The sequence below is a fragment of the Sphaeramia orbicularis genome, chromosome 24, assembly GCF_902148855.1.
Source record: "Sphaeramia orbicularis chromosome 24, fSphaOr1.1, whole genome shotgun sequence".
NCBI classification, from domain to species: Eukaryota; Metazoa; Chordata; class Actinopteri; order Kurtiformes; family Apogonidae; genus Sphaeramia; species Sphaeramia orbicularis.
The window spans coordinates 1,595,056-1,727,043 of record NC_043979.1 but is presented as its reverse complement, the minus strand read 5'-3'; the positions used below and the strand labels follow the sequence as shown (position 1 = coordinate 1,727,043).

At 40.6% G+C, this 131,988-nt stretch overlaps 4 protein-coding genes and 2 long non-coding RNA genes across 7 annotated transcripts; 5 read left to right on the top strand and 1 right to left on the bottom strand.

Moving 5' to 3' along the window:
* Positions 1-6,635: 6,635 nt before the first annotated feature.
* cep85l (centrosomal protein 85L) lies at positions 6,636-25,702 on the bottom strand. Its single transcript, XM_030128936.1, has 12 exons — positions 25,269-25,702; positions 23,139-23,300; positions 21,425-22,233; positions 19,978-20,063; positions 14,605-14,722; positions 14,333-14,500; positions 14,072-14,224; positions 13,760-13,914; positions 11,108-11,225; positions 10,977-11,027; positions 9,720-9,900; positions 6,636-7,249 (listed from the first exon to the last, which is right to left on the bottom strand). Exons 1-12 carry the CDS (start codon positions 25,312-25,314, stop codon positions 7,107-7,109), a joined length of 2,190 nt encoding a protein of 729 aa, XP_029984796.1. The 5' UTR covers positions 25,315-25,702; the 3' UTR covers positions 6,636-7,106.
* A 3,787-nt stretch (positions 25,703-29,489) lies between these two features.
* mcm9 (minichromosome maintenance 9 homologous recombination repair factor) lies at positions 29,490-63,778 on the top strand. 2 transcript variants are annotated; one of them, XM_030128933.1, is made up of 15 exons: positions 29,490-29,519; positions 34,474-34,667; positions 35,234-35,399; positions 38,184-38,290; positions 40,857-41,063; positions 41,951-42,032; positions 43,681-43,881; positions 45,245-45,370; positions 46,897-47,016; positions 51,826-52,000; positions 55,382-55,584; positions 57,815-58,018; positions 59,545-59,627; positions 59,928-60,073; positions 62,102-63,778. In XM_030128933.1, exons 2-15 carry the CDS (start codon positions 34,485-34,487, stop codon positions 63,690-63,692), a joined length of 3,594 nt encoding a protein of 1,197 aa, XP_029984793.1. In that variant the 5' UTR covers positions 29,490-29,519; positions 34,474-34,484; the 3' UTR covers positions 63,693-63,778. The 2 variants fall into 2 exon arrangements, with proteins under 2 accessions (XP_029984793.1, XP_029984794.1); XM_030128934.1 differs by lacking the exon at positions 29,490-29,519 and adding an exon at positions 29,536-29,586.
* A 9,394-nt stretch (positions 63,779-73,172) lies between these two features.
* On the top strand, positions 73,173-101,252 carry LOC115415539 (NACHT, LRR and PYD domains-containing protein 4E-like). The gene is made up of 11 exons (XM_030129131.1): positions 73,173-73,209; positions 87,099-87,167; positions 87,876-88,046; positions 88,580-88,649; positions 88,802-88,998; positions 89,094-90,881; positions 92,951-93,124; positions 95,820-95,990; positions 96,243-96,289; positions 99,941-99,987; positions 100,080-101,252. Exons 3-11 carry the CDS (start codon positions 87,880-87,882, stop codon positions 100,629-100,631), a joined length of 3,213 nt encoding a protein of 1,070 aa, XP_029984991.1. The 5' UTR covers positions 73,173-73,209; positions 87,099-87,167; positions 87,876-87,879; the 3' UTR covers positions 100,632-101,252.
* A 4,119-nt stretch (positions 101,253-105,371) lies between these two features.
* On the top strand, positions 105,372-105,835 carry LOC115415409 (uncharacterized). The gene is made up of 3 exons (XR_003934798.1): positions 105,372-105,473; positions 105,571-105,692; positions 105,791-105,835. It is a non-coding gene; the product is annotated as an uncharacterized LOC115415409 (long non-coding RNA).
* A 9,485-nt stretch (positions 105,836-115,320) lies between these two features.
* Positions 115,321-116,494, top strand: LOC115415411 (uncharacterized). Its single transcript, XR_003934799.1, has 3 exons — positions 115,321-115,349; positions 115,815-115,919; positions 116,453-116,494. It is a non-coding gene; the product is annotated as an uncharacterized LOC115415411 (long non-coding RNA).
* Positions 116,495-116,683: 189 nt separating this feature from the next.
* LOC115415408 (protein NLRC3-like) lies at positions 116,684-127,365 on the top strand (the record flags this gene model as incomplete). The annotated part of the gene is made up of 6 exons (XM_030128978.1): positions 116,684-116,879; positions 116,963-118,754; positions 120,588-120,761; positions 121,372-121,545; positions 122,802-122,848; positions 126,234-127,365. Coding segments are annotated over 6 exons (2,937 nt in total), but the record flags the coding sequence as incomplete, so codon positions are not given.
* Between the last annotated feature and the right edge of the window lie 4,623 nt (positions 127,366-131,988).

Sequence of the window (131,988 nt, the reverse complement as noted above, 5' to 3'; positions counted from 1 at the left end):
ACTCTATTTGTAAAATGTTATGAAATCCCTTCTGTTCTAATCTGGTGTTCTATAAATAAAAGTGGATTTGATTTAAGTATGAGCTCCAAAAAATGACATTTTGGTTAAAATTTTTATTTCACTTAAAAACTGTTCTAAATCATCCCCGAGACATCATTAAGTGACTTGTGAGGTATTTAAGTGTGTTTTAATCCGTTTTTGGGGTCCCCACTTCGTCACATTTTCCCATTTTCAGATGGCCCCTGTTTTTCCTGTGGTGACCTTTGACCCAGAGTATCTCTGGAACAGAAGGGCGCAGATGCTCAGAACCTGGTGTCAGACACAGTTCAGGGTCGCTGAACACGTCAGTCTTAGTCCTGTGTCTCTACGACCTTCTGTTCCCGAGATATAAGCAAAATTAAATTATTTCCTGTCATATCTCCAGAACTGGAAGTCACACGTAAACGAGGGTGGCACCAGCAGAAACCCCGCCCCTGAAGTAGGGGGGTGGGCCCAGGGGGGGTGGGCCCAGGTTTCACTTCTCTGACCTTCCTTCATACCTCTAAACCGAAGCCCTTCCCTTCTTTTCCTACTTTCTTAGGTATTGTGATCACTTTACTTTGTGCGTTTGTTTGTTAGCTACCTGTCCAGTCCCGGGTTAGGGTCGGGGTTCTTGGTCTTGGACTCAGACCTGTCCAGTCCCGGGTTAGGGTCGGGGTTCTTGGTCTTGGACTCGGACCTGTCCAGTCCCGGGTTAGGGTCGGGGTTCTTGGTCTTGGACTCGGACCTGTCCAGTCCCGGGTTAGGGTCGGGGTTCTTGGTCCTGTCCAGTCCCGGGTTAGGGTCGGGGTTCTTGGTCTTGGACTCGGACCTGTCCAGTCCCGGGTTAGGGTCGGGGTTCTTGGACTTGGACTCGGACCTGTCCAGTCCTGGGTTAGGGTCGGGGTTCTTGGACTTGGACTCGGACCTGTCCAGTCCCGGGTTAGGGTCGGGGTTCTTGGACTTGGACTCGGACCTGTCCAGTCCTGGGTTAGGGTCGGGGTTCTTGGACTTGGACCTGTCCAGTCCTGGGTTAGGGTCGGGGTTCTGCAGATCAGCTGTTCAGCTCTTCGGTTCTCGCTCTGAATGCAGCTGTAAACACTTGGAAATCCTTCAGATGGTCCAACACTTCCACAGGTGCTGCTCCTTTATGCCGCCTTTCCACAACGTGGAACCGGCTCAGCTTGACTCCACTCTGGTACCAGGTCCTGTTCCAGACCGTCTCCATTACTGGATACTACCCACTTTACAGTACCTGGTCGTCATAGCGATGCGGCGCATCACTTCCGTGTTGTCTGCTCAGAGTTGCTGATAAACTCACTCGTTGCCTGTTGTCTCATCAAACGTATGCTGAATGTTTATGTTGTCCACCACAGACCGGACCTCCTGGACCCACCATGGTGTACTTTTACAGACCGGACCCCCTGGACCCACCGTGGTGTACTTTTACAGACCGGACCCCCTGGACTTGTACAGACCGGACCCCCTGGACCCACCGTGGTGTACTTTTACAGACCGGACCTCCTGGACCCACCGTGGTGTACTTTTACAGACCGGACCCCCTGGACCCACCGTGGTGTACTTTTACAGACCGGACCTCCTGGACCCACCATGGTGTACTTGTACAGACCGGACCCCCTGGACCCACCGTGGTGTACTTGTACAGACCGGACCCCCTGGACCCACCGTGGTGTACTTGTACAGACCGGACCCCCTGGACCCACCGTGGTGTACTTGTACAGTTTTCTGTCCTCATGTGGATTCACCTACAGACAGATTTACTGTCAACTTCTGCATCTGTGTTTGGAAAAGGGCGGGGTCACACAGACAACTCTGACCAATCAGTGGTCTGCAGTGTTTACACAGTGTCACCTTTTAGTATCTGGTCCCCAGTCCTGGAACCTCAGCGGAGGTGAGGCCCAAAAACTAGTACCAGGTACCAGATTCCAGGTCCTTTTATGTAATGGAAACACAAAAAGGCTGAGTCGAGTCGAGTCGATACCACGCAGTGGAAACACAGCATGAGTCTGACACCAGAGTTCTACCAGAGCAGGGCTGTCAAACTCATGTTAGTTCAGTTCCACATACTGACTAATATGATCTAAAGAGGGCCAGACCAGTAAAATAATATAAATAATAGGATAAGAACTTATAAACAATATCAACTCCAAAGTTTTTTCTGATATTTTTGAGTGAAAAAGTCAAATTCCGTAATGAAAATGTTTACATTACGAACTGTACTCGAACACAACACAAACAAATATGAACAACCTGAAAATTCTTAAGAAAAATAAGTGCAATTTTAAGAATATTACGCCTTAGTTTATCATTTCCACATGTACATCACAGCTTACAGATCACAGTGGGTCTACAAATACACAAAACATTTAGTAAAAGGCAAAATGTTGGTAAAATTTCACATACTTCTCTTCAGACATTTCAGGTTGTTCACATTTTTATTATAAAAGGTTAGTCTGTAAATATGTAAATATTTGCGTAATTTGACCTTTTTTACACTAAAACAAAGAGAGAAATTTGTGGTTTTCTTTATTTATAGGTTATTCTGATAGTATTGTACTGGTCTGACCCACTTTAGGTTGAACTGACCTAAAATGATTTGAACACCATTGACTGTTAATAACTTCAGTGTAAATTTTGCATTTCACAAATTCATCCCATGGGCCACATTGGACCCTTTGGCGGGCCGGTTTTGGCCCCCGGGCCGCATGTTTGACACCTGTTTACTAAATTTTGTCGTTTGTATTGGGTCTTTCACTGTGCTTTTCAGTCTTTCTGTCATTCCAGGTGTGTGTCAGTCTGTCCTGTGTTTCCGTCTCTCTATCGTGTACATACAGTCTACTAGTGCTGCTTGATTATAGAAAAAAACAATAATAACGATTATTTTAGCAATAATTGAAATCCTCATTATTAAAAACGATTATTTGTTGACCTTAAAGTTGTTTATTTTTTTTCTTGCAAAACAATGTAAAATATACTCTTTAAACATAAATAAAGCTTTTAACCACTAAAACAAAGTATGTTCACTTTTGTACGAAACAAAAAAAAAATCTTTGAATGCAAATAAGTATAATGGAAATTCAAGTCTGTTTCCTTTTGTAAACGAATAGTGCACTGGAATTAAACTGCTATAGACTTGCCATAGAACAGGAGCAATTAAAAAAAATTAAAAAAAAACTCAGGTAAAGTGCAAATTATAAATTCAAGTATGTTCAATGTAGTATGAAACATAGTAAATTATATATATATATATATATATATATATATATATATATATATTCAGCGGCGTGCTGTGAGGTTTCAGTTCAGGCCTTCTGTATACATCAGCCATCTATAGAATATGCATGTTAGGGTTAGGGTTATAGATTAGTTTCATGGTGCTGTAGGCCGTGTGCTGCTCACACCCTGGAGGCACAAAACACTCTGAGTTCGTACCAAACACTGTCAGTGTGAAGAATGCCGTCGTCTTGCTGTGCAGAGGGTTGTCAGAACAGAAAGAACTCACAGAAGGATGTAAACTTCTACAGAATTCCTGCTGGTAAACATCCCTTCCAGAAAAATCGGCAGAAGTTATGGTTGGTATTAAGACGTGAGAACTGGTGTGAGGAGGACCTTCAGAATGCAGGTGTGTGCAGTAACACTTCAGATCTGGAAGGACCTGGAGATCTACCACACAGAGGAGCAGTTAACAGGAAATATTCCGTCATTGACAGATTCTTTTTTTTTCTTAAATGATGGAAAATTCTGAAGGCCGTCCGTCATTTTGAGGGTAATCGTTGTTTCGCTAACTTTAGCCTAAATTGGATGCTACTTTGTTAGCACAGACTGTGCAGACAGCCCAGTGTCCTCAGTTCTGTTACAGCCCAGTAAATGTGAGGGAACTGATGAACAGAGAAAAAAGAAGGACTGATGGTGAAGGATGAAGGACAAGAAAGGAATACTGCAGTTCTGATGGTGTTTGGTGTGTTCTAGGTACGCATGTTCTACCTTTACTGTGTTATGGCGCGTCAGTTTGTGTCCAGATCTGTGGCTGACAGAACCTGAACTCTAACCTTCAGTTCATGGGACGTGAACAAACACATGACAGTTTAGAATGTGTGCAGAGAACACACCAGTTCAAACTGGAGGACAGTTATGTGAGCAGTGACATCAGGTTAGTTTATCACCAGCAGCAACTCCAGCTGCTGCACCACGGACATGTTTCTGAACATTAAATACTAAATATGTCTCATTATCATTAAAAAATAAAAATTTGAAATGATGGATAATATGTTATGACAGAATTTTTACGACCCTGTCGGTCAAAATGAAGGACAATAAAACTGTCTAGTCCAACCTCTGCTGCCCCCCCGTCTGTGACAGTCTGCTGTTCTACTATGGGACGGTCTTCCTGATGCAGTTAAGTCCAATTATTCGGCTGCAAAAGAGACGATGGGAGGGGCTTCTGGACAGAGGCCGTTCATGGACAGTTTTAGAGCTAACAGATTCGCTCGTTCACGAGTTCCGGGGCAGAGCCTGGAGGTGTATGTGAGCCGGCTGGAGCTGGAACTGGTGTTTTTGCCTCCGAGGTGCGCGCGCATCACTGTTGTTAGTGAACACTGAAACTCATCTACACAGGTTAGGCTTTGGTTAATACGGGAGCTGCAGCGTAAAGAGATTCAGAGATTGAAGATTGGATTGCAGATGAAGTTGTTTTTTTGTGTTTTGGTTTTTCATCAGATTATCCTAAAGGTGGCGGTGGTTCAACTTTAGATGGTTCAAAGGTTTGTTGTGTTAGCGGTCGGTGCGGACACAACTACCAAACACTTTTTGCATGTGATGAGTTTTCACTCTTTGTCTTCTTCATCAAACCCAAAGTGATTCCATACAGCTGAATCTGACCTGCCTTTTTTGTTTACCAAGCACTTCTGCTGGGATTCTCCTGCTGTTTTTCCAGACCACTAGGTACAACTGTCCTGGTGGGGTGGACCTGCTGGAGCTTAGAGGGGGGCGGGGCCGAGCAGCTCGTGGTAGTTTGTGTGCGTGTGAATTAAAACAGCTCAAAATTAATAATCGTTTTTTCCCTATTACATAATTTTTGTAATCGTTGAGTGTAATAATTGAAATCATAATTGAATTTCGATTAATTGCACAGCCCTGCAGTCTGCTGTTGAACTGTGATCAGGTCCTACAGCTCAGCCTCTACAGCACAGGTGTCAAACATGTGGCCTGGGGCCCAAATCTGGCCCACCAAAGGGTCCAGTTCGGCCCTCCCTACAGCAGGACAGTGGCCATGTTGGCTGAAGCTGTCCTTTTACTGTTATGGATACACTGAACCAGCTGGGACTGACCACGATAGAATAAACGAACTACAGAAGGACTTGGAGAGCACAGACCTCCACCAAGGAAGACCAGTAGAACCATGTGACCTGCAGACCAGTGGAACCATGTAACCTGTAGACCAGTGGAGACCTGTAGACCAGTAGAACCATGTGACCTGTAGACCAGCGGAACCATGTGATCTGTAGACCAGCGGAACCATGTGACCTGTAGACCAGCGGAACCATGTGATCTGTAGACCAGCGGAACCATGTGACCTGTAGACCAGCGGAACCATGTGATCTGTAGACCAGCGGAACCATGTGATCTGTAGACCAGCGGAACCATGTGATCTGTAGACCAGCGGAACCATGTGACCTGTAGACCACTGGGACCATGTCACCTGTAGACCAGTAGAACCATGTGACCTGTAGACCAGTGGAACCATGTGACCTGTGGACCAGTAGAACCATGTGACCTGTAGACCAGTGGAACCATGTGACCTGTAGACCAGTGGAGACCTGTAGACCAGAGGAACCATGTGACCTGTAGACCAGCGGAACCATGTAACCTGTAGACCAGTGGAGACCTGTAGACCAGCAGAACCATGTGACCTGTAGACCAGTGGAGACCTGTAGACCAGAGGAACCATGTGACCTGTAGACCAGCGGAACCATGTGATCTGTAGACCAGCGGAACCATGTGACCTGTAGACCAGTGGAACCATGTGACCTGTAGACCAGTGGAACCATGTGACCTGTAGACCAGTGGAACCATGTGACCTGTAGACCAGTGGAGACCTGTAGACCAGAGGAACCATGTGACCTGTAGACCAGCGGAACCATGTAGCCTGTAGACCAGTGACCTGTAGACCAGTGGAGACCTGTAGACCAGAGGAACCATGTGACCTGTAGACCAGTGGAGACCTGCAGACCAGTGGAACCATGTGACCTGTAGACCAGCAGAACCATTAAGGGTTAAAGGTGGACATCTGGGTCTTTAAGGGTTAAAGGTGGACGTTTGGGTCTGTAAGGGTTAAAGGTGGACGTTTGGGTCTTTAAGGGTTAAAGGTGGACGTTTGGGTCTTTAGGTAAGGTGGACGTTTGGGTCTTTAAGGGTTAAAGGTGGACGTTTGGGTCTGTAAGGGTTAAAGGTGGACATCTGGGTCTTTAAGGGTTAAAGGTGGACGTTTGGGTCTGTAAGGGTTAAAGGTGGACGTTTGGGTCTGTAAGGGTTAAAGGTGGACGTTTGGGTCTTTAAGGGTTAAATATTCAAACTGAAAACAGGAACAAAGTCCATGCACATCTTTTTTTTTTATTGTTTTTCTGTAATTTCATTTGAAAAATGCCCTTCATGGTTCTGTTTTCTTAGTGTCTGTGATTGTGTCTGTTTTGGAGAACTGGAACCTTCTGCTTCTGTTCAACATAAAAACTGGATCATCCAGGGAGGCCAGCGGTTTTTTCTTCCATTCTTTTCACATCACATGAACCAGCATTGGCCTCTGCGAACGTACAGAACACAAAGCGGTTCAGGTTTTAAGACTGAATGTATTTGACGCAGACTCAGAGCAGGATGTGAACCTGTCATCGGTGTCACATGTGCAGATACGTTTATTTGTGCCGTTGACGCTGGAAAAGGCTGATGTCCTGGACCCGTCAGATCCAGGTATGTCTGCAGAGGAAGAGGCTCCGTCCTTCTGTGTGAACAGGAACCCACATCCTTCCTTCATGAAGGTGAAGACATGCAGGGGTTCTCGTCCGTCTGCTGTTAGTTTAGCGCTGGGCAGAACAGTCTTTGATGCTTTTCCTCAGTTCGTCGATGTCTTTCCTCAGTTGTGTGACTTCCATCAGTTTGAACCTCAACTCCTGTTCCACCACCACTCTGCACTCGTTCTCCTCCACAGACACACTGAGCGCTACAGGGACACAAACAGAGGAAGGTCTGTTAGAAATGAAGGAGGAACTTCACAGACGCACAGTTTTATTTCACCTTTATTTAAACAGGTCGGTCCAAGATGGAGGCCATACGGTCCCATCCTGACAGGTTTACATGTACATCAGACCGAGGTTCTAATAGTTTGGGATTTTTTATTATAGTTTAGTTTCATTTAGCTTTGACTTTTTTTTCTCTAATTCAGTTCATTTTAATTAGTTTTTAGAGCAAGTTTGCTAGTTTGAATTAGTTTTCATTTTTTTCTAAATGCTTAGTTTTGGTTTAGTTTTAGTTTTAGTTCCGCTGTAGTTTAGTTGTAGTTCAGTCGTCTCTTTTCTCTTCTTCTCTGTTGTTGTATTCAAATAAATCCCAGACAGGACTCTGCTGCTTTCTCCCAACTTTAGTCTCCATGTTTCCAGGTAGAGTGGGGACCAGAAGACGACTGGAAACCACAAGTGAACACAAGTGACGGACCTTTAAATATCATATGGTGCCACCAGTTGAAATTGCTAGAGGGAAATAAGTCAATTTTGTATCAATCCGACATTGACAAAAGACGAAAACAAAGGGAATTTTATCCATAATTTTTATCCGTTTTAGTTTTGTAAACACACAATACAGTTTCAGTTAGTTATTGTTTTCTTTTAATTATAGTTTTTATTTATTTCAGTTAACGAAAATGTTTTTACAATTCTAGTTTTCATCATTTTGTTAGTTTTCGTTAACGATAATAACCTTGCATCATACATTTTTCATCCTCCAGGATTTTTTGAAATTGTGGGGGAGGGCTTTTCTAAATAAAGTATTTAGTTCAGACAAAGGTAATGTGTCCTTGTCTAATGTTGGTCCGGTTTGTAGACAGGTTTGGGTCCAGCTGAAATATGTCTTTTGGACTAATTTTAAAAAAAGTTTCAAGTTAAAAAAAAAACAAAAAACAGGTAATTCATGTTGGGTGAAGTTTATAATAAAAGGATGCATTATTTATTTATTTATTTTCAGATATTTCTGTTGATTTTTTAATAGTAAAAGACAGTCATAACAAAACTGATTATTATGAAGAGGAAACACTTTAACCCTTTCATGCATGAATTATGAGCCTTAATCAATATTTTTTTCCAGAGTGTTTTATTCCTCTTTAGGCATGAAAACAAAACAAAAAAAACAACAACAATGGAATTGATTTTTTATTGACCTATTTTTCAAGGAATTACAAAAATGTTCACTCAGCTGGACACCATGCATTTAATTTTAGAAGCACAGAAACATGTATTTACTGATACACTATGTGAAAACTATGAAATTAAAACATTTTTAATGCTGCTAATCTGATGTTTTCTCACATTTTAACATACTAATGGATATAATATGCAAATAAACCAAACAACCAACTTTTGTTTAAAAAAACAAACAAAACAAAACTGTTTATTTCAGTCTAGTAACTATTAGCATTTTTTTTTCACACTCAAATATGTTACTGCAGATCAGGTTTATCTAGAACAGCAAAGTTACAGTAATGGTATGAATTGCAGCGTATGTGATGATGCACAAAATAACAAATCCATGAATATACAAGAAAACTCCTTTCATCAGCTGTCCACTGTCGTGACCTCTATGCATGAAAGGGTTAACTGAGGCAATTTCAGGAAGTGCTTTTGTTTTGAAGTCTATCCAAACAGGAAAATTTGTTCAATCTGATGTGGTCGGTCTTCTGTTCTGTTTCCATAAACTTGTTCACTGTGTTGTGTTTAAATGTGTCTGTTCAATGTCCAAACTGCAAAGGAAGTAACGTTAGTCGACTCAGTTCCACCTGTTCCAACTTGATAATTTACAATGAAATTAGGAACCAATTATTGCTAACTTCGCAGCCCCCTGTGAGAAATGACTTGGAACAGGAGTAAATATGTAAATAAATACATTTTCCTAAATTCTAGGAGTCGTGAATTTTTGCCAGTTTGGCCGTGAAATAGGCATTAAATTCTGTTTTAAGTCGTCTTAAAAAGTTTTAAATTTCACTTGTAGAAACCTGTCGGAACCCTGACTGAAGACAAAACCTGATTAAAAACAGACACAGCTGTGGATGACTACAGAACACGGTTCGACTCAGAGTTCAAACCTTTTTTCATCCCCTCTGTCGCATCAGAAAAGCAGTTTGTGATTGTCAAAATAAGGGTGTAAACTCAGCGCTGCCCCCAGAGGCCTGGAGCCCTTCTGTAGTTTAGATACACAGTGTTTTCTTCTTGCATCTGTTTTAGTTTCTGCACCACTCTTTTCTTAGAACATGTTTATGTATTTGCTGTATTTTTTCTGTTTTTGCAACACGTTTATATATTTGCTGCGTTTTCCTCTCGCATTTGTTTCCTGATATGCAGTGTGTTCTGTTAAAACAGAAGTCGTTCATGTATCTGAAGCGCACTGTCGTCCACCGTACCTTTCCTCAGGTGTGTCGTACTTACACTTCATGCCCAGAAGCAGAGACAGGTTGGGCTCCTTCCCCTCGGCCCTCTGGGCCTGGATGCTGCAGAGCGCCTGCAGGTCCAGCAGACATAAGGACATCTCCTTCAGTAACTGACCCAGTTCCTGCATCTCAGCCGTAGACGGAGGATGCACCAACAGTCTTTCTTCCATCTGCCGCTGCTGCTCAGTTTTATGGATCAGAACGGACATCAGTTTGAGAACAGGAGGAAGACAAAACCATAAAATGATGTTTGTAATTCTGTAATATTTTGAAAATTAAATGAATTTTAATAAACACCTACTTTACAATTATTATTATTATTTACAATTCAATTCAGTGGAGAAAACTGATTTGAAAAACAAGCAAACTGAGTTACGAGCTCATCCACAGAACAAATTAAACTGATAAGTGAAGGTACTGCTGTATAATCCAATCAGGCGTCTGACTGGTGCTGTAACCTTTAAAGCAGGGCTCTCAGACTCATTTTCTTTCAGGTTCCACATTCAGCCCGATTTGATCTGAACCACCAGGCCGCACCAGTAAAATAAGAACAGAATAACCTAGAAATAACGACAAATGCAAATTTTTGTCTTTGTTTTAGTGTAAAAAAAATACTTACTTTTATAAACTATCCAAACAAAAAACATGTGAATAACCTGAAAAAAATGAAATTTCTTAAGAAAAATAAGTGCAGTTTTAACAATATTATTCCTCAACTTATCATTTCTGCATGTGCATTATGGATCAGATCTACGGACACTAAATACCAACAGGCAGAAAAGAGTTCAAATTGTGCTGAATTTTCTTTAGACATTTCAGGTTGTTCATATTTGTTCAGGTTATTCACATTTTATTGTTACAGAATAGTTTGTAAATGTCAATATTTTCATAATATCATATTATTTTTTGTACTAAAATAAGGACAAAAATTTGAAGTTGTCATTGTTTATAGGCATAGTGTAATATTAGCTTTTCCATCAAACCCAGTAGTAAATCTGCAGTCATTCTTTTGTGTGGGTTCTTCTGCTGTTATTATTTGACTGTAGATCAGATTGGTCTGGATGTGGAACCACAACTAAAATGAGTTCCACAGCCTGGACTGTGGAATTTTTGCACTTTGCAAATTCATCCCAGGGGCCGAGTGGAACCGTTGGGGGGTGCATTTAATGCCTGGGCCTCATGTTTGACACCCCTGGTTTAAAGGAAAGGATGAGCAGCGTTTGGTGTCATCTGTGTGGATTTATTTCTTCCTTACCGTCAGCTGCAACATCAGCTTCTCAATCTGTTCCTTCTGGTGATGGATCAGCTGCAGAGGAGCACAGAGGACACACAGTGAACGGCCGTGGGCATTCGTTTACGTATGCACGTGGATGTTCAGGGTGCTACCTTGCTGCTGTAGTCCTGCTGCTCCAGAAGTCGAGTGTTTTCCACCTCCAGCTGCTTTAGGTCGAGCACGGGCAACCTGACACCGTCTGCCAAACACAGCTGCACCTTCTGCTGCAGACTACACCCACACAGACCAGGAGAACACCAGCATAAGAACCCACATCTAAGTCTGCAGAGGAGCACCTTCAGCCACAGACTGCACCCACTGACCTGCTCCACCACAAGATATGAGAAGTCGTTTGTCCCTCCTGCAATAAGACTGTATAAGTCTTTAAGTAGGAGGGGAGGTGGGAGGAGGAGTAGCTGGGTGGGGGTGTATAGGAGGGAGAAGCTCGGGAACACTTCTGTGGGCTTCTACGTTTTTATGCTTTTATGTGATAGGTAGAAAACACATCTTGTCTTTTAAGTCTACTTCTTTTTAATCTAATTTATTCACAGCTACTTATACTCTGCATTTATTTATTGATTGATTGTTGATGTGGTATGGCTGTGTTTGTGGAGTGGTGACTGCATTTTGTATTCTGAATTTCCCCTTGGGGATTAATAAAGTAAATCTATCTATCTATCTGTCTGTCTGTCTGTCTGTCTAAAAGGCAGCTATTTAAATTAATGTGCTCATGATTCCAAACCTCAAATATTTAAACTTAAAGGAGTAATATGTATACATTTTTTTAAAATTCAAATTTTTTGTCAGAACAGTCTCGTAAGACATTATACAGGACATCAATGGTCCAAAGTACACTGTTCGGGTTTTTTTTTTTTTTTTTTGGCAAAGAAAAAAGGGTATCAGTAATGCTCACTGAAAGGAAGAAAAAGAAAGAGAAAACAAGAGTAATACGAGAAAAGCACTCCGACAGCACAGACCTCCACCAAGGCAGATCAGTGCCCCCCCCATAACTTTTGAGTTATCTTACACACTGACAGAAAGACAGACAAACCAACAGCAACAAAAACATAACCTCCTTGGTGAAGGTAATTATCTTGCTAACAGACAAACAGACAAACAAACTAGAAAAGCACTCAGAGAGCGCAGACCTCCACCATGGCAGACCAGTCCCCCCTCGCTTAATTCAGGATTTTTTTTTGCTTAATTCAATTTTTTTTCACTTAATTCAAGATTTTTCTATTAGCTTAATTCAAGATTTTTTTGGCATAATTAAAGATTATTTTTTTGTTAAATTCAAGATTTTTTTTGTGTATTTCAAGATTTTTTTTTTTTTTTTTGCTTAATTCAAGCAAAAAATCTGCCAATGGAACGGGTGAAAATTTTCTTGGTAAGGTAGAGTTTTGCAGTGAATGCTCTCTTTTTTTATTTTTTGCCAATTTAAGATAAGTCTTTATTGTCATCATACAATCATACTATTAGTGTTTACACAGTACAGTTAAATGGAATCATCACTCCATGTGGTGTAAGAGAGAAGACACACAACAATAAAAACAGAACAAAATAGGAAAGCGCAGACCTCCGCCAAGGCAGATCAGCCCCCCCCCTCTGAATCACCACCACAATTTAATCATTTGTTCCTTGTGCCAACATCAACATTTCCTGAAAATTTCATCCAAATCTGTCCATAACTTTTTCACTTATCTTCCTAACAGACTAACAAACAGACAAACCCTGATGAAAACAGAACCTCCCTGGTGGAGGTAATACCCAGTGTGTCCACCATTAGCCTGGCTCAGACCAGGACACGGGGGATACATGGACATCACCATGGTGTCCAGTGTGGCCTGGAATGATGCACATTCAGTCGTGCTGCCACTGCTGTAACAGACACCCCAGCACTGAACAGACCAATGACACACTGCCTCATTATTTGACATCTGTGACACGTGCACAAGTGACTGAAGTGCACAGTTTGGTGTGTACTTTCATTACCTAGACTGTAAAGAGTGTGTGTGTGTACTGGTCACACACACTGACCCCCACCCTGTCATGCTCCATGACTGTTATGGGTGGAAAAACTCAACCTTTGAGTGAAACTGGACCACTATATTTGAGCAAAACAAATCTATCAATTCACAAATACATCATAAATCTGAGCATATTTAATGAAAATCCATTTTAACTCACTGTTTTATTTTGGTGCGTTTATAGTTTTGTTCAGTATATAAATATTTATATGAATTTAGAATTTGAATTAACATTATCCTCCTCAGACCCAGGAAATGTCAGCAAAGCATCAGCTTTTTTTGTTTTTTATTCAATCAGTGCCTATATTGGAAACATCATGATGCAACAGTTTTTTCAGATGCAGTTTTAAATTTTTTATGGAATGTCCTTTGTGGTGGACAGTTTTCCTTTCTTTTGTTTTGTATAAAGTTGTGAAACTCTTGTCCACAAATGTGGACAGAAAACCCAGAGCTGGGTCTGAGGAGGTTAAATATTATTTGCATTTGTCACAGTGGTTATGTACATGGTGTGTGTGTGTGTGTGTGTGTGTGAGTTACTGTGAACTGTTCTCCAGTCTGATGGCTGTTGGAGGAATGACCTGTGGAATCTGTCCTTATTTAACTGTGGATGTAACAGTCTGGAGCTGAAGGGGGGGGGGGGGGGGGGGGGGGGCTCTACAGTGTGATGCAGGGGGTGGGAGGGATTAGCCATGCTGATGTCACCAGGGGGTGGGTGGGGTTATGAGCCGGTGGGCGTACCTGTGTACAGATGCGATCAGCTCCTGTTCCCTCTTGGCCTGCAGCTCAATCTTGACGTTTTTTTCTTTCATCAGAGCACACGCGTGTTCGGCGCTTTTCTGTAACCGACTCATGGTGTCTTCCATGTCCTTGGCTTTCAGCTGGACCTCCTCAAGCTGGACACAAACACATGAAGCAGGTTTATTCAGTCTAGTACAGTTCAGTCTGTGGCATTCCACAGCGGTGTACCCATTAGAGTACCCATCAGTCCTGGTGGACCAGGTGGACCAGGTGCAGCCCACCATGGGCTGGTCTTTGTGGGTGTGTACTTACCTTCTGGGCCTGAGCTTGAACTTCGTTTAGTGTGGGAAGATCAGCCAGATATTTTTCTAGCGTTTCTATTCGCTGTTGCTTTTCTTGTTTCTGTTCACTCTCTCTCTGACATTTCTTTTTCAGACTAGTGATGTAGCGATCCCTTGTTCTTATCTGTGGATGAAGGAAAAAAACACACCCAAATTTAAAATAAAATCAAATGAAATAATGTCATTAAAATCTTCCACTTTTTTTTTTAGGTTTTAGTTCTGCAGTTGGTACCTTTTCTTCCAGTTTTCGAATGCCTTCTGTATACTTCTGTGTGACTTGTTTAAAAAACTCGTTCAGATGGTGGACTTCCAGCTCGGCCACTGCCAGCTTCCTGCCCAGTTCTTCATCGTACTGCAGCGAATCCGACAACTGTTTACGCGGCATTCCCACTGCCGAGTCCTGAAGGACAATCACACCTGTTGGACTTTCATTCTTTATTTGCATTTGACATTACTATGACATTTCGAACAGAGGGTCTTTTGAATCAGATGTCCAAGTGCTACCTTGGTATTCAGGACGTAGTGGTTGTCGAACCAGCCTTTCTGACTCTGCATCACCTGCTGTGCTCTGAGTTCATTCTCTCGGATCCGGGCGTGGAGCTGCAGGATCTGCTGTTTTTGTCTGAAACAGAGAATCCCTATTAATATTAATATACTATTACTATTTCCATTAATTTTATTTTATTTAATTTTTTAAAGTTGTTCTATGTCTTTTAAACCATTCTTGTATTCTACTGAGTTATTTTGGTTTGTATTTATTTTTCTGTACAGCACTTTGGTCCACCGTGGTTGTTTCAAAGTGCTTCACAAATAAAGTTGGATTGGTTATGTGTGGCCAGTGGGAAACCACCAACCTAGTGTGTGAAGTGATGTAATGTTATTTTAGGTGAGTTATCACACATCAAACAACACCTAAATGAGGTGCATGTAGTATTTCCTCTAGAAAAACAGAGTTCTGATGTTATGTAAAGATGTTCTTGTATTGCACTGTAGAGATATGCATGCATATACAGCTCCCAGGATGTTGAAAAATAACACCAAACTGGCAAAATTGAATGAATTAGAATGAATAAGATTTGATAAAGAACAAGAAAACAAAAGGTTAAAAAAAAAAATAGAAGCATTGCAGTTGTTACTCCATCCCTGGACACAGCTATAAAAAAGAAATAAATAAAAATGAATAAAAATATGCTTCATGCTAACATAGCAGTGCTTCTTCTGTACGGGTGAGTTTGATGATGAATCTTATGAAAGTTATTATTCGAGCTGTTGATAAAAACTTGATTCATATACTAGATTCTAACAGCTCTGACTTTCTTTGTTGGATTCCAAACAGATCTTTGGTGCAGGTATTGACAACAGAAAACAGACATGATTTGTGGTTTTGCTGTTACTGTTTTCTGTTTGAGTGAAACACGTGAGGATGATTAGACACTGATAATCTGAGTGACTGTCTTTGTTTTTGAGGAAGAAAAATGCCATAAAACAGATGAGTGTGAATGATGACCTTGTCCTTGAGCCCGTTTACATCCACACTCTAACTCCTATAATAATCTGATGTGGAGTGGAGTTCTCTGATTATTATTGATCATGTAAAAAGTCTAATCTGATCAGTTTGATCAGATAACAGCAGTAATCTGATTATAATCAATCAGATTAACACACCTGGATTTGTCCCCATACTTCCATGTCTTCCTGCATGTAAACAGGTTCATCTGATTTATTTAGTTCTGATACATCTGAACTATTAAAATCATAGAAACAGAAGTTACGTAGTCAACATGAGTTAAAGACAATAACAGGAAGTCTGATTCTACCACCACTATGTACGTACAAACTTTAAAAGAAATCCAATAATGGACTGGAGTGTCTAAACCAGGGTTTATGATTATTGCATTTCTGAAGTACATGTAAACATGTGTCAGATCTGATTATTGTAATTATCTGATTATAACAGTTATCAGACTTTTATGGTCATGGAAACAGGTTCAGCGATGCAGTCATTCTGCCTTTACAGAAACACTGTATGTGTAATAGTATGGATAGTGTAATATATGTATATGTATAGTATGTGTATGTATAGTATAGTATAGTGTGTATAGTAAGTATAAGTACAGTATAATACTGTATGTATATGTATAGTATAGTATGTATACGTATAGTATGTATAGTATGTATAGTATGTATAAGTACTGTATAGTATATATAGGTGTGTGTGTGTGTGTGTGCGTATATATATATATATATATATATATATAGGTATTATAGTACAGTATTACATAGTATAGTATATGTATAGTACAGAATAATGTAGTATAGTATATGTATATGTATAGTATGTATATGTTTGTCCATATATGGACTGCATATTTCCCAGAGTTGTGTTGACAGTAGTTGTGTTGACAATAGTTGTGTGTTGCGTTGACAGTAGTTGTGTGTTGCGTTGACAGTAGTTGTGTGTTGCATTGACAGTAGTTGTGTATTTCATTGACAGTAATTGTGTGTTGCGTTGACAGTGGTTGTGTGTTGCGTTGACAGTGGTTGTGTGTTGCATTGACAGTAGTTGTGTGTTGCGGTGACAGTAGTTGTGTGTTGCGGTGACAGCGGTTGTGTGTTGTGTTGACAGTAGTTGTGTGTTGTGTTGACAGTAGCTGTGTGTTGCGGTGACAGCGGTTGTGTGTTGCGTTGACAGTGGTTGTGTGTTGTGTGTTATGTTGACAGTAGCTGTGTGTTGCGGTGACAGCGGTTGTGTGTTGTGTTGACAGTAGTTGTGTGTTGCGGTGACAGCGGTTGTGTGTTGTGTTGACAGTAGTTGTGTGTTGTGTTGACAGTAGTTGTGTGTTGTGTTGACAGTAGTTGTGTGTTGCATTGACAGTGGTTGTGTGTTGCGTTGACAGTGGTTGTGTGTTGTGTTGACAGTAGTTGTGTGTTGTGTTGACAGTAGTTGTGTGTTGTGTTGACAGTAGTTGTGTGTTGTGTTGACAGTAGCTGTGTGTTGCGGTGACAGCGGTTGTGTGTTGTGTTGACAGTAGTTGTGTGTTGTGTTGACAGTGGTTGTGTGTTGCGTTGACAGTGGTTGTGTGTTGTGTTGACAGTAGTTGTGTGTTGCATTGACAGTGGTTGTGTGTTGCGTTGACAGTGGTTGTGTGTTGTGTGTTATGTTGACAGTAGCTGTGTGTTGCGGTGACAGCGGTTGTGTGTTGTGTTGACAGAAGTTGTGTGTTGCGGTGACAGCGGTTGTGTGTTGTGTTGACAGTAGTTGTGTGTTGTGTTGACAGTAGTTGTGTGTTGCGTTGACAGTGGTTGTGTGTTGAGTTGACAGTGGTTGTGTGTTGTGTTGACAGTAGTTGTGTGTTGTGTTGACAGTAGTTGTGTGTTGCGTTGACAGTGGTTGTGTGTTGTGTTGACAGTAGTTGTGTGTTGTGTTGACAGTAGTTGTGTGTTGTGTTGACAGTAGCTGTGTGTTGCGGTGACAGCGGTTGTGTGTTGTGTTGACAGTAGTTGTGTGTTGTGTTGACAGTGGTTGTGTGTTGCGTTGACAGTGGTTGTGTGTTGTGTTGACAGTAGTTGTGTGTTGTGTTGACAGTAGTTGTGTGTTGTGTTGACAGTAGTTGTGTGTTGTGTTGACAGTAGCTGTGTGTTGCGGTGACAGCGGTTGTGTGTTGTGTTGACAGCAGTTGTGTGTTGTGTTGACAGTGGTTGTGTGTTGCGTTGACAGTGGTTGTGTGTTGTGTTGACAGTAGTTGTGTGTTGTGTTGACAGTAGTTGTGTGTTGTGTTGACAGTGGTTGTGTGTTGCGTTGACAGTGGTTGTGTGTTGTGTGTTATGTTGACAGTAGCTGTGTGTTGCGGTGACAGCGGTTGTGTGTTGTGTTGACAGTAGTTGTGTGTTGTGTTGACAGTAGTTGTGTGTTGTGTTGACAGTAGTTGTGTGTTGTGTTGACAGTAGTTGTGTGTTGCGTTGACAGTGGTTGTGTGTTGTGTTGACAGTAGTTGTGTGTTGTGTTGACAGTAGTTGTGTGTTGCGTTGACAGTGGTTGTGTGTTGTGTTGACAGTAGTTGTGTGTTGTGTTGACAGTAGTTGTGTGTTGTGTTGACAGTAGCTGTGTGTTGCGGTGACAGTGGTTGTGTGTTGTGTTGACAGTAGTTGTGTGTTGTGTTGACAGTAGTTGTGTGTTGCGTTGACAGTGGTTGTGTGTTGCGTTGACAGTGGTTGTGTGTTATGTTGACAGTAGCTGTGTGTTGCGGTGACAGCGGTTGTGTGTTGTGTGTTATGTTGACAGTAGCTGTGTGTTGCGGTGACAGCGGTTGTGTGTTGTGTTGACAGAAGTTGTGTGTTGCGGTGACAGCGGTTGTGTGTTGTGTTGACAGTAGTTGTGTGTTGTGTTGACAGTAGTTGTGTGTTGCATTGACAGTGGTTGTGTGTTGCGTTGACAGTGGTTGTGTGTTGTGTTGACAGTAGTTGTGTGTTGTGTTGACAGTAGTTGTGTGTTGCGTTGACAGTGGTTGTGTGTTGTGTTGACAGTAGTTGTGTGTTGTGTTGACAGTAGTTGTGTGTTGTGTTGACAGTAGTTGTGTGTTGTGTTGACAGTAGCTGTGTGTTGCGGTGACAGCGGTTGTGTGTTGTGTTGACAGTAGTTGTGTGTTGTGTTGACAGTGGTTGTGTGTTGCGTTGACAGTGGTTGTGTGTTGTGTTGACAGTAGTTGTGTGTTGTGTTGACAGTAGTTGTGTGTTGTGTTGACAGTAGTTGTGTGTTGTGTTGACAGTAGCTGTGTGTTGCGGTGACAGCGGTTGTGTGTTGTGTTGACAGCAGTTGTGTGTTGTGTTGACAGTGGTTGTGTGTTGCGTTGACAGTAGTTGTGTGTTGTGTTGACAGTAGTTGTGTGTTGTGTTGACAGTGGTTGTGTGTTGCGTTGACAGTGGTTGTGTGTTGTGTGTTATGTTGACAGTAGCTGTGTGTTGCGGTGACAGCGGTTGTGTGTTGTGTTGACAGTAGTTGTGTGTTGTGTTGACAGTAGTTGTGTGTTGTGTTGACAGTAGTTGTGTGTTGTGTTGACAGTAGTTGTGTGTTGCGTTGACAGTGGTTGTGTGTTGTGTTGACAGTAATTGTGTGTTGTGTTGACAGTAGTTGTGTGTTGCGTTGACAGTGGTTGTGTGTTGTGTTGACAGTAGTTGTGTGTTGTGTTGACAGTAGTTGTGTGTTGTGTTGACAGTAGCTGTGTGTTGCGGTGACAGTGGTTGTGTGTTGTGTTGACAGTAGTTGTGTGTTGTGTTGACAGTAGTTGTGTGTTGCGTTGACAGTGGTTGTGTGTTGCGTTGACAGTGGTTGTGTGTTATGTTGACAGTAGCTGTGTGTTGCGGTGACAGCGGTTGTGTGTTGTGTTGACAGTGGTTGTGTGTTGTGTTGACAGTAGTTGTGTGTTGCGTTGACAGTGGTTGTGTGTTGTGTTGACAGTAGTTGTGTGTTGTGTTGACAGTAGTTGTGTGTTGCGTTGACAGTAGTTGTGTGTTGCGTTGACAGTAGTTGTGTGTTGCGTTGACAGTGGTTGTGTGTTGTGTTGACAGTAGTTGTGTGTTGTGTTGACAGTAGTTGTGTGTTGCGTTGACAGTAGTTGTGTGTTGCGTTGACAGTAGTTGTGTGTTGCGTTGACAGTGGTTGTGTGTTGCGTTGACAGTAGTTGTGTGTTGCGTTGACAGTAGTTGTGTGTTGTGTTGACAGTAGTTGTGTGTTGCGTTGACAGTAGTTGTGTGTTGCGTTGACAGTAGTTGTGTGTTGCGTTGACAGTAGTTGTGTGTTGCGTTGACAGTAGTTGTGTGTTGCGTTGACAGTGGTTGTGTGTTGCGTTGACAGTGGTTGTGTGTTGGAGCAGGTGGAACCTGTCTATCTCCAGTTCCCTCTGTCTCAGCAGTCCTTCTTTAACCTTCACCAGAGCGTTTACAGGTAAGGCCGTCTCCATCAGCGTCTGCATATCAAACACACACAACCACACATATGAAGACAGACTTTTACAAACACACAATGGTTTACAAATGTCACAAACACATCATGTATTCACAATAGATCGAAGGCTTAGGGTTAGAGAATTAAAACAGTGTGGTCAGACAGGCCCTGGTGTGGGAGGGGTTTAGCCCTGCAGAGGATTATGGGATAGTTTTATATGATATGAACTACCACAACTGCAGGGTTAACAGTGTCCCAGGCGCTTTACCGACCTGATAAAAGCAAGTGTCATCTGTGACCCACTCAGCCCATCCCACAGCTGGAGCAACATTTATTAGTGCAAACATTAACAACCACCAGCATGTTTGGGTGAAACACTGGTGTTGACTGGAAGACTAGTGGAACAACAAATACAGAGATGAGCGTATGTTAGGTCCAGTTCACTTTTATGTTATTGTGGATTATTAACAGTCTGGTTTAGACCAGATCTAAATGTTACAATGGCGTATTTAGGCTACATAAGAAAATACAAACATTTGTCACTTTTACAAGTCGTAAAATATTGAGACAAAACCCATAATTTTATGAGAATAGAGTCAAATACAAAAAGTGACAATTTACAAGAATGAAGTTGTAATATTATGAGAATAATGTCGTAATTTAAAAACAGGTGGGAAAAATATCATAATTTCCAAGAATAAAGTCATACCCACTTGTCACATAATGTAGAACTGTGAACATTTGGTGAAGTTCTACTTTCATTTGGGGTTTACGCACAAAGGCCAAATACGGAGCCTATTAGCCCCGCCCACCATCAACACATTAGCATTAGCTGAAGGACTCTGACGACAGTTCGTACACATTTGGGTTTGTTTCATCATAAGAACCAAATGGATTTGAAGCAAATTACTTGACTTACTTAATGCTTACAATTTTTAAATTATGACTTTTTATCGAACTATTATGAATGTATTTTCAAAATATTATGACTTTAATCTCATAAAAGTACGACATTATTTTCATTAAATTATGAGTTTTTTGAAAACTACGACTTTATTCTCCTAATATTACGTCTTTATTCTCATAGACAAGTGTTTTTATTACCTCCACCAAGGAGGTGATGTTTTCATCTGGGTTTGTTTGTCTGTTAGCAAGATAACTCAAAAAGTTATGGAAGGGGTTGGATGCAATTTCCAGGAAAAGGAACAAGGAAGGGGGGGACTGATCTGCCTTGGTGGAGGTCTGCGCTCTCTGAGTGCTCTTCTAGTTTTTCCTGTGGCCCTGATACGCAGTCGTTGGATGTAAAGCGTTAGGATTCAACTTTTCCTATGACTTGGTTCTACATAAATAAAACTCGACTGTTATCGTCATGGTAATATTCACCTGGTTCAGGTCCGACTTGTGTTGATTTCCAAGTTGCCAGTGAACCCCATCTTCATCAGTCTCCACGGTTCCACTGGGTCCACCGTGACCCCCATCCCCTCCCTGGTCCACTTTGGGGCTGTACTCCATCTGCTCCGTCAGCCACATCTTGGTGCGGATCTCCGGCTGAATGGGAGAACCTAACTGTGGCTGTTTGGGGAAGCCCAGTCCGTACACCTGTTCACCGACCTCCAACAGTCTAGCCTCTAGTGGGCCGTTGTGGATCATGTCCAGACAGTTGTGTTTTATCGGTGACACCAGGCCTGAGGACACAGATAAATGCGTGTCCAAACCGGTGGACTTCCTGTTGTGGTTGTAGCGGTAGCAGGGCCCGGCGCCTGGCGAACGCTGCAGTAAACTGTTACAGAGGAAGGATGAGGACAGGGGCAGATAGAGGTCTGTGCTGGAGCCCTGGGGGTCCCGTCTGCGCCCCTGGAGTAGACCTCTGTCCAAGGAGCCCTGGGAGTCCGGGTGGTACTGGTAGGTCCACGCCCTGGTGGAGCTTTTATCAGCCCCAGATGACAGCTTGTTGAGCGAGGACCACCTCCGGATGGGCTGATGGTCCTTCATATCCAGACTGTTCTCGGACCCCAGGGACATGGAGGATCCCAGCAGGTGGCCCACGCTGCTGGGGGAGGCCGGCAGCCGTCCACTACTGGAGGTTAAAGAGGAGGGGGCTGGTCTCATGTGGACCAAAGCCTCTTCCCGGACCAGGGGGTACTGCAAGAGGGGCTGGAAGGCTGAGGGCGTATTACTGTAACTGGGATCATCTGTAGGAGGACACAAAGGACAACGAGCAACGTCATCAACTAAACACTGAACAACAGCAGATAAAGGCATCAGTATCAGTCTGGATATTCAGGACCTGAACACAGACGACTGGGCTGAAACTGCCTGGATTATTATTATTATTATATTATATTATCTTTATTTACTATTTTTATTTATTTATTTATTATTATTATTATTATTATTATTATTATTATTATTATTATTATTATTATTATTATTAGCTTATTGTCATTTAATTTTTTTGACCAGATGTTAACCTTCCCTTGACTTCACCCACACTGTAAAAAAAACCCTGTAATTTAACAGAATTTTTACCGTTTATTTTACAGATTTTTCCAGTGTTTTTAAAAAAACATGAAAATATCAGTGAAATTACAAAAATAGACTGATTTTACATGTCAAATGTTAAATAATATGAAAACACTTGAACTGTGAATAAATATGAAATTTCCATGTTTTAAAAGAAAATATTTTTTTCATATAAAACTACAGTTTAAATACATTTGCAAATGTATCATAATTTCACAAATATATATTTTCTATTTATGAGATTAAACTGTTAATTTCAAGTTTAACACTGTAAAAAAAATAATAAAAGAAGATACAATTACTATTCTCTGTGATTTAACAATATTTTTTTGGTGCCCCAGCTGTCGGAATTTTACCCTTTTTTAAATTTTTTTTTTTTTTTTTGACAGTGCAGATGTAAACATTTTTATCATATAATTTGACTTTTTTTGATCTAAAACATAGAAGACAGTTTGGAGTTGACATTATTTCTATATTATTACGTTATTATTTCACTGGCCCCGCCCACTCAAACATCTCCACCAGGTGAAGTCATCCAGTGTTCATCATTAAACTGCTTCCATGTGGGTCCTACCTTCCACGCTGTCGGAGCAGTACGTGCCGATACCAGTGTCTCCACTGTCAGACACTGTGCTGTGTCGGCGTCCACACCTGAAGCTCCCAGGAACAGGGGGGGTGCTCTGCCAAGCCGACTCCTGACCAGGGACCCATCCTGGAGATCCTCCACTACTGGAACCTAAAAAAAAAAAAAAAAAAAAAAAAATCAGACCAATGGTCCTGTATCTTACCGGCCAAATTCAAAGCTTTGGGAAATGTATCCAGATCCATTTATTCTCCCCCAGTTCTGTGTATTTATTCTATTACAGAAATAGTCCATGTTTTGCTCATATTCCAATCAGATCTGTAAAAAATTCAAATTCCAACTTGATATCATTGATACTGATTTATTGGATCAATCCACTTCCTATCTGTTAGAATGGGAACATTTTTCAAAGTGGCACCAAATCCAGAATCAGATCTGGATCCAAATAATTTCAATCCCTTGTGTTGACATCATCATACAGAAGCTGTAGACCAAGTCTGAAGTCAATCAGAACTGGAGTTTGGGAGAAGAAGACGATTGAAATGTTTTCCCCATTAGAGCCCATGTTAAATTTTGCATCAGTTCCAGATCCAGAAGAAGATCCTGATCAGCATGTGGACATTATGTTTTGGTCATCTCCCCATCAGGGCTGGACTGTAGAAATTTACACTGGATATCATTTATATTTACTGAGTTACTGCATCCATCCACTTCCTATCTCTGATAATGGGGACATTTTTCAAAGTGGCACCAAATCCAGAATCAGATCCAGATCCAAATAATTTCACTAACTTTTGTTGACATCATCATACAGAAGCTGTATACCAAGTCTGAAGTCAATCGGAATTGTAGTTTCGGAGAAGATGATGATTGAAAGTTTTGTAACGGACGACAGACGACGACAGACATCGACGACAGACGACACATGACAACAATAGCTTACGGCCTTTCAGCTGGTAAGATAAAAACACATTTACAAACAGGGGTGTTCGAAAATAATGGTTCAGCAATATTCCATTTCAGGAGACTGCATCGATATTAAAAAGCACTGTATTGATATTTTTAGGTATTGATTCAAATGCAGACAGGACGGGGGTTCATTTTTGTTTTTCTTTTTGTGATTATATTTTATTTATTATTATTTAACACTGTTTTGTAGAATACTGGTTATTTTCCAGTGTCCTAAATCAGTTTTTACTGTCTGAAAGAGGCAGATGGATGGAAGAGGATTAGGGCCACTGGAGAAAAAAAAATGTAAAATGAGGTCCAATTTTTTTTTTTTTTTTTTTTTTTTTTTTTTTTTTTTTTTTAATTATTATTCTGAGAAAAAAGTCAGAATTTGGACTTTTTTCTCAGAATTTTGACTTTGATCTCAGAACAATGATTAAAAAAAAAAAAATAGAATGAGTGGGTAAAACTGGTAAAATAATAATGCTTTATAAATAATGACAAGGGCATTTTTTCCCTCTTTGTTTTAGTGTAAAATGGTAAAATTACAAGAAAATGTTTACATTTACAAAGTATCCTTTAACTAAAAATGTGAATAACCTGAAAAAATATGAACAACCTGAAATGTCTTAAGAAAAGTCAGTGTAATTTTATTACTATTCTGTCTGTTGTTAAATGTTTGTTATATTTGTAGATCCACTGTGATCTGTAAGTTGTAATGCACATGTGGAAATACTAAAGTGAGGCAGACTATTGTAAATATTGCACATATTTTTCTGCAGACATGTCAGGTTGTTAGTGTTATTTAGACCTTTAAGGAAACTTTGGAAACATTATCATGATGTCATTTTATTTTATTTTTTTCCACTGTTATCATTGTCCTGGTCCGGCCCATTTCAGATCCTATTGGTCTGAATGTGGAGCTGACCTGCACTGGGTTCTCCACCTGTGCAGGTTTATCTGATGGTTCTGTTGGACCCACATGTCCTCTGATGTGTCCCAGCTGGATGCGGGCGCGTGCACCGGCGCGTGCCCGTCCTGCCTGCTGCTATTAGCTAACACATCCATTAGCCTCTGCTAGCTCCTGTCTGTCTCAGACCAGCTGTGACCCGGACCGGCTAACCCTGCCACCGGAGTCCACCTCTACAGAACCACGGGACGGTCCAGTCTTACCTGTTTTATTAGACTCGTATCCGTCCTCCAAATCTCGGTACCACATTTCGTGTCCGCGCAGGTTTGATGGAACACCACCAGCAGCACTAGGGTCCGACAGTCCAGACAGAACCAGCAGCAGCTAACTGTCATTATTACACACACGGACCGGCTGGTGGGGGACCCACAGCACAGCCCAAACTACTACCCCCAGATTTCAACAACATTTTCACATAAACCCTGCTGCCGTAAACTGCCGAAGGGAAACGTTCTTCCAGGACGTGAGCTCATAAACTCCTCCTCCGTAGCACAGATACTGTTACGAACGACGAAGATTCCAACAACCCAGTTTCACCATTGATGAAAACGTAACGGCTAACTGCGGCTAATTAGCTTAAGCTTCCCCCATAATATTTACGACAGTTAGCGACAATATTGTTCAGCTTTTTGGATTTCTTTCTAATAGGAGAGACTGGTTTGATGGTTTGGTGAATCTGGCTATATTTTACCTTTTTTTTTTTTGATGGGATAAAGAAGAAAAGAATATATAAAATTATGTGTGTTTGGTTCATGATTTTGGTTTTATGACAGTAGAGCTACCGTAAATGAGCCCCACCTGTCGTAACATTGACAGACAGACGGACGGACAGACAGACAGACAGACAGACAGATAGACAGATAGATAGATATTTTATTGATCCCTGGGGGGAAATTCAAGTATTCAGCAGCTTACACACAACACAACAGTGGGTTAGTACCAGGCTGACAGAAAGGTTAGTACAGACACTCTAAGACACTTGCTAAAGAAACTACTCAAAAGGGCTTCCTGTACTGTACTGTAAATAAAGACTTCTGATTGTATTTTCACATTTCAGGGCGTTGATATAAAGTGAAACAGTGATTTAATTGTAATACTTATTTAAGTGTTCTACGGTGGTTTGAAAAGTGGGTGTAGTCCAACTACATGAGGTGCTTGGGTTTCACTTGTCTCACAAAGCAATCATTTTATTAACCCTTTGATGCATGAATTGTGAGAACCTTAGTTAGGATTTTTTTTTTTCCTGAGCGTTTTTATTCCTCTTTAGGCATGAAAAAATACAATTTGATTGATTTTTTTTTTTTTTTAATGAACCTATTTTTTATGGAGTTAAAAAAAAAAAAAGTCCACTCACCTCGACACCATGCATTTAATTTTTGAAGCAAAGAAACATGTGTTTAAAACACAATAACAGAAAATGGTATGAAAACTATGAAATAAAAACATAATTAATGCAGCTAATCTGATGTTTTCTCATATTTTAACATACTCTAATACTAGTTATTACTCACCTCATGGAGATAATATGCAAAAAAAAAAAAAAAAACTTTTTGTTTAAGAAAACTGTTAAGTACAGTCTAAAAACAACTAGCAATTGATTTACACTCAAACATGTTACTGCAGATCAGGTTTATCAAGAACAGCAAAGTTACAGTAATTGTGTGAACTGTAGTGTTTGTGATGGTGCATAAGTGTCCACTGTGTTGGCTGATATGGAAGTAAAACAATCAAACCCATGAATATACAAGAGAACAGCTGTGGTGTAGCTGTCCACTGGAGTGACCACTGTGCATGAAAGGGTTAAAGTCAGATCTTATCTGGTGACATCTATGTATGTACTCCTATTTGAACCTGTGCCTTTGAATTTTCTTAAATACAGATGCCAAGTTATTTGTATATTATCAATTAAAAAAAAAAGATCTTGTCAGGTGGTGTCTTAACTTGCTAGTACATGGATACGATATTTAGGATCATTATCGTGGCCATACGACTGTTAGAAATACCTTCTATCACAAAACAGCTGACAAAGTCATGGGTGTTTGGTTCATGATTTTGGATTCTTGACAGTAGAGCTGCCGTAAATGATCCTCACCTGTCGCAACATTTCAAGATTTCACTTGTATCCCGATACAATCATTTTATTATTATAAGATCTTATCAGGTGGTAATATATCTAAAATGTTTAAGTTCATCTCCACCGTCATACAACTGTTGGAAATATGTGCTGTCATAAAGTAGCTGTTTATTCAGGCAATAGAGCCATTTCTCCCACAGGACTCCACACAGGAAAAAAAAATCTAAATCTGACCAAGTGTATTTTTCTTATTTCCAGCCAAAATATCTCATCACACTTAAAATAAGACAGAATCACCTACAGCAGTGTTTTTCAGCCTTGGGGTCAGGACCCCATGTGGGTTTGCCAGGAATTCAAATGGGGTTGCCTGAAATTTCTAGTAATTGATAAAAATAAAAACTTACTAATAAAAAATATATGGTGCGTTTACAGAGACAGTCACAATCCATAAAAGACATGAAGCTGAAACTGCAGCACTGTGGTTCTGTTTATCTTTCAAATGTTCATTGTGGTCGGTTTCAGATCCTGCAGTGCTTTCATAATTCATAGTTTGAGTTCTTGTTTTTTTCTGCCTCCGTCCATAATAATATGCATTATATAACCTAAATATAATCTAAAATTAACGTTTATTTGCAACATACTATACCAAACCATTACATGATCAAAAACAAATTAATTTTAGCAAAAAAAAAAAGAAAAAAAAAAGTCTCCGTTTTGAATGTCTGAGGTCGCCAAAAATTTGTGACGTTAAAATGGGGTTACGAGCCAAAAAAGGTTGGAAACCGCTGACCTAAAGAGTCACTTTTCAGTGAGATATAAGAACTTATTTTTAGACACAAGCTCTGGAAAATCTTATTTCAAGAAATCTTACCAAGATAATTTACACTTATTCCATTGGCAGATTCTTTGCTTGAATTAAGCAAAAAAAATTAAAAAAAAAAAAAAAAAATCTTGAATTAAGTAAAAAAAAAAAATTGCCAATGGAACAAGTGAATATTATTTTGATAAGATTTCTTATGCAAGATTTATTTTCTATAAATCAGTTCTTCTATCTCACTGAACAGTTCCTCTTTAGATGATTATATCTGATTTTAAGTGTGATGAGATATTTGGACTAAAACTGAAAAAAATACATTTGGTAAGATTTTTATTTTTTCCAGAGCATTGAACTGTTACCTATACTCTAAAACACAGGTGTCAAACATGTGGCCCGGGGTCCAGATCTGGCCCACCAAATGGTCCAATCCAGCTCCTGGGATGAATTTGTGAAATGCAAAAATTACACTGAAGATATTAACAATAAAGGATGTTAAAATCATTTTAGGTCATTTCAATCTAAAAATGATCAGATCAGTACAATGCTATCATAATAACCTATAAATAATGAAAACTGTATGTTTTTCTCTTTGTTTTAGTGTAAAAAAGTTACATTACACAAGAATATTTACACCAGAGGGAGAAAGTGTGAGTGAATGAATAATGGCTCCACTGTGCATGCTTTGAGTATGCGTTCATAGAAAAGCGCTATATAAATCTAATCCATTATTATTATTATTTACAGACTAGCCTTTTACAAAAAATGTAAATATCTAAAATGTCTTAAGAGAAGTATGTGGAATTTTAATAATATTCTGCCCGTTATTTTATGTTTTGTGTATTTGTAGATCCAGTCTGATCTGTAAGTTGTGATTCATGTGTATAAATGATAAACTAAGGTGTAATAATCTTAACATTGCACTTATTTTACTAAAGAATTTTCAGGTTGTTCATATTTGTTCATGTTTTGTTCAAGTACAATTCATAGATGTAAACATTTTTATCACAGAATTTACATTTTTTTCACTCAAAAGTTCTTATTATTTACATTATTTTACTGGTCCGGCCCATTTTATATAATATCAGACTGTATGTGGCCCCTGAACTAAATGAAGTTTGACACCTGTGCTCTAATGGTATCCCATTCAGCTGTGTTGTAAATGACCTGCTGCATGTTCAACTCCACACCAGGTGGTGGCAGTAATGCACCAGTTCAGGTTTGTCATCCGCCAAATGTCACAGAAGATAAGGTAGAGGTAATGAAGACAGTTTAGCCCCGTGTTTGTCTTCACAGGCACACTTTCTGCGGTAACCTAGCTGCCACTGTTGCTCTCTCCATCATGGAATGTCTGTCAGATCAGATATGAAATATTAACTCAAGGATTTTTTGTGATACAGCTTCTTTCAGACGCGAATAAACTGAGTTTCATGCGGTTTTGTAGCGGCCATGTTTTGACCTGTTGCCTGTAGACACTTTTCAGGGTCATATTTAACCCATTGTACCTCAGTTTCCCCGCGGTAACACAAGTGACAGAGTTCAGGAGGAGGACGAGTGGAAAACAGGGTAGGAAACAGTTCTTTGGACTTTTTCAGACATCTACCACCGGGGTTTAAATGTTTGTTTCCTTCATGTAAGTTTGACACAAAAATGGTCAAATTTGGAAGTCAGACACATAAACTGTGTTAGTCATTTGGAACAGACTCGGTTCTTGACATTAGACAGAACCAACACTGTTTAAACTTCAGAGTTTAGAGTCAGTAAAACATTATTAAAGTGCATTAATCTGTTTTAGTTAGCTTATTTTACAACAATAATGGAAAATATTCGTATATATGTATCAGTTACGCTACTTATGCTGTATTTTTAGGTATAATACTTGATAAATACAACTGCACTTATTACTGAAGAAAAAAAACACCTGTGCATTTTCTATTGGTATTTATGTTTTTTTTATTTGACTAATTTTATATTTTTATTTTTAACTGCTTTTGTAATTGGTTTCTGTATTTAGTGTGGGCACTTACAGACCAAAAAGAAAAAAAAAAGTCGGTACAGTGCACAGTTGTATTTTATCAGTGACAATAAAGTCTATTCTATTCAATGTGACATTATTTTAGTTGTTAGTAGTAGTATATCTGAGGATAATATATTATTCATATACTTGAAATTGTCTGTTGACTTCATCAATAAGCAGATTTATTTGTTTCTTTTTGTTTCTTTTTTTTTTTTTTTTAGTTTTTATTTTAATTTCTTAAAACACTTTTATGGTATAATAACAACCAAAACAGAGAACAAAACAACAAGGGAGGATATCTGAGGATAATATACTATTCATATACTTGAAATTGTCTGTTGACCTCATCAATAAGCAGATTGATTTGTGTTTCTATTTTTTTTTTTATTTAAATTTTTTTTTAGTTTTTTAAAAACACTTTTATGGTATAGTAACAACAAAAACAGAGCATTAAACAACAAAGGGGGTGGTGGTGGTGCGGTTCATAAGGAACAGCACCACACCGCACTACACTTGTCTGCTTTTCCACATCAGATCTGGTAACAAGATTTAGTGTCCCTGAATATGGTCCATTTCTTCCATCTTCTGTTAAAAGTTTCCACCTTAATCCTCAGGTGAAATGTGAATTTTTCCTTGGGATATATTTTCTCTATAATGTCCAGCCATTGCTGTGGTTGAAGAGGGTCACTTTTTAACCAGTTCCTCGTGACAACCGTTTTGCAGGCAAGAATTAATATTTTAAATAAATAAACATCTTCTCTTTTAATTCCATCATCAAGTATTAGACCCAGGTAGATAGTCTGGGGGTCCACTGGAACTTTATAATTTAAAATTACCCCCATTGTCTGAACAACGTGTGTTTCTATTTTTACCTCCGCTGGGAGGTATTGTGATAACTTTGCTTTGTGTGTTTGTTTGATTGTTAAAAACTTTACAGGAAAACTCTTCCACCCATCTTTACCAAATCTTCCCCACAGATAGGCCTAGGCCCTGGGACCAACCCAGTCCATTTTGGTCCCAGTAGGCCAAAGTTCAAGGTCACAGCAAGGTCACAACATCTACAATTTTCCATCTGTCATCATTGAGACATTTTTGAAAATTCATAAAAAATTCAAAACGACTGATTAGCCTCCAATTTGATCCACCCGTAGCTTAGAGCAATATCTTGTATCTGGAACTAAATTGTCCACATCCACTGTGGAATGTGGACTCTGTGGACATTTACATTTAACATTGAAAATCCCATTTACCACACATTTAAAATTAGAACTCAACTAATATTGATGTGAATTTAATGTAATTGGACAGACACATGACTGGTACCAAGCTTAAACTTTTTCTGCTGTATGGAACAACCTGGAAACTGTTGAATTTAAACAGAAATAGTCGACCCACACATGCACACCGTTCGGGGTGCTTGGCTGAGGTTTGCGTTCTCTGGCCTAGGGGCCTAGGGGCCTAGGGGCCCGAGCACCTATTGTTGTTCCGTGCGCCTCTTTCACATATTCTTCATCTTCCGGACACTTTTTCGCCGATTAATTCAGCCTAATCCGCTGGGAGTAGCCCTGCAATTAATATATCAAAATGTGTGGTTTCATCGGGAATCGTGGGCTATGACTCAAGGTAGAGATTCATTAATTTTTCACAGAGTTATGGGCAAAAAACATGGATAAAAAGTCCCATAGAAATGAATGGGGAGAGGAAAAAATCAGCCACAAAAAAACACTTTTTTCTGACTGCTACTGCTTCGCCATACTTTGACCGACAGACTTCATTTAAACTTTAAAACGCAGGCATTTTTGTCATCGCCGCAGAAATGTACCTTGTTTGAGGATGAGGTTTACGGTTTTTGATAGATGGGTCTTAGAAAAGGGTCAGATTTGTCAGAAAACACCAAAACAGAGTGCGCATTCCTGGCATACCAATCTCAGAGTTTGAGAACAGCTGAAAATCACCTCAAAATTTTGTGGATAACTCGTCCTCCCGGCCAAACGATACATAGGAGGCAAATGATTCTTTCCAAAAATGTAGTCACACTTCCTGGGCTTCATATGAACCTAAGTTTGAAGACCTAGCTCTTTCTAAAGTGAAATGGCAGGCAGTAGAATGAAGGCTTCCCCATCCTCTTCCCCTATTCAAATCAGTACAAACAGATTGTGGTTTTCCTGATAAGTTGACTGTGTTTCCACTGCTGTAACTCTGACATTTCTCACAGTACAAGGAAGAAAAACACATCTGTGTGTTCTTGAGCTCTTCGTGCCAGTCATGATCATTTTAGTTTTCACCTATCTTTTACGGTTTTTCCGTAATGAGCAGATGTTTGGGACCTATTCCACAGCTCTTTCTGCCTTTCTCTCTGCAGTCTGAGCACACTCCAAGCACACTCCCCCTAACAGCCTGAACGTCACCGTGGCAACGACAGGTCATTAAGGGTCATTGGAGTCACATGACATTGGTGCAGGGGTAGAGGTAGAATTTAAGAAGGGGGGGCAGCTGTAAATACTGACTGAATGAAATGAGACTAAATTAGACTGATACTGCCACCTAGTGGTCCTGCACGGTAACTCTGTCATTTTTGGTCCAATCAGCACCAAACTCGACCTGATGTATGTTAGTACTTCCGTGAATGAAATAATACTGAATCTGGCTGAGCACTGCCACCTAGTGGTCCTGCACAGTAACTCGGTCATTTTTTGTCCGATCTCCACCAAACTTGACCTGGTTGACGCTAGTTCAGCCTTAAATGAAATGATACTAAATTAGAATGATGCTGCCACCTAGTGGTCCCACATGGTAACTCGGTCATTTTAGGTCTGATCTCCACCAGACTTGACCTGGTGTATGTTAGTACTTCCCTGAATGAAATAATACTGAATCTGGCTGAGCACTGCCACCTAGTGGTCCCCTATGGTAACTCGGTCATTTTTTGTCCGATCAGCACCAAACTTGACCTGGTTGATGTTGTTCCTGCCTCGAACAAAATGACACAGCGATACTGAATCCGATTCATAGCGCCATCTAGCGGTCCCGGAAATTTGCCTCGGCTGTGCGCCGCTTGGGCCTGGGCCTGGACGTGGACGCGACCTTGCGATCACGAGCGGGACCTGTTGTCGTGAACGACCTCGGAATGGAACCAATGGCGTGCCCCCCCCCCCCCCCGACCCCCGAGCCCCTCTCACGATTTCCGCGTGTGGAAATTGTCTAGTTAAGAATTGTAATACTGTGGGGAAACAGTTACCAATGCACCATTAATCCATTAGTCATATTACAGAAACGAGCAGTACGGATCAGACATAAGGTTTGGATTTCTAGAACACACTCATAATCTCTTTATTCAGTCAAAACTATTAAAAATCCATGATCTAGTAAAATATTATACAGCAATAACCTTATTTAAAGAATTCAACAAATTACTACCAAGTAATATACAAAAAGACTTCACAATTCGGAAGAGTACTCACAATTTGAGAGGCTTTGGAGATTTGGCATTACCCAAATTTCGAACCACTTGTAAACGTTTTTGTTTGTCTGTATGTGGAGTGAAACTGTGGAACAGTCTGGACATCCAACACAAGCAACGGCAAAATATCCACCGATTTAAAGTGTTCTATAAACAGATGGTCTGGTCCCAGTATAAAGATGGAGGGTCTGAATACTGATGTCACATCAATATTCTGTCTTAAATGTTCATGTGTGCTTGTTGTTCCTCATCTAGTTGGTCTGTGTTGTCCATTACCATCTGCTGTTGTTCTGACCATTGCTGGGATGTGCTGTTCTTTACTGTTAGTGCTATTGTAGTCTTTTGTTTTTTTTTCTTACCATTGTTTGTATGTAATTATTGCTGTTCTTTACCACTTGTGGTATTGTAGTTTTTTGTTTTTACCTTTGTTGGTATGTAATTTTTATAATGTAAGTTGATGGTTAACTCTTACCTGTGGTAGCACCACCAGGAGTGTACTTTGTTTCTATTTTTCACACACATTTTGGTTATACAATGTAAATACTGTCAAATGAGTTTATTCTAATTTAGTATAGGCCTGTTTTGTTCATTGTTCTGGTTTGAAGTCAAAGGACAGGAGTGAGGATTTAAAACGTTATTATGTTCAGTTATTTGATGATGAGAATGGGGGTGGGATTAAATAAATTTTTTTTTTACCACTCCTTTTCGAGTGTAGATGGATGATTTTTGGAATTTTGAATTTGCATGTATTCTGTAAATGCTCGAAATAAACAAACAAATGAATGAATGAAATGAGTAATATTGTTCCAAATATTATACAATTTTTTAAAATCAAGTAATCAAAACATGTAAGCCTTCACAGGTGTCAGGAAAACCTGAATTTTCTCACCTATCAAAACGATTCATCAGTATATTTCTAAATGTAGAGCAGTCAGAGGAGTGTCTGTTGAATCTGATCTCAGGTTTAATTAATCTCATCTTTTACCTGGCCCTTGTTAATGTCTTTGTGTGTGGGTGTGTGTGTGTGTGTGTGTTACTTTCAGCCTCAGATATCATGTCGCATCACGCCACTGGGTTGATAAACTCGGAACAGGAGTCCTTGATTGGCCGTGTGTTTGAAAACTACGTGACAGAGCATCATTATGAAGACATCCTCCACCTGGCTGCAGATGGGGAGGACGACACCCACCACGCCGTCGTTATTAATGCGATGACACTGTTTGAAGACAACATGGAGGTAAAGGCAGCATAAATACAAAACACCTCACACACCTCACGAAATGACATTAACTACATTTTTATTTTATTTAACCCATAAAGACCTGCTACTACTTTTGTGGCACTTCCAAAAATTTTTTTTCTCTATATTTAACCTGTCTTCAATGTGTTATCACCATTTAGAATCATAATTACACTCTGTATTTTGCGGTTTTTCAATGTAAATCAGGTATTTTTCTACATTTAATTTACTGATTAACGTTAAAAAAAAACCTGAATGTAGCTGAATGTGTGAAAACAGCAGTCAATCATCACCAGATTCTGTCTGTGACATAAATAGTCTGAACTGAAAACCCGTGGTCTATTGTCCATTTGAAGCAGACATAGGCTTTAGTGTCTGTAGAAGCCTTTATTGGACTATTAACAGAGTTTAACACTGACTGGAAATCAGAAGAAAAGGAAGAATGGGAACTATTGGTGTTTGGTATACGGTTACGAGAAGCAGGAAGTTATCAGTATCAGTTGTAAAAAACAATCATTGTGCATCCCTAATTTCAAAGCGTTCTTTCCTGTTTGTGACTACAGGTTGGAGACTATTTTAATGTGTATCCCAACGATGTCCTGGCGATATTTGATAAAGTTTTACACCAGATAGCTGTGAAGGTTTCAAAGGAAGCTTTCTCCAAAAAATATGGACAAGTATCAACAAAAGATCCCAGACTGAGATGCACTCTTCATGCTCGAATTACAGGTACGTCCTCCGACTGGGGAGGGAGTTTATTACCTTCACATCTGGATTTCAGTCCAACACTTGTTTCATTACTGGTAACCAGAGGTCTGTTAACTGGGAACTTACCACCAGTATGTTATTTACAGCCTGTGGGCCAAAACCGGCCCACCAAAGGGTCCAATCAGGGCCCTGGGATGAATCTGCAAAATGCAAACATTACACTGAAGATATTAGCTTTTGATTAGTTTAATAGTTTAATAGTTTTATTAGTTTTATAGCTTTATAGCTTTTGATAGTTATTAATTAAAGAATGTTAAAATCATTTTAGTTCAAGTTCCACATTCAGCCCAGTTTGATATCAACTGGGCCGGACCAGTAAAACAGCAGCGTAATAACTCCAAATTTTTGTGCAATTTTGGCAAAATTATGCTTCAGCTTCTCATTTCCACATGTGCATTACAACTCACAGATCACAGCTCAATGTCAGGTTATTTATGCAGTGTTTCCACTATGTGGAACCAGCTTGACTCAGGTACCAGGTCCTATTCCAGACCGTTTACTATCGACTTTACAGTACCTGGACGTCATAGCGATTCTGCGTGTTACTTCCATGTCGTCTGCTCAGAGCTGCTGATAAACTTACTTGTGTGTTGTCTCGTCGAGCTCATGCTGAATTTTTACATCTGAACCTCCTGGACTGACCGTGGTGTAGTTTTACAGACTGTCATCATGTAAATTAACCTACCGACAGATTTACTGTCAACTTCCGCATCTGTTGTTTGTATAACGGCGAGTCACAGAGACGACTCTGACCAATCAGTGGTCTGCAGTGTTTACACGTCACCAAAAAACTAGTACCAGGTTTCAGGTCCTTTTTTGTAATGGAAACGCAAAAAGGCCGAGTCAAGTCAAGTTGAGCCGAGCCAGTACCATGTAGTAGAAACGTGGCATTAGACCCATTTCCAGCCCGTACAGACCTGGTTCATGGTTGTTTAGATCAGTGATTCTCAACTGGTGGGTTGGAACCCAGAAGAGGGTCCTAAACTCATGTCAGTGGGTCGTGGGCCTTTGTCTGGACGAAAAATAATGTAAACAAGTGACACAACAAACCCGGCCCCTCGCACGTATTGTAGCTTATTTTGGCATTGATCTAGCTGATGTCATCATTGTCTATGCATGTGATGATGTCAGTGTCGACATAAACAGCATCGACACATTTCAGCCATTATAAGTAAATGGGGGTGGGGGGGTTAAAAATTCATAACAAATCATAACTTTGACCTACTTTTCCTAAAATATAGTCACATCTATTCTGGGTCACTGGCAGTCTATAAACCCAATCTGGTATGAATTCAACCAAAATATTTGCTGCTAAAGTGTAAATAAACAAACAAACAAACCAAATCAAAAACAATCCCCCTTTCCTCCCCTTTTGGGGGCGGGGTCATAATACAACCTGTGCTGGACACTAGAAATAATGTAGTTTCAAAATATACGAAGTCTTCAAAGGGTGATTTTAAGTGTATTTTTAAATGTAGAGTGGCTCCGGGGCTACATTTGGCTTTTGGGTCCCAGTGGCTCCATGTGGCTTTGACAAAAAAACATATGGAAAAAATGAATAACACTAAGGCTTTTTTAAATGTAATTAATTTATTTATTTTTGTACATATTTTGCTATTATTGTCAGAACCATAAAATCAATCTGATGTTATGCAGGTGTAAAAATGTAGACTATACTCCAAATGAACCTAAAAATAGAAACAGTAGAAGTAGTAATAGTAGAGTATTTTTTATTTTATGACACTGACTGTTTCCATCTGTATTCTCCATTGAAAAGAAAGCGTTCACATAGCAGTACATTTTTGCTGTACAACACAATAATGGCATTTTCTTTAGTGTAGTTTTGTCATTTTTTTTCTATTTCTGTAAAGGCACCAAAAATCAGATTTATTCTCAACATATTCCATGCAAACTAATCCTAAAGACCTTCTTAAACTGTCACCACTTTGAGGTAAAACATATAGGGATGTGTTTTGGCTCAAGACAATGTAGTTTTTCTATTTCTGTTCTAAAATGGCTCTTTAGATACTAAAGGTTGCCAACCCATGGTCTAAACTGTGACAAAAAGAACACTTGATGACACCATAATACCATTTGACAGTGGAAACATAGTGTTAATCCACTGGTTGTCTGGTTGCTGTTGATTTGTACTGGTTCACAACTTTGCTCTGTGGTTGATAGTTTTGAATATCATTACATCATTTAACTCCTTTAATATGTGTTTAAACTAGAAAAGTTCAATCCGATCGAGAGGCATTGGGTGCACATGTACCACACTTTCTTTTTTTTTGTAATGATCTTTTTTAAAAAAAAAAAATTCAGGCAGCTTTATCTTATCAGCATTTTACATCATGTATGTAACTTCTATATATGTAAAGAAAAACAAACAAAAATCAAAAACTTTCTCATACAGGAGAGCAATGACAGAAATAGCAAAAATATACACAGTAACCGAAAATGTTTGGAGTGGACAATCCTGGTCCTGGAGGGTCGGTATCCTGCATGTTTTAGATGTTTCCCTCTTCCAACACACCTGGTTCACATGATAAGCCTATGATCGAGCTCTGCAGAAGCCTGACAATGACCTTCAGGTGTGCTGGAAGAGGGAAACATCTAAAACACGCAGGATACCGGCCCTCCAGGACCAGGATTGCCCACCCCTGTTTCAGATGATGTCTTCCTTCAGTAATCTCTATAATATCCATGAATTTCCTCTTATTTCAGTTTTTTTTCTGTGTGTTCCAGGTCTGCCCGTTTGTCCAGAACTCACTAGAGACACTATTCCCAGGTCCAGAGACGTGGGACACTTCCTGTCAATCACTGGCACCGTCATTCGCACCAGTGTTGCTAAGGTAACAAACACCATGTGATGTGGTCTGCTTCAGAAAGAACACAGTCTGTTCTATCAGGACAATTAGATTTAAAAAAAAAAAAAAAATTTGAACAAACAGCTGAATTGTTATGTTTTTGTGGGCGTTGGTTGGTTTTTGTGTCTGTCTGTCTGTTTGTGTGCAGGATAACTCAAAAAGTTATGGACGGATTTGGATGAAAATTTCAGAAAATGTTGATACTGGCACAAGGAACAAATGATTAAATTTTGGTGGTGATCGGGGGGGGGGCACGGGGGCCCACTGATCGGCCTCTGTGCTGTCTTTTCTAGAAAAGCACTCGTAGAGCGCTACCTCCGCCAAGGCTGATCAGTGGGCCCCCATGGCCCCCCCACCCCCCCAATCACCACCAAAATTTAATTTGTTCCTTGTGCCAGTATCAACATTTACTGAAATTTTCATCCAAATCCGGGGCACTGATCTGCCTTGGTGGAGGTCTGTGCTCTCCGAGTGCTTCTAGTTACGAATATTTAAAATAAATCGTACATTCAGGAGGCTCAGCACAGACAGGTCAGGGGTTAAAGGGTTCACAGTTGTGTTAGATGTTGTCTCGTTCCACAGTCCATCCACTTACAGCTACTGAATCTGTGTATCATTGGTTCTTTTCATATTCAATTGAGAATCCACAATCGGAAAACGAAAAAATGATACTTTATTTCATTATTTGTGTACAAATCAAAAAAACAAGTTGTTTTTCATTCTTTTGATTGTACGCACAAATTAAAAATTGGAAATAAGCAAATGGACCAAATGTGGGGTTTCATGTTGACATTTTTGATATCTCATTTGGTATGACCCTGAAGTTCCTGACTTCTTTGTGTGTTGTTCTGGACAGTCGTGGGTTTGCTAGTATTCTGTCTAATGCATTCTACGATAATGGAGAATTTGGTGTTATTCAGAGGCAGCAAACGCATTACTGTGAAGGAGGACGACATGACAACTGAAAAAGTGGTCCGGATCTTCCAGGTATTGATGTTTTGTCTAATACAGTGGGTCCATGGGAGACAATCTAAGGAGAAGACATTTCACAGAACACACCAAGAAGTCAGTAACTTCCAGATCAAACCAAATCAGATATTAACAATGTCAACATGAACCCACACATTTGGTCCATTTGATTATTTACAATTTTTAATTTGTGCGTACAATGGAAAGAATGAAAAACAACTTGTTTTTTAAATTTTTTTTTGTACATGAATAATGAAATATCTAGGGATGCACCGATCCAATACCAGTATCGGGCATCGGCTCCGATACTCAGTGTGTGTACTTGTACTTGTACTCATAAAAGTAATCCAATACAAATGCACCGATACCACTTACGGCCATGTGACATTCACAGTTCAATGCAGCAGGTATGGGGAGGAGGAATAATGTGTGGAGTGTGAAGAGTGTGGAGATTTAACTAAATAAATGACAGTGTTAAAAGTAACACTGACTGACAGTAACGTTACAGACACAGACAGATACAGACGCAGCGTTCTGTCCGTCCTCTGCGTACATTCCATCTGTTTTCCAGGTGTTGGAGGATGAGTACCCAGACGGAGAATACCAGTGGAACTGTGGAGGTAGAGGATCTGTTCAAAGAGTGACTGTGTGAGTTAGAGAAAAACTACTGACACATTTAGGACAACTACCCAGGACTGGGCCGGTTTACATCCTACTGATAATACTATGGAGGTACGGAGCGGTGCGGACCGCCGCCAGTGGAAGTGAAAACGAAACTTATGGCTCATTTCTCTTTTCTCTACATCCTGAAGCTAACCCAGAGCAAACACTGCAACATTAGTATCACATTAGTGTTACCTCTGTCGTCTCCATGTTTATTACCTCCACCAAGGAGGTTATGATTTTGTTGGCGTTGGTTTGTCTGTCTATCTGTGTGCAAGATAACTCAAAAAGTTATGGACGGATTTGGATGAAAATTTCAGTAAATGTTGATACTGGCACAAGGAACAAATGATTAAATTTTGGTGGTGATCGGGGGGGGGCACAGGGGCCCACTGATCTGCCTTGGCGGAGGTCTGCGCTCTCCGAGTGCTTCTAGTTATAACTGACTTTCTTCTTCCTCTTCATAAAACTTTCCTCTTCTTTGTGGTATTTGTCCAGTATGGTTAATTCAGAGCGGCGCCCCCTGGTGGATTAATTGACAAACGCTCATTCCAACACATTAAATGTCAGTAGCAGCACTTTGTTCCAGTCAGACTAATGACAACGACAATAAAGCACATTTACAAAAGGAACTAACAACTGGAGTGGGATTATTAAGGACTAGTATCGGTACTTGGAATTGGCAGGTACTCAAAAGTAAGTACTTGTACTCGGTCTGGAAAAAAGGTGGTACTGGTGCATTCCTAGAAATAATGAGTCATTTTTTCGTTTTCCTATTGTGGATTCTCAACTGAATATGAAAAGAACGAATGATACACGCATTCTACTGTGACCTTTACACAAAGTTTGATTTTCTGTTCTGTGCTCAGAGGGAGGTGGAAGGAACAGTAGATTTTGAACCCTCCTTTCTTTCTGACAGGTGCTGGAATTCAGCCGTGACTACATGTGTGCCAAATGTCGACACGTTTTCACGGTGCAGGCGGATTTTGACCAGTTCTATACCTTCGTCAGTCCGGTGGTTTGTCCGAACCCTGATGGCTGTAGCTCATGTAAGTTCAGCTGTCTGTCTGGAGACGCTGAGCCGGCCGCCTGCAGAGACTACCAGGAGGTCAAGATACAGGAGCAGGTCAGACATTCAGGTTTATGTCCTTTTCCATCCTTTCTGATGACTCATGGACGATTAACCTCGTAGATCACAGGAGTCAAACACCCAGCCCAAAACCGGCCTGCCAAAGGTTCTAGTCCGGCCCGCGGGATGAATTTGCAAAAATTACACTTAAGGTATTAACAATCAAGGATGCCAAAGTCATTTTTGTTCAGGTTTTATATACAGACCAATGTAATCTCAAATAAAATAATAGCATAATAACCTATAAATAATGACTCCAAATTTTCTTAGTTTAATGTGAAAACATAATATTACATTACATCTATAAATAAGTAATGACAACTCCAAATTTTTCCTTTGTTTTAGCGTAAAAACTTACATTAAATTTTGAAAATATTAACATTTACAAACTATCCTTTAACAATAAAATGCGAAAAACCTGAAATTTTGAAAGTGAAATTTTAACATTATTCCTCCCGTTGTTAAATATTTTGTGCCTTTGTAGATCCAGTCCGTAATATGCAATGTTTAAATGGTAAGTTGAGGTGTAATATTGTTAAAATTGCACTTATTTTTCTCAAGAAATTTCTTTTTTTTTCAGGTTATTCACATCATTTATGTTTGGATAGTTTGGAAAGGTACATATTTTCATGATTTAATTTTGATTGCACTAAAACAAAGAGAAAAATTTGGAGTTGTCATTATTTACAGGTTGTTATGCTATGCTAACGGTAGGATGGATGGATGCGTGTCATTGAATCTGATGTACTCATCTGTTCCATGACTGTGTGCTCATGGTGTATTCAAACATCCTGTCCTGTCATATGTGACCTGTACATGTGCACGTCCCAGTGTTAATGTTGCGTTGACATGTGTGTGTGCATGTGCTTTCTGTTGTTCCTCAGGTGCAGAGGCTGTCTGTAGGCAGTATTCCTCGGTCCATGGTTGTAGTTTTGGAGGATGACTTGGTTGACAGTTGTAAATCTGGTAAGAACTGAACAGAAGGAATAATGATTAGGGATGCACGATAAATGTTTTTTATAACCGATACCGATATCTTCCTGCTTCTCGTAACTAATACCAAACCCCAGTAGTTCCCATTCTTCCAGTTCTTTTCTTCTTCTTTCCAGTCAGTCTTTAACTCTGTTAATAGTTCAATAAATGCTTCTACAGAACCTAAAGCCTCTGTCTGCTTCAAATGGACAATAGACCAAGGGTTTTCAGTTCTATTCATATTCACAGACAGAATTTGGTGATGATCGACCACTGTTTTCACACATTAACCTACGTTCAGCTTTTTTTATGTTCAGGGTTTTTGAATGTCCCTCTTTTTCTGCTGCTGTCGGAACAAAACAGACCAAACAACCGTTGGATCTTCCTCTGGGTCTTAATCTTCCTCTTGGTCTGGATCTTCCTCTTGGTCTGGATCTTCCTCTTGGTCTGGATCTTCCTCTTGGTCTGGATCCTTCTCTTGGTCTGGATCTTCCTCTTGGTCTGGATCTTCTTCTCGGTCTGGATCTTCTTCTCGGTCTGGATCTTCTTCTTGGTCTGGATCTTCCTCTGGGTCTGGATCTTCCTCTGGGTCTGGATCTTCCTCTTGGTCTGGATCTTCTTCTTGGTCTGGATCTTCCTCTGGGTCTGGATCTTCTTCTTGGTCTGCATCTTCCTCTGGGTCTGGATCTTCCTCTTGGTCTGGATCTTCCTCTGGGTCTGGATCTTCCTCTGGGTCTGGATCTTCTTCTTGGTCTGGATCTTCCTTTGGGTCTGGATCTTCCTCTGGGTCTGGATCTTCCTCTGGGTCTGGATCTTCCTCTGGGTCTGGATCTTCTTCTTGGTCTGGATCTTCCTTTGGGTCTGGATCTTCCTCTGGGTCTGGATCTTCTTCTTGGTCTGGATCTTCCTCTGGGTCTGGATCTTCCTCTGGGTCTGGATCTTCCTCTGGGTCTGGATCTTCTTCTTGGTCTGGATCTTCCTTTGGGTCTGGATCTTCCCCTGGGTCTGGATCTTCTTCTTGGTCTTACAGCTGTACCAGACTAAGCGCTATGCACTTTAGTTTTTAGTCTTTTAGTCTTAAATTTTTTTAATCTAATTTTTATACATATACACATGTTTACAGTATTTTAGATTATTTATATATTTCGTGAGGTGTGTTTTTATTTATTTTATAACTGACACTGTGTTGAGCCAAGCACCTGAAATTTCGTTTGATAAGGTACTGATGGTACATTATTAAATGACAATAAAGGAAGTCTGAAGTCTGAACTGAAAATCCTTTGACAAACGATGGACTGATCCAGACCTCTACTTCTTCTTCATCTTCTTCTTCTTCTTCTTTTTGGTTTTTATTGTGGTTGCCAAGGCAACAACATGCACTGTGTACTGGTGAAATGCACCAAATCTATGCAATTTAGATTTATTATTATGGGCTGTATTTATCAATGAAAACTTTAATTATTGGAATTATCTGAATGATGTCATTTTTTCAATATCGGACCGATAATTATCGGTGCTGACTGTTATTGTGCATCCCTAATTTTCTTAGTTAAATCGAGGTGACTTTGTTTTTGCTGGGAAGTTTATAGCCCAGTTTATAACAAAAATTCAGAGTCATTCTGAGTGTATGTGATCTTTGTAGGTGATGATGTGACTGTTTATGGGGTAATGTGTCAGCGCTGGAAGCCTTTTCGTGATGGCACTCAGTGTGAGGTGGACCTGGTACTAAAGGCCAACAACATAGAAGTGAACAACCAGCAGGCGGCAGCTGGTCTGCTCATGGAGGAGGTCCAGAAAGAATTTGAAGATTTCTGGGACAGTTTCAGACATGATCCCCTGTCTGGTGTGTACTTCCAATTCTAAACACTTACACTGGACTTTACTTTACTTATGGGGTCAGGACGCTGTCCAAATATTCATGTGTATAGGACAGATATGTGTGCATATTAGTCTGTAGTTGCACAAAAATAAATATTAGGGCTGTGTATCGGCAAGAATCTGGTGATATGATACAAATCACAATACTAGGCTCACAATACGATATATCACAATATATCATGAAACTGTTAAAAAGGCAATTTTTTGTTTGTTTCTTTTTTTTAAATGATTATTTCCTTGAAGAATTGAATTACAGCAGAAATCTGCACAAACACTAAACACATTTTTATTTGATCCCAACAGGATCTAATATTATATCACAAAATGTTCCTGTGTTCAAACTGAAATTCTGTTTTACAGACCTCACAGTTTCAGATCCTGTTCAAATGTTCAGATTCTATTAGTTCTCAACTAACATCAGAACAGGATTTGAGTTCAATCCCAACAAAGGAACTACCAATATTTAATCAAAGAGTGTTAAATAAAAATGAAATGAAATATCGCAATATATTGCAGAAACGATATTTTCTTACACCCTTAATACATTTGAGGGGGTACGACATTTGTTGCCCACACCGGAACCAGAACTGGGCCCAGATGACGGCCTGGTGTTCACTCTGCTGTTAGATTCACAAGCACCTCTAAGTATCAAATCAAATGAATCACATGTGGACAAATGTTTGAACAGATTGGAGGGATTCCACCTTTAGAAGAAATAGAAGCTTTGACAGTGTTCAACTGGACCTGGTGTGGTCTGTTTGGACCTGGTGTGGTCTGTTTAGACCTGGTGTGGTCTGTTTGGACCTGGTGTGGTCTGTTTGGACCTGGTGTGGTCTGTTTAGACCTGGTGTGGTCTGTTTGGACCTGGTGTGGTCTGTTTAGACCTGGTGTGGTCTGTTTGGACCTGGTGTGGTCTGTTTAGACCTGGTGTGGTCTGTTTGGACCTGGTGTCGTCTTTTTAGACCGTTTCGGCCTCAACGCCATGTTGGCTACGTTCTGACCAAAACAATGCAGCGTATGCATGATGTCATCAGGCATGCGCAACGAAGGTGGAATCGATAAGCAGAATTGTTAAGCAGGCAGGCAAACGATTCCAAGGAATTGAGCTACTGGGATTCGGTTCTCAAAAAGAACCAGTTCTCAATTCCCATTCCTATGTATGACTGAACTCATTCAAGAGTTTACACATATTTATTTTTACACAACTACTAACTAATATGCACACATATCTATTTTATGCATGTGAATATTTGGACAGTAACCTAACCCTATATTTGCTCTGTATCGTTTATGTTTTTAACACTGAATTCTTTCTCTGTTCTCTGTAGGTAGGGATCAGATCTTGGTGAGCTTGTGTCCTCAGATTTTTGGAATGTATGTCATCAAACTGGCAGTGGCGATGGTTATGGCCGGTGGAGTCCAGAGGACTGATTCATCTGGGACCAAAGTCAGGGGTATATTTGTGTGTTCCGTTAAGTTGGTGCTTCATTTGTGATTTGTAACTTGGCAAAGGCATGACAGCAGGAGACAGACACATGAACTGTGAACGGGAACACACAAAACAATAAGGATTTGAATTTGGTTCCAGTAGTTTTAGTTTTGGCTCTTTTTTTCTAAATCAGTCCTGCTGCTTTTTGACACCTGTTTAACTCCATAAAACAGCTCCATGGTCAAAAAAAAAAGAATAAAATAAGCAACAAAATGAATAAAAACAGCCAAAGTGATCAATAAAATAAACAAAAATGAATAATAAACCAACAAAATAATAAGTTACATGAACAAGCAAAGCCACAAACTGAACAAAATTGACCGTCATCAGTACAAGGTCTTAGCCAAAAATCAATCATGGAAGAAAATTAATAATGACTTATGGACTGTAGTCAAAGCCGACCCGTTCCAAAGCGTCCAACGGGTGCACAGGAGTAAAATTCACCCGAACTGAGGAAAATTTTACTCAGATAACATTTGGTCCCTCCCTAAAAAGAGTAAAAGTTACTCTTTGGGTAGAGCTCTCCAAACTCAATACAGAGCAAAATGTACTCCATATAGAGCCAAATGTACTAAATATAGAGCCAAATGTACTCAATATAGAGCCAAATGTACTAAATATAGAGCCAAATGTACTCAATATAGAGCCAAATGTACTAAATAGAGCCAAATGTACTCAATATAGAGCCAAATGTACTCAATACAGAGCCAAATGTACTAAATATAGAGCCAAATGTACTCAATATAGAGCCAAATGTACTAAATATAGAGCCAAATGTACTCAGTATAGAGCCAAATGTACTAAATATAGAGCCAAATGTACTAAATATAGAGCCAAATGTACTCAGTATAGAGCCAAATGTACTCCGTATAGAGCCAAATGTACTCCATATAGAGCCAAATGTACTAAATATAGAGCCAAATGTACTAAATATAGAGCCAAATTTACTCGATATAGAGCCAAATGTACTCAATATAGAGCCAAATGTACTAAATATAGAGCCAAATGTACTAAATATAGAGCCAAATGTACTCAATATAGAGCCAAATTTACTCAATATAGAGCCAAATGTACTAAATACAGAGCCAAATTTACTCAATATAGAGCCAAATTTACTCAATATAGAGCCAAATGTACTAAATATAGAGCCAAATTTACTCAATATAGAGCCAAATGTACTAAATATAGAGCCAAATTTACTCAATATAGAGCCAAATGTACTCAATATAGAGCCAAATGTACTAAATATAGAGCCAAATGTACTAAATATAGAGCCAAATGTACTAAATATAGAGCCAAATGTACTCAATATAGAGCCAAATGTACTCAATATAGAGCCTGATCAACTCAATATAGAGTCAAATGTACTAAATATAGAGCTAAATTTACTCAATATAGAGTCACATTTACTCTTTTTGAGGAAAATACTTTTGACTCTGGAAAAAATGCTCAGTATTTTTTCCTGTGTGGAGTAAATGTTGTTTTCTGTAGGTGAGTGTCATATGCTGCTGGTTGGTGACCCTGGCACTGGGAAGTCTCAGTTCTTAAAGTACGCAGCCAAGATTATGCCTCGTTCTGTCCTGACGGCTGGGATTGGATCAACTAGTGCAGGTGGGTGCTGTTCATGGGCCGCTGCGTTCAGGGGTTCCACAGGCTCTGAAAAACAAGGTTCCTGCTAGGGCTGTAAGAAAATATCAGTTCTGCAGCATATCGCGATATTTCATTTCACAATACTGTATCAATGTTTAAAAGTACTGTATCAATATTTTTTAGGTATTTATTAAAATGCAGATATTGTGGAGGTTCATTTTTGTTTTTTGTTTTTCTTTTTGGTTATATTCTATTTATTATTATTTAACACTCTTTTATTAAATAATGTTAGTTCCTTTGTTGGGATTGAACTAAAATCCTGTTCTGATGTTAGTTGTGAACTAATAGAACATGAACATTTGAACAGGATCTGAAACTGTAATGTCTGTAAAACAGAATTTCAGTTTGAACACAGGGAACACTTTGTGATATTGCATTGTGATCAAATAAAAATGTATTTAGTATTTGTTCAGATTTTAGATGTAATTCAATTCTTCAAGAAAATAATCATTAAAAAAAAGAAACAAACAAAAAATGGCCTTTTTAACAGTATCATGATATATCGTGATATATCGTATGGTGATCCTAGTATTGTCATTTGTATCGTATCACCAGATTCTTGCCGATACACAGCCCTACTGACGACTGCCTAATAAATCCAAATATACAGACTGGTTGGAATGTTTTTACCAAGACATCTGGAAATTAGAGTCTGGAAAAAGTACAGAATTTAGAAATTTCAAATGTAAACCCGGTAAACCCTGGAACCCTGTAAAAAGTCTTAAAAGCCTTGAATTTACAAATCTGCATTTAATGTCTTAAAAAAGTCTTTAAAATGTATTAAATTTGATATGGTCGGTCTTATGTTGTCATAAACTTGTTTGTTGTATTGTGTTTAAATGTGTCTATTAAATGTCCAAGCTGCACACTGCAAAAAATGTCCTGCTAGAAATGAGACTAATATTCCTAAATCTGGTCAAATTGTCTTATATTGAGTAAAAAAATCTGCTAATGGGGTCAGAAAAACAAGAAATTTTAAAACAAACAAAAAAGTCTATCAACTAAAAAAAAAAGAAAACATAATGTTTCTTAAAACGATCATCAATCATCTATCAAGCAGTGCTTAGTACAAGAAATAAAATCACACTCATTTAAGACAGAATTCCTTTAAATGTTGAATTTGAGTCTGTGACTGAGCTGGAGATAAGAATTTAAGTCTGAAAAGAAGAGGAACAAGGAGAAAGAATTCTTTAAAAAGTTCTTTAAAAATTCCTTTTGGCCTTAGGAATTTTTCAGTCATTTTTTAAACGAGTCAACAGTCATGTTAAATAAACTGTGGTATCATTTATGTTTTAAGCCTGTAAATAACAATACATGGGTAAAAAAAAAAGTCAGTTTCTGTCTTTGTTCAGATTCTTAAATGTATTTGTTCCAGCGGTTTCAGTCTAAAATAAGGAAAACAGTCTGATCTTTCAATGGATCATTTGGTAAATATTGCCAAACCTTGTTACTAGTAAAAGTTTGATATGAGCTGGAAAATGTTTTTAAGAAAAAGTTAGATATATTTTTTAAAATAAGAATATTTTTGTTATGTAAAAAATTTCTTGGCAAACTTTTTTTCTATTTAGATGAAAAATAAGACAAATGTTCTAGAAATAATGCTTTTGTCACTTTCTCAGAAATCATTTTTTGCAGTGTAAAGAAAATAATATTAGTTGACTCAGTTCCACCTGTTCCAACCTGACAATTTATATTGAAATTAGGAACCAATTATTATTAACTTTGCATCCCTCGGTGAAGAATGACTCTGAACGGTGGGAGTCAAGGCATTGGAGTCACAAATTTCTGTCAGTATGGCCGCAAAATGGGCGTTAAATTCTGTCTTCGTCGTCTTAAAAAGATCTTAAAAAGTCTTACATTTAATTTGTAGGAACCTGTAGGAACCCTGTCCTTAACATCAGTCAGTTCATGAAGTTACGTTCACACAGTAGGTCTAAATGCTAGGGATGAGAAGATGATCCAATACGTATCGATACGCTGACACACGTGCATGATCCGAGTGCAGCAGTAGAGAAGCTGCGAGTGAATGAAAAGTTTGGAACAATATCGCGACGCATCGGTTATTGAATGTTTGTATCAATAAAATTTGATCCGTTCAATAGAATATATTTTTACTCTCATTTAAAAGTGTTACTATGTATTTGGATAAAGTTTTTCTTTTCTTCAGACCCACGTTAACATGCGCTGTGGATTCGCAGATGTGTACAGTGTACACTAACAGTCTGAGCTCTGCTCATACACTGTGGCACGAGCACCACAGATGAATACTGTAAAGTCTGTGTGTGAATGTGACAGACATAGAAGGAGGAGAACACATGTTGAATGAATGTCTACTTTTTTACTAGATCAGCTGTATTGAATAGTGCCGTACAAACGAGAGATACTTCCTTAAACTGTCACATATATATCTAACAGTGCATCCCATAATACCTTGCGCAGGTGTCTCTTAAAGTGACAGAACCTTTTTCTGTTTTACCTTCATTACAAATACATTACATTACAAATTGACTTGGTGAGGGAGCAAGAAGTTGAGTGTTAGAAACAAACAGAGAAACGACTTTGGAAACAAAGTCCAGACTTTTTCACCTGACTGCATGTGAGGCACATGTTCTGAAACTGAACTAAAGCCACTTTGTGAAAAGTCATGTTTTTTTTTGATAAATAAATAATCAATCTCATTGAATTGCACTGCATATATATATATATTTTTTTACCAGAATGAATGTGTTCAATCAGAATGTGCGTAATTGCTCTATATCAGGATTTAGGTGTGAATTGTACCGTATCGCATCACGAAGTGCCACACACGTATCTATAATATATTGGATCGGAGATGCTGTATCGAGATGCGTATCATATCAGCCTTACAGCTAAGATTCCCAACCCTACTAAATGCACATTTTGGGGTTTTTGGTGAAATCCCATTTTTTTTGTGTGTGTTGGTTCATATTCCACATTAAATGCGACTTCTATCAGTTCTCAGTCTGAACTGAATGTGACCCTGAAGTGACCCACATGCACTAAAGAGGTCTTGATGGAATACCAGACCACGCAGACACACACTATGTTTACAGAAGGAAATATGGTTTCCCTCCACTCCTCTTCCTGGGACGCAGAACTGTGACGTTTGTCGCATTTCAATGACGTAAAGGTTGGATAAATGCAGCTAGGGCTGTGTATTGGCAAAAGTCTGGTGATACGATACAAATCACAATACTAGCTACCATATGATATATCACAATATATCATGATACTGTTAAAAAGGCAATTTTTTTATTGGTTTTGTTTCTTTTTTTAAAAAATATTTCCTGGAAGAATTGAATTACAGCAGAAATCTGCACAAATACTAAACACATTTTTATTTCATCACAACAGGATCTAATGTTCTATCACCAAATGTTCCTGTGTTCAAACTGAAATTCTGTTTTACAGACATTACAGTTTAAGATCCTGATCAAATGTTCATATTCTATTAGTTCAGAACTAACATCATAATATTATTTTTGTACAATTCCAATAAAGGAACTAACATTATTTAATAAAACAGTGTTAAATAATAATTAATAAAATTGAAACAAAAAAGAAAAACAATAAAACAAAAATGAACCTCCACAATATCTGCATTTGAATAAATACCAAAAAATAACCATAGAGTACTTTTTAAAATCGATACAGTATTGTGAAATGAAATATCGCAATATATTACAGAACCGATATTTTCTTACAGCCTTAAATGCAATCTGACCGTTCAGACTGAAGTCGCATTTGCAAAGTATCAGATACGTATCAGATTTAGGACCACATATGAAAGTAGTCTGTTTCAGATTTAGGACCACATATGAAAGTGGTCTGGGTCAGATTTAGGACCACATATGAAAGTGGTCCGGGTCAGATTTAGGACCACATATGAAAGTGGTCTGGGTCAGATTTAGGACCACATATGAAAGTGGTCCAGGTCAGATTTAGGACCACATATGAAAGTGGTCTGGGTCAGATTTAGGACCACATATGAAAGTGGTCTGGGTCAGATTAGTGTTGTTCAGACTGTCTTTGACAGATCAGATCCAGGTCACATATGGACACGTTTACCTGCAGTGTGAACGGAGCCAGTGTTACTCACTTGTTTGGAATCTTCTTCTTATTAGTTTGATGTTTCTACATGTGCATTGAACTTAATTTACAGGGTTTATACGGGTGCTTGAATTCCATGAAAATGCTTGAATTTCAGTGTTGTGTTTTCAAAGTCGGAAAAGTGCTTGAATTTTAGTTTAAGTGCTTGAAAGTGCTTGAAATTCTAATCCTATGATGTGATTTATTTATTTATTTTTAATATTAACTCAAGCCAAAGCTACTTAAACAGAGGTGATACATTTAGAAAAATATAAATTTTAAACATGTCAAAAAATAAAATTAGTGGGTGTTCTCAGATCGACTCCAGGTCCATTTTGATCTGAATCTTTGTCTCGGTGTGAGTGTGTCTGAAGAATGCCAAGTGGCTTCCTTTTTTTTGGATAAAACTGAGTGTTCTCCTTTAAATTCTAAACTTTTTGCTTTTATGGAACATAATTTTAGATGTTTTTAGCGTAATACTGTGTACATAATTGTGATAAAAAGTGGAAAAAAATAATAAGTATATGTTTTCCTGTAGATATGGATTTGACCCCAGCAATAAGGTGAAAATGACCCTTGAAAGTTCTTGAATTTGACCTTGAAAAATGTGTGTGAACCCTGAGTTTAATTCTTCTTCCACACATGTGTAATGTGTTGCAGGACTGACGGTGGCAGCAGTAAAGGATGGGGGTGAGTGGCACCTGGAGGCGGGGGCTTTGGTTCTGTCTGATGGAGGGTTATGCTGCATCGATGAGTTCAACAGCATAAAGGAACATGATCGCATCAGCATTCATGAAGCAATGGAGCAGCAGTCCATCAGCGTGGCCAAAGCTGGGTAGGACCGACATATATGCACTGATCTACTAACAGAGCTCTGGGCGATACAGAAGGAAACGACCATACATCTAAATTTAATCCATTAACCCATAAAGACCCAAACATCCACCACCAAACAAAAGCATCTACTGATCTAAACTGTTTAATATCTGTTGATCCACTAATCCTGTTAATACATGTCAATAATTGGTGTAAAATACAGTTCTTCATCTTTTCATGGTCATCAGATATGACCCATTTGGACGTTCAGAGGCTCCGTAGTTACCGTTGAAACACCGTCATCTTGTACAACATTGATTCACCAGTAAAACCCATGGAAGTGGATCAATGAGCCCGTTCACGTTCACACCAATACTCCCATGATCTGGAGTTATCCGATTATTATTCATTCATTCATTTTCTGAACCCGCTTTATCCTCACTAGGGTCACGGGGGTCGCATGGAGCCTATCCCAGCTACATAGGGGCGAAGGCGGGGTACACCCTGGACAAGTCGCCAGTTCATCACAGGGCTTATCCGATTATTACTGATCATGTAAACAGGATAATCTGATCATCTTTATCCAATAACAGCAGTAACCTGATTATGAGACATCAGATTAATACACCTAGATTTCTTCCCAATCCTCTGACATCTTCACCCATTTATACAGGTTCATCTGATTTATTCTGTTTTTTCACATCTGCGCATGTGTAAAAAAAAAAATTATATAAACAGAAGTTACCCAGCGAAACCGTAAGCTGAAGGAAAAAGGTAAACAAACAATGAAATAAAATGAAGGATAGCAGCAACATGCAACCTATTTTGTCATCTTATTAGCTCCTCCCACATTAGGACAGCGAGCGCTGACACCGTAGGCGTTGCCATGGTAACAAGACAAGACTGGAGGTGTACGTCTTACATCATAACGTACGTATGTACTCCAAAAAAATCAAATAATGGACTGAAACATATAAACCAGGGTTTTACGATTATCGTATTTCTGAAGTGCATGTAAACGCGTCACATCTGATTACGACATTTATCAGATTACTCCCAGTTATCAGATTTTTATGGTCATTGTCACAAGGCCATTTTAATTCATCTACCTGAAAAAACACTAAAACTCACCTGAAACCCCTGAGCCAAAAGCCAGAACACACCCCAAAGCCACCGCAGCCAGTCCCTCTATCTGCCTATCAGAAAACTTCTCTAAGCTCCTCCCTAGTCTTCGGGTGTCTACTGGTGGTGGGTATTTATGCACTGGATCCCGCATGCATAGTGAAGCAACCGGATAAACGGCGACTTCAACTAAAGCATCGGATGTGCTCCCGAGACAACTGCTCTACCCATGGTCAACACCACCTAAGAAAGAGCCCCCTTGCGAATTCCAAAGGGGAAGACACTCTGAGCCTAACAGGGACCAGACAGCGGCGACACACCAATGTGAAATGACACGTACAGAGCTCAGAGTTTAAACTCACCTGAACATTAACAAAACACACATCTGGCTCTCTCTACACACAAACAGACTCACCTCAAGTCTCCAAAATCAGACAGATTGCGCACACATATGCACAATGAAAAAACACACCCGCAGGCCACGTCACGTGGACACTACTATAACCAGAATCATTCACAAAATCATGCAGTCCCCGCCCACACGACTGAGACTATTGATAACGAAAAACTGAATGAACAAACAAACCTCCGCTTGTCACATGGACCAAGGACCAGATGAGCCCCCACTTGTCACAACCCGGCTCTGAGGTGGTGACAAAAATGGAGACAGAGGTGGTGAAAATGTAACAAAGATTTATTAAGTAAACCAATAATAACAAAAAAAACACAAAGTGCTGCAAAAACGCCAGTCAGAAGGAGCAGAGCAGAGCAGACCAAGAGAGTAGACCGGGCCAGACCAGAGAGCGAGTGATCATCCCTGGTGAGCTGCTTAAATAGTCACGCCTGGACCACCACAGGTGTCACCAATCATGCTATCGCCATCTGCAAGAGAAACTGATAGTGCCCCTAGTGCCCAAAAGGTGTGGGGCCGTCACATCATGTAAACGGGCTCAGTGACAGTGGATGGACACACTGGGTTTATGTTCAGTTAATGACAGATCTGACTGAAAAAGTCATTTTTCTTTAGTTTTCTCTGTTTCTGATACAGTAACCCTCAACTTTAATCTGAGCTTTAATCAACATCTGCATGATCAATAAATTAAATATAGGAAAATACATGATTTACACTGAAAAACGTGAAATAAAGAGGATAATATTTTAATGAATAGTGATAAATCACTTGAGAAAGGTTGAAAAGACAGAAAAATTAGTTTGGTAACTGCCATAAAAGCATCAGTGTGTCTTTAAAAGTTAAGACCTGAGGCGTTATCTGACAGTATGTTTTAAAACCTCAGCTCTGGCTCAACACACAGAAAAATAAGAACACATGTCTGTCCGAGACCAGTCTGACCTGTGTTTCTTTTGTGAATAAAGCAGGATTTATTTACTCAAATGGTAACTTAACATTAACATGATGAAGTTCTAATTAATGTTCATCTGTCTTTGTTTACTAACCAACGTGTGCTAAGTTAACGGTAAACAACTGAATCCTTATTGACCAAATGAACACTGTACAGGTAGAACAACTATACATGGTCGATCCTCCGAAAAACAAGATTATGCAATCGCATAATTCAATGTATAATCAAATACATAGTTCACATTATACGGGGGTCCGCATTTTTATCAAAAAGGTCACATTCACTGCAATAATAGCACATTTCTGCACAAAATATGCAAAATATGTGGTTCACGCTGTCGTCTCACAGCAAGAGGGTCCTGGGTTTGATTCCCCGGTGGGACCTTTCTGTGCGGAGTTTGCATGTTCTGGACTCTGGAGCTCCTCCCACCATCCAAAAACATGCACTGATAGGTTAATTAAGTTAGTCTCAAATTGCCCTTAGGTGTGAATGTGATAGTGGTTCGTAGTCTCGGTGTCACCCTGCGATGAATTGGAGACTCGTCCAGCGTGAACTCTACCTTCACCCATAGGTACAGTAGCTGGGATAGGCTCCGCCCCCACGACCCTAGTGAGGATGAAGCAGGTTCAGAAAATGAATGAATGAATGAATGAAAAAAAAAAATTGCATTGTAACTTGACACAGATAGTGATGTAATATGTGACATACAACGTCATCAGCTTGCGTGTCCACAGAAGGTAAACCAACGACGAACCTCAGAAAAAATTCTGCAAGATGATGAAAAATGCAGCTCAAAATATCTGCAAAAGACAGACTGTTTTCTACAGGAAGCTCACAATCAGTCTTGTTACTTTAAAGAAATGTGTAGATGACTAGCAGCTTCATTTGTCAGAGTTTCTTCTCTCCCTTCTCTGTAGTATGGTGTGTAAGCTGAACACTCGAACCACCATCCTGGCTGCCACCAACCCTAAAGGCCAGTATAACTCTGAGGAGCCGCTCTCGGTCAACGTCGCTCTTGCGAGTCCTTTGCTGAGTCGTTTTGACCTGGTTCTGGTTCTGCTGGACACCAGAAACGCAGAGTGGGACCAGATCATCTCCTCTTTCATTCTGGAGGACAGAGGTAGTAGATTTATTTTGGATTTGTAGTGTGATGCTATCTTAGAGCCACTGGTTTGAAATGTAAACTGGGAATGTGATTTTCATTTTTTGTACATTTGGACTAGTATTCCTCAAAAAGATATAAAGGACATTTCTGTAAAAGGCCAAAAATGGGGTACGTCCTGAATATTCTTTGGAATGACACTAATAATTGTATGAAACTTAGTTAAGGGTTGTTGTTGTTGTTGGCTTTAAGTGTTTTTTCCCAGCAGTCATTTGAAGTAAAGTCTTTATAGTTTGACATCATCTGTGTGAAAATACTCTCAGCGGTGCAGTGTTTTTCAATTTTTGAAACAGTACCGCGCTCATTATTGTCACTAAATTTTCATCAGCCAATCACAATGAAGAACTGGTTTGACTTATAATATCAGCATTATTAATGTTAATGTTAACGAAGACACTCATGGAGAACCAGGTTATTTATGATCTAACACTGAAAAAATAACACGCATGGGCTGTTTCTCAATACGCGTTCTTGTTCTTCCATTCTCGTCATCAGTCGGGGCCCAAGTTCTGTTCCCCATTCAGCATGTCCATGTGGGCCCCGGAGGGGTTCCATTTGGACCGCATTTAAGGGTCCCATGTGGGTTTGTCCACAGTTTCCGTGGTGACCCCACATGTGTTTTTTCCCATATCAGAATCAGAATCAAAATCAGAACCAGAATCTCTTTATTGTCATTGTACCAAGTACAACGAAACTGAGGTAAAGCTCTCATATTCAGTGTAAGAATTTACAGACAGACAACAAATATCAGTAAAACAACAAGAAATATCAGCAAAACAACAACAAATATCAGTAAAACAGCAACAAATATCAGTAAAACAACAACAAATATCAATAAAAGGCACAGTTATTTAGATTAAAAAATAAAAAGTATTGCAAACTAAGATAGTTGTAAAACATAGAATTTAAGTAGTGCAAATGACATGAAAGATAAATATCGTGGGATAAAATTGTGTGAAGAATAAATAATATGAGATATTCAGATCTCTGATTCTGATTCTGATCTGGGAAAACACATGTGGGGTTACCATGGAAACTGCGGACAAACCCACATGGGACCCTTATATGCAACCCAAATGGAACCCTTCTGGGGCCCACATGGACATGCTGGATGGGTCCAACTGAAAGTTTGCACAAACCAAGAGCACATGGAATACCCAGATGTTGTTCTCGTCTGTTAACTTAAACCAAAGATGCACTGGTTGGTGAGTCCTGTAGACTTGGCTGGCAAATATCCCAAGATGCACTTGGTGCTACTCTCGAATGCAATGGCAGCTTCTGTGAAAACTTCATTCAGAAATGTTTAATTGACTGGATGACTGCAACGAGATGATGTGATATAATGTTGGAATACGCACCAGGGGCAGAATAGTGGAAAATATGTCTGTATTATCATATGAGATTCTACAAAATTTTTTCCAGTTTTGAAAAATTTACAAAATGTATAAAAAATATAAGTGACATGTAAATAGTACAAATGTATTGAAATCAAATCCAGTGACATATTGTGGTGATTTGAGGGAAATACGTTCTGGAGCCGATGGAGTAAAAACAGCAGAGACGGGGTTAAAGGTCACCAGTACCAGCCGTTCAATTACAGACAGACTGGAGTTAACAGGAAGTTCTCTGGGGCCGTTCTGACAAGACCGGACTCATTGAGTTCACAAGACCGTACTCTGTGAACTTGGTATTGAGAAACGGCAGTTATGTTTTGGGAGAAGTGATACAGAAATAGCAAATTTTTAAACTGAGGTGTACTTTTACAGTTTAACCCAAGGAACTGAACTTTTTTTGTATTTGACAAAAAAAGGAAAAGAAAATAAATGAAATAAAACTGAAATAGCCCAGTTATCCAGAAACCAGCCATAATAGAAGTGTACGGTCGGAGGAGGTGCATCAGAGCCAGAGTACCTGGAGAGAACCCATGCAGACACATGGTGAACATGTAAACTCCACACAGAAAGGTCCCTGGTTGGAATCCAACCCTGGACCTTCTCACTGTGAGGCCACAGTGTGAACCACTGCACCACCGTGTCGCCTACACCATCTTTTCATTCATTAAATTTGAGAAGTTTAACTGTTATCACTTTGGGTCTTGTCTTGTCATTGAGGGGTGATAAAGGGTCCTGAAGACCAGACCAGATGAGACCCACTGCTGTAAACATGTCCTGTACCTGTGTGCTGTCAGGTGTTCCTGTTGAGTCCTCCAGCCTGTGGTCCATGGAGAAGATGAAAGCTTATTTCTGTGTCATCAAACGCTTTCAGCCACAGTTGTCAGAGGACGCCAACAGCATCTTAACCAGTTACTACCAGCTGCAGAGACAGAGTAATGGTCGCAATGCTGCTCGAACCACCATCCGCATGTTGGAGAGTCTGAGCAGACTGGCTGAAGGTCAGTGGAGAAACACTTCTTACTTTGCTCATTTTAGAATTAAATGTGAACACTAAATTATAATGATCGCAGGTTGACTGCAGACATCATGATTAATGGGTTATTGATTAGACTTGCACTGATTAACCGGCCATGCTCAGAAATTAGCCGATTTTCATGTGATCGGACATGACCTGCGACGGCCAGTCAGTCTGAAATTGACCGATTTTGAGCGCAGGTCAAATTCCTGCTGCGCCGCATAGTGTTCTGTGCCATACGTACCTCACACCGAGAACGTGCACACCATACGACCGTACAAAGTGAAAGTGAAACTTAAGACGCTTTATGTCGTGTATTTAACACAAAAAAACGAGGTTTTAACTGTTTAAGCAGACCACTGGAAAAACACAACGGCAGACTTCAGGAAAACTGAACTATTTTCTTTTATTTTTAAGCATAGCCACACAAACATGTTATTCACTGCATAAAGCTCCATAATACCCAGAGAGAAGACAAGGGGGGAGGGCTCTAAGAGCCACACTACCAATCATATACTGTAAAATCAACCCAATCACAGACCTCCACTAGGTCATTACCAAATAGGAATGTATTTTCATACAAACATAAAATCTTACATTTCTGTGTTGAAACACCACACTTTACTAATTCCTCTAAGTCTCCTGCTGTCGTCCACCTCATTTTCCTTTTTCCTACCTTTGGAAACTTTCATTTGAGGGGGCAGGACGTTTGTTTAAGGGAGCATTACCCCCCCCCCCCCCCCCATAATTGGGCCCAGCCAGACCTACGATAATTATTGTATTTGTACAATCATCCCGTAAAATCCCATAATGTACAATAATTGGACCCCTTCATTACATGACTAAATGAATGAATGACTAAACACTAATAGGATGTGGATCCTTCCATAGTGCTGCACTGGTTTTTATTCATCCTCTGTACTGGTTCAGTTGGACCTTGGTTCAGCTCAAAGCCTGTAGTGAACGTTTAACTGGTGTTAATCTGGTCCATTCAGTGGAGGCAGGGGTTCATCCTGGGTCCACATGTGTACAGACACTTGTTTTTTTTCACGGTTCTGTTTGATTATTTAGAAATCAAACTGGGATGCAGCGTGTAATGAGTACGTCCCAGGAAGTGAACAATACACAGGAAAAAAAAAAGAAAAAAGAATGAAAAATACAATATAACCGAATTAATTAAGTAAAAACAATAAAAATGCAAATGACCTTACAAATCATCAAATCAAATGATATACAGCCTTACATTTTTTCATGAATTAGAGTTCCTTTTCAGATGCTTTTTAAAATATGATAAAGAAGATGTTGATTGAAGTTCAGGTCGTAGATTATTCCACAGATTTACTGACAGGCAATAATTCAGATATTAACACACATACTAACACTACATCATTTGAAACCAGAGCGAATATGAGGGATGGTAAATTAATTATGCAATAATAATTAGGCAGTTAACATATAAAACACTAAACATTGGGTGAAAATAAATGAGTTCTCTTTTGAATTTGACAGCACACGCCAAGCTCATGTACAGAGAAATCGTCACCATAGAGGACGCAGTCATGGCGGTGTCTGTTATGGAATGCTCCATGCAGGTACGCAAACACACCAGGAGGAGTAGTAGTAGTAGTAATAGTAGTAGTAGTTATAGTAGTAGTAGTAGTAGTAGTAGCTGTAGTAGTAGTAGTAATAGTAATAGTAGTAGTAGTAGTAGTAGCTGTAGTAGTAATAGTAATAGTAGTAGTAGTAGTAGTTGTAGTAGTAGTAGTGGTAGTAGTAGTAATCATAGTAATAATAATCTCAGTTCTGTTTTATTTCATAAATCTATCTATCACTAACAGGCTCTGAGGTCATGTGATCTGTTGTGTTGTTATGGACTTGTGTGTTTTTTTTAGGGCGGTGCTCTGCTTGGAAATGTCAATGCGTTACTGACCTCGTTCCCTGCTAACCCTGCTCAGCAGTATGAAACTCAGTGTCAGCTGTTGTTGGAAGGACTGAAGCTGCCCCGGCTGCTTCAGAAGGAGATGGACCGACTGCACAAGTGAGTCCCCAACTTCAAACTGCTGTCACCATTTAGTTTAGTTTGGAATCATTTAAGTAACAATGTACGACGGCGTATTAGGGCCACATCGGAAAAATAAAAACACTGGTCACTACGAGAATAAAGCCATAATAGTATGAGAATAAAGTCATAATATTTTGAGAATAAAGTCGTAGTTTTAAAATAATTCATAATTTAACAAAAATAAATTTGCAATAGTCCAATAAAAACTCATAATTTAGAAATTGTGAGCCTTTAGTAAATATAGTAATTTGCTCCAAATCTGTTCGATTCTTACGACAAAACAAACTCAAAAATGTGCGAACTGTCTTCAGTCTCCTTGGACTAATGCTAATGTGTTGATTGTGGGCGGGGCTAATAGGCTCAGTATTTGGTGGGCGGGGCTAATAGACTCAGTATTTGGCCTGTGTGTGTGTAAACCCCAAATGAAAGTAGAACCTCACAAAATGTTCACAGTTCTACATCATGAGACAAGTGGGTATGACTATTCTGTAAATTATGATATTTTTACCTCCACCAAGAAGGTTCTGTTTTTGCTGGCATTGGTCTGTCTGTCTGTCTGTGTGCAAAATAACTCAAAAAGTTAAGGACAGATTTGGATGAAATTTTCAGGAAATGTTGATACTGGCACAAGGAACAAATGATTAAATTTTGGTGGTGATGGGGGGGGGGGGAGCAATGACCTGCCTTGGTGGAGGTCTGCGCTCTCCCAGTGCTCTTCAAGTTCCACCTGTTTTTAAATAATGTTATTCTTGTAATATTATGGTTTTATTTTCAAAATATGACATTATTCTCATAATATTACGACTTCATGCTTGTAAAATTACGGGTTTATCTTGATATTGTACGATTTTATTCTCATAGCGACAAGTGTTTTTATTTAACATTTTAACATTCAAACATTCACATTTTATCATGTCCTCATTTTTGGTCTACTTTTATTTTGTATTTTTATAGACATTTTATTCTTATTTATTATTTCTATATTTTTTTCTGTACTGTTAAAATGTCCTTGTGTGGAAAATTTCACAGTAAAGTTCTATAGTTTTTTATCGTGCCACAAAGTTTTTTAGGTGAGGGAAAATTCAAACTAGTGATGTGACTGTCAAAGCATGGGGATATAGCGCCACCTTATGGAATATGTACAAATCACAATACTAGGATCACGATACAGTATATCACGATATATCATGATACTGTTAAAAAGCCAATTTTTTTGTTTTTGTTTCTTGTTTTAAATAATTATTTCCTTGAAGCGTTGAATTACACCAAATTCTGTTTTACAGACATTACAGTTTCAGATCCTGTTCAGATGTTCAGATTCTATTAGTTCAGAAATAACATCATAACATTATTTTAGTTCAATCCCAAAAAAGGAGCTAACATTATTTCATAAGAGTGTTAAATAAGAATAAATAAAATAGAAACAAAAAAGAAAAACAAAAAAACGTCCACAAATATCTGCATTAGAATAAGTACCTAAAAATATTGATACAGTGCTTTTTATTATCGATGTAGTATTGTGAAATGAAATATCATGATATGTTGCAGAACCGATATTTTCTTACACCCCTAGTAATGTCTGTAAAACATAATTTAAGTTTGAACACAGGAATATTTTGTGATATAACATTAGATCCTGTTCCGATCAAATAAAAATGTGTTTAGTATTTGTGCATACTTCTGGTGTATTTCCTTTCTTCCAGGAAATAATATTTTAAAAAAGAAACAAAACCATAAAAAATTGCCTTTTTTAACAGTATTGTGATATACCGTGATATATCGTATCGTGATCCTAGTATTGTGATTTGTATCGTATCTCCAGATTCTTGCCGATACACAGCCCTAGTTATGTGATAAAACAGATCAGATTATACAGTTTACATGATCTATAATAATCGGATAAGTCCAGAAATCAGATAATGATCGGAGTATTGTAAACAGGCTCAATGTGAAAGTGAAAACCATTTTTTTTAATCTCTTTTTTTTTTTTTTTTTTTTTTTAAGGTTAAAGAGAAAAACATCTAAAGACGACAAACCAACCGATAATCCCAGAGGTGCACATTTTATGGACAGATCCTCCTCCAGTGACCTCAGCGGTAACTGTGACTCGGAGTGGTTGAACTGGATCAGTCCCTCGCCGTCATCGGCTGATACCGTCTGTCCAGTTATTACGTCGACACAACACGTGGATACAAATACAAAACGCCGTTCGACAGAAGTGTCTTCAGCAACCAAACAGCCGCATGATAAACATCAGAAAGAAACTCCAAGCTCAACAAATAATGAAAGTGAAATGCACCACGACCCCCGTGTGAGCTCGACTGGGTCTGCATTTCAACGAGTTCAAGACAGACGACTTAAGCGGGATCATCGGCAGAACGGCAAAGACGGAACAGTAGCAGGTAGAGAAGGGATGGTGTTGGTAGAGCATGCAGGTACAAAGGTACCAGACGCTCTAGGTAAGACCGCCGATCCAATCAGAGGTACCACACCGGCCTCAGGTAAGAACCGCCTTTTAAATGACCCGCCTCCGGAAAGTTTATCATGTGGTAAAGACCAGAGTGGGACCGAAAACAGACGCACTGTGGAAGTAGAAGACAACCTCCAAGAAAAGTTGTCAGATTTTAGGTTTAAACCAAGAAAAATGGCACGTTCCGTCGGTAACCAGGACTCTGACAGCGGTTCAAAGGTCAATGACGACTGTGAACGAAACATTCAGGAAGTGTCCACCACCGACAACATAATGAGAAGAACCGGTCGACAGAACACGGAGAGTTCTGCAAACGGTGTCACTGGAGGTACAGGAAAAGATACCAGAGCAAAGGGACAGAAGTGCCCAGGTCCGGTGGAAAACGGGAGGCAGCGCATGCCCTCCACCCATGAGCCGGGAAGCAGGGGCTTTGAAGACACTTCCTGTTTGACATCCGAGCAGCGGCAGAAGAGTGGATCAGCCCAAGGAAGGACCACACGGAAAATAAACGGGGTTGAAGACGGTGGCCTTGTAAAGGTGGATGGGTTCTCCTGTACAAGTCCTTCAAACGCCGATCCTGTACCGTCCACATCCAAATCCACGGTGGCATCCTCAACTTTGGCTAAACTTGCAAGGTTTTCTTTCACTGTTGCAACTGAGAACAGAACCACAAGTCCAGAGAAAGAGTCCAGAACCTTACTCTGCAGTTCAAGTGGAACAGAAAACAGAGTTGACTGCGTTCACTCTAGTTCTAAAAATGATAAAAGTAGGAATTCCCCCACACGACAAGTCTTTCAGAAGACCCAAACTGCACCTTCAGTGACCACAAACACAAAGGCGCCAAGAACAAGACCTCAACAGGACGCGGTGACGGAATCTCAGCCTAAACCCACGCCACCAGAGCCCATTCCTCCTGTAGGCCAGTGGGCTGGGGACGGTTTCCACAAGCATCAAAGCACTGGTAATGCCAACAAGAGGAAGTGTTTTGAGCTGGCCCCTCCCCCAGCCCCTCCCCCGCGGACAGAGCCGTTTTTGCACGCGTCTCTGTTCGGCGGCGCTGAATTAAGCGATGACGTTCTCGACACCGACTGGGACCAAGAGGTTTCAAAGAAAGCCAAAGTCTGAAGTTCTGGATTAACCCATGAAGACCCAAACATCCAACACCAACCAAAACCATCTACTGATGCCAATGTTTAACCCACAGGTGTCAAACATGTGGCCCGGGGGCCTAATGTGGTCCACCAAAGGGTCCATTCCAGCCCGTGGGATGAATTTGTGAAATACAAGAATTACACTGAAGATATTAACAATAAATGGTGCCAAAATCCTACTATAATGGACGTTCTGTGCGTTTTTGTCCGACGTGTGTTGCAGCATGGGAGGGCATACGGGTGCAATGCTGCTGTTGCACCATGGGAGGGCACTATCGTACAATGGCACCACGGGTACAATAACGCTAGTCATTTTAATTCAGGTTCCACATACAGACACATACAGTCCAATTAGAGTTCAAGTGGGTCAGAACCAGTAAAATATAATCCGAATAACCTATAAATAATGACAACCCCAAATTTTCTCTTGTTTTTTTTGATGAAAAAAAACATTTTTGTATTTTTGTATAATAATAAGTCTATATTAATGACTCTATAATGATACGTCTATATTAATCAGTCTAATTTGTAATAATAAATCTATATTAATGAGTCTATAATAATTAGTCTATAATAATGAGTCTAATCTAAAATAAGTCTATATTAATGAGTCCTAATTATACTCGTGTGTTGTGTCAGTTTCTTCCATTCTTTGGTTCAGCTGGTTATCTCCAATCAAGTAATCCACTTTTTGTAGAATCTGGTTTGCTAAAATTTCTTGACATTGTATATTTAAAAACAATGGAATTTATGTTTCACGTTAAAAGTAAAAACCTTCCTTTTTGTATTCAGAAAATCTTTAAGTTAAGAAAAGGACATTATAATTTAAGAGGGATGTTTGTGTTTGAAAAGTGTAAAGTAAGAACAAACGTTAAATATCACAGTGTTTCAGTTATTGGTGTCAAGCTATGGAACGAATTGAAGGATGAAGTGAAATTGTGTAGCTCACTGTTGAGTTTCAAAAAGAATTTAATTGGTCAAATTATGAAGGGCTATGAGAGTAATATGTTTACAAAATAACTTATTACACTGAATGTAGTATAATTTAAGTTTAAGTATTTTTCTGTTGCAACTTAAGGTGTGGACATGGACTAAGGGTGTAAATAGGAGAAGCAGAAATAAGCCTCCGGCTTCAGCTTCTTCCTTTTTCAGTTACAAAATGTGTTAATTTTATGCTTGTTTGTTTCTTTTTTAATATGTAGGTGTTTTGTTTTGTTGTCTTTTTTATATGTGTGTGTTTTGTATCTTGTATTTAACTGAAATAAACATTCATTCATTCATTCATTCATTCATTCAGGACAGTGTTCAATTTTTGTCTGAGTTTTTTTTTCTGTTTTGTTTTGTTTTTTTCTTCTGTTTATTTCTGGGGGTTTTTTATTCTGTTTTTGTCTGTTTTTTCAGTTTTTTGTCAGTTTTTTTTTTTTTGGGGGGGGGGGGGGTTTGTCTGTTTTTTTCAGGGTTTTTTTTGTCTTTTTTTGTCTGTTTTGTCAGTCCAAATGTGACCCACAGTGTTTGTTGAAACAGTTCAGTGTTGAACTCCAGTTTTTCTAACTCATTTCATTCAGCTCACACTTGGATCTGATCCAACTGGGTCTTAGTTTGAAGGGGACTCTGGACTAAATGTCTTACTTCAGTGTTTTGAATGAATGCAGGATGTCCCATCCTTTGACAGACTGTTGTGTCTGCTCCATGTGTTTCAGATCTGATCCAGTTGAACAGGAGGAACTTTGACTGGATTGTCAGTGCCTCAGTCTCATAAACTTTTTTTTTTCTCAGTCAGATAAACTTTTTTTTTTTTTTTTTTTTTTTTTTACAGTCTCATAAACTTTTTTTTTTTACAGTCTCATAAACTTTTTTTTTTACAGTCTCATAAACTTTTTTTTTTACAGTCTCATAAACTTTTTTTTCAGTCTCATAAACTTTTTTTTCAGTCTCATAAACTTTTTTTTTTCCAGTCTCATAAACTTTTTTTTTCTAGTCTCATAAACTTTTTTTTTCTAGTCTCATAAACTTTTTTTTTTCAGTCTCATAAACTTTTTTTTTTCCAGTCTCATAAACTTTTTTTTTCTAGTCTCATAAACTTTTTTTTTCCAGTCTCATAAACTTTTTTTTTCCAGTCTCATAAACTTTTTTTTTTCAGTCTCATAAACTTTTTTTTTCCAGTCTCATAAACTTTTTTTTCCAGCCTCATAAACTTTTTTTTCCAGTCTCATAAACTTTTTTTTTCCAGTCTCATAAACTTTTTTTTCCAGCCTCATAAACTTTTTTTTCCAGTCTCATAAACTTTTTTTTTTCAGTCATAAACTTTTTTTTTCCAGTCTCATGAACTTTTTTTTTCAGTCTCAAACTTTTTTTTCCAGTTGCATAAACTTTTTTTCCAGTCTCATAAACTTTTTTTTTTCTAGTCTCATAAACTTTTTTTTTCCAGCCTCATAAACTTTTTTTTAATTTTTTTTCCCAGTCTCATAAACTTATTTTTTTTCCCAGTCTCATAAACTTTTTTTTTCAGTCTTATAAACTTTTTTTTTTCCAGTCTCATAAACTTTTTTTTTTCAGTCTCATAAACTTTTTTTTTTCTAGTCTCATAAACTTTTTTTTCAGTCTCATAAACTTTTTTTTCCAGTCTCATAAACTTTTTTTTTTCAGTCTCATAAACTCTTTGTTTTTTTCAGTCTCATAAACTTTTTTTATTTTTTTTTTCCAGTCTCATCCACTCCTCCTGCACTCTCTCTGCTCCTCTTTCTCTTTCACTTCCTCCATCTTGGCTGCAGCTGTTCTTCTCACCTGAAGGTAAACTTCTGCTTCCTCCTTTCATGGTTCTGTTTTGACCCTGTTCACTTCTGGACTTCGGCTCCAGTCTGAACCGTAAGAACCCGCCGCTCAGTGTTGGTTTAACCCGTTAACGGAACTGGAGCGGGATCTGCCACCGAGGCCTGATGAAAGCGGGTCCGACTGAGAGGAGGAGGTTCTGGACCGGAACCCCCGTCCGGTCCGGGCTGGTTTCACATGGTCCAACTGAAGCTGAAGGTTCTGAAGCCCCGAGGATTTGACCAACCGACACCGATTCAACTGCGGCACGGAACCGGAGAAAGACCGGAAGTAAGGGTGGGGCAGGACGGACCTGACCCGGTCCACGGACCGGACCAGGAGGCACCATTTACTTATTTATTTAGTTTAGTGTTTTTCGTGCGGAGCCCGGAAAGGGACATGCAGAAAATAAAAAGTATTGTGTTATAACTCAGTCCTATCTGCTCTGTCCTGGTTGAGGTCCGTTCTTCATACGCCGGGTCCAGTTCAGGTCCAGTTCAGGTCCAGTTCAGGTCTGCCATGCCCCCTGTCCTGTGTATGACCCCAACTCTTTCATTTTTTATCCGATCAGGAAAATTCCAGCGGTTTATAAATTAAATGCCTATTTGCCCAGCTTCATGGATCCAGGAGGATGTGCGCATTGGATTCACATCCTTTATAGTCCTGAGCACATGCTCCACCTGCACTGGTTTTCTTATTTTGACCAGAAAAAGATCAGAAAATATGCCTTGAGTCCTTTTGCCCATTTTTTCAGAACACTTTGTTCAATATAGCAGTCACTTATAATTCACTGTTTGTTTTAATACTGTAATAACAGTTTAAAATGATGAAAAACACAAAAACGGAATTAGGTTTTTTTTTTAGTTTTAGCAGAAAAACACTGAAATTACACATGGATACAAGATTTGAATGTTAAATATGAACCGCACCGCCGCCTGTTGCTGCTTCGAACTCCGTCAGAAGACGTCATCCCAACTTCATGTCACTCCAGCTGTGCCTGCTCCTTCTCCTAAGTCAAGACCTGCATCCTTCAAGACCTGCAAGTTGTAAGGAAACTTGCTCCTGACTTATCTGAGTTGGTGTAATTCCCAATTTAAGTAGAGTCACCTCAACTTAACCTCACTAACGTTATAATATCTTTAACATAGCCATCTGTCAACTTAGTCTACGTTTCTCCTGTCCATAATCTCCTGCTCCCTTTTATCTTATTTGTCTCTTGTCTTTGTTTTATTTGTATGTCTTAGTTACCTCCACCAAGGAGGTTATGTTTTTGCCAGGGTTTGTTTGTCTGTTTGTCTGTCCATTAGTGTGCAACATAACTCTAAAAGTTATGGACAGATTTTGATGAAATTGTCAGGGTTTGTTGGAAATGGGATAAGGAAGAAATGATTAAATTTTGGTGGTGATCAGGGGTGGGGGGGCCCAAGGGGGGGGGGCCACTGATCAGCCTTGGCAGAGGTCTGCGCTCTCTGAGTGCTTCTAGTTTAGTCAATAAATTTTTTATGTGTGTACAAATCTGTTGCTTCACTTATTTTTGTGTACTGCCTCTGTTCACACTTGGGTTCCCTGTAGAGTCAACGTCTCACTAATTTTGAAAGGTTTCCAAATTATTGGTTTGGGTTGATTTAAGTTTAAGATTTAATAGTCAGATGCGGGCATCTTCAGCTATAAATCTGTAATAAAATCAATCAATAAATCAACGCTCCTTTCTACAACAGCCAGACAAACAAATGGGGGTGGGGGGGCACTGATCTGCCTTGGTGGAGGTCTGCGCTGAGTGCTTCTAGTTAGATATTTAGACAACACAGATATAGGGAGTAGGACATCATTCTTCTTTTTTATTCCGCTTATCTGTTGTTCCACACTCCAGTCCAGTAGGTGGAGGTAATGCTACTAAAAGTGAGTTACCAACTGCCAATACCTAAATGCCATGACCTAAAATGATTTTAGCATCATTGATTGTTATTGATTGCACCCGGGCCGCACGTTTGACACCTGTGCTATAGCTGATTTACTAACATTCTATTCCATTTATTTAAACAGCAGCTTGTGCCATTCCACATGCTCATACACACTGCTGGAGCACGGTTTCACTGCCTCCGTAAAACTGAAAATGAACACCAGAGAGGAGGCCAAGAAATGGGCGGAGGACTTCCAACATTCATCCAAAGTGACCCTGACAGTTGGCAAAACCCATCCTATAACTGAGGAGACAGTTCAGCGCAACAGCTACGACAGTACGATTTTGAATAAAGTTTCTTGTTTTTTTTGTTAATAGTTTGAATAGTCCCTTCAATCCTGCATGTCTATCTTCAAAGGTTGACATGAGATGCCATCACAACACAAAGCAGACGGGTCGAACTACAAAGAGCATCAACTGTCCTGCTGGACTCCACCTTGTGCTGAAAAAGCAAAGCCACGGTCAGAACAGGAAGTCCATGTTAGTTATTACACACAACACAACAGTAATATAGACATGAACATGACATACTGTTCAATCTAAGTTACATGCTCATCAGTGGCGGCTGCTCGTCTTTCAGACAGGGGAAGCTCATTGTCGGCTTACATAAAAAAAAATTTAAAAAAAGAATTAAGAAAATGCTCAGTGTCCTTACCGTACCAGTAGGCGTCTTTTCCAGGACTGGACCAGTGTCCTCTGAATGTCCAGCAGAGCTGGTCTGCTCAGACGGCCTTGGCCCAGTGTGTTGTGGGTGTCAGACTTCAGCCTTTTTCAACTACAGATGCTCCTTTCAGTCCGACCTAGCCGACAGTTTGATTGATTTAACTATCTACAAAATGATATTAAACTCGAACAAGAAATGATTAATTATGGAACTGAAACAAGAAAACGTGGAAATTATGTTAAATTGAAACAAGTCCAATGAGTGTGTTTTATTTACAGTGCAAGAAATGAACCAGTAATTTCGTAGTAGTTTCTCTCTCTCTTTCCCAGCAGAATGTGTGACGGTATTAAACTGAACTGTGTCAGTGAAGGAGCAGATCTGAAAACAGCTGTCAATCAAACGGGTTTCAGCCTTTCGACCGATCCTCCAATCAGCACGTGGGATTCTGGCGTCCAGCCCGGCCGAGCTCCGCCCACAGCTCCATTCACCCCCAGAGACGCCTGGCGTCCGGGGGCGGGACAACATTGTGGCATTTATCCAATTACCGTCCAGTTTAGAGGCAATGAAAAAAACTGTTCCACTCAGTCCCACTGAAGCCCAGAGACGGACACAGTCTGCAGACACATGCACTGAGCAGAGATGGAGGAGAAAACAGACACGGGAATGGAGGAGAAGTGAACAACATCGCGTCCGTTGATTTGTGATAAAGCTGATTCTGAACGAACTCATCTGTGAGATGAACGTGTTCTAACACATTTGTAGTCGATAAAATGTCAACACAACCGAACAGATTTAACCATTTAATTTTCGTAATTTTAGGGGAAGCCGGGCTTCCACTGCAGTCTGAGAGAAATCACCACTGATGCTTATGTTTCCTTTCCATACTTTATAGATCTACTGATAGTCATATTCAGGACAGGTTATGGTTGCATGGAACCAGTGGTGTAATCTAGTTTATTCTAGTGGGTATACTCAGATTTTTCCCTTCCCAGCCTCGCACACCCCTGTTCTGGACCAACATCTGCCCCACAGCACCCCTCCCAGAGCAGCAGCTTCTCCAACACAGCCCCACGCAAGAACCACCACACTCATTAACTCATAAAGTATGAATCCACACATAACTGAGATCATGAAAGACTGGTTCTGTTTTATCTAAATGTAAATGTATTGTAAGCAACACAAGATGTGTAACAGTCATTAACAGTTGGACAAAACAAATAAGTTTCCAATCCAGAAGTCTGCTCCTCAGATGTAGACATCCTTTTCTCTGTGAGGATGCCAGTTGGTTTTGTTGCACTGCAGATAGCACAACCTGGAGGTCAACAAAAACATCAGTAATTAACATTATAATACCAGTGGTCCTTTTTGTATCTATATTAGCATTAAAACCTGCTGAACAGGGATAAAACCTGTTAACCCATAAAGGCCCAGAGCTACTTTTATGTCAGTTCTCAAATAACATTTTCTCTATATCTAACCTTTCTTAAGTGATTTATCACCATTTATTTATAATATTATCTTCTGTATTTTGTATTTTATCAGTGTAAATCAGGTATTTTCCAATATTTAATTCACTGATAATGTAGATGTTCATTAAAGCTCAGATTAAAGCTGATGGTTATTATATCAAAAACAGAGAAAACTGCAGAAAAAGTGACTTTTTCTGTAAAATATATCATTAACTGAACATAAAACAAGTGTCTCCATCCAGTGTCATGGTTTTACTGGTGAATCAATGTTGTAGAAGATGACAGTGTTTCCACAGTAACTACGGAGCCTCTGAATGTCCAAATATGGTCATATCTGATGACCATGAAAAGATGAAAACTGTATTTGACACCAATTATTGACATGTATTGATAGGATTAACGTATCAACAGGTAATAAACAGTTTAGATCAGTAGATGGTTTGGTCGGTGATGGATGTTTGGGTCTTTGTAGGTTAAGGAACTTTTTACAATATTCAGCCATGGCTAAGAAAAATAGACAGAGGCAAAAATTCTACTCTTTCAACAGCTGGAATTCTGTGACTATATCTAACCTGTCAGTCATTTAATGGTGTACATGGTGTCTTAATTAATGGCCCTTTAAGATGACAATGAATTAATTTCATTTTGATAAACAATTTTATGAATGAACTATATTAACATTTGAATATAGCATTAACTTTGTACATTTGAATTGTTTCTATCAGCTTTAAATGCTGTCTAGTATTAACCTAACTTTCTGTTTCTCCACTAACTAAGGACGTCTGTTTTAAATTCCCTCGTCTGACTCTGCACAAGGCTGGTCAGGTCCACACACACGCACGCACACACGCACACACACACACACACACACACACACACACACACACACCTCCTTCATTTCACCCAAACCACCAGTTGCTAGTTTTAGATCTAATTCAATGTGCCAATCACCTGCTGTTCTAATAGCAGTTAGTGTAGGACACCAGCGTCAGCAGGCTCCTCCCCTTCCCTGCCATCAGGTAAAGCTGCTGTGGATGGACTTAAATTGGATTCTTTAGTAAAGAGAGCGCAGATACAGGAAACAAATGCGTTGGACCAATTCTAGTGGTCCAATAGTCCAAAAGTGTCTGTAGGCAAATTTATGAACAGGAAAGTGAAAGTATGTCATAAAACTGTGTTGATACCTATCTTTGCACAATTTTCAGTGGTCATACGGAAATTTGGGACCTATTCTACTGGGTATATGGCGTATACCTGCGTATCACGTAGACTACACCACTGGTTTAAAGATACCTAAACCTTATCAATGAGAAATTTAATGTTTTATTGCATTTAATGAGGGTTTGGGTTTTAGACTTTGATGCATGGCATCCACATCGCATGGACAGTTGGTTTTCATCTGTATTTAACATCCCATTTCACTTTTAAAGCACATATTTGTTCAACACTCTTTCCTCTACACGCTCATATTTGTTTGTCTTGGCTCCGCCTTCTGCAGTAGAAGTTTTTGACAGATATTCCTGGAACACTGAGCACATGTCCATCAGCAGCAGATACCTGAACTGGAGCAGATCCCAGATCAGTCCACATTCTACAACTAAGAGGATCCTTTAGTTCATTCTATGTCTGAGGGTCTGGACACACTGAACCCATGTGGTTTGGAACATATGACTTTTAGAACTAGGGCTGTGTATCAGCAAGAATCTACCATGTATGATACAAATCACAATACTAGGATCACCATATGATATATCACGATGTATCATGATACTGTTAAAAAGGCCATTTTTTGTTTGTTTCTTTTTTAAAAATGATTATTTCCTTGAAGAATTGAATTCCAGCAGAAATCTGCAGAAATACTAAACACATGTTTATTGGATCAGAACAGGATCTGATGTTCTATCACAGAATGTTCCTGTGTTCAAACTGAAATTCTGTTTTACAGACTTTCCAGTTTCAGATCCTGTTCAAATGTTCAGATTCTATTAGTTCACAACTAACATCAGAACAGGATTTGAGTTCAAGCCCAACAAAGGAACCAACATTATTGAATAAAAGAGTGTTAAAGAATAATAAAGAAAAATAAAAGAAAAACAAAAATGAACCTCCATAATATCTGCATTTGAATAAATACCTAAAAATAGAGATGCAGTACTTTTTAATATCGATACAGTATTGTGAAATGAAATATCACGATATATTGCCAAACCCGTATTTTCTTACAGCCCTAGTTCTAACCCTGTGTCCACAGATGTGGACATCATGCATGAAAGGGTTAAAGGTGGACGTTTGGGTCTGTAAGGGTTAATCTGACTTTTCAGTGCTTCTTTTTCATCAGTATTTACCGTTGCAGGTTAAAGGACAAAAGCTGATGTCTTCATCCAGGAACTGAGGCTCTTGTGTCATTTCCTGTGAACAAATGCCAGAGCCTTCATTTGTCAATCAGTCCTGGGGTTTGGAAGTGTGGGCGGGTCAGACGTCTGACAAATCTGTGAGTCTGCAACGTCAGCGTTCATCAGAAAACAGAAGTACGCCATCATACTTCCACAGAGCCCAAAACCATCTGTATGAGACTGCCATCATCCCTGAGGTAGGAACGCTACGACAGAAAGCCAATGAACATGATACAAATGGAGACTTGTGTTAACAGTCAAATATGATTAGCATTTTGGAACCCTTCATTAGTCACACTGATCAGGAGTCTAGGATGTTGAATGGTATTGGTCTGTATTGTTCAGAATTGACACTGATTGTAATTTTGTTTGTATTTTTAGTCTTTTTTCCATAGTGTTAACCCTTTAACCCCTGATGTGTCTGTGGTAAGCGTTCTGAGTGTAGGATTTATTTTAAATATTCATATTCCTACATCACCCTTTGTCTGCCTCAGGAGTGTGTTTTTATACTAGACTCAGAATTTAGTCCATTGAATATAGTTTTTCTCAGATGTTTGTAGTTCATTATATTTATCTGGTATTATTTATTTCCTTTTATTTAACCAGGAAAACCTCATTGACAGTAAAAATCTCTTTTCCAACAGTGTCCTGGCCCAGACGGGCAGCAGTTCATTAAATAGTTACAGACACACACTTTCATACATAAAAACAAAAATCAGTACATAAAAAATACCAAATCAACTCAAACCTTCCAAAGTCAGCTGTGCTCAAAGTGCCCATGTGCTGGATCCTTCACCTCCACCATCTTGTGTTTGTAGTTTTGTTTCATGTGTGTTTGTTTCAGGTACAGTTCATGATCACATGACACAGTTTAGTTTCAGTATTTTACTGAAACATTCTAATGTGGGTGCACACAGATTTGTTCTGTTTGAATTATTTACTCACATTGTTCTTCAGACAAAAGACCAGAAAAAGGGGCGTGGCTAGTATTTAACACAGGGGAAGGAACTAATGTCACAACATGGGGGGGGGGGGGCACTGTTTGTTTCTTTGTGTGAATGTAGTCGTTTAAATTCTTGGTTGAAATCCCGTTGGTTTCACACAGTTAGTATTTTGTGTCTAGTTGTGATTATATGTTTTTCTGTTAGTTTGACTCAGTTAATGGTCTGGTTTAATTTCCTAGTGTAATGCCCCCCCCCCCTTGTGTTTGGTTTGGGTTCGTCCCTTTCTATTTCAGCCCTCCTTGGTTCTTTGTCTGGTTTGGGTCAGTTTTTGTTCCGCTGCAGTTTGGTTTAGTTGACCTCACTTCTGCCCATCTGTGTTCATTTTGTTCATTGACATTTTGCAGAGCTTGTGTAAACTTTTTCTAACTTTATTAAATGATCATTTTTCCTAATTTGACCACCTTTGTCCTGGTCCTTCTGTTTGGTCCTCTACAGCCCACCAGATGCAGATAAAGTGCATCAGACCAAACATCTGCACACACATCTCCGTCTCTAAGTCATCCAACATCCTCTTCAAAGTGTCCAGTGAAACCAGATCTATAACCAGAGAAAGTGTCTGCAGTCATCTGGAATCTGGTACTATAAAAGCTACAAATCAGGTTCTAAATCTCGGGCTAATACTGGACTGAGACCTAAACTTGAACAGACTCATTAAATCAGTTCCATCATCAGCCTTTGACCATCTCAAAAACACTGGTAGAATCCCAGGTTTAAACCGGTCTAAACCAGACTTAGACAGACTGATCCATGCATTTATCTGGACCAGCTTAGACTACTGGAACGGCCTTCTGACTGGACTCGAAACCAGCTGAAGACCACTGCAGTACATCCAGAACACTGCTGCTGGGGTCCAGACTAGAACCAGGAAGGACCATCATATTAGTCCTGGTCCAGGTCTGTGCACTGGCTTCCTGTGGCTCAGAGAATAGACTTTAAAACAGCTCTGCTGGTCTACAAGTCTGTCCATGGTCTAGAACCAAAGTCCATCTGGGATATGTTGGTCCCATATGAACCATCTGGAACCCTGAGAACCTTAGGGTCCCAGATGGTCTGGTCTTTTGCTGGTCTGGTCTGGTCTTTTGCTGGCCTGTTCTGGTCTTCTGCTGGTCTGGTCTAGTCTTCTGCTGGTCTGGTCTGGTCCTTTGCTGGTCTGGTCTGGTCTTTTGCTGGTCTGGCCTGGTCTTTTGCTGGTCTGGTCTTTTCCTGGTCCAGTCTGGTCTTTTGCTGGACTGGTCTGATCTTTTACTGGTCCAGTCTGGTCTTTTGCTGGTCTGGTCTTCTGCTGGTCTGGTCTGGTCTTCTACTGGTCTGGTCTGGTCAGGTCTTGTGCTGGTCTGGTCTTTTACTGGTCCTGTCTTTTACTGGTCTGGTCTGGTCTTCTACTGGTCTGGTCTGGTCTTCTACTGGCCTGGTCTGGTCTTTTGCTGGTCTGGTCTGGTCTTTTACTGGTCCAGTCTGGTCTTTTGCTGGTCTGGTCTTCTGCTGGTCTGGTCTTCTACTGGTCTGGTCTGGTCTTCTACTGGTCTGGTCTGGTCTTCTACTGGTCTGGTCTGGTCAGGTCTTGTGCTGGTCTGGTCTTTTACTGGTCCTGTCTTTTACTGGTCTGGTCTGGTCTTCTACTGGTCTGGTCTGGTCTTCTACTGGCCTGGTCTGGTCTTTTACTGGTCCAGTCTGGTCTTTTGCTGGTCTGGTCTTCTGCTGGTCTGGTCTTCTACTGGTCTGGTCTGGTCTTTTGCTGGTCTGGTCTGGTCTTTTACTGGTCTGGTCTTCTGCTGATCTGGTCTTCTGCTGGTCTGGTCTTTTGCTGGTCTGGTCTTCTGCTGGTCTGGTCTTTTGCTGGTCTGGTCTGGTCTTTTGCTGGTCTGGTCTTTTACTGGTCTGGTCTTCTGCTGATCTGGTCTGATCTTCTACTGGTCTGGTCTGGTCTTTTGCTGGTCTGGTCTTCTACTGGTCTGGTCTGGTCTTTTGCTGGTCTGGTCTTCTACTGGTCTGGTCTGGTCTTTTGCTGGTCTGGTCTTCTATTGGTCTGGTCTGGTCTTTTGGGTTTGACCTCAGTGAATATGTCCTTCCAAACTGTAGGGGGCGCTCCATACAGAAAAATGACACAGAAACAGCGCAGAAGAACCAAATCAGTCCCATCTTACGTAGTTCCTCTTTAATTCAAGCAAAAAAGGAAGTAAAGTCCAGACGACATGTGAACGCTGATTCAGTCAAATGTAGCAGGAAACCACATCTGTCTGGTTCAGATAGTTTTAGTGGCTGCAAAAAAAGCTGTTCCAAGGAACTGAGGAAAGACAGAAGCACCAACAAAGGAGCAGTGGATCACAGTTCTAGAAAGAATATATACAATGGAAAAAAGAACTGACAAACTGTGATGACAAGAAGCACAAACAGACCAAAACCAGAATAAATGGACTGAATACAGAACCCAGAGGAGGAAGGACTGAAGAATGGGAATGGAGTGTCTGGAGTTTAGACAAGGAAGGACTGTGGGTTTGGTTTTAGTTGTTTTTAGCGACTATGTGGTTATATAATAAAGATATAAAAAATAAAAATAAAGCTGATTCAGCCTGTTCATAATAAACCCTTTTACCCCTGATGTGTCTGTGGTGAGCGCTCTAAGTGTAGGATTTATTTAAATATCCATATAAATTCAATTTGCTCAATAGGACAAATTTCCAATCATGCTGATAGAATAGACCTAGACTGAGCATGCTCAGTTTACCCCCCCCACCACCACCAGTGGAATGGGGGGTAAAACACAGACAACTCAATATAAAAATACACAGTTTGGGCTTTTTTTTTTTTTTTTTCCACAGTTTTTCTTGTGGGTGTTTTGTTTTTACAGGTTTGGGTTTATGGGTTAAATTTAGATTTTTTTTGTAAATCAAATTTTCCTGAAGTTTTATGAATGACAATTACAACAATAAAAAAAAAAAAAAGACAGTAAAAAATGATAAACATAAGAACAAATGAAACCGGTGTGCCCAGGTCTCCACAGTCAGTCTGTTGAGTTTGTCTAAATAATGTCCATTTTGTCCCTTTCGTCTCCACTTGTGTCTCTTCCAGTCTCAGTCTCAGTTCATTTGTCCATTTGAATTCTTTCTTCCATCATGTTTATCCACTGGTTTCCTTCCCCCAGTTCCTTCTTACTGTTTTTTTTTTCTTACTAAATATTCATCCCTTTTCAGAATGGTAGTGTCCTGAAAATGAGACATATCTACAATATGAGGACTCAGTGGAATTGAATGTCCCAGTCCATGATCCAGTCCGATAGATAGATAGATAGATAGATAGATAGATAGATAGATAGATAGATAGATAGATAGATAGATAGATAGATAGATAGATAGATAGATAGATAGATAGATAGATAGATAGATAGATAGATAGATCAGCTTTATTTCAGACACATGGTCCGCATTAAAAGCAAACAGATAAATACAAACACCATAATAATTAAAGCTGCAAGCAGCATTGGGCAGGACCTCGCACTGAACATTCCGCCTCCTGTGACCATCGACACCTCAGCTCCACTCACACCTCTCCATCCCGATACCAGCTCCCACCCTTTAGTGTCCGTCCTCCTTACATTCCTACAGAACACCAGTGGCCCTCTGCTGAAACCACCATCACCTTTAAACGAGACTTTTATTTTGAGAAACCCTACTGTGTGTGTGTGTGAGAGAGAGAGAGAGAGTTAATCAGTTTGAATAATGAATTGAAATTGTATGAATAATTGAGTGTAAAATCATGATTTACCACATTTAAGGCTTTTATGTTGAAAAACTGGATCGCTGCAGCGTCTGCAGTGATGCAGTCGCTGTACCGGTCTGTCATGGTGAAGAAGGAGCTGAGCCGAGAGGCGAAGCTCTCGATTTAATGGTCAGTCTACGTTCCTACCCTCACCTATGGTCATGAGCTTTGGGTCATGACCGAAAGGACAAGATCCTGGATACAAGCGGTCAAAATGAGTTTCCTCCGTAAGGTGGCTGGGCGCACCCTTAGGGATAGGGGGAGGAGTTCAGTCACCAGGGAGGAGCTCGGAGTAGAGCCGCTGCTCCTCCAGCTGAGGTGGCTCGGGCATCTGTTTCGGATGCCTCCTGGACGCCTCCCTGGGGAGGTCTTCCGGGCATGTCCCGCTGGGAGGAGACCTCGGGGAAGACCCAGGACACGTTGGAGAGACTGTGTCTGTGGGCTGGCCTGGGAACGCCTCGGGGTCCCCCCGGAAGAGCTGGAGGAGGAGTTTGGGGAGAGGGAAGTCTGGGCATCCCTGCTTAGACTGTTACCCCTGCAACCCGGCCCCGGATAAAGAGGAAGATAATGGATGGATGGATGTTGAAAAACCCTATTGTGTGAGCATGTGTGTCTGTGAGAAAAAGTAATTCTTAATGAAGAAAAACTGTACAAAGAGTCGAGCATTTGGTCATAAAAATGAAAAGAACTTATTTAATACTCATTATTTATTATTTATAAAAAGGCTTTTATTTTGGAAAAAAAAAATGTACTGTGTGTACTCTTTCCTCTGTGTGCAAATTGTCACATACCCACAATGAAATGCAGCAAACCTCTGTTTAGGAATAAAAGTCAACTCCACCTGGGAATCAAACCCTAGTTCTGTGTGTGTCAGTCCTATTCACTAACCATTACACTATCCAGTCTGAGTGTTACCAGCTGATTATCAGTCATTTAACAGAGATGTTGTCGGTTTCACAAAAATCAGTGAAACAAGGGATCGTCTCAAAAGAAGATTTTATTCGGCACACAGGGTAAAAACCAAACCTCACAGCCGTCAGTGTCTGGCAATATACAGTGAGAACCTCTTTGTGATCAGCCTTTTTCAGGGAGACCGCAGAGCTCCTACACGTACATGTTTACGCAAATGCTAGATAAGTCATATCTCAGCTGGTGCCACTGCATCCTTGACGAAGCCTTGCCCCAGTAAGATGGCTCTTCACAACTTGCATGCACCTTATACAGAGACAAAGTGTGTACAGAGGTCACATACAAAATAGTATGGATGAATTTAAGAATATAGAAGGAAAGGAATTACTAGTATAAACCCACAATGTGAATCTGTTAATGTTATAATCCAAAGTAAAAGCACTCTTCAAACAAATCGCGATTATTACATAACTGTAGGTCCTATTCAAAAATTCTTTCACTTGTGGGTTCTGCAGACTTGTGTGATTGTATTCATGTGTGAACAAAGTCAGAAATGAATAAGCAGTAATCGCAGGAACATGGAGTCTCTTTCAAAGGCAGATTGCCAACTTCCTGTTGGAGTTAGCTCATGAGTGTCAGTGTATGATTTGTTGGGCTCAATCAGACCAACATTTTGGTGTTTGTTTCATGTTTCTGTGACATTCCTACTGGCCACTAGGGCAGATTTTGTGTGTTTTTGAGTATGTAGGTGGTGCTACAGAGTCCATTTTGGCACCCAATGGGTTAATTTTGATATTGAATCAATCTGTTTACCAGCTATGACATGTCTTCCAAATTTGGTGAGTTTTGGAGCATGTTAAGGGGGTCAAATGGCAGTTTAAAGTGTAAAAAGTATGAAAATATATATATATATATATTTTTTTTTAAATAAATCCATAACCGTACATCCTATCTCAAAAATGTTTGCACATGAGAGTTGTGGTGAGTCTTGTGAACATATAGATATATAACATGTGGCCAAAAGTCCAAAGTGAAAAATGAGTTCCTCATGTTGCAACTTTCCAGGCTTCTAAATAAAAAAAAAAAAAAAAAAAAAAAAAAAAAACTAAAGCAGTAATTACAAAGTTGCAAGATCACTTTTTTGAGAAGGGTTTACTCTGTCTTTTAGTGCTATTTAGAAGCCAACATGACAAATGGTGTCATACGAGTTAGTTTTAGAAATTTTATTTTGAAAGGCAAATTGCGAACTTCCTGTTGGAGTTACACTATTGGTCAAAAGTTTTAGAACACCCCAATTTTTACAGTTTTGTATTGAAATTCCAGCAGTTCAAGTCCAATGAACAGCTGTAAATGGTACAAAGGTAAGAGTGAACTGCCAGAGTTAAAAAAAAAAAAAAAAAAAGGTAAGGTTAAAGAAAACTGAAAAATAATCGACATTTCAGAATTATACAAAAAGACCTTTTTCAGTGAACAAGAAATGGGTTAACAACTTAAAGCAGTTCTGCAGCAGTGGAGGCTGATCAAGCCTCAAAAGTTGGTGGTTCAATTCCTGCAGGTGTCCCAACGTTTGTGAATTCCTTCCACCCCCTGTGTCTGCAGAACAGGAGTGTGGAACACACTGTGGTACCAGAGCCATGGAGCAGGACTGGAACAGGACTGGACTGAAGAAAGGAGTGTGGTACTGTAAAAATGGAAAAGAGGAAAAGGAATGAACCAGAGAAGAGAGACAGAGCATCAGAAGAGGGAAAATGGAGGTGTGTCCTCCAGAGAAATGTCCAAGAAAGTCCAGGTGTCAGGAAGTCCAGTTTCCTTCAGCATCCAAAGGCACTGAAACTGGACTGGAAATGTAGACAGAAGAGGTCTGGAAGAAGCACAGACACAACAGAAGAAGAAGAAGAGTTTAGGACAGAAAACAGCTGGAGTGAGAGGAGACTGACAGGACAACAGCTGAAAGAAGAGAGAAGAGAGAGGAGGAGGAAGAGAGGAGGTCATAGAGGAGGAGGAGAGGAGACTGACAGGACAACAGCTGAAAGAAGAGAGAAGAGAGAGGAGGAGGAAGAGAGGAAGAGTTTACACTGTGAAGAGAAGACTGAACAGTTGCAGGTTTGATGGGTCGAGTTGCAGCTAAAGCCATTGGTGAGACTTCAGAATAAGAAAAAGAGGCTTACCTGGGCCATGAAACCCCACCAGTGGAACTACTGAAGACTGGAAGAAGGTGTTCTGGACTGATGAATCCAAATTTGAAATCTTGGGTTCATCCCAGAGGACTTCTGTACGCCGTTGAGTAGGTGAAAGGATGGTTCCTCAGTGTGTGATATCAACTGTCAAACATGGAGGAGGAAGTGTGATGGTCTGGGGCTGTTCTGCTGGATCCAGGGTCGGTGACCTGTACACAGTGAAAGGCCCCTGAACCCAAACGGCTAACACAGCTTTCTGCAGCTATGCCATGCACTACCCTCTGGGATACAATGCCTAGTTGGTCAGGGGTTCATCCTACAGCAGAGAATGACCCAGAACAGAAGTCCAAGCTCTGGCAGAACCACCTGATGAAAAAAGAACAAGATGGTCCACTTGAAAACATGGTGTGTCCAGCACAGTGTCCAGACTGAAACCCCATGGAGCTGGTTTGGGATGAACTGGACAGAAGAGTGAAAGCAAAGACACTGACTAGTGACACACATTTATGGAACTACTGCAACAGAGTTGGAAGAACTGTCTGAAGAATATTTGAGTTCCATTGTAGAAAGAATGCCACGAGTGTGTTCAACTGTTCTATCTGCCAAAGGTGGACACTGTGATGAGTCCAAAGTTTAGAATACATTTGGGTTTCTAAATTGTATTTTTATTTATTTATTTAGCACAATAAAAAAACAGTGCAGGGAGGGAACGAAGCCCAAAGGGCTTGTACAGAGTTCCACTCCCATCATCTATTATAAAATAAAAAAAAAATTAAAAAAAATAGAATGTACAAACATAAGAAAACAATAATTAAACAACAATTAACAATATAGAAAACACTGAAAAAGTCAGGACAGGAGATGTTTTTTCAGTGAGTTTTTGAAAGATGTAAATGACAATATAGACTTTAAAGACATGTCTAGATTGTTCCACAATTTAGGACCTCTAAATAAAATATTAAATTGATGACCAGATGTTCGACAGAAGGGTAAATGAAGATTGTCGCTATGTCTAGTTGAGTATAAATGTAAATCGGATGAAAAACTAAAAAAATTATGAAAAGTGTCCGGAAGATCTTGCTTATTATTGATAAACTTGTGCACAAATAAACATGAGTGATAAACACTGAGTTCATGAACGGGTAGTATTGAATATTTCCTAAAAATTGGTGCAGATGGTTCGTATCTACTAGACAGTGAGATTGTTCTCAGGAATCTCTTCTGGATTATCGAGAGTTTGCTAAGAGAAGTTGGATAAGTTCCTGACCAGACAATATTGCAGTAATTCATATATGGAAACTGAAAACTATTATACAAAGTCAAGTGAGCAGAGTGATGAATCAGGGGACAGACTTTTCTCAGTATACCAAGCATCTTCATTGATCTTTTGCATACATGATTGATATGGCTATTCCAATTAAGACCTTCATCCAGAACAACACCCAAAAATGTGGTGTGAGGTACTTGACGGATTTCAGTTCCGTTAATTAATATTTTAGCTTTGTCTTCTGTGTAGGATTTATTTTTGTTGCAGAAGATCATGAAGTTACATTTTTTTACATTGAGTGTTAATTTATTAATCTGGAACCAATTAGAAACAGTTTGTAATTCATTATTTACCGATGCAATAAGAGACTTAAAGTCATCATGAGCGGCTGTAAGACAAGTGTCATCAGCAAATAATAAGGGAAGAAGATTATTGCAAGACATAGGCAAGTCATTAATATAAATTAAGAATAATAAAGGTCCCAAAATTGATCCTTGTGGGACCCCAAAAGGGATTCTTGATTTGGTAGATGATACATGATTAAAGACAACAAACTGTTCTCTATTATTCAGGTAATGTATCAGCCATTTGAGGGCAACATTCTGGATTCCATATCTGTTGAGCTTTGAAATAAGTATACTATGGTTGACTGTATCAAATGCTTTGCTTAGATCAAGAAAAACACCAATGGCAATTTTTTTTCTATCCATAGCTGAAGAAATATTATTAACAAATTGCAGCAACGCATGCTCAGTGGAATATTTCTTGGGGAAGCCGTATTGATGTTTATACAAGATGTTGTTTATTGTTAAGTGATTAGAGATTCTTAGATAGACCAATTTTTCCAACATCTTAGAAAAACAGGGAAGTATGGATATTGGCCGATAATTGCCAAACTCCTTTGTGCTACCGGATTTAAATATTGGTATGACTTTAGCGATTTTGAATTCTTGAGGGACAATACCATACTGAAGAGACAGAGAAAAAATATGGGTTAGGGGACGAATGATGTAGTCAATACATTCTTTGATAAGATTACTTCTAATACCATCATGACCTTGAGCAGAGGTTTTTAAATTCTTAACAATTTCATAAACTTCTTCAACACTGGGAGGATCAAACACAAAAAGTGGTGAAAATGAACCCTTGATAAAACTACAAGGATTAACATCTGAGACCTTTATGGAGGACGCCAAGGAAGAGCTGACATTGACAAAAAACTCACTGAAACCCTCAGCTATGTCTCTCGGGTCACAAAGGGGACCATCAGTTCCTAACATATCAGCAGATACAGCAGCTTGAGTTTTTTTCCGATTAAGCAACTGGTTGATGAGATTCCAGGCTGACTTAATGTCATTAGAAGCCTGAGTAAACTTATTGGCATAATATGTTTTGTTGGTCTTTCTTAGAGATTGAGTAAATTTGTTTTTATATTTCTTATAAGTTTCAACATTTTTAGAAGTGGGGTTACTAATAGCTTTCCTATATAGTTTATTTTTCTTACGAGAGCATTTTTTTTAACTCATCCGTCATCCAAGGTTTTCCTTTGGAAGAGTTCTTCTTGGGTTTTGGAGAAACCAAGGGAAAGCTAGACTCTAGAATTGAATTCAGAGTATCTAGAAATAACTGATAAGCTTCATTAACATCTTGCAACCTTAGAACCTCATCCCAGGACACGACACTGATTAAAGACTTAAAAAACTCCATATTCTGTTTGTTAAATTTGCGATATTTAGTTTGTGTGTCATCAAAATGACTGTTTTTATAATTTTCATTGGTATGTATTATCTGAAATATTGGGAGATGGTTCTAAAATATCCGAAATTAATAAACCTGAGGTGATCTCAAAATCCAGAGAATTAAATAAAATGTTGTCAATAAGTGAAGCTGATGATCTGGTGATATGAGAGGGCTTAAGAATTAGAGGGAAAAAATAAGTTGAATATAGTGTGTTCAAGAAATCAGCCGTAGATGGCAATTCACTCTTGAAAAGGTCAATGTTGAAATCACCCAGAAGTACACACAGTTTATGTTCATTGCTTACATTTTCCAAAGTTGAGAAAAGTGCCTCATTAAATATGCTGAGGTCAGTATCAGGTGGTCGGTAGACACAGCCAATTATAACTGTCTTCCCACTGAAAGGACGGCAAGATGGAATTTCAATAAACACAGATTCCACAAGGATGCTTTCAAAGTGGACACTCAGCTCCTTTCTAGGGGTAAAATTAAAATGATTGGACACATACAAAGACACACCTCCTCCCACTCTGTTCTTTCTACAAGAATGGATAGCATTATACTGAGATATGGGATAAAGATCAGTAATATCATCATTTAACCAGGTTTCTGAAAATGCCATGATTGAGAAGGAATGCGTCAAGGTTGATAAATATAATTTAAGGTGATCATAATTTTTTGGCATACTGCGAACGTTTAAGTGCATAGTTGAAAAAGCATAAGACATTGAAAACTCATCATGTGGGAGAGTAAGAGATAAATCGTTAAACTTATCATCAGAAAAATATTCACAAGATAATTTCACATTTTTTGAGTTAAGAAGATTTAAATCTGGATTTAAAAATTCATCATAGATACCGCCCTTGTCAGTATTTAACTCAAATGGGTTAAAGGCGAAAGAATCAAAATCATGGGGGACAGTCACCCCAACAGGAGGTAGGTAAGTGGATGACATGATGTGGTTTTTGTCACATGATTATCACAATAAATTAAAACACAGTCAATAAAAAAATTTAAAAAATCACCCAGATTAAAATTCAGAGTCATTGATACACATCTAGCTCATTCAACTCTCTAATGATTTTCACCTTTGCTTCCTCTGGTGAACCATTCAGTTTAATGAATATCTTGCAGTTGGAGGTCCATGTTGATTGGATTTTCCCCTGTTTACGAAGGAGTCGAGCTTTCTTAGCAATGTCTGCATTTTTTTTTGTCAGATGTTCATTTAAATATACATTAGTTCCTCTTAATAGCTTCCATTGCTTTAGGAGCCCGATCTTTTCTTTCCTGTTTGTGAATTTGAGAATGATGGCTGGTGGGTGGGTGGTGTTTTTTTGTGGGAGAGGGTGACATGCTTCAATAAAATTGCAGTCTACAGCAATCTTCTTAGTTTTCAGAAATGATACAATCTGCTCTTCCACTGTTGCCCGGTCATCTTCAGACATGTTTTCCTCAGTCACTTTTCCCACAGCTTTAGCATATGAGGGCTGTTCAATAAGTTCATGGCCTCACCCAGAAATACTGGTAGTTATAATACAGGATGTTCCATTCTTTCGTGATGGGATAGTGATGCTTGAACATCGATGGACCAAGTGCATTGCTGTAAATGGAGATTATGTTGAAAAATAAAATATAAATTATCAGTCTGTGTTGTTCTGTTCTGGGTGAGGCCATGAACTTATTGAACGGCCCTCGTATGTTTGGGGCTGTATCTTTAGACCTGTGATCACAACATCATTAATCCGAGAATACTGTTCCAGCTCAGCCACCCTACATTCAAGAGCACAGATTTTTTGTCTTTCTCAGCATTATGCAGTTTTAGGGCTTTAATATCACTCATCATCTCCAAGATCTTTGCTTGCTGCTCAGTGATTTTTTCAACATTGCCATGCAGCATGTCCAGAGATTTCTTAATATCCTCAATTTCCTTTTTCACAGCCATATTCCTCAGTTTAGCTGTTTAGAACCCTCTAGAGATTATGGGATCACTTGCCTGGCCAGATATGTAACTAGCAGCTGCTGGAACTTTGGTGTTGGTTGATCCACACCGGTAGTGGAGGCAGTTGTGGCCAGGTGGTGGAGGCTGCTTAGGCCTGGCGGTGGTAACTCCAGGATCCACATGGGGGAGACTGCTGAGGTCTGATGGTGGAGGCTACTTTATCCTGATGGTGGTAGCTCCTGAGGCAAGGTGGAAGAAGCTACTAGGGCATGGCGGTGATAGTGGAAGCGTCTTTGGCCTGGTAGTGAAGAGTGCTATGGTGTGGTGGTGGTAGCTACTTTGGCCTGGTGGTGGAAGCTCCAAATTGATTCCATGATTTCTTTTTTAACTACAATTATTTATTTCTTCTACGCTTTAATTTCAGAGTACAATGAGACATTAAATTGCATAATTTTCAATGAAATTCTGGAAAAATTGGGGTGTTCTAAAACTTGTGACCAGTAGTGTAGGTCATGGGTGTCAGCATATCGTTTGTAGTGCTCCATAAACCCAAAATTTTGGCACTGGTTCCATGTCTCTACGACATTCCTATTGGTCACAAGGGCCAGTACCGTCTTTTTTTTTTTTTTTTCCCACATATGTGGCGCTAGAGAGCACATTTTGGCATCTATGGGATTAATTTTTACATTTTTTTAAATTTTTCACCTGACCTGATGTGTACCAAATTTGTTGAGTTTTTGAGCATTTTTAGGGGGTCAAATTCTAGTTGAAAGTAGTGACGGTATAATATAAAAACAAATGAAATCCAATAGGGCCTTGCTTTCAAGGCAAGGCCTCTCACTCTGAGTGAGAGGCTCGGTCCCTAAAAAATATAATAAAGATGAAAACATATTTACATTTGTATTGGAGCAATAAGTGGAAATTCCAATCATTTGAAATTCAAATGTCCTTTTTCTTCCAACACAGAGGTGTTCTGTTGTTCGGTTGACACTAGTTTAATGTATGACCCTTCTAAATGATGAGGATTATTTTCATATTGAAACTGGATATTTGTGATGAATGGTGTGTGTTGGGTTGGACTAAATAAACTACACTGAGCTGACATTGGAAACACTGTGAAATAGTCGGATACACTGACAGGGAAGAATTATGTCCACCTGTCTGGGTCTGGGTCTGGGGTCTGTCCTCTGGAAAACAGCTCTGTTCCTTTCATCTTGACCCTGTCCTTTTAGCTCCTCCTCATGTGATGGATCAGAGCTCCTCCCACTGCAGGTGTTAACTCCTCGTGTCTTTCCAGGTGAGTATCAGATTGAGGAAACAGCTCAGTGGTGACGAACACAAACCCTCTTCTGTTCGACGTCCACAGGTGAGTTTAATCTGTGATCCAGATGTTTTTATTGAGGTTTTCTCAGTTCAATCCAAGTGCAGAGCTGAATGGTCCAGACAGAAATCTGAAGGAAGCATGGGTGGACATCAGTCACAGCTAGCATCATAGAAAACACAACAAACAGCAGACTGTACATGAAATAATCCCTCCTCAGTCATTGTCAGTGCACTAGACACAGTAAAGGATCATTATCACAAAATAAAACCTGTGCTAGGAGGAATGCCGAAGTGTGCAGCGTAGTTCAACTGCACCTAAAAATCAAACATTTACAGAGTCTGGAAGTGAGTTTGATCTGTGACTGACACCAAATGGAGTCTGTGACCATCAGCTGATCTGTAAACACTGTACACATGTTTCTGATGCTTGAATCAGTTTGGATTCATAAAGTTTTGATTGGACTGTGAAAACTGTTGACCTTTGACCTTTCACATGCACAGTTTAGTTAATTATTGATGAAGTTGAATCTGATCAGGTGATAAAGAGCTGCTGTTTAGGTCAAAGAAAACAACTTCAACATGTTCATGACCTTCCTCAGTCATCGTCTACAGATAACAGACACAACAGGACACTAACACTTCCTGTGAAACCTTTCAAAATAAAAGTAGATTGAGCTGCTGTTTGTCATGTACAGGATGAATGAGTGGATTCAGGTCTGGACTGATGGTTTGTGTTCTGATGTGGATTCAGCAGAATGGATCAGACTGAGGACAGAGAGGAGGAAGCCCCTCCCTGGAAGACCACCCAGAGACTCCCCACAGGACCTGGACCTGGACCCAGACCCAGCTGTGTGTCCATGAAGAGTGATGCCTCCATATTTGAACCCATGAACTTTAAAAGACAATGTGTTCCAGATCCTCAGTAAGTGAACCTCAGATCTGGTCCAGATTCACCAGCAGGGTTTTCAGCTCAGTCAGTTCTAACCCTGGTGTTCTATGTCCGACCTAAAGTTAGTCCTGTTGAACCGTCGGTGTCACATGGTCTTTTTCTTCAGTCTATGGTTCAGACACTGGCAGGAGAATCACACTAAACCTGATCAATGAAAACCTGTTGTTGTAGTGGAACCTGGTCCTGGATGATACTGGATCAGAGTCCAGGGTTGGTTCCTGGTCCACTGAACACCTTTGTATCATATGTTGTGAGTGCAGATGGTGAGGACACACATTATTATGACAGAGCTGTTGGTTTCATCCAAATGTTGGTGAGATCAAATAACCCAGTGAGTGTGAAGCTCCAAACAGACTCAGATGTGGATTCTCTGGGATCAGCAGGACCAGGACCCCTTTCCCACTACAGGGGGTCATGTGACTCATGTTGTGGTCCAGGTGTGTCCACCTGTTGGTGTCAGTGTGGACAGACATAATGTGAACTCATTGTTGATGTTTGGTCCACAGAGTGGAGCAGCAGAGCTCAGAGGTTCCCACTGGTCTACAGGATCAGACTCAGCTGGACTCCATATTTAAGGTGTGTACATGTCCAACATCTGCTGGTCCATCTGTTCTGTCCAATCATGTCCTGCTGCTGGTTTCAGACCAGTGGACGTCACTGTGTCCAACATGGACCTGAGCTTTGGTCCATGTTGGACTTTGTGTCTTTCATTGTGTTTTGTGTCCCAGCTGCTGGAGGAGAACATCTGCACTTTTGTAAAGAATGAACTGAAGAAGTTCCAGCAGGTTCTGAGTCCAGATTACCCAGAATGCTTAGAGAGTCTGAAGGATGAGGATGAAGAGCAGAGGAGGAGCTCCGAGGCTTTTCTGCAGATCACACTGAACTTCCTGAGGAGGCTGAAGCAGGAGGAGCTGGCTGAGCGTCTGTACCGCAGTAAGACCATTCTGTACAGATTGAACAGATGAAAATACTGGATTTACTGTGAGACTGATGGTTTTATCTGGGTCTGCATTCAGGAAGTCAGTCTGGAGTTCAGCAGCGGAAACTGAAACGTAACCTGCAGCAGAAGTTTGAGTGTGTGTTTGAGGGCATCGCTAAAGCAGGAAACCCCAAAACCCTCCTGAACCAGATCTACACAGAGCTCTACATCACAGAGGGAGGGGCTACAGAGGTCAACCAGGACCATGAGGTCAGACAGATTGAAACAGCATCCAGGAACCCACACAGACCACCAACAACCATCACATGTGAAGACATCTTTAAAACACCAGCTGACAGAGATCAGCCAATCAGAACGGTGCTGACAAAGGGCGTGGCCGGCATCGGGAAAACAGTGTCCACACAGAAGTTCAGTCTGGACTGGGCTGAAGACAAAGCCAACCAGGACATCCACTTCATATTTCCATTCACCTTCAGAGAGCTGAATGTGCTGAAACAGAAGAAGTTCAGCTTGGTGGAACTGGTTCATCACTTCTTCACTGAAACCACAGAAGCAGGAATCTGGATCTTTGAAGACCTCCAGGTGGTGTTCGTCTTAGACGGTCTGGATGAGTGTCGACCTCCTCTGGACTTCAACAACACTCAGATCCTGACTGATGTGACAGAGTCCAGCTCAGTGGATGTGCTGCTGATGAACCTCATCAGGGGGAACCTGCTTCCCTCTGCTCGCCTCTGGATAACCACACGACCTGCAGCAGCCAATCAGATCCCTGCTCAGTGGGTGGACATGGTGACAGAGGTCAGAGGGTTCAAGGACCCACAGAAGGAGGAGTACTTCAGGAAGAGGTTCACAGATGAAGAACAGACCAACACAATCATCTCCCACATCAAGAGGTCACGAAGCGTCCATATCATGTGTCATATCCCAGTCTTCTGCTGGATCACTGCTACAGTTCTGGAGGACGTGTTGAAGACCACAGACAGAAGACAACTGCCCAAGACCCTGACTGAGATGTACATCCACTTCCTGGTGGTTCAGGCCAAAGTCAAGAACATCAAGTATGATGGAAGATCTGGGACAGATCCACCCTGGAGTCCAGAGACCAGGAAGATGATTGAGTCTCTGGGAAAACTGGCCTTTGAGCAGCTGAAGAAAGGAAACCTGATCTTCTATGAATCCGACCTGACAGAGTGTGGCATCGATATCAGCTCAGCCTCAGTGTACTCAGGAGTGTTCACACAGGTCTTTATAGAGGAGAGTGGACTGTACCAGGACAAGAGGTTCTGCTTCATCCATCTGAGTGTCCAGGAGTTTCTGGCTGCTCTTCATGTCCATCAGACCTTCACCAACACTGGAGTCAATCTGCTGTCAGAAGAACAAACCACATCCCAGAGGTCTGGATCTGCAGAGGCACAGTTCTACCAGACCGCTGTGGACCAGGCCTTACAGAGTCCAAATGGACACCTGGACCTGTTCCTCCGTTTCCTCCTGGGTCTGTCACTGCCGACCAATCAGAGTCTCCTACAAGGTCTGATGAAACAGACAGGAAGTAGCTCAAAGACTAATCAGGAGACAGCTAAGTACATCAAGAAGAAGATCAATAAGAAACTGTCTGTAGAGAAAAGCATCAACCTGTTCCACTGTCTGAATGAACTGGAGGATCGATCTCTGGTGGATCAGATCCAACGGTACTTGAGATCTGGACGTCTCTCCACAGATGAGCTGTCTCCTGCTGGTTGGTCAGCTCTGGTCTTCATGTTACTGTCATCAGATAAAGATCTGGATGAGTTTGACCTGAACAAATACTCTGGTTCAGTGGAGGCTCTTCTGGATTTGCTGCCAGTGGTCAAAGCCTCCACCAAAGCTGTGTGAGTCCAGACAGAGTTTATTGAATTTAGAGTCTGGTTTAGGACATTTTGACACCTTCTTCATTCTGTGTCAAATGACACTGATCATATTAATCAACATCAGAACTTGATGGAATTAACATTCAATCCACTTCATCTGTGACAGTAGGAGAACATCTGATCCAGTCCATCAAACATCTGAGTTAGTTTATGGTGGACCATGGATTTAGATCCTGTTTGGTCTTCAGTGCTGGTTGCAGATTCTCTTTAAATAAATCTGTAAATGTTCGTGTTACTGAGACCTCCAGCTAAATAAAGGGGTCATAACCAGAACCATAAATGAACAGCAGTGAAGGTCCAGACGGTTTGTCTGAGGGTGTTTTCACACCTGAATTTCGTTTCCATTCAGGGAGTAATGTAGTCCGATGTGTTCCAGTGTTGAGCATCACCTTGTTTTGGTTGGTGTTCACACTGCTCCGCCCCCAACACCACGCCCATGGAAACAGGTGGAAGCCTACCGTCTGTTTACATCTTGCAGTGACACTTTTTCGGCAGAGCTGCTCTGCTTTATGGTAATGTTTGTGACATCACAGCGTGTCATACTCAGAGTCCAGCCCAGTTGTAGGCAATGCCGCCTTAAACAAATGTCCTGCCCCTTCAAAATAAAGTATGTAAGGGTAGGAAAAAGAATATGAGCTGCACAACAGCAGGAGACTGGGAGGAAGTAGTAGTTTCTTCAGTTTCACTTTGTATGGTTGTCTGATCGGTGAGTACTCATTGTGAGGTACGTACGGTACAGAACACCCCCCCGTATAATCCCCCCAGCAGCATGTGCCCCCTTCACATTCCTGATTGCCACCTCATACATGACTATCTGGAACCAGCCCTGCTCAGAGTGGTACAGATCACTGTAGTTGTCTATTTCTATCACTGTGCTCATGTTCACACTGGAAACCAACCGCTCTGCGGAGCGATTACAACTGAGCTGAGACCACCTCTTCCAAGCGGTCTCAGCTCAGTTGTTTTGTTCCAGAATAGAACATGATTACTGCTTTGACATATGAACAATTGAACTGAGCCAAAGACTTGTTCTGGAACAACGGCTCCAATCAATCCAGGTGTGAAAACACTGTGAGTGGTAACAGGAAGTAGTAGCTCTGTGATCCATTGACTTTATAACCTGATATTGGACCAAAACTAGTGATTATCTGTAGAACTATTGGAACTGAAATGAAGTGGAGTTTAGTGAAGATCAGTTTAATCTGCTGCTGTTTTGAATAAAACTAACCAATCTGTTTTGTTTGTGCAGACTGCCTGTGTATGACCTGTCAGACAGAGGCTGTGAAGGTCTGTCCTCAGTTCTCAGATCCCAGTCTTCTAGTCTGATTCATCTGGACCTCAGCTCCAATGACCTGAAGGATTCAGGACTGAAGATCCTGTCAGATGGACTAAGGAGTCCAGACTGTAAACTGGAGACTCTCAGGTCAGATAAGGATAGAATCTGAATTCAATTCTTTCTGATCTTTTGGTCCTGACTGAGTTTTATTAAATTATGTTCTACTGGTTTAAATGCAGGTGTTTTAGATCCAGAGCTGCACAATGAAGTCAAACACAAGTGTAATCACTAAATCAACCTGTGAAATTATAAAATGGACAAAGATGACAGTTTAAAGGTCAGGATTTAGGTGGATTCAAGGTGATCCAAATAGAAAATTAGGGAAAACAGTTCAACACAACCTCTGTTCTGTGGAGATGATTTGGATTTAGTGACACTGAACAGATGGAGGGACTGTGGAAAACAGGAAAAATGAAAATCACAACATTAAAGTGTTTCTGTTTTGAAGTTTTGGTATTTTTACAGTTGTTTCAGTTTTTGTGTGATTTGACATTGTTAAATGACTAATCTGTGCATTTGTCTTGATAACCAAGTCAGCAGACTCAAATTACAATAACAGTATGTGTTTGTCACTAAACTGTGCAGCTTTATTTGGATCTGAGCTGTAGAACAAACTGAGATCTATGTGGACTGTGATGGTCCTTCAGTCCAGACCTGACCTGGTTGTAATCTAAATATCATCTGTGTCCTCCAGGTTGAGTATCTGTAACCTGTCAGAGAGAAGCTGTGAAGGTCTGTCCTCAGTTCTCAGATCCCAGTCTTCTAGTCTGATTCATCTGGACCTCAGCTCCAATGACCTGAAGGATTCAGGACTGAAGATCCTGTCAGATGGACTAAGGAGTCCAGACTGTAAACTGGAGACTCTCAGGTTTGGATTGTTCAACCAGCATGAACAATGATGATTAAAACCATGATGTACCTGTAATGGATCAGTCTGACCTGGTTTTCAGACCAGCTGTTCAGTGTCTGACATGAAACACATGCATGTTCCTTTAACGAAATGTATGAAGGTTTATTTGAACCAAATGAGTCTAAATTTACTGTCCTTTGGATAATATCTGTAAAGTATCTACAGTCTGAGGGTTGCACTGGAGTGGAACTGGTTTGTCTGTTCAAACACTGGAACCCAAGAACCATTGAATCTTTGATTTGGAAGTGGTGAAGGATGTTCATTCATGCACTTGATGTTTTTGGACCAATATCTGTACATTTGTGTCTTTATTTAGCCAAAGTCAATCTTCATTCAGTCAAATTTGTCTGAGAAACAATTAAAGACCAGGGGCCTCATGTACAAAGACTTGTGTGGATTTCATACTGAAACCTGGCGTACGCTTAAATCCAGAATGTGGGTGACGGTCACCCCCAAGGTCAATATATATTTAGTATTTGTGTAGGTCCCACATTTGTTCATTCTACGGGTCATACAACAGTCTGATCACAGCCAAACAAGATAAAGGTTCATGTCAGGATATCAAAGAGGAAATCAAAGACTGTGACTCATGTTTAATTACTCAGTTTATTATTTTAAACAAATGAGACAGAAGACGATGAGACACAGTCCCAGCGGGACAGTCTAAAGCCTCCTCCAGCCTCCTGGTGTTAGCTGATCTTCTGGTCCACCATAGCCAGCTGCTGATGCCCACTGGACAGCCCTGTCCTCACCCAAGTCACAAGAGGACATCATGAGGACAATCGGTGACATCAATGAGCTCCTGGACCGACTTCTAAATGTTCTCACAGACATTAACACTACATTCAATGCATTTATCAACCAGTGAATGTTGTCCTTGTCTCTTTATATGGTTGAAATCACATGTTTTTGGGCTGTATGGCCTCCGGGCAGGATTGGCATTGATGGGTCCAGGGTTGGTCTGGTTCTGGTTGTTCTGGTTGGTCTGGTTGTGGTTGTTCTGGTTCTGGTTGGCCTGGTTCTGGTGGATGTGCTGCTCTGGCAGTAGGATGGTGTGTCGGTGTGTTCATTGTTCTTCTGTGTATCTCTGATGTACACATCACTCTGTGGAATTAGCCTTTCCACATTATTACCAGTTTCCCAGTATCACCTCTAAGGGTGTATTCACACCAGGAAAGTCCGATAGTTCACTTGCTTTGGTCCGGACCAAATTTTTTTTTTTTTTTTTAATTTGGTGCGGTTCGTATTCGCACTGTACATTTTTGTAAGTGGACCAAAATCTGTAAACAAAACCACGTGTGCTGAGGTCGTTCATCCATTGGACAGAAATGAGCAGTGTCCATTAAAGCGCTCAGTCCAAAGTGCAAGGACAGAATCATGGAAATTTTGCTGTTTTTGTTATCGTCATAGTGGTTTTTACAGATGCAGACGTCTGCACAAGTGTTTGAGCAGCAAGAGCGTCTGATGCAACGTCAGGTTTACAGTATTGTAGAATTCATTTCTCAATGACGAAGACACAGGGCAAGACAGCTATGGAGGACAGCGCTCATGTGTGCACATCATGTTGTGACTGTTGGTCTGATTCACGCAAGACAGAACAGGTCTGTAGTGTGAATTTTGCTAGTATGTGAAAAGACTGTTCTCCAAAAGCATCAGTGCTCCGTACTGCTGACCTATGCGTATCTATCCTATATCACCGTTGAGTTTAGCCAGGGACAGAATTCCTTAACGCAGGTAAAGTTTGCTGGGGGTGATGAAGTCGTTTATTATTTTTTATTTCAAGCACAACAGACAAATCTAACCGTCATCCTAATCATTCTCTCGCTGAACAAGCTGAAAACGTCGGAGTTTTTGTGTGTCCTTTCTAGCAGCTGTGTTATATGCACATCTGCCCAGATGTCCAAAAGGCAGCGTGTCCCTTCCCAGCTCCAAGTTTGACCAGGGCTCATGTTCAGCTCCGTAGCCTATCCTCACTCTGAGCGCTTCTCTGGTAAAACTCTGTTGTCCATAATGCTCGACGCACGACAGGAGCTCGTTAGGTACAAAAAACCCAACTGTGTCGGATCGGGTCCGGCCTGCTTTCACACCTCAAACGAACCGCACCAGGGTTCGTATGGAACCGCACCAAGACCACCTCTTCAACTAGATCTCGGTTCGCTTGTTTGGTCCGGAACAGAGTTCGGTGGTTTTTATTCACACCAGCCCAAAAGGTCCGAACCAAGGGAGCAAACAAACTCTGGTCCGTTTTAAACGGACCAAACAAGGCAGGTGTGAATACACCCTAAGTGTCTCCAACAGTTCCAAAGCTCTAGAAACGTGTGTACACCAGACATGGAGTTGGTGTGGAGCACCGCACATTTCCACGGTCATTTCACTCTTTGTACATCTGAACGTGAGCGTGGAAAAGGGCGTACGCCACGTTTTTGGGTGTACACACCCTTTGTATTCGAGACCTCTGGTCTTTCCAGACTTTGGACAGGGACTGGACTAGTCTGAGTCCAGTTCAGATCTTGTCCTGAACCAAGTCAGTCAAATAGAAACTGTCTCCAGGTCAATCCCATTTGTACTGAAATCCATCCACAGAATAACTGTGTCCAACAGCTGACGCTGCTTCTTTTCCTCCTCAGATGATGTGTGATGTTTTGTGTTGCAGACTGTCAGGATGTCTGATCACAGAGGAAGGACGTTCTTCTCTGGTCTCGGCCCTACAGTCCAATCCATCCCATCTCAGACTGTTGGACCTGAGCTACAACCATCCAGGAGCCTCAGGACAGGAGCTGTGTGCTCTAGTGGAGGATCCACACTGGACACTGGACACTCTGAGGTATGGACTGAGCTGATGCACACACAGAATGTGTGATAGAACAGGTGGAGCTGACAGGAACACTGTCACAGCTGGTTCCACATCCTTTACTGAAGGTCCAGACCACGGTCACAGATCCAGACCTTCAATAAGGGACTGACAGGAACCAGTGAGTGGATGTGAACAGAACAGCTGCAGTGGATCACAGTGATGCCATGTCCATGTTTAATGCTGCTCTGACCCCCCCCCCCCCCCCCCCCCCCCCCCTTTCAGGTTGGAGCCCAGTGGAGTCCGATGGTTGAGACCAGGTCTGAGGAAGTGTAAGTGGATTTACATTGGATTAAATATTAAAGACCGTCCACTGTGACGACCTGCCCACCTACTGTTAGTGAAGGTCAACAGGAAGTGAGTGTTTGTCCAGATGTGGACACTCAGCTGTAGGTCACAGTAGGTGGATGAACCAGTGGTCCAGTGGTTAGAACTGGGTGGGCCGTTGGATCCATGTCATCCCAGGGTTCGAGGTTCATCCACTGTCACTGTCCAGGACACAAAAGAGCCCAAAAGGATGGACAAACCAGTAGATGGGTTCAAGATGAACCAGACTGAACTGAAATGACCCCATTCCTTTGGTAAACATTTCTGATCTGGTCTAGTTTCTGGAGTCAGTTGATAGATTTGACTGCAGAGAACCCACACAGAACATGCAAACTCCATGTAATGCTGCTAGTACGAACCCAGAACCCAAATGCAGAACTAGGAGGCGGATGTAAAAGTTTACAGAGTTATTAAATTCAGGTATCACAAAAATACAGGCTGTGATAATGAACAGGATCTTGAGGACAGCAGCCAAGGAAGTCCTCGAGGGATTCGTCCTCCGGGCGAGGGACACGAACCCACGGTTAGTCTCCAGGTTTTGAGTCGGCACGCCGACTAGGGAGAAGCAGAGGGAGGTCAGGGACGGAAACAGGTCAAACACGGGAGAGCAAACAGACAGGCAACAGGACATAGGGGTAAAGCTAGCTCACGTACCAAAAACCAGGCGAAGAGGTCCAAATCCAGGAAGGCAGATGGAGGCACACAAAACCGACAGGGAGCAGGCAAAACAGGCAAAAACAGGATGACAAAACGGGTCGAAACACAGGTAGGCAAACGAACAGACAGGATCAAAACGCTGGTAAGTAGACTACGAGAGAATACGAACTGGCGTCTGATCAGGGGAAAGGACAGGGTATAAATACACAAAAGGGAGGGAAGACAATGAGACACAGGTGGCACACATCAGGGCAGAGTCAGGTAATCAGGGAAAAGGTGAACACGAACCAGGAAGGGAAGTAAAGACAACAGACAAGACACATGAGGAAAACTTAACAAAATAAAACAGGAAGTGACAGACAAACATAAAAGACAGACAACACCAGACTAACGTCCGGTAGCAGGCTTCACACTCCACACAGAAAGGTCCATCCTGTTAGGTTATTCATCAGAGTCAAGAAGAGAAAATAGAGAGAACAGGTTTGAATAAACATGTGCAGCCCAACCCGTTGGATCCTGTCGGGCTAGGTTCGGGTTGCAGTAGTCTAATCTGGATCACTGATCTAATGTGACCCACACGGATCCTGATTCCAATATAAGTGCATCTGGATCAGCCATGTTCCGTGGTCCCAGAGGTCGGTCCGTGAAGTGAACCCAAACCCTCTGTCAGTTCCTGTATCCAGACCAAACAGTCCAGTCCTCAGTGACTGTGGGATTTGTGCAGCAGGAACTCTGCTGGTTTTCAAAGAACACACCTTCATGTCCCTCTACTGAGACCACAAGCACCAGGTACTTCCTGGTCTATTCAGCACTGACAGCACAGCCCCCTAATAGAAATGAACCAATAGGAGAAGAGCTGACCTAAGGACACGCCTTTAAAGACACCCCCCTCATTTACCTAATGAGGCATAAATGCATACAGAAATAGAAAAGGACAAGCAGAAATAAACAGAGGGAGAAAATGCAAAAGGGGGAATACTGAAGAGGAAAATATGACTATGAATGAAAAAATATAAAGAAATTAATAAGATGTCAGATGAAAATAAAATATAGAAATAAATAAGAAAAGAGATAAAGAAAATGTCCCAAGAGCCAGACTCTGTCCAGGGATCCGGTCGTCAAACCCCCTGCTGTCGACTGTCACCCAATCCATCCATCCAAGTATCTTGGGGTCTTGTTCACGAGTGAGGGAAGGATGGAGCGTGAGATTGACAGACGGATCGGTGCAGCGGCTGCAGTGATGCGGTCGTTGTATTGGTCTGTCATGGTGAAGAAGGAGCTGAGTCAAAAGGTGAAGCTCTGGAATATGGTCAATCTACGTTCCTACCCTCACCTATGGTCATGAGCTTTGGGTCAGGACTGAAAGGACCAGATCCTGGATACAAGCGGTCGAAATGAGTTTCCTCTGTTGGGTGGCTGGGCGCACCCTCAGGGATACGGGGAGGAGCTCAGTCACCAGGGAGGAGCTCGGAGTAGAGCCGCTGCTCCTCCACATTGAGAGTGGCCAGCTGAGGTGGCTCGGGCATGTCCCACCAGGAGGAGGCATTGGGGAAGACCTAGGACATGCTGGAGAGACTATGTCGCTTGGCTGGCCTGGAAACACCTCGGGGTCCCCCCAGAAGAGCTGGAGGAGGAGTCTGAGGAGAGGGAAGTCTGGGCATCCCTGCTTAGACTGTTACCCCCGTGACCCAGCCCCAGATGAAGCGGAAGGGAATGGATGGATGGATGGATGGATGGATAAAGAAAATGTAAATAGAAAGCAATGCAGAAATAAATGCAGGAATAAAAATTAAATAAGGAAAAATATAAATAAGGACAAAATAAATAATAAATGGTACAGAAATTAATTTATCAAGCCATTTATATATTTATGTATATATTTTTCAATTTGGCAGGTTCAGTCCTCCATAGTGGTGAGTCTTGTGAACGTATCAATATATAATATGTGGGGAAAAAAGTCCAAAGTGAAAAATGACATATTTCCAGCCTTATTAAAAAAAACAGGCAGTTATAAAAGTTGTTATGAACTTTTTTGGACAAGGGTTTACTCTGTCTCTTGATGCTATGAATGAATGAATGAATGTTTTTATTATTGTGTCTTGCATAAAAAAACATGCCCAGTCCTTACATGGGCTTATAAGACACCATAAATACAAACCAAAAATCAAACACCAGACAATAGGCACAATAGATATGAACAAAACAAAATACTGACCTATTTAAACAAACACATCTGCCGCTTTTTCCAGGCTTTACAAACAAATAATGCTAATTTATATACATTAGAACTAAACAACCATTTCATCTTGTCATCATCAGTGCTCCAGAACATATCAGGATTTTGGATACACATATCATCAAACAAAGGGGCTCTCAGTTCATCATATAGAGGACAATACAAAAGAACATGTGTTTCATTTTCCACTTCCCCCAAATCACACAGTCCACAAAGTCTGTTTTCTTCTGGGGTTTGAGTGAATCTCCCAGTTTCTACGGATGCTATTTAGAACCCAGTACGACAAACGGCCTCAGACAAGATAGTTTTTGAAATTTTGCTTTGAAAGGTAAATTGTGAACTTCCTGTTGGCTTTAGATCATGGGTGTCAGTGTATGATGTGTCGGGCTGGATGAGACACAAATGTTGGGGTTTGTTTCATGTCTGTACGACATTCCTATTGGCCACTAGGGCCATGTTTGTGTACCTAGGTGGCGCTGTACAGTACGTTTTGGCACCTATGGGGTTAATTTTCATATTTTATGTAATTTTTCAGCAGACGTAACATGCGTGCCACATTTGGTAAGTTTTTGAGCATGTTTAGGGGGTCAAATTCCAGTTTAAAGTGGGACAGAATAATAATCTAAAAACAAACATAATCCAATAGGGCCTTGCCTTTGTGGCTCAGTCCCTAATTATTCTACATTTATCTGTTATTGATCAGTATTGTCACTGCCCACACCTGACTCATCCATCAATAACAGTCTAATGGTACCCAGTCATGTGATCAGACATCAGTCAATGAGCTGATCACTGATCAATAACTGTATTGTGTTTTCTTCTGTCCATCAGATTTCTGTGAACTCACCCTGGATCCAAACACAGTGAACGAACAACTCAGACTGTCTGAAAACAACAAGAAGGTGGAACGAGTGGAGGAGCTTCAGTCATATCCTGATCATCAGGACAGATTTGACTTCTATCCTCAGCTGATGTGTTCAACTGGTCTGACTGGTCGCTGTTACTGGGAGGTCCAGTGGAGTGGATGGGTGGAAGTAGCAGTGACTTACAGAGGAATCAGAAGGAAAGAGGGGAGTTTAGACTGTAGGTTTGGAAGAAATGATCAGTCCTGGAGTCTGGAGTGTTATAGAGGTGGTTACTATGTCTGTCATAATAACACATTCTCTCGCCTCCCTCTGTCCTCCTCCTCCTCCTCCTCCTCCTCCTCCTCCTCCTCCTCCTCCTCTGGTACAGTCTCAGTGTATGTGGACTGTCCTGCTGGATCTGTGTCCTTCTACAGAGTCTCCTCTGACAAACTGATCCACATCTACACCTTCAACACCACATTTACTGAACCACTGTTTGGAGGATTTAGACTGTGGACTGAATCCACAGTGTGTTTGTGTGATGTGTAGTTGTGTGTGTGTAGTTGTGTTTCAGACTGAACCCTACACACCTCTACCATCCCAGTCAAATAAACACTATCACAACTCTCTGATAATGAGGCAGAAGAACAGAATGATACTGGATTCCTGGTGTCTGTGGTCCTGGTTCCGTCGGTTCCTTTCCAACATTAGAAACACACTGAGATGAAGGTGGATGGAAATGTCTGTTTGTTCCATTTGATATGTTCATTGAATTATTTCATTTTACTGAGCTGTAGAAGAGCTGATCCATAGAATAGAGTCCCATTTGTTCCTGTTCATTGGTGTCTTTTCTGGATTTGTTCATTTGTTTCAAACACTGTTTGTAAAACGCTGATTTTTGACTCACATCGTTGGAACTAAACATGGTGGTGTTTGTCGTGTTTGTTCATGTCGTTCATGTCTTTGGACGAGGAACAGCAGGTCGTCCACAAACCACCACATGGGTGGGTCCATCCCTGGAGGACGTCCACTTGTCCAAGTGTCCTTGAACCAGAGGCGATTTCTCTCAGACTGCAGTGGAAGCTTGGCTTCCCCTAAAATTATGAAAATTCATTGGTTAAATCTGTTCAGTTGTTTTCATTTCATTGACTCCAAATGTGTTGGAACACGTTCATCTCTCAGACCAGTTGGTTCAGAATCAGTTTGATCCCAGATCAGTGGACTGGATGTTGTTCACTTCTCCTCCATTCCCGTGTCTGTGTTTGTTCATTCCATCTCTGCTCAGTGCATTTGTCCGTAGACGCTCAGCGTCCATGACCTTCAATGGGACTGAGTGGACCTGGTTTTTTCATTGCCTGAAAACTGGACGGTAATTGGATAAATGCCACAATGTTGTCCCGCCCCTGGACGCTCGACGTCTCTGAGGGTGAATGGAGCTGTGGGCGGAGCTTGGCTGGGCTAATTTGAGGATAAATTGAAAGGCTGAATCCCATTTGATTGACAGCTATTTTGAGATCTCCTCCTTCACTTGACACAGTTCAGTTCAATACCGTCGCACATTCTGCTGTGAAATCAGAGAAACCACAACAAAATTACTTGTTCATTTTTTGCACTGTAAATAAAACACACTCATTGAACTTCCTTGTTTCAATTTAACATAATTTCAATTTTTTCTAGTTTCAGTTCCATAATTTAATCCTTTCTTTTTTGAGTTTAATATCATTTTGTAGATGGTTAAATCAATGATACTGTTGACTAGGTCAGAGTGAATTAGCTATTAAGTCCCTGGAAAAGATGCCTACTTGGTACAATAAGGTCACTGACCATTTTCTTAAAAAGGAACAGAGGGCCGAAATTATGTTTAAACTAGAAAAGCACTCGGAGAGTGCAGACCTCCGCCAAGGCAGATCAGTGCCCCCCCTCAATCACCACCAAAATTTAATAATTTCTTCCTTTTGCCAGTATTAACATTTCCTGAAATTTTCATCCAAATCAGTCCATAACTTTTTGAGTTATCTTGCACAGACAGACAAACATGGTGTGTGTGGGGGGGGCAGCAGCACTGATCTGCCTTGGTGGAGGTCTGTGCTGTCTGAGTGCTTCTAGTTAGATATTTAGACGACACATATAGGGAGTAGGACATCATTCTTTTTTTTATTCCGCTTATCTGTTGTTCCACACTCCAGTCCAGTAGGTGGAGGTAATGCTACTAAAAGCTAGTTACCAACTGCCAATAAACAGAAGAAGAGGAAGAAATGCCATTCGCTGTCAGGTGCAGTGGATGCATCAACATCATCCATCTCTGAGCAGAGGTAAGCTGCTGCACTTCACAAATTCAATTAAACTGACTATTCAACTGAAACAAGAAACCTTCGTTAGCCCAGATAGCTAGTTAGGTACTCACCAAACGTTTTGACTGTATTCGACTATAAATACTGTATATATGTTGGTATTTTTGCTTGTTTATGGAAGCCAGAAGACTGGGCAAAAAAGCAGGAATCTGGAATATATTTGTAGATGAGATGTGCTTTATGGTGTTGATGGTGTACCTAGCTAACGAGAGTTAGCAAACACTACGAGGGTAAATTGAGATCAAAACTCTACTACAATAACTGATAGACACAGAAACGTTGTGCTTAAGGGCCACTGTGTCTTGTGTACTAATGCTGATTCTTCCATCTTCTACAGAAACCATCTCATTTCTATAAACTCTGAGACTTGCTGCAACAGAATAACAGGGATTTCAAGGAAAGTAATAAAACAATAGAAGCGAATCAACATGAAGTGTATGTTAAATATCACTGATAATGATTGTGTTCATGTGCATGTGTGTGCAGCCATGAACGTTCAGTGTCGCTGGTGTAATGTATGTGCAAAGGAGAATTTGGAGATCATCGTACCCGATCATTTTGAGGTTCGGATTTGGTGTAAATTCAATCACTCAACACAGTGGACAGGGGGCACGGCTCCGGATATGAATGGTTCCATTGAAGCACTTGTTTGGAGGGTTAGGGTTAGTGGGGGTGTGTCTGTTGAAGCTGTTTCAGTGAAGCAGCATGTAGGCCCTGTGGGTACATACATGGGGCTGAATTCACTTTACACCACACTTTTTTTTTTTTTTTTTTTTGGAACACATTTTATTGATTTTAGACATATAAAACATAGAGACCAGACCCCCCACCCCAACCCCTCAGGGAGCACATGCCAGTTACAGGCTTATACAGACAAAAACGAAAGAGAAGAATAAAATTAAAAGGAAAAAAAACACACCAGACATCATCACTACAATACACCAGTCATCATTACTATATTATTATACTTCGTGTCGTACAGGATTTGAGGGTTGCAAGGCTAAGCCTTCTTCCATTCAGAAAACTGTCTGCCCATCATTAATAGATTTTTCAGATCTGCAGGTATATAATCTAAGAAGGGTGACCAGACTTTTAAGAATAGTTCATCCTTGCCCTTTATACACCACACTTTTTTATACTCAAATGCAAAGACAGAGTTTACTGTAAGTTTGCCTTTTGAAATGCTATAGTTCAGGGGGGTCAAACTCATTTCAAGTTCAAACAAATTTCAAGTTCAGGGGCCACATACAGACTAATATGGTACAAACTGGGCCGGTCCAGTAAAATAATATAAATAATAGGATAAGAAGTTATACATAATATCAACTCCAAAGTTTTTTCTGATATTTTTGAGTGAAAAAGTCAAATTCCGTAATGAAAATGTTTACATTACGAACTGTACTCGAACACAACTGTTTACATGCTTAAACAGAAGGAGCTGGTCCGTCTACAGTTTGTCCAGAACTCTGCTGAAGGCTCCTGACCCGCACAAACAGGAGAACCCACATCACTCCCATCCTTAAATCTCTCCACTGGCTCCTGTTCTATATCGTCTTCATTTCAAAATTCTTGTGCTAACTTTCCGGGCTCTACATGGCCAGGCCCCTGCATACATTGCTTCCCTGATCCAGCCCTACAGCTCGACTCGTAGCTTGAGGTCTTCAGGACAGCACCTGCTGATGGTTCCACACACCTGCTGATGGTTCCACACACCTGCTGATGGTTCCACACACCTGCTGATGGTTCCACACACCTGCTGATGGTTCCACACACCTGCTGATGGTTCCACACACCTGTTTTAGCACACGCGGTGACAGGTCTTTTAAAGCTGTGGACCACGTCTATGGAATGACCTGCCTCTACACCTACGGTCCATGGACTCTGTACAGAGCTTTAAGAAACACCTCCAAACCCTCCTGTTCAAAAAGGCTTTTTAGTCTCCCACCTGACCCAGGACCACCACAGACTGACTACACTCTATGTATTCATCATAACGTACTCCATGTGCCCCCCCCCCCCCCCGTCTCTCTATATCTCTATCTCTCTCTCTTTTCTCCTCCTTTACTTTCTCTCTCTCTCTTTAACCCCAGCTGGTCCAGGCAGACGTCCATCCTTCAGGAGTCTGGGTCTGCTCCAGGTTTCTGCTGTTAAAGGGAAGTTTTTCCTTCCACTGTCACCAGTCACAAGTGTTTGCTCCTGGAGGATTCTGTTGGGTCTGGAAACTGGATTTGATTCTGATTTGAATTGATAAAGCACTTTGTGACTCTGTCTGTGAAAAGTGCTCTATAAATAAAATGTACTTACTTACTTACAACACAAACAAATATGAACAACCTGAAAATTCTTAAGAAAAATAAGTGCAATTTTAAGAATATTACGCCTTAGTTTATCATTTACACATGTACATCACAACTTACAGATCACAGTGGGTCTACAAATACACAAAACATTTAGTAAAAGGCAAAATATTGGTAAAATTTCACATACTTCTCTTCAGACATTTCAGGTTGTTCACATTTTTTTGTAAAAGGTTAGTCTGTAAATGTAAATATTTGTGTAATTTTACCTTTTTTACACTAAAACAAAGAGAGAAATTTGTGGTTTTCTTTATTTATAGGTTATTATGATAGTATTGTACTGGTCTGACCCACTTTAGATTGAACTGACCTAAAATGATTTTAACATCACTGATTGTTAATAACTTCAGTGTAAATTTTGCATTTCACAAATTTCATCCCACGGGCCGCATTGGACCCTTTGGCGGGCCGGTTTTGGCCCCCGGGCCGCATGTTTGACACCTGTGCTATAGCTGATTAACTAACATTCTATTCCATTTATTTAAACAGCAGCTTGTGCCATTCCACATGCTCATACACACTGCTGGAGCACAGTTTCACTGCCTCCGTAAAACTGAAAATGAACACCAGAGAGGAGGTCAAGAAATGGGCGGAGGACTTCCAACATTCATCCAAAGTGACCCTGACAGTTGGCAAAACCCATCCTATAACTGAGGAGACAGTTCAGCGCAACAGCTACGACAGTACGGTTTTGAATAAAGTTATGTTTCTTGTTTTTTTTTTGGTTTTTTTGTTAATAGTTTGAATAGTCCCTTTAATCCTGCATGTCTATGTTCAAAGGTTGACATGAGATGCCATCACAACACAAAGCAGACGGGTCGAACTAAAAAGAACACCAACTGTCCTGCTGGACTCCACCTTGTGCTGAAAAAGCAAAGCCACGGTCAGAACAGGAAGTCCATGTTAGTTATTACACACAACACAACAGTAATATAGACATGAACATGACATACTGTTCAATCTAAGTTGCATGCTCATGTTTCCTTTCCATACTTTATAGATCTACTGATAGTCATATTCAGGACGGGTTATTGTTGCATGACCAGACTCCTGGACTTCTATCTCCATCCTTCATTCATCAGACTCCTGTTTGTTCTCCTTAGTTGTTGTTTCTGTTCATAAATCCTTTTTTCTTTCCACATGTGCATTTCAGTTCTTTCACATCCTAGACAGTAGACTGTGGTCAGTGACAGGAGGAGCAGCACCAGTTAAGTGTCAGATTCAGAGGGACACATATCAGACACTGGACGGAGGAAATGGATGATTGACAGGAGGCTCAGCCAGGCTCGACCAATTATTTCATTCAGACTGAATAAAATGATTGGTCAGAATTTTATCAGAAATACTATGAGCAGTATATGAGAATGAAACATTTTTGAGTTTCAATAACTTTTTACATTTTAGTTTGACAGACGCTTATTAGGAGCATTTTAAAATGACAAAAGAAAAGTGTAGAAATGCCACATCATACGGTAGAGCTTTAACTCAAATCAAACTGAGGAGAAGAGGGACTATTTGTCTCAGCGGAGGAGTCTGACTGCACTGCGGCTGTGCTTCAAACTTGTGTAGATCTTAATACGCTGCACAAATTGTCCTGAATGTAGTTTTAAAAACATTAGAAGAAAATACAGAAGAAGACGGATTGAACTGTGTATGAAGAAGGAGAGAAGATGAAGTGAAGGAACCAGAGGAGGGTTCATCCAGTCACAGTTCTGTCCTGGACTGGTTTGGTCCAGTCTGTGCACTGGACCAGCCATTTGGACCAGCACAACTCCTCATCCTGGAAGATGAAGAAGAACGAGTGGACTCACCTGTGTTCAGTGAACAGGTGGAACCAGGACATGGAAGGACTAGGACTGGATGGACCTGATAACCCACCTGTGGAAGAACACCAGAGGAGAACGGAACTAGGTCCAGCGGCGGAGGAACACCAGAGGAGAATGGAACTAGGTCCAGTGGCGGAGGAACACCAGAGGAGAACGGAACTAGGTCCAGTGGCGGAGGAACACCAGAGGAGAACGGAACTAGGTGTATCCGCGGAGGAATACGGTCTGACAGCAGCTCGGCTCAGTTCGGAAGTCCGGTAAGTAGATGCTAACCTGCCTCTACCAGTGATTTGTGTTCATAATAATGGGATCTATTTTAGAACAGAGTCTATTTAACCCAGTTTGTCCCAGTAGAATATGTTTGTTTTCTACTTTAGAACAGATCTGGACTGAACCGGTTCAATCCGGTCTGACCGCTTATTCCACTGTTAGCTGCGTCACTTAGCTGTTAGCATGAAGAACTGTCAAATATATGAGAAAAAGAGCCGAAAATCCAGCAGAACTCCTGTTGTGTGTCTGTGTCAGGAGTTGAGTCAGTTGTGTGTCTGTTGTGTTCTTTTTCATCCACAATAAGTGCAGTTCCAGTCCTACTGTGTGTGTGTTTGGGACAGTTTTCAGGAAATAGTCTGATCCAGGCTGTTATTATCCTCCCATAGTCACTGGTCTGCCCTGAACACAACCTTATTAACAGGATGGTAAGACTAAAAACTGTCAAAGGAAAAAGTACATGTAATAAAAATCTAACTATGGAGCCTTTTTGCCCTGAAGTTCATCAGTTTTTCATCAGGTTTCACTGCTAATGTGTAGAGGGTATGCATGTGACGTCACTTTGGTTCCGCCCACTGAGTGTCAGAAAGAGGGAGATGAGTGACAGCGTTAGCTTCAATACTGTCTAAAACTAAGAATAATATTTAATAAAAAATGGGGCAGAGCTGTTGTGTGATTGATTGTATTTTCAGGTTCTTAAAGCAGTGGGAGCTATCGTTTTACAGACACCGAAAGACAAAGAAAAGAGAAGAAGATGGATCCACAAATCCAGGAAACCAAACCTAGATCTGTGGATCCTGTTTGGTGTCGGGTAACATTAATTTATGCTGTATTTTTGGGTAAAATCTACCTTAAATGACGTACTGTTGTGGCTAACATTACTTCTTAGTGCAGCTCTTGGTTTCATGATCAGATCTTTCATGGTTTTTGTCTTCATTGTGTGATTCTTAACCTTGTGCTCCTACATGATTAGTAAACTAACTGAAACTGAGGCCAGCCTAGTTTTTCAAATACGGGGGTACTCGAGCATAGAGCTACGACGGCCATATTAGGGCCACATGAGAAAATAAAAACACTTGTCACTATGAGTATAAAGTCATAAAATATTGATATGAAACCTGTAATTTTATGATAATAAAGTCGAATATAAAAAGAATCACAATGTTATGAGAATAGAGTCCTAGCTATAAAAAAAAACCTCATAATGTAACAAAAATGTCATTCGTTTATGAGATTAAAGTCGTCATATTCCAACAATAAAGCCATAATATTACCAGAATAACCCATCCATCCATTATCTTCCGCTTTATCTGGGGCCAGTTCGCGGGGCTAACAGAATAATAATAATGTTGTAATTTAAAAATGGGTGATAAACATCTCCTAATTTCCCAGAATCCATTGGTGCCCTGCAGGTCCACAGCAGTCGTATCTGTGTTGGATAAAGTACTTGACGTGAACTAGACTCAGTAAATCTCCTCAGTCCCAGTAGATCATGCATATATTCACTGGGGTCAGTACATGGTCTACTGTAAATGCACTTTGGGTCAGCTGGGTCTGGGCCCTAGTTTTGGACCCTGGTTGTCAGTCATGATGAAACCATGTATATTTGTTTCAGGTAAAAATAGCGCTGATCCCCTCCACCCTGGATCAGGTCAGGATCCTCCATTTGTGTCCACATGTCAGTGTTCATGGACCACTTGTTCTTTGGTAGCTCGTATGGATCCATGTCCAGTCCAGTTGTCCTTCATTTAATTTCAGATTTCACATTTTCCCAGTCTCGCTGTGTTTACTGTTATACTCTGTCATGTTCAGCAGGTTGGTTTAAGACACTCAGTCTTAGAGGGGCGTGGCCTGGGGGGGAAGTGATGTACTTGCATACCCTCTATATGTATGGAAATATTGAACCAACATTCAGGTAAAGTAATTTGAAAACAGGTGTTTGTATGGTTGCATGTTAATTTAAAGCCTAAATAGAAGAAAGATGTAAATGCATTTTACAAGTGAGAGTGAAAAGTAATGAGAGAATGTTAGTTTGCTGTGTGTTTGTGTGCACTCTATAAACTTCATTTCCTCCTAAACCCTGTTGTCTGTAGTTGGACTGTGGTGCACCGCTGTCTCCATTTGGACTCCTCTGCAGAGCCAGAGCTTTTATTACGCTGGGTAAGAAGGATCTATTCAATGACCCACTGTACTATGGACTAAGATGTGTAGACAAATGAAGGATTTATGATGTAAATGTGTGACTGAAATGTTGTCATGAGTCAGTGAGACTTGATTTGGAATGCTTTCTTCCTCTGTTCCACAGGTCAGGTGTTTAGTTTGCTGAGGTGTACAGACAGAAGATCCTGTCCAAGGCTGGTGAGTCCAAGCCCTAGATCCACTGTGTTGAACCTGAACTGCCTTGGATGAACAGACCTGTGTTCACTGAGCGGTAGGAAGGAGAAACCCACATCCACCTGTTTGTTCTGCACACTCTGTTAGGAGGAAAATACACAGGGTTGATCCTCTAGAACTGAAATAGTGCCCACAAACACTATATGGACTCAAACCCTCAAAGTAACAGCATTTTGGTTTCTGTAACTTTTATTTTGTTTTGTCCCATAAATAATAGTCTAACGAATAAATGAGTCAAACGTGAAACTGGGAACACAAATAATAAGAATACTAATTCTATAATTTTGTGTGTGTATTAATTCATTCATAATGTGTGTGTATACTAATTCTGTAATAATGTGTGTGTGTGTGTGTGTGTGTGTGTGTATACTAATTCTATAATAATGTGTGTATGATAATTGTTGTGTGTTGTGTCAGTTTCTTCTCATCCATTCTCTGGTTCTCTGATCAGGACAGTTTTCAGGTCTTTTCTCCTCTAACAGTCCAAATCTCAACCAAAGGGTTTATTTGGAAACAGTTCAGTGTTTAACACCTGTTTTTCTAACTCAGTTCACTCAACTTAGATTTAGATCTGAACAAACTCTGACTTAGTTTGATGTTAAGTCTTGACTAAATCCACATGTTCAATGCTTTGGAAGTGACTGAATAAATGCTTGATCATATCACAGCCTTATACAGGACGTTTCTGTTCATTTTTGTGTCTGTTTGCTGTATTTGGTCCATTTTGTTCAGCTTTAATCCGGTTCCATATGATGTTTGTGTGATTTTTGATGTGTCAGTCTCATAAACTTCTCCCTGAACTTTGCTTCTTTAGAACTTCCTCTTTCCAGGTCCTTGGTCTTTGGTCCTGGTCTCTGCATCTGAAGGTAAAGTTCACCTGTTTTATCCTTTAACGACTCTTTGTTGACGATGTTGACTATAGTTCTGAACTTATGGTCCAGTTTGAACCGTCAGATTTGCCAGTTGGTGTTGGTGTAACTGGTTTATGGTCAGCCGGAGCAGGATCCGTCACCAAGGCCTGTTGAAAGCGCGTCTGACTCAGAGGAGGTGGTTTTGGACCGGAACCACAGTCTGTCCGTCCGGTCAAGGCTGGTTTCATATGGTCAAACTGAGGCTGAAGGTTTAGAGGGTCCAGTCTGTGTGTGTATGGGTGGCAGTGGCAGCACCAGGATTTTAAAAGTGGGGGGGCAACTGGAGGGCAAGGAAAATGTTGGGGGGGGGGGGGCAAAAAATTTTGTGCATAGCACGAAATTAGCGCTTTGCACTTTAGCGACTGCAATATATATATATATATATATATATATATATGTATGTGTGTGTGTGTGTGTGTGTGTGTGTATATATATGTGTGTGTGTGTGTGTGTGTATATATATATATATATATATATATATATATATATATACACACATATACATATACAGGGTGAAGAAGCAAAATTTACAATATTTTGAGGCAGGGATTGAAAGACAGTGTATGATCAGTTAGTTTATTGAAAGTCATGAGAATTTATTTGCCACAAGAAAATGTCCATAATAGAAAATGTTTTTATTCTATGTGTCCTCCTCCTTTCTCAATAACTGCCTTCACACGCTTCCTGAAACTTGCGCAAGTGTTCCTCAAATATTGGGGTGACAACTTCTTCCATTCTTCTTTAATAGTATCTTCCAGACTTTCTGGTAATAGTTTTGCTCATAGTCATTCTCTTCTTTCCATTATAAACAGTCTTTATGGACACTCCAACAATTTTTGAAATCTCCTTTGGTGTGACGAGTGCATTCAGCAAATCACACACTCTTTGACGTTTGCTTTCCTGATTACTCATATGGGCAAAAGTTTGTGAAAAGGTATGGATAATAGTGTTAGGTATGATTATGACATCAATATGTTTGGTTTCAAAACAATTGACGTAGTGCCTGCTGAGAAAAAACAACTAAATGTTCATTGTAAATTTTGCTTCCCCACCCTGAATGTATAGCTTATCCGTTACACTTTATATAGAGGGCAATTTTAGGTAAAATCAGGTAGTATTTAATGTATTCAAGGTATTTGTTAAAAACTACAGCATGAACAACTCAGACTGTTCTGATTATTTAATAGGTACAATCTACTTTCACATATTTCTCTAAACACATCAGACAAACATGCAGCAAACAAACGGCAATGCCAGTGTATACAAGTTAATAAATGTTGAAAACAAAATAAAACTAATAGCCTAACCAACTTATCAAACAAAACGTATGTATACAATGGCTTACAGTACATGCACATGTATATAATCACTGACATCTGTAGGCTTAGGTACACTTTCAAACCGATCAGTATAATCTTCTAGCAGAAATTTAACTCTTTCCCCGCCATTGACGAGATATTCCGTCAGTTGCTTCCCAACGCTTCCCCGCCAATGACGAGATTTTCCATCAATCCGTGTTTTCACTGTTATACTGTAGTTGAAGCTGTTGTGGATCGTGTGAATTACTTTCCTTCATCCAAAAACAAGCAATTAAGCAACTTTTTCGGAGAAAATGAAGGTCCGGGTTTAACGTTTTCGTACTGGAGTCACTGTATCCTATGGCAACGCATACAACGTGGGTCACTCTAAATGAGGAAATACCGACTCTGCAGGAACCGCGCGCAGTTTCAAAAGCCTTAAAGATGATTATGGAAACGGAGTCCGACAATTCAATATATGATGGAGCTACAGAAGAACCATTTAGAGACAGGAATGGAGAAATAGAAGGTGAGGGAGACGAACACAGGAAACACAGATTGGCTCGGGGTCCGACACGGAGATTAGGAAGAGGAGGGGGGGGCATGGGGCAAAAAGGAGACAATGACAGACAGGAGGAAGAGAAAAGAGACTTTTATAGTGAACATTCAAGGAGAAGACAGACGCACAGACGTGGGACAAATAAAGGACAGCTAGTGTTCATCTGTTAGAGTGAGTTCAGATTCAGACTGAGGACACAGAACAGATTCAGCTGTAGAATGTCAGCAGGGACACAGGTAAGACACTGTTTTATTTGGCTTTAGCATGAAATAAACAAATACATATATTCATACATAGATAAATAACTAGATGTCCATATAATTATTTACAGATCAAACACAGCAGCTGATCCAACAGGAGGACGTGGTGCAGCCAAGCAAAGGCCAGAAATCTACAGTATTTAGTGAATGTTTCTTTTTTTCTTGAAAATGAGGAATATTGAAGTGTTTATATCAAAAAGCTAAACTAATATGTGGAAGACTCATAACTGATGTATGTAAATGTGTAAAGTTTTGAAGGAACCTGGTGCTTTAGAAGATGTTTGGTCTAAAGTTTGGTGTGGATTCCTCTAACATTTTGTGGAATGATGGGATATCTTAGAGCTGTTTGTTATTGTTATTATTATTTTATTTTGTGATTTTGAAGACAGTGTTACTGTTGAGAAATGAGAAAGAGTCAAAAATGTAAATAGAAAATCAGTTTTATCTTGAAAATCAATATCTTTGAAAAAAAATGCAGTTTTCTCAGTTTTTTGCTCAAAATTCAGTTTTTTCCTGAAAATGACCAATATTCAAATGTTTATATCTCACAAATTAATGAAGATGGAATAAAATCGTTTTTTGTGTTTAAAAGTTGGAGTTCTGTTCTTTCTTTTGATGTATTCAGTGTTCACATACTCCTAACAACATTTTCAGTGAGCCTCCAAAAATTAGTGAAAATGACCAAAAAGGCTGGAGCTGGCTACCAACTCACTGGAAAATGCTCTGACAGGGAAAGAGTTCAGTTGAGTGATAAAACAGACCTGAACAGTTAACAAAACTATTTGTAATTAATAGGTGGGTTCAAAACATAAAAAACTAGTCCTTATGCTACTCGTGCTAATTCTTTGCTTTACATTTCTTATATAGAAGACAGATGAATGCAATACAAGTGGAGGTATTAATCCATTCCAGAACCGAAGGCACACATATCATTATGAACCTAGAACTATATTATTCATAAGAAACAACCTCTGCATGTTAGACCTACTGTTCAGTCTCTTCTTGAAGAGAATGCAGTTATAATATGTGGTGTATTTAAAAGGCATTGACGGATTTTTCATATTTCTTTGCTGCCTGAATTTTCCCAAAGATTTGCCCAAATCTGGGTGGGGGTAACTGGGGCGACAAAGGTTGTGACTGGGGGGGCACCCCCCCATGCCCCGCCTTGGTGCCGCCAGTGGTGGGTAGTGGAAATATGAACAACAACTTCTGACAAAGAAAAGATCAAACTAAACTAAGAGATCAGTTTATTTCTGTAGATTTTAATAATAATGTGGTAAAACTTCTCTGTAAAGGAACAGTTTCCATAAAAACGAATAAGCAGTAACGTGTGATTGTGCTTTTTTTTGTGACTGTGATAGTGACTGTACAGATTTAGACTTAAACTTCATTGATCCCCAAAGGAAATGACTTGCTCACTATAGCTCAATTTTATACAAAAACACAAGCAAAAAGCAGCTTTCAGGATCCAGAATGAACATAAATCAGATGATGACCCTGCTCCAGAGGTCAGAGGTCACAGAGTTCAGTGGCGTTCAGGCCGTCACAGCAACATTTAGTCTGATCCGCCTGTGGGTTTGACACCAGGACTGGAGCTGAACACAGTGAGAGGTCAAACACCACTTGGATGTTCAGGTCCACAGTCGTCAGGGATGGGAGTTGACTTCATCAGGGATTTCCTACGTCTTACAGTGATATATGTAGGTCCAAAACCATCCAAAATGTATGAGTTTATGTCATTTATATAGAGATAAATTTACTATCAACAACAAACTGTCTTAGCGCCCAAAGAAGACCTGGAATTTATCCAGTATTGTGTAATAAATAGTACATGAATGTATTCATAGAAGAGGCGACAATAAATGGACTGATGATTCATGTGCAGCAGAAACAGTATTTTCTGCTGCACATTGACACTGTGTGACGGGCAAGGCCATGGGCCAATCAGCATCCAGTATGGTGTCATCTTCCAGCTCAGAGTTCCTCCTACTGCAGCTCCTCAGATCTGATTCCTTTACAGGTGACAGTCTGACTTGTACCTGTGGAATCCTGTTTGTCTGGTTCAGTCATGGAGAAACTCAAAACAACAACAATAGGTATGTGTTTGTGTAGCTTTAAACCAGTGAAGAGACGAAAGGATTAGAATGAAAAAACATGTCATGTTCAGTTCAAACCAAAGGAAAAGAGCTGAAAAACCAGACTGATACAAGACAAGGCTTCACACTGATCAGTGAAGTCATTTTATACATTAATTCGTCAAAGCTCAAACTAAATAATAATAGTCCAATGAATGAATGAGTCAAGTGTGAAACTGGGAACACAAATAAAGGACTGGAGGATCCTCTGGGGCTGATGTTAGAACCACATCCTCACTGAACCCTTGTGAGTCTCAACAGGACAATAAGAGGGGTTTTTTTTATGAGCTAATCACCATCCAGTAACATGTCATGTGATGGAACAGAGCTCCTCCCACTGCAGATGTTGACTCCTGGTGTCTTTCCAGGTGAGACTCAGATTGAGGAAACAGCTCAGCGGTGACGAACACAAACCCTTTTCTGTTCGACGTCCACAGGTGAGTTTAATCTGTGATCCAGATGTTTTTATTGAAGTTTTCTCAGTTTAATCCAAGTGCAGAGCTGAATGGTCCAGACAGAAATCTGAAGGAAGCATGGGTGGACATCAGTCACAGCTAGCATCATAGAAAACACAACAAAATCAAAACAGAACAAACAGCAGACTGTACATGAAATAATCCCTCCTCAGTCATTGTCAGTGCACTAGACACAGTAAAGTAGTAGTAGTAGTTGTCATGTCCAGGAAGAGTCAGTGGATTTAGGTCTGGACTGATGGTTTGTGTTCTGATGTGGATTCAGCAGAATGGATCATAGTGAGGACAGAGAGGAGGAAGCCCCTCCCTGGAAGACCACCCACAGAACCCCCACAGGACCTGGAACTGGACCTGGACCCAGCTATGTGTCTATGAAGAGTGAAGACTCCATGTATGAATCAATGAATTTTAAAAGACAATGTGTTCCAGAGCCTCAGTAAGTGAACCTCAGATCTGGTCCAGATCCACCAACAGGGTTTTCAGCTCAGTCAGTTCTAACTTGATGTTCTATGTCTGACCTAAAGTTAGTCTTGCTGCACCGTCAGCGTGTCACATGGTCTTTTTCTTCAGTCTAATAATTAATAATAATAATAATAATAATAAATCATTGTTGTTATTGTTGTTGTTGTTTAATCTCTAATATCCCTGACATGTAATGTGTTATAGTCTGATGATATGTGTATTAAAGTATTGACGTCAAATGAAACAGTCCATTAAAAGTGTAGGTTAATGTGACATTAAATGACAGAACATGAATTTCTGTTACTTATATTAAACTACACAATGTTACAGAAGGTTAGATTTCACTGTGTAATGTTTAATCATGTAACACAATGTACAACATCAACCAGATCAGTGTCAGAGTTCAGCACTAAAACCACTGTACCATCAATGTTCACAGACCTGGACCTGGACCCGAACCTGGACCCAGCTGTGTGTCCATGAAGAGTGATGACTCCATGCATCAACCTATATATTTTAAAACAGGACGTGTTCCAGATCCTCAGTAAGTGAACCTCAGATCTGGTCCAGATTCACCAGCAGGGTTTTCAGCTCAGTCAGTTCTAACCCTGGTGTTCTATGTCCGACCTAAAGTTAGTCCTGTTGAACCGTCGGTGTCACATGGTCTTTTTCTTCAGTCTATGGTTCAGACACTGGCAGGAGAATCACGCTAAACCTGATTAATGAAAACCTGTTGTTGTAGTGGAACCTGGTCCTGGATGATACTGGATCAGAGTCCAGGGTTGATTCCTGGTCCACTGAACACCTTTGTATCATATGTTTTGAGTGCAGATGGTGAGGACACACATTATTATGACAGAGCTGTTGGTTTCATCCAAATGTTGGTGAGATCAAATAACCCAGTGAGTGTGAAGCTCCAAACAGACTCAGATGTGGATTCTCTGGGATCAGCAGGACCAGGACCCCTTTCCCACGACAGGGGGTCATGTGACTCATGTTGTTGTCCAGGTGTGTCCACCTGTTGGTGTCAGTGTGGACAGACATAATGTGAACTCATTGTTGATGTTTGGTCCACAGAGTGGAGCAGCAGAGCTCAGAGGTTCCCACTGGTCTACAGGATCAGACTCAGCTGGACTCCATATTTAAGGTGTGTACATGTCCAACATCTGCTGGTCCATCTGTTCTGTCCAATCATGTCCTGCTGCTGGTTTCAGACCAGTGGGCGTCACTGTGTCCAACATGGACCTGAGCTTTGGTCCATGTTGGACTTTGTGTCTTTCATTGTGTTTTGTGTTCCAGCTGCTGGAGGAGAACATCTGCACTTTTGTCAAGAACGAACTGAAGAAGTTCCAGCAGGTTCTGAGTCCAGATTACCCAGAATGCTTAGAGAGTCTGAAGGATGAGGATGAAGAGCAGAGGAGGAGCTCCGAGGCTTTTCTGCAGATCACACTGAACTTCCTGAGGAGGCTGAAGCAGGAGGAGCTGGCTGAGCGTCTGCACCGCAGTAAGACCATTGTGTACAGATTGAACAGATGAAAATACTGGATTTACTGTGAGACTGATGGTTTGATCTGGGTCTGCATTCAGGAAGTCAGTCTGGAGTTCAGCAGCGGAAACTGAAACGTAACCTGCAGCAGAAGTTTGAGTGTGTGTTTGAGGGCATCGCTAAAGCAGGAAACCCCAAAACCCTCCTGAACCAGATCTACACAGAGCTCTACATCACAGAGGGAGGGGCTACAGAGGTCAACCAGGACCATGAGGTCAGACTGATTGAAAGAGCATCCAGGAACCCACACAGACCACCAACAACCATCACATGTGAAGACATCTTTAAAACACCAGCTGACAGAGATCAGCCAATCAGAACGGTGCTGACAAAGGGCGTGGCCGGCATCGGGAAAACAGTGTCCACACAGAAGTTCAGTCTGGACTGGGCTGAAGACAAAGCCAACCAGGACATCCACTTCATATTTCCATTCACCTTCAGAGAGCTGAATGTGCTGAAACAGAAGAAGTTCAGCTTGGTGGAACTGGTTCATCACTTCTTCACTGAAACCACAGAAGCAGGAATCTGGATCTTTGAAGACCTCCAGGTGGTGTTCGTCTTAGACGGTCTGGATGAGTGTCGACCTCCTCTGGACTTCAACAACACTCAGATCCTGACTGATGTGACAGAGTCCAGCTCAGTGGATGTGCTGCTGATGAACCTCATCAGGGGGAACCTGCTTCCCTCTGCTCGCCTCTGGATAACCACACGACCTGCAGCAGCCAATCAGATCCCTGCTCAGTGGGTGGACATGGTGACAGAGGTCAGAGGGTTCAAGGACCCACAGAAGGAGGAGTACTTCAGGAAGAGGTTCACAGATGAAGAACAGACCAACACAATCATCTCCCACATCAAGAGGTCACGAAGCGTCCATATCATGTGTCACATCCCAGTCTTCTGCTGGATCACTGCTACAGTTCTGGAGGACGTGTTGAAGACCACAGACAGAAGACAACTGCCCAAGACCCTGACTGAGATGTACATCCACTTCCTGGTGGTTCAGGCCAAAGTCAAGAACATGAAGTATGATGGAAGATCTGGGACAGATCCACACTGGAGTCCAGAGACCAGGAAGATGATTGAGTCTCTGGGAAAACTGGCCTTTGAGCAGCTGAAGAAAGGAAACCTGATCTTCTATGAATCCGACCTGACAGAGTGTGGCATCGATATCAGCTCAGCCTCAGTGTACTCAGGAGTGTTCACACAGGTCTTTATAGAGGAGAGTGGACTGTACCAGGACAAGAGGTTCTGCTTCATCCATCTGAGTGTCCAGGAGTTTCTGGCTGCTCTTCATGTCCATCAGACCTTCACCAACACTGGAGTCAATCTGCTGTCAGAAGAACAAACCACATCCCAGAGGTCTGGATCTGCAGAGGCACAGTTCTACCAGATCGCTGTGGACCAGGCCTTACAGAGTCCAAATGGACACCTGGACCTGTTCCTCCGCTTCCTCCTGGGTCTGTCACTGCCGACCAATCAGAGTCTCCTACAAGGTCTGATGAAACAGACAGGAAGTAGCTCAAAGACTAATCAGGAGACAGCTAAGTACATCAAGAAGAAGATCAATAAGAAACTGTCTGTAGAGAAAAGCATCAACCTGTTCCACTGTCTGAATGAACTGGAGGATCGATCTCTGGTGGATCAGATCCAACAGTACTTGAGATCTGGACGTTTCAACTCAGATGAGCTGTCTCCTGCTGGTTGGTCAGCTCTGGTCTTCATGTTACTGTCATCAGATAAAGATCTGGATGAGTTTGACCTGAACAAATACTCTGGTTCAGAGGAGGCTCTTCTGAATTTGCTGCCAGTGGTCAAAGCCTCCACCAAAGCTGTGTGAGTCCAGACAGAGTTTATTGAATTTAGAGTCTGGTTTAGGACATTTTGACACCTTCTTCATTCTGTGTCAAATGACACTGATCATATTAATCAACATCAGAACTTGATGGAATTAACATTCAATCCATTTCATCTGTGACAGTACAACATCTGATCCAGTCCATCAAACATCTGAGTTAGTTTATGATGGACCATGGATTTAGATCCTGTTTGGTCTTCAGTGCTGGTTGCAGATTCTCTTTAAATAAATCTGTAAATGTTCGTGTTACTGAGACCTCCAGCTAAATAAAGGGGTCATAACCAGAACCATAAATGAACAGCAGTGAAGGTCCAGACGGTTTGTCTGAGGGTGTTTTCACACCTGAATTTCGTTTCCATTCAGGGAGTAATGTAGTCCGATGTGTTCCAGTGTTGAGCATCACCTTGTTTTGGTTGGTGTTCACACTGCTCCGCCCCCAACACCACGCCCATGGAAACAGGTGGAAGCCTACCGTCTGTTTACATCTTGCAGTGACACTTTTTCGGCAGAGCTGCTCTGCTTTATGGTAATGTTTGTGACATCACAGCGTGTCATACTCAGAGTCCAGCCCAGTTGTAGGCAATGCCGCCTTAAACAAATGTCCTGCCCCTTCAAAATAAAGTATGTAAGGGTAGGAAAAAGAATATGAGCTGCACAACAGCAGGAGACTGGGAGGAAGTAGTAGTTTCTTCAGTTTCACTTTCACTTTGTATGGTTGTCTGATCGGTGAGTACTCATTGTGAGGTACGTACGGTACAGAACACCCCCCCGTATAATCTCCCCAGCAGCATGTGCCCCCTTCACATTCCTGATTGCCACCTCATACATGACTATCTGGAACCAGCCCTGCTCAGAGTGGTACAGATCACTGTAGTTGTCTATTTCTATCACTGTGCTCATGTTCACACTGGAAACCAACCGCTCTGCGGAGCGATTACAACTGAGCTGAGACCACCTCTTCCAAGCGGTCTCAGCTCAGTTGTTTTGTTCCAGAATAGAACATGATTACTGCTTTGACATATGAACAATTGAACTGAGCCAAAGACTTGTTCTGGAACAACGGCTCCAATCAATCCAGGTGTGAAAACACTGTGAGTGGTAACAGGAAGTAGTAGCTCTGTGATCCATTGACTTTATAACCTGATATTGGACCAAAACTAGTGATTATCTGTAGAACTATTGGAACTGAAATGAAGTGGAGTTTAGTGAAGATCAGTTTAATCTGCTGCTGTTTTGAATAAAACTAACCAATCTGTTTTGTTTGTGCAGACTGCCTGTGTATGACCTGTCAGACAGAGGCTGTGAAGGTCTGTCCTCAGTTCTCAGATCCCAGTCTTCTAGTCTGATTCATCTGGACCTCAGCACCAACGACCTGAAGGATTCAGGACTGAAGATCCTGTCAGATGGACTAAGGAGTCCAGACTGTAAACTGGAGACTCTCAGGTCAGATAAGGATAGAATCTGAATTCAGTTCTTTCTGATCTTTTGGTCCTGATACTGTCCAGGTACTGTGGAAAACAGGAAAAATGAAAGTCACAACATTAAAGTGTTTCTATTTTTAAGTTTTGGTATTTTTACAATAGTTTCAGTTTTTATGTGTGATTTGACATTGTTAAATGACTAATCTTTGCATTTGTCTTGATAACCAAGTAAAAAGACTCAAATTACAATGACAGTATGTGTTTGTCACTAAACTGTGCAGCTTTATTAAGATCTGAGCTCTAGAACAAACTGAGATCTGTGTGGACTGTGATGGTCCTTCAGTCCAGACCTGACCTGGTTGTAATCCAAATATCATCTGTGTCCTCCAGGTTGAGGATCTGTAACCTGTCAGAGAGAAGCTGTGAAGGTCTGTCCTCAGTTCTCAGATCCCAGTCTTCTAGTCTGATTCATCTGGACCTCAGCAACAACGACCTGAAGGATTCAGGACTGAAAATCCTGTCAGATGGACTAAGGAGTCCAGACTGTAAACTGGAGACTCTCTGGTCAGATAAAGATAGAATCTGAATTCAGTTCTTTCTGATCTTTTGGTCCTGACTGAGTTTTATTAAATCATGTTGTACTTTTTTAAATGCAGGTGTTTTAGCTCTAGAGCTGCACAATCAAGTCAAACACAAGTGTGATCACTAAATCAACCTGTGAAATTGTAAAAAGGACAAAGACGACAGTTTAAAGGTCAGGATTTAGGTGGATTCAAGGTGATCCAAATAGAAAATTTGGGGAAAATAGTTCAACACAACCTCTGTTCTGCGGAGGTAATTTGGATTTAGTGACACTGAACAGATGGAGGTACTGTGGAAAACAGGAAAAATGAAAATCGCAGCATTAAAGTGTTTCTACTTTTAAGTTTTGGTATTTTTACAATAATTTCAGTTTTTATGTGTGATTTGACATTGTTAAATGACTAATCTGTGCATTTGTCTTGATAACCAAGTCAGCAGACTCAAATTACAATAACAGTATGTGTTTGTCACTAAACTGTGCAACTTTATTTGGATCTGAGCTGTAGAACAAACTGAGATCTATGTGGACTGTGATGGTCCTTCAGTCCAGACCTGACCTGGTTGTAATCCAAATATCATCTGTGTCCTCCAGGTTGAGTATCTGTAACCTGTCAGAGAGAAGCTGTGAAGGTCTGTCCTCAGGTTTCAGATCCCAGTCTTCTAGTCTGATTCATCTGGACCTCAGCTCCAATGACCTGAAGGATTCAGGACTGAAGATCCTGTCAGATGGACTAAGGAGTCCAGACTGTAAACTGGAGACTCTCAGGTTTGGATTGTTCAACCAGTGTGAACGATAATGATTCAAAGCATGATGTACCTGTAGTGGATCAGTCTGACCTGGTTTTCAGACCAGCTGTTCAGTTGCCTTGTGTCTTCATTGTTAAGAAATGAATTCGACAATATTGTAAACCTGACGTTGCATCAAACGCTCTTGCTGCTCAAACATTATTGCACACGTCTGCATCTGTAAAAACCATATCGCTATGACGATAACAAAAACAGCACGCAAAATTTCCATGATTCTCTCCTTTCACTTTGGAGTTAGCGCTTTAATCGCCACTGCTCATTTCTGTCCAATGGCTGAACGACCTCAGCACACATGGTATTGTTTCCAGATATTGGTCCACTTACAAAAATGTACAATGTGACAGCGAACCACACCAAAATAAAAAAACAAAATTGGTCCGACCCAAAGCAAGTGGACTATCGGACTTTCCTGGTGTGAATACACCCTTAGTGTCACCAACAGTTCCAAAGCACTAGAAACGTGCGTACACCAGACATGGAGTTGGTGTGGAGCACCGCACATTTCCACAGTCATTTCACTCTTTGTACATCTGAATGTGAGCGTGGAAAAGGGCGTATGCCACGTTTTTGGGTGTACACACCCTTTGTATACGAGGCCTCTGGTCTTTCCAGACTTTGGACAGGGACTGGACTAGTCTGAGTCCAGTTCAGATCTTGTCCTGAACCAAGTCAGTCAAATAGAAACTGTCTCCAGGTCAATCTCATTTGTGCTGAAATCCATCCTCAGAATAACTGTGTCCAACAGCTGACGCTGCTTCTTTTCCTCCTCAGATGATGTGTGATGTTTTGTGTTGCAGACTGTCAGGATGTCTGATCACAGAGGAAGGATGTTCTTCTCTGGTCTCAGCCCTGCAGTCCAATCCGTCCCATCTCAGACTGTTGGACCTGAGCTACAACCATCCAGGAGCCTCAGGACAGGAGCTGTGTGCTCTAGTGGAGGATCCACACTGGACACTGGACACTCTGAGGTATGGACTGAGCTGATGCACACACAGAATGTGTGATAGAACAGGTGGAGCTGACAGGAACACTGTCACAGCTGGTTCCACATCCTTTACTGAAGGTCCAGACCACGGTCACAGATCCAGACCTTCAATAAGGGACTGACAGGAACCAGTGAGTGGATGTGAACAGAACAGCTGCAGTGGATCACAGTGATGCCATGTCCATGTTTAATGCTGCTCTGATCCCCCCCCCCCCCCCCCCCCCTTTCAGGTTGGAGCCCAGTGGAGTCCGATGGTTGAGACCAGGTCTGAGGAAGTGTAAGTGGATTTACATTGGATTAAATATTAAAGACCGTCCACTATGACAACCTGCCCACCTACTGTTAGTGAAGGTCAACAGGAAGTGAGTGTTTGTCCAGATGTGGACACTCAGCTGTGGGTCAGAGTGGGTGGATGAACCAGTGGTCCAGTGGTTAGAACTGGGTGGGCCGTTGGATCCATGTCATCCCAGGGTTCGAGGTTCATCCACTGTCACTGTCCAGGACACAAAAGAGCCCAAAAGGATGGACAAACCAGTAGATGGGTTCAAGATGAACCAGACTGAACTGAAATGACCCCATTCCTTTGGTAAACATTTCTGATCTGGTCTAGTTTCTGGAGTCAGTTGATAGATTTGACTGCAGAGGTAAAAGCGACTGTGGGCAGATGTGACTGAGGTTTGAATTCAATCCATTGGATTCAACAGCAGGAACTGACTCCAACTGACTCCACCCTGGACACCAGTTCATCACAGGACTGACAGAGACCAACAACCAGTCCCTCACATTCACACCTGTGGGGGATTTAGATGAACCAATGAACCTATCAGTGCATGTGTTTGGATGGTGGGAGGAGCCGGAGAACCCGCAGAGAACCCACACAAACACAGAGAACATGCAAACTCCACACAGAACGGTCCACCCCGTTAGGTTATTCATCAGAGTCCAGAAGAGAAAATAGAGAGAACAGTAGAGAACAGGTTTAAATAAACATGTGCAGCCCAACTCGTTGGATCCCGTCAGGCTCAGTTCAGGTTGCAGTCGTCTAATCTGGATCACTGATCTAATGTGACCCACACAGATCCTGATTCCAATGTAAGTGCATCTGGATCAGCCATGTTCCGTGGTCCCATAGGTGTGTCCCATCTGTGAAGTGAACCCAAACCCTCTGTCAGTTCCTGTATCCAGACCAAACAGTCCAGTCCTCAGTGACTGTGGGATTTGTGCAGCAGGAACTCTGCTGGTTTTCAAAGAACACACCTTCATGTCCCTCTACCGAGACCACAAGCACCAGGTACTTCCTGGTCTATTCAGCACTGACAGCACAGCCCCCTAATAGAAATGAACCAATAGGAGAAGAGCTGACCTAAGGACACGCCTTTAAAGACACCCCCCTCATTTACCTAATGAGGCATAAATGCATACAGAAATAGAAAAGGACAAGCAGAAATAAACAGAGGGAGAAAATGCAAAAGGGGGAATACTGAAGAGGAAAATATGACTATGAATAAAAAATAAATTAATTAATAAGATGTCAGATGAAAATAAAATATAGAAATAAATAAGAAAAGAGATAAAGAAAATGTAAATAGAAAGCAATGCAGAATTAAATGCAGGGATAAAAATTAAATAAGGAAAAATATAAATAAGGACAAAATACAGAAATAAATGGTACGGAAATGAATTTATCAAGCCATTTTTATTTTTTATTTATTTTATTTCTGATATGTTTCAATATGACAGGTTCAGTCCTCCATAGTGGTGAGTAGGGTGACCAGTTGTCCCGCTTTGTGCTGGACTGCACAGCATTATGACCATTTTTTCCATGTTCCACAAATTGAGACGATATTTCTCATGTGATTGGCTCTGGCTCTCCAAAGTGCAGGACAGTCGCCTTCCTCCAAACATGACTTTCATGTTACAGCGGAGACAGCCCTATCACCATTGGCTTTGTCCACTGTCAATCAACCTACATATATGTGGGGTCAGGAGTCCATCAACCTGTCACCTCCTGAGCTCCGCCCACTGACAAAAAAACAAAGGGAAAGCCTCAGACATCGACATGCAAATATTGGCAGAAATCATGGAAACTCTGCACAAAAAAAGAAGATGCAACAACAGAAAAGAATGGAAAATGTTTAAACATGAGTGAAAGCGGTGGGGGATGACTGACAGAGGATATTCTGAGAACTATGTCCAACTTATTTCTCCATCGTGCATGGAGGCGAGTATGACCTGAAACCACACACTGTGATGTTTGGTCAGATTTGATCCATATTCCCTTTAACTATTTTTAAGTTTGGAGTTTGAACTGAACTGAGAGACTTGAGGCAACAAAATATGCTTTTGTTAATGATGTGGATATTTATGTTTTGACAAAATTCCACAGGATATTTACTTTATCTAATTCTATTTTTATTACTGTGTTTGAATGCTAAATGTTGGACTGTTCTATGTTTGGATACACAAAGGTTTTAGGTCCAAGTAATTTTAGTTTGACTGGAAGTGGAAACAGCTGTTCTAATGTTGTCAGTTCTGCCTTTTTGTTTTATTGCACATAGATGAGGGTTGAGAACATGCACTCAAAAAAAAAAAAAAAAAAAAAAAAAGCTGATTCTCTAAAAGTATTCAATTACAGTATTTGAAACTTGAGGTTTGTTTTTTGAGTTTTTCAAGTAGATTTTTTGTTTTGTTTTTACAAGCAAAAAAGTTGTCGAAGCCTGTGCAAAAAAAGAAAAACATAAATGCCAGTGCAAAAATAGGCATTTTTTGTCCAATCAAAACAAATTGTTATTCATATTTATAAGCTCGACAATAAGATGGACAATGTTTAAAAGTCTAGACTTTGTTTCAGCATTACGGTTACATGTCACAAACACACACACACACATTCCTTGTCCTCCATTTGGCTCATAAGCACCTGGTCACCCTAGTAGTGAGTCTTGTGAACACATAAATATATAATATGTGAAGAAAAAATTCCAAAGTGAAAACTGACTTTCAGACTTTGCAAATTTCCAGGCTTATAAAAAAACTGAGGCAGTTATTACAAAGTTGTGCTCAACTTTTTGGACAAGGGTTTTCTCTGTCTTTGATGCTGTTTAGAACCCAGTACAACAAACAGCCTCAGACAAGATAGTTTTCTAAATTTTTCATTGAAAGGCAAATTGTGAACTTCCTGTTGGCTTTAGATCATGGGTGTCAGTGTATGATGTGTCGGGCTGGATGAGACACAAATGTTGGTGTTTGTTTCATGTCTGTACGACATTCCTATTGGCCGCTAGGGCCGTTTTTGTGTACCTAGGTGGCGCTACAGAGCACATTTTGGCACCTATGGGGTTAATTTTCATATTTTATGTAATTTTTCAGCAGACGTAACATGCGTGCCACATTTGGTAAGTTTTTGAGCATGTTTAGGGGGTCAAATTCCAGTTTAAAGTGGGACAGAATAATAATCTAAAAACAAACATAATCCAATAGGGCCTTGCCTTTGTGGCTCAGTCCCTAATTATTCTATATTTATCTGTTATTGATCAGTATTGTCACTGCCCACACCTGACTCATCCATCAATAACAGTCTAATGGTACCCAGTCATGTGATCAGACATCAGTCAATGAGCTGATCACTGATCAATAACTGTATTGTGTTTTCTTCTGTCCATCAGATTTCCGTGAACTCACCCTGGATCCAAACACAGTGAACGAACAACTCAGACTGTCTGAAAACAACAAGAAGGTGGAACGAGTGGAGGAGCTTCAGTCATATCCTGATCATCAGGACAGATTTGACTTCTATCCTCAGCTGATGTGTTCAACTGGTCTGACTGGTCGCTGTTACTGGGAGGTCCAGTGGAGTGGATGGGTGGAAGTAGCAGTGACTTACAGAGGAATCAGAAGGAAAGGAGAGAGTGACGACTGTAGGTTTGGAAGAAATGATCAGTCCTGGAGTCTGGAGTGTTATAGAGGAGGATACAGTGTCTGGCATAATTACAAATACACACGCCTCCCTCTGTCCTCCTCCTCCTCCTCCTCCTCCTCCTCCTCCTCCTCTGGTACAGTATCAGTGTATGTGGACTGTCCTGCTGGATCTGTGTCCTTCTACAGAGTCTCCTCTGACAAACTGATCCACCTCCACACCTTCAACACCACATTCACTGAACCACTGTTTGGAGGATTTAGACTGTGGACTGAATCCACAGTGTGTTTGTGTGATGTGTAGTTGTGTGTGTGTAGTTGTGTTTCAGACTGAACCCTACACACCTCTACCATCCCAGTCAAATAAACACTATCACAACTCTCTGATAATGAGGCAGAAGAACAGAATGATACTGGATTCCTGGTGTCTGTGGTCCTGGTTCCGTCGGTTCCTTTCCAACATTAGAAACACACTGAGATGAAGGTGGATGGAAATGTCTGTTTGTTCCATTTGATATGTTCATTGAATTATTTCATTTTACTGAGCTGTAGAAGAGCTGATCCATAGAATAGAGTCCCATTTGTTCCTGTTCATTGGTGTCTTTTCTGGATTTGTTCATTTGTTTCAAACACTGTTTGTAAAACGCTGATTTTTGACTCACATCGTTGGAACTAAACATGGTGGTGTTTGTCGTGTTTGTTCATGTCGTTCATGTCTTTGGACGAGGAACAGCAGGTCGTCCACAAACCACCACATGGGTGGGTCCATCCCTGGAGGACGTCCACTTGTCCAAGTGTCCTTGAATGTGGCATGAAAATTGGTCGAGGACAAAACTGGATGAATCCAACTGTAATGTTCCCCCTTCACAGTCCAGTGAAACAACAAAAGCCCCGAAATATTAGTGTGACATCATTGAGCCTCCATGAAACGGAATGTTCATGTTCAACCTTTACTTGTAGATCGTCAGTCTGTTTGTAAAGTTTTCACTTAAACATAGAACCAAGGTATAAGATAATATACCTTAATAATAATAATTTTTCATAATAGTTTAGTTTTATTTAGTTTGACCTTTTTTCTATAATTCAGTTAATTTTAATTTGTTTTTAGAGCAGGTTTGCTAGTTTTTATTAGTTTACATTTTTTTCTAAATGCTTAGTTTTAGTTCAGTTGTAGTTCAGTCGTCTCTTTTCTCTTCTTTGTCGTATTCAAATAAATCCCAGACAGGACTCTGCTGCTTTCTCCCAACTTTAGTCTCCATGTTTCCAGGTAGAGTGGGGACCAGAAGACGACTGGAAACCACAAGTGACGAGAAGTCAGACCGTATGGTGCCGCTAGCTAAAACTGCTAGAGCGAAATAAATTGATTTCGTATCAATCGGACGTTGACAAAGATGGAAACGAAGGGATTTTATCCATAATTTTTATATGTTTTAGTTAGTTTTGTAAACACACAATACAGTTTCAGTTAATTATTTTTTTTCTTTTAATTATAGTTTTTATTTATTTCAGTTAATGGAAATGTTTTTTCAATTCTAGTTTTCATCATTTCATTAGTTTTCGTTAACGATAACCTTGCATAGAACAGACATTTAATGTTCAAAGTCCAGTATTTGTCGTTTCGGCCTGTTTGCATTTATTTGTCCTTTAATCGTCTTCTTGGCTGTTTGTGGAGCTAAAAGAACTCCACATGTGACTCCTTTTCTGTTCTGACATTTTTTCTACAGACTGAGTCAGAGTTACTACTGAGAACTGGGACGCAGTACACACAGGCGGAAGAAGAAGTAGTTCCACCAAGTGTGTATCATTTGGACTTGATCCCAATAGTTGAACTGCTTTCTACTGTGTTCCTGAAGCACATGACCTCAAATGACCCAAGTATTCAAAGTGTTGATATTTTAATTTGTGAATCCATTCTAGAGTGTACAGATCTGTATCGCAGACATCCATACTTCAGTATCGATTCGCACACCACTACCGAGTACGCCAGAATAGTTTGTCAGCAGCAGCGGTTGTAGTCCAGACTGAAAATATGTCCAAACTTGGAGCTTATTACCTCAAATGTTCAGCCAACAACCTGGAGGGGGCGGGGCCTGAAGTGTCTCCTGTGCATTTAAAGGGCCAGCGCTCCAAACCACCTTTCTGGTGTCATTCCTCAGAAATAGGGTTGAAGATGGACCTGTGGAGTTGAATGGATGAAGAATTCAGAGCCAAGCAGAGCATTTACAGTTTATGGAGACCACAGGGAAATGAGGGAAAATGAAGAAGAACATTTAAAAAAAAAAAAAGCAGAAAATGACCTGTGTCAGTTCAAACATTGTCTGTGAATAATGATCAGGTTTGACAGGAACAGGACCACAGTCTACCTGGGTCCAGCTTCAGCAGAATGGAGAGAGCTGAAAGAAAAGAAGCATCTAAACCAGGGCTCTCAAACTCAGTTTACCTGGAGGCCGCTGGGGGTGGAGTCTGGGTGAGGCTGGGCCGCATCAAGTACTGCACAACAACACTTCTACTGAACATGAACATTTCTTCAAACAAATGTTTCTTCAGAACAGGCTTCTCTTGACTATTTCTTGCTCCCAGACGTCTGTCAGTTCTTCCTCCTGCACAGATGAACCACATTTGTCTTCAGGGTGGAAGCAGTGGAGACCCTCAGTATGTGTTGAAGATGCTCATCATGCTGAGTTCAATAATGATGTTTGATGTTGTATTCTTTGTGCACGGCAACTATTTCTGTGCATATCAGAGCCCTCGGGGTCCCTCCTGTGCTCAACAAATAGATATTCCATCTCCCACTGCTCCTGGAATTGTCTGTGCTCGTCGCTCATCTTTCTCTTCTCGGTAGGTTTTGAAAAAGCTGTGACTGGGACAGGACACATGTTTATGTCACTTACTTGTCACATGCTCCTTCATTACTTGCACTTACTTGAGGTGCGTTCACAGGCCGAACATCAACATTAATGAAGGAGAACGTAACAAGTAACAATAAATAATTACTTTGAAATAAATTTCCCCACAAAACATCCTGTGAGAAAAAGTGGTGGGCTGCACTAACATTGATCTTTGGTATCAAGTGGGGCGGCCATGGCTCAGGTGGTGGAGCGGGTCGTCCAATAACCAAAGGGTTGGCGGTTCGAATCCCCCTCTATCCTAGTCAGTCTGTTGTGTCCTTGAGCAAGACACTTCACTTCAGCTGCCCCAGGGCAGCTGTGGATACAGATGTAGTTTACCACCACCAGAGGGAGAATGTGAGAGTGAATGAATAATGGATCAATAATGTAAAGCGCTTTGAGTGTCTAGAAAAGCGCTATATAAAAAAAAAATCCAATCCAAATTCACGTGCTGTGGGCCGCAAATGGCCCGCGGGCCGCGAGTTTGAAACCCCTGCTCTAAACGGATGCAGACCTGCTGTTGGACCTGGAAGTCTGGATCACATTAATCCTCTGAACTCTGTATTTCAGTGGATTTGTGCTCTGGATGATTCTAGAAGTTGTAATGTTTACTGGTTTATGAGCTCATTTTATTAACGATGCCTGGATGCTTGCTAGCTAGCGCAGACGTTAGCATACTGTCAGTAGTCCCAGTAGTTTGTGTCCCGTAGGTGTGTTTGTTTTATGTACTAGGTCACCCTGTGTCTGCCTCAGGGGTGTGTTTTTAGGACTAGACACAGAAGTTAGTGCATTGAGGGCCGGATCTATCAAAGGTTTGTGGATATTAAAACGTGTGCAAACTCACTGCACGCCCAAAAAATGTACAAACTGATATACTAACAGTGCGCAATAAGGGTTGCGTCTTTCAAAGGTGCAAAATAGCGCATCTGCATCCAGTTAGTACGTTTGCTTCAATGAATATGCAATATGGGGCGTTTACACACAGTTGTGCATGTTGTGGGAGGAGAAAATGTAAATATATTAATTTAGCACTCGCAAAGTGATTTATCAAACCCAAAAGCAATTTTGCTGATAGAAACTGCGTCTATATTTACCACGTCTCAAAAGGAGGTGCAAACGGTTTGGATGCGTAAGTGCGCACACATGGCTGCGGTTAGGAGACACAGAAATGATGAAACCAGATACAGAGAATGTATTTTTCACCCTCATGTGAACATTTTTGGAGTGATGGAAGAAAAAATAACTGAGACATATGCGCCCCCCCCCCACCCACCCACCCACCCACACACACACACACACACACACACTTTACAGGACGCTTTTCCACTCCTGATGATTGTGAATAAAAATACGCGCAGACGTATAGCTACAGCAGGGGTCTCAAACTCTATTTACCTGGGGGCTGCTGGAGGTAGAGTCTGGGTGAGGCTGGGCCGCATCAAGTACTGCACAACAACAACACTTCCTCTGAACACAAACGCTTCTTCTGAACATGAACCTTTCTTCAAACATGAACGTTCCTTCAGAACAGACTTCCATTGGTTACTTGTTGCTCCCAGACGTCTGTCAGTTCTTCCTCCTGCACACATGAGCCACATTTGGCTTCAGGGAGGAAGCAGTGGAGACCCTCAGTATGTCTTGCAGATGCTCATCATGCTGAGTTCAATAATGACCTTTGCTGTTGTATTCTTTGTGCACAGACACTTTTTCTGTGTATATCAGACCCTTCGGGGTCCTCCTGTGCTCAACACATAAATATTCCATCTCCCACTTCTCCTGGAATTGTCTGTGCTCGTCGCTAATCTGTCTCTTCATGGTAGATTTTGAAAAAGCCATGACTGGGACAGGACACATGTTTATGTCACTTACTTGTCACGTCCTCCTTCACTAATCGCGCATATGCGAGGTGCGTTCATGGGCGTCGGAATTCCGAACATCAACATTAATGAAAGGGAACGCAACAAGTAGCTATAAATAATTACTTTTTAAAATAAATTCCCCCACAAAAAATAGATCCTGTGAGAAAAAACTTGTGGGCTGCACTAACATTAACCTTTGGTATCAAGTGGGGGGCCAAAAATTCACATACTGCGGCCGCCAGTTTGAGACCCCTGGGCTACAGTGTGACAAAATTATGTGCGCCTGACAGTCCTTCTATCCAAATACAACCCCCCACCCACCCCGCGCGCAGACACGCACACACACACACACACACACACACACACTTTTAAAATGAAAAATAAATGAATGAATGACTGAGTCATGCAATACCTTCTATGACAAAACTCCTCCAACGTTACATTTCCGTTCCTCTGGATCATTCAGTGCACCGTTCCCATTAGTGCTGCTTTATCCCACTGCAGTTTTTCCAGTGGACTGTCTCCAGTAGCGCACGCAAAACCCTCATTTAAATAGGGCGGTCTGCAAGACTTTGCACCTGTTGTAATTTGTGCAAGTAATCTTGGTAAATCACCCGCAAACCGTGGTCACACCCCACATGCAAAATTCTAGATTGCGCAAGTAAATTACTACAAGCAAATTGGGATCTTAGTAGATCCGGCCCTGAATGTAGTTTTTGTCATTTGTTTGTAGTTCATCACATGACCCATGTCTACAA

Bases quoted from the DNA above. Each gene is read 5' to 3' on its own strand.
- cep85l (XM_030128936.1), bottom strand. From the start codon at position 25,314: ATGTGGTACCGAGATTTGGAGGACGGATACGAGTCTAATAAAACAG. The intron at 20,064-21,424 runs GTGAATATTACC...TTTGATATGCAG, and splicing joins ACAAGTCGGACCTGAACCAG to ACGCTGATGGAGACGGCCTT. The intron at 7,250-9,719 runs GTAAGTACGACA...GTGTCCCTGTAG, and splicing joins TCTGCTTCTGGGCATGAAGT to CGCTCAGTGTGTCTGTGGAG.
- mcm9 (XM_030128933.1), top strand. From the start codon at position 34,485: ATGTCGCATCACGCCACTGGGTTGATAAACTCGGAACAGGAGTCCTTG. The intron at 58,019-59,544 runs GTCAGTGGAGAA...TGAATTTGACAG, and splicing joins TCTGAGCAGACTGGCTGAAG to CACACGCCAAGCTCATGTAC. The intron at 60,074-62,101 runs GTGAGTCCCCAA...TTTTTTTTTAAG, and splicing joins GAGATGGACCGACTGCACAA to GTTAAAGAGAAAAACATCTA.
- LOC115415539 (XM_030129131.1), top strand. From the start codon at position 87,880: ATGGATCAGACTGAGGACAGAGAGGAGGAAGCCCCTCCCTGGAAGACC. The intron at 88,999-89,093 runs GTACCGCAGTAA...GCATTCAGGAAG, and splicing joins GAGGAGCTGGCTGAGCGTCT to TCAGTCTGGAGTTCAGCAGC. The intron at 99,988-100,079 runs GTACCCAGTCAT...GATTTCTGTGAA, and splicing joins CCATCAATAACAGTCTAATG to CTCACCCTGGATCCAAACAC.